At 43.8% G+C, this 144,179-nt stretch overlaps 1 long non-coding RNA gene across 1 annotated transcript; it reads right to left on the reverse strand.

Annotated features, from left to right (window-relative positions):
• Nucleotides 1-6,963: 6,963 nt before the first annotated feature.
• LOC138295820 (uncharacterized) lies at nucleotides 6,964-84,869 on the reverse strand. The gene is made up of 6 exons (XR_011203692.1): nucleotides 84,515-84,869; nucleotides 81,982-82,107; nucleotides 62,565-62,651; nucleotides 62,158-62,272; nucleotides 55,610-55,716; nucleotides 6,964-10,650 (listed from the first exon to the last, which is right to left on the reverse strand). It is a non-coding gene; the product is annotated as an uncharacterized lncRNA (long non-coding RNA).
• Nucleotides 84,870-144,179: the final 59,310 nt, after the last annotated feature.

Consider the following 144,179-nt stretch of genomic DNA (forward strand, 5'->3'; position numbering starts at 1 on the left):
GAAATTTTGAGTTTTTTATTACATTGTTTATTGTAGATGTTAATGTATAATGATGGATTATGGATCCAACAAAAGCTCGCACCTCTCTTTATAATATGATATTATTTAGGCATACAGAAACTTGTGGTATATATGCAACGCTTTGCAATAAGCCAATTAGTGCAATGAAGTGTTGAAAAACTATAGAATTAGGATAATCACTTTATGAGACATGTAAAGAGTACATTTATAATTAAAATTAATAAAATAGTGTCATCATACATCTTAATTGGGAATTCGTTGATATTGGATAGGAGGAAAATCTTAATATGCTATGCACTCAGTCTTGGTTATGTGTTACAATAAGGAATTATAAGCAGATAGAGTATTGAGGCGATACTATGATGTCCTAATGTTAATTGTAGTTTATGATTCCCTTTACAGTCATGAAGAAACAGCTGTGGATGCTGCAAAACATCTGTTGATTAAAGCTGCATTGGACGCTAGTTTCTCAATGAGGTACCATAGATATGATGCTCCACTTTTAATCCAGAAAATGATATACTATAACAGTCCTTGACTATGGGATATGCATTATTGGATGTTACAGTTTTTATAAATGAACATGTCCTTTTAGACTGTAGGGATGATGTTGTCTATGGATTTTTATTCTTCTAATAAAATTTTAATTGAATGGTTGAGATACAGAGATTGTTTATTTATATATAACAAGATACCTATTTTTTTGAGGTGGTTTATAGAGAGTGTATCTGTCAGTTGGGTTACTGACTATACTGGTTGTAGCTAGCATGGGGCCACTGTCATCCAATTACCCAGAAGAGTAAAGAATAAATTAAGCTGTGTTTATTGAAGTGTGAATGGACAAAGTATGAATTGTGTCTACTCAAAAGCTGTCCTCCCATAATGACAAACAGGAAAATCCTTCTTGCAGTCTCTCAAATACAGTGTCAGGGGCGCAACTAATCTTGAGCAGTTCCATAATGCACATGTACATTTGTGTGGAATTTGAATATCACAAACCTAACAGAATGGCAGTGGAGTTCTGTACAAGGCCAAATGTGACACCATGATCAATCAATGCTTGGAATGAAAAATTAGTTCTGACAGTGAAATTGGACTATTAGTTTGTTACTCAATCATGACTGTTGTTGGATTATATTGAGTAGGGAAGTGTCTATGTTGTAAAGTGCCGCTTTCCGGATGGTCACCCCCATGTTTTGCTGTCAGATACAGTGGTGTTTGACCTGTTAGGGCCTGATTCTAACTTTGGAGGACGGTGTTAAACCGTCCCAAAAGTGGCGGATATACCACCTACCGTATTACGAGTCCATTATATCCGATGGAACTCGTAATACGGTAGGTGGTATATCCGCCACTTTTGGGACGGTTTAACACCGTCCTCCAAAGTTAGAATCAGGCCCTTAGTGTTCTGAGGCCTGCTAACAGGACCCAGTACCAATGCTCTTTCTCTTAAAGTATATGTTGAATTGAATAGGCCAATTGGCAAGCACCTTGCTCCCCTGTATGTCACCAGGAAATGGTTCCCAAGGTACCCAGGGCAAGGATTGTAAAGGGGATACCAGGGCTGCAGCACTAATTTTGCCACCCTGAGTACCCCAAGTAAAAGAGAGACTGCAGAGCTGTCATGTCAGCCTGCATGAGCAGCCTGCTGCTCGAGTGAGACTCTGCCCACACCAGGTGCAGGCAGAGTCCATGTTACAGCCCATGGACAGGTTAGTCACCCCTAAGGTGGAGCCCCTCTAGCCAGGGGGCAAGATGCACTGTATGATGAGTGAGGGCACATGTGCAGAAACATATATGCCCCATGCTGGCATTTAAATTGCAATGCTGGTCTGAGTAACCAGCAGACCATTGGATAACATGGGCTGGCATCTGACCACTGCTCAGATATACAGCTCTGCGATGGTCCAGCCAAATTTCGTTGTGTTAGATATCAAACACTGTGCTTTTACACCCTCAGCATTATGCCCATGTTTAGGATTAAAAAGCAGGTGCCCAGGTGGCACCCTTAAAGGGTGCCCACCAAGTTACCAAGTCATGTCCTGTTTTGGCGGGCCCTCCCAAGCCGCTGTCTCCTTGGCAGCACATAAGGCAAAGGGCCTGGGCAGCAAGGAGGTCACACCTCCTCCCTCCCATGCTGGCTAGTGAGATTTGCATGCGGGCGTGAGCCACAAAGGCTTCCCCTACCTTTGATGTGCCGAGAGCTGCCCCCCTGTGGAGGACAAAGACCTTCTGACCCTTAGCTATGTAGGAGGCGTGCACCTCCCTCAAAATAGCCACACCTTTGAGGTGGGCTAGGAGGTCTGCACAGCCAAGGAAGGGTTCTGCCATCTAGGCAGAACCTAGTAAAAGTGGGTTCTGGGTAGAACGTGATGTATTCCCCACAGGAAGTCTTCATCGCAGGGGCGGACTAGCCGCAGGGACAGTAGCCCATAGGCTATTGTCCCTAACACCCTTGAACATCCCTAAACAAGAATTTAAGGGGCTCCCCTCGCACCAGAACTTAAATCTTACCTGGACAAGAAGAAAGAAGCACAAAGAGATGTCTGCACCAACAACAGGACCTGGACTCCAGCCCCATTACAAAGAAGAGGACACAGAGTGACCTACAGAGATCAGTACTGGAACCAAATGCCTGACGTGTGCTAGAGGTGGAAACTAGTTGGTCCCAACCAGAGGGACCGCCCGTGGACACCAAAACCCCAAGGAAGACTACCCTGACTTTTGGCACCAGTCCCCTGTAAATTGCAGGACTCAGAAGTGTTGAAGTTGAAGAACTGTGCCCTGATGGGCTCTGAGTTCCTGATCCCAAAGAAACTCGGTGTCCTGCATCTAAGGAGTGGGAGTGAGGCCTGGGCCAACTTTCAAGCTTCTACTCTGCGTCAAATGACTCCAGCTGCCAGAAAGCCCATGGACCACCCTTGCAGCTAACAAGTCTTATCTGTCACCTTCATGGAAACTGATGGCCACACGATTTTCACCTACTCCAGGGCACCCCAGAACATAGAATCCGACATCGCCAGCGACCCCTTTCCCGTGGGACTGCAGCCTGAAGGACGTGACTTCGGCTGGAGCAGCAAAGCATCTTTAGCACAACCAGCCCGGTGATTGACAGCTAGGAGCTACCTCTGCACCTGGCCCACGGGACGAGGTGCTGATGATCCAAGCTTCGATTCCAGTTTCTGTCCCCCGAAAGACCTCTACAACTGAAGGGTAGAGTGTGAGTACACCACCAAGTCCTGTTTTGCAACGGAGTGCAAAACACACCAGCCACAGCAGACTGTTCAGCACCAACGGCAGCCAAGTCACCTCTGCAAGCGGACTCCCTGGGCAAGGTAACAAAAGTCCGACTGTTGACTCTTGTTCTAGGTCCCCACAGAACCATAAGTACCTGTGGGTTCACCGAAATCACCCTACAAGTGCCCAATAGCACACTGCTATTTTTCCCATTGACTTCAATGGAAGCCCTTTAAATCTGCAAAGTACTGTATTTTCCAAAGAATTATAAATTCACAATTCCAGTTTTACAAAAGCTACAAAATCCATTTTGGTGTCTAGATTAACATTAAAATCGAATCTATTTTTCTGAATTGGTTTCAAATTTCTGCTGAGTGATATCATTTACTGATCGTCAATGCTGGTAATGTGAAATGCTTTACACATTTTTCTCTAAGTAGCCTGAGTGCTCTTTGCCACACTACCACAATTGTGCTAGGTTTTCCTGAGAGTGAATCTGAGGTCCCCTACTGGATATTGTTTGGATATTCCATGGTAAGACTATCTAGTCACATCATATAATAACTTCACCTTGCTACAGTGTGTGATGACTAAAAATAAATACAGAATTCTAGAGGGGACCTATGACACCCATGAGCAAACGATTTACTCTATCTGCTAACTATTGACTTACAACAGGAAGATGCAGAAGTTGAGTGCCTCTTCTCAAAATGCAGAGGCAGTGAAGTGAAGGGATCATTCTTATAAGCAGAGGGTGAAACAGAGGAAGATTGTGGGAGAGTGATAGGTCACATTGGAGGGATCCAATTACAGTCAAGACTAACTGAAGCTACTCACTGCCAAAAATAAAAAGAGAAGTCTGACAATGCCATGTACTTCTTTAATTCACTTTGCATGTTTCAGAGGCCTGCGGGAGACACCCTTCCTGGCCTGTCTTTGGTCCAGCTTTTGGTAGCTTGGTTATTCATTCTAATGAAGAGAGCACCTTATCTTTACAACCATATACCTCGTTTGTCATGTTAAACAATATTTATTCCACACCGTGGATAATAAATGTCATGTTTCATTCACAGCACTAACCAAGTCCAAGAGAACGGTTTTTGCCATTATTGCTTTGTTATGAAGAAAATGTTGCAGAACTCTGTAACAGCTGGAATGAAGGCAAAGAAAATTTCACGCAGATGTTGAGAATTGTAAAAAACAAATATTGTATGGAGTTTTGTACTTCAACATTTTAAATAAATTGAGGGAATTGTGCAAATTATAAAAGCACTGCTTTCACCTACGGCTATCGAGGCCTAGAGCAGGGCTGTCAAACGCGATGGTGCAATAAATACAGGATGTGTGATACAACCTCAGTGATTACCGGTGGTTAAGATTAATTTCAATCACTGTTTTGTATACTCCTTGCAATAGAGTAGCCTATTTATTTTGAATCAGGACCTAGATGTTGGTGTGCATGCTAAATATCCATCTTAGACATACATCTTAGTGCTTTTCCAAAATCCATGGTTCTTCACATATGACACGAGATATGCACCAATGAGTTAGGTTTACATTAAATTCTGTGCAAGTTGGCCTTGCTTTATATCTCCATCTGCAAAGTGAGTAGAATCTATAAATGGTTTTATACTGTTGTAGCGTCATAATTTTATGATTAAACTTAAGAGTTACATCATTTAGTGTCCTTAAATTATCAGGATTCATTTGCTGTTCCCATCTCTTAGAAATACAATAAGCATAATTACGAATCATACTAGCGAAAGATGCAGTACATTGAAAAATGGAATGGTTTGTTTAGATGCTGAAGGTAATGCATTAGGAACTGATGGCAATTAAAAGTGATCCAATCAGTTCCTGATGCAGTATCTGCGACATCAAAAAAGTTACACTTGCATGTGGCGACTTCACATGATTTATGTAATTGAAAAGTGTTAACTTCATGTTTCATATCATATTAATTTAAATGTATAGGAGAAGAACATTAGGGAGCCTTTACTTGTGGTAGACTTTACAAGAAAAACCAAAGCACAATGTGCGTTTTGCTAAGAGCACGCAAAATGACAGAATTTCAAAACACAGTCAATTTATCTGAGAATTTTAAAATTCAGAAGACGCCAGAGGTGCCTTAGGTTAGATGAAAATGCACCCCCGCTGATTTGGCGCATCAAGGAAATTGCTGTGCTTAACAGAATCTCAGAAGCCACTGTGAGAGAGGCATAGTAAGCACTCACAGTTGCCAGCTGAGATTAAGCCAAAAGACAGCCATCCTGGTTGGGCCTACAAGTGTAGTCATGCCAAGTGCGTTCTCCGAATGACTTGGAGAGGATGAATGGCACCATTCCACGGACAGCTTCTGGCACGTTGAGAACTCATACTTATGAAACCTGTGGGCCTCTGTATCCTTTCGCATTAAACGAATGTTAATAAACTGTCTGTAGACCACTTACCGGTACATTAGTCAAACTGTGCTGGGTTTATATAAAACATTTTCAAACTGTGAGAAATGCGTGTTTACTTCTCGCTGGATCTTTGAGTTGATTTCTGTCCAACTTTTGGTGGTAAAAAGGATGTACTCACCATAGAAGAGCAAAGGTAAAGCAAAAGTTATAATATTAGGTTAAAACAAAAACACATTCTACAAAAGCTGAATCTAAAATATTTTTACAACTCGCTTATTGTGTTTGCACGTCTTCCGCGTTCTACCCTTTGCCCTTTCTTGCTGCTGCTGCATTGTGTTACAGAAGGGGCTCTCTGACATATTTAGTGCAATTGAATCCATAGGTTGTCCAACAGACATCCCTGTAGGAATAAGCGATTGATTACCTTTGCCCGATTTCCTTTGCTCTTGTTCAAGCAGGGTCACGCAGAGGCACACATGACCGACACGAATTTAGTGGGGGGCCTAATGAAGCCCCACCTCCCCCAGAGCCCAGGTGCTGCGGGTGAGCCCCAGAGCTCCAGTGGGCCCTGGCACATGGCCTGAGTGAGATCGGAGTGGTCCCCACTTCCAAGTGTTTTGCAGGGGGGCCCTCTCCAGTTTCCTTATGCCACTGAATTTAGTGTATCCTGGGGGATTGGAGGACCGCAGGGAACCCTCAAGCCTCCACACATGATGTGCAGTCAATGAATAAAGAGTTTTTTTGTGGAAGATCCGATTTACTGCATACTTTTCCTTAAGATTTCACGGAGGAGAAATGTGGTTCCATATGCCACAAACAGGTAGGCCTCAATGGCAGAAGTGACAGTGACAGTGATTTGCTTAGTTTTAAGACTTGACCTGTACTATGTGTGCACTTATTAGTGATTACGTTTACTCATGCCTTACTATTTTCTGAGAAATGTGTTGACGATTTTCTTACTACCAAACAACTGTTCATTGGTCTTGATTAATGTTTAGATTATCCCCTGTTACAACATTCTGAGTGAGCTGAATATTTTGCTCTCAGTTGCCTAAAGTTCAGTTAAAAATATTTTCTCTGAAGATGTTAATTAAGTCAAGGTGTAAACCATTCATTGTTTTCATGAAGGTAGAAGTTTACAATCTGTCATACATTGCTGTAAAGGTTAGCAGCAAAGCAGTAACAGGAAAAAAAAGTTTATTAGACATTAGGGTAAAGTAAGGTTTGGGACAGTAAACCGATCTATCCCAGATTATATGTTCAAACTATGTATGTCTTGTAAATAGGTTGCTTTATGAGTACAATTTCCATGAAATGTAATAATTCTAATGACTCGGTTTTAATGAAGTTACAAATATCTTGAACAAAGGTACTCCCCTTTATTGTAGGCAGCCTGTATGTAAAGACATAACTATAGATTGTTTAAGCAGTCGGAGATGTTCACATATGGGGACTCACAGGATACATCATGTCGAAAAACGTTTGGCTAGATGGCTAGATGTGATCAATAAAGTACCATTCTTTTACCTCCTTTAATCTTATGTTATAATATTTATATTAAAAGTTGCAGAACTGAGTGGAAAAACATGGAGTTTTTCAAACTAACAATATGGTAAACGTATCATTGTGAATGTAGTATTTTCATATCATTTATATATACTAGTGATGATAGCATATGCCTACAACTGAGGAAGTTTAAAATAAAACATGTGTAACCATGGACATTATTACTCAGAGCGTGGTACATTGTCGCATTGATAGTGACCATATACAGAATGTATGGTCAGATTCGTGATGTTTAGGAGTATTTTCAGCCCAGGGATAAATTGGCAAATGTCTTAATTTTATGAACTTCACAAGAAATCATTAGGGTACTCGTGGAAAACTGGGGTCATTTTAGTTTTCCATGAACACATACTTGACCTTGATTAAAATGTACACATACAAAATTTCCACCAGGTGGAATATTCTAAATGTACAATATTGATCTTAAAGTACATTTTCAAATGTAACTATTTTGGTACTCCTCAGTGAAAAAATTACCCAAATCATATTTCTAAGTGTAACTTTACACCATTCCCGTTTCTATGAATTAGTGCCAGGAATTTACTCTCTCAAATGTCCTTATTAGGGCACTACATTTGAAATTCGGTGCACAATCGCCTTTACAATTAGATGGAATATTTTAATGAAATAAGTTGAATTGAGAATGTAATATGCGTGCATCATTTGAAAAGAACCTTGGTGTCAGCAATGTTTCTGTGATGATGCTTTTTGCCACACGCTGGCACGGGTGAGTGGTATCCTTTGGTTCCAGACTTTCCATTGCTGCCCTGAAGCACTTCTCAAAAATAGCCACTAGGAGGTAAAAGGTCCATGGGTTCATCTCATGAAAAAGTCACATGAATGTTCTATCGTTTGAAATGGAAGAAGTGTTACAGGATTAAACTACATATCTAGTAGAGACCGGTTGTAAAACAATGATGGGCATTATGGACAGAAGTATTGTTTACCAAGCATTCTTTTCAAATGGAATTGTATTTCCAGTATTTTCCATCAAAAACGTTTATCAAAAATTTCACAGATGCACTTAGGGTCTGATTTATACTTTTTTAGCGCTGCATTTGCAGCATTTTGTGACGAAAACCGGCGCAAACTGATAAAAATAAAATTATATTTTGTACGTTTGTGCCGATTTTTTACGTCAAACAATGACGAAAATGCAGTGCTAAAAAAGTATAAATCAGGCCCTCAGTGTCAATGTAGTCTTTAGAAAATGTGCGTGTGCTCCTAGCACTCACTGAACATGTGGAGAGAATAGTGAGGGGGCCTGATCATTTATTATGATGCTACATAACTTGCAGTCACTTGGTGCCAAGCTGAATGACTGTTGTTAATTGGCAATAAAAAGTGTTATCAAATGTAAATAAATATTTCATGGAAGTACACAACTAGATATGCACTTTTTCAGACTTTAGGAGTTGAATTGTGACCTCTTGAGTTGCCCTTTCTTAAGTGTGAGTAGATAACCCACTCATGTTTATTCTTTGCAGTCTGGTACTTTATGTCTTGGGTTACTCACTGTAACTGCCAGACTGGCAAGAGTTAGAATGCAATACAAAAAACAAGCCGAGATATACTACTCACTCCTGAGTTGGGAGAACATTAAGGGGCATATCTATCAAAGGTTTTGCACCATGCAAGGGGGAGCAAGGGTGGCGCAAAAACAAAGTCATATTTTCTCAAACCAGAGAAGGCCGCATTGCGTGGCACTGAGTGGCTTGATAAATCTGGAGTAACACAACATTGCATTGCATTACTCTGCCCCAAGGAGGGGTTCCATGGGTGGAGTGTGGGTTTCCCACTCATCCACCTATGGAGTTTGGCGCATTCCCAGATTTACCATTACTGGTAGACCTGGGAACACACCAAAATCCTACGCCTCCCCAGGTGAGGCATAACAAGGAGAAATATCTTTATTTCTCCTCGTTTTGTCCTATTTCTATATGTGCTACATTGTGCTGGACACATAGAAAGAGGAAAATTCCTCAGAAGACTGTTTTTGTGCAAGAAGGTGCCCCTTTCTGCACAAAAAAAATCCTGTCTAAATTCAGGCACCCTTGCACCATGGAGCAAGGATGCCTGCATTGGCGTTAGGCAGACAAAAGTGCTCCAGCACAAGGAAAGGAGAGGAATGTGCCCTATAATGTTGAATATGGTGCATTCCTGCCCTTTCACTAAGTGCAGTGCAGCAAGGTGGCGTGCTGTGCTGCATGGGAATTTGATAAATATGCCCCTAAATACCTGTGGAACAAGTTTTGTATCTCTAAAAAGTACTTATTCCCAACATTTAAAAATTATCAGGCAGTTGCTTCCTATATGTGTGTCTTCTTCATTGTCTTGGCTTTCAAAGGTCATCAGAGAATTCTGTAGAAGAAAAACATACGATCCAACGTATAAAAATATTTTAAAAATTTGGAAAAAGAGAAATTATTTTAAAAAAGAATTGTAGCTCTTGAATACAATGAAGCAACACAACAAAAATATCCATCCTGCAAATATAGGCGAGGATTCACTAAAATTTCTCTTAGCTTGCAGACAAGCTCACATATTTATAAAGTCTTGGGTACAAATGGATGGTAGACCTGCGCTGGTGGCTTCAAAGCCTACATTGTGCCCCTGCTGATATAAGTGCAAACAACATTACTATTATAGAAATATAGAGATAGTAGGAGCTTACATCCATTCCTTTCACCTGTTTTTGAAAGACACCTGCTTTAGAATAATGTTATTTCTCTGAAAACAAGAACACCCTGGAAAATAAATGCAAATTAGAGTGATGTAACGCGGAACATGCCAAAGATGTAGTAGAGATAACATATTCACATGCTTTGGGGATGTAATGCCAGGCACCAAATAGAGAAATAAAGTACTCAAAGAGTTCACATTCCATCTTTTGTCACATGATAAAATGTTCCTATTGATTCTCTTCACAGGCACATTTAAATTGTGGAAAGTAGATGAGAAAAGATATCTACTTTAAACAGCTGAGTAGCATAAAATACTACATTAGCGCACAATTAGCAATCTGAGACAAACATACCAGTAGGTTTTGGAACATTGTCAAAGTACAAGATAATCATAACAAAGTGATAATCAATGTCACAAATTATACCAAAAGCAATTCATTTTATCTGATTGTGCTTTAGAGATTTATCTGTAGGCTTTAAGTGTAATACTGGCTGCTCTCCTCACCTATTTTGTTCATTATATTGTTGTTACAGTACCTAATCTTATGGTGTTACTGAAAGCACAGAGGTATGAATGGATAGGTTCCTCTTACTCTATGACATTGAATGTTTATGCAGTACAATATAAAATATAATATTGTGAATTTATGTAGCAGAGGTCAGTTGGGAAAGTATTCTTCTTTGGTGGCTCTCTGGTAGCATGGATCCAGCTTCATTCACAACAACTACAACTGTGAACCCTACACGGAAAGAAAATGGCAATCATTATTATGTTAATTTATCATTTTTATAACTGTCAATCCAAATATTATTTCAACTTCTTTATGCCATTGCTAAGCGGAGTGATTCATGGTTCAGGTAAAAATTAATTTTAGCAAATGACTCAGCCTCTGCCTTTATATTGTACTAATCTCAGTAAACCTGACACAGCATAATATTATAACCGGATTGGCAAACATTTCTGCATCCCATTATAGCCATATAGCCCACTGCTAAGGGCTATATCAGTTGTTAAAGGCCCTGAACCCGAGTCATAGGCTCAACCTGCTGGCCAGGGCCTAAAACAAGGGATAGAGTCTTTAGCAAGTGGTGTAGCCCAAGGCAGAAGGGCTGCAAGGCTATTAGAACATTCCACCCACTATGGGAAGAATGTTCTAAATTAAAAAAGGGGAAACATAAAGACAAACATTGGAATGTTGGAGCTCCATACTTATACTAGCCTTTTTCAGCCCAAGCTACTCCATTGTCTTCAATGGCACTTTCAAAATCCTGATGTTCTAATAAAAAGTTCTATGAAAAGAAGGCAGCCAAGCTGCCTGTTCTGAGTATCACAATGGTTCCTATAGCAGTACCATCAACAGTGCCCCATTTCAATACACATGAATGTTGCTGTCATCCTTACAAAGAATTTGCCACAAGATGAGGAGATCGAAGTAAAATGTGGGTGGACTATCTAATTTTAGAATTCATGCACCACGGAGTAGATCATCTTTGTGATTTTGAATTGAGACAGCGGACATTTGTCTATCCTGTGGTTAACATTCTATCCCTTTCAAAAGTTCCATTATGGTGAAACATCAGGGAGCATGAAGTGGCAGAAGTAACTGTATTTGCTGTCAAAATCTGAATTGTGACCAAATATAAAAGTGAGTTTAAAGGGTTACTAGGTACTCATGACTTTCCTTAGTCTTCAAAATAGGCACACCCTCATGATGGGAACATTACTCACCATGATTAAATAGTTCATTTTATATAGCACACCCAACTGGTGTTGTAAAGTTCATTTCATTATGAAAAACTTAGTTTAGAAATAAACATACAAAGTTAGCACATGTATGGGTTAAGATGTTCCAATGAATAGTAGTTAATCAAGTGCACATTTGCTGGGAGGCAAATGAAGACTCAATAAGGTATTATTGCACTATACAAGTGTTCTTTGTCAGACAGCCAAACGCATGTTGACTCCCTTCAATGGTCCATTAAAAACATGGGTGGCACATAAAGTCTTTCAGGGAGTAAAGTTATTGTTAGCTAAGCAATGCAATTACCTCAAAGTTTACTTGCATTCGGCTTTACAACTCTGACTGAAGTTACTATTTCTGTAGCAAACAGTGATATTTTTCTGTGTACAATATACCAAATAATTTTTAGCAGGACATTCCAGAGCCCATTTGGGGTTAGATTATTATACTGTGTTTTTTAGGATTGGCAGGCCACACTCATGCTTATCATTTTAGAGGAACTTCAAAGCTTTCATACAAACACTTTCACAGTTCACAATCAATACTTAAAGCCCGTTATGGGTACCTCTGTGATGTATTGCTTTCGTTAGACACTTACCTGGAATTCATTCTGCATTTAGGATAATATGTTTCAGATCACATTCTCTTAAGGTCATTCAGAATTTGCAACAGTGGAAATGTTATCCAGTACTTTGATCAATATTCAGAGAGGTGTGTACCAAAACAGTCGTTACTGCATTGAACATATAACTATTTAATTATGCCCATAACCAGTTCAGCATTGTGAATATCAAAAGTTTTATGGCACAGTCAGTTCGAATTTAGCCACAATCCTTCAGCTGTGGGTGTACTTGTTTTGTTGGCAGCCAATGTTCAAAGTTCATTTGTTCTGTAAACAGTCAAAAATGAAATTGACAAAGCAAATGACCAACCAAAGGCCAACCATAATGGTTCCCTTGCTGAATTGTTTTATGCATTCTATAGTGGACTCTTAGGCAAATGTTGACAGTGTTTTAAATGTTTTACAGTCAACAAAGTCATAGGAAAAATTGACAATCTTTATATTCTTAAAAATGTAAAAAGGGGCCTGTCAAGTGTGCCTCTTTCAACCCTAAATCACTAATCAATACCTATGTGTTAGAAATGGGGTCTTTGGTTGGCAGTCAGGTTACCCCCTGTCCAAGCAAGGACCACACTCTATTCAGGGTAAGTCACAAACAATCCAAATTATCCTGTGCCCACCCTCTGGTAGCTTGGCACTGAGCAGTCAGGCTTAACTTAGGAGTCAATGTGTAAAGTTTTTGTGCAATAAATCATGCAATAACACAGTATAAACACCACAAAAATACACCACACAGGTTTAGAAAAATATAGAATATTTATCTGGTTAAAATAAGGTCAAAACAACCAAGATTTGCAATAAGTACAAGTTGAAATAGGAATTTCAAGAGTCCTAAAATAGTCTTTAGATAAGCAATAAACAGTTAATGCTTGGTTTGTCAAAGTACCTGGTGTCTCAAACATTACACGCATGGGGATCGCAGAGGAGGAGGTTGCATGGAAAAAGAGAGAGTGTGCGTTGTATATTCCGGTACCAACAGACGATGCATTGTTTCTTTTCCCGCAACACAGGACTTGCGTTGTTTCTTCGATATGCAGTCCGGGTTCATCACTGCAGTGCAGGGATCTTCGTTGAACCCAGGGACGATGCGTGGAACTCCTGGGCATGTGGGATGAAGTCACAGTCATGCGTCATTCCAGTAGCGCGCTGCATCAGATTTTCAGTCGCATGGCAGGCACTGCGTCTATTCTCCATCCGAGAGTCTTGCTGCATTATTCCGGATTTGCTGTGCGTCGATCCAGTGGCTGTGTGGCATATTTCCAGTCACAATGCAGGCGCTGTGTCAATCATCACTTGGGAAATCAGGCTGCGTCATTCCGGTTCGGCTATGCAGCAATTTTCTCGTCATGGTGCAGGCTGTGCATCAAATTTTTGGTGCACAAAGATTTCTTTGCAAAAGGTGAAGTCTTTTTGGCCCTGAGTCTTCAGCAACAGGAGCCAAGCTCTATCCAAGCCCTTCTCAGCAGAGGCAGAGGCCGGAAAGACAGCAGTCCTTTACAGCAAAGCAGTCTAGGTGAAACCTTTGGGCAGCCAGGCAGCTTCTATTGGTAGGTTGCAGGTTCTTGTTCAGAGTTTCTTTCCCATGAGGTATCTTGTCAAGAAGTGACTCCATTGGTAGGGTCTCTCTCGGTTATTATCACAGGGCTTCAAGGGCCAGGGAAGGAGATGACTAATTATTGAATGTGGATGGTTATTTCAGACGCCTTATTTCTCTTTATGTTCATTTATGATTCAACAAGCATTGAATCATTCAGGTCGCTAAATGGGTCTATTCATTTTAAAATTGTGGACATTGTATAAACCAGTAGTTTTGAGCAAAATGTATATATTATCTCTGTGCTAGAGGAGTAGGATAGAGAAAGTCATTTGGTGCTCCCAAAAAATCAGCACAATTATATGAAGACATTACTGTTTTAGATCAGGTTTAGATATTCATTTTCTTTCCAATATTCCTCTAATCATGCTCAATTAAGTGCTCCATGTTGCTTTCTCTCCATCAGGCCCATTTGCTGCATTCCTGCACAACCTACCCATCTGATAACGAGGAGTTTATGTTGGTGGTAGGGCTGCTATTCTCTGTTTGTGTAAGATCTCTCTCGGTTATAATTGAGAGCTTGCTAATTGTTCTTTGTGAGAAGCCTGCAAGAGCAGACATGATAGTCATTTCAGTTTGTAATCTGTAGCAATAATTTAATTTCATGAATACATTTTTTTAAATCTTGATTAAGAGTTAGTTGTCTGAAGCTTAAATTCACATACCAAATATGATTACATAACCACTGCCAAAGGTGTGACACTTTGCTTAATAAACACCATCTCAGCAATAGTTGATGCATCAGATTAAGAAGCCATGTTGGAAGAAAGATAGCCAGCTCTGTTAGTGGTTTAGACATCATTCAGGGATAAAAACAAATATTATGGTGCCAATGAATTATGTTACTCCTTTCAGATCAGAATCTACCACTCAAACAGTATACAAGGGTAGCCCTAATGTTAGCCTATGAAAGGAAAAGGTCTCACAGCAGTGAAAAACGAAGTTAGGAGTTTTACACTACCAGGACATATAAACTACACAGGCATATGTCCTGCCTTTTATTTACATAGTACCCTGACCTATGGGTTAGCTAGGGCCTACCTTAGGGGTGACGTATATGTAGAAAAAGGGGAGTTTAAGGCTTGGCAAGTACTTTTAAATGCCAAGTCGAATTGCCGGTGAAACTGCACACATAGGCCTTGCAATGGCAGGCCTGAGACCTGGTTAAGGGGCTACTTATGTGGGTGGCACAATCAGAGCTGCAGGTCCACTAGTAGCATTTAATCTACAGGCCCTAAGTACATGTAGTGCACTTTACTAAAAACATTAAATTAAATAAGCCATTTGTGTATGAGACAATGTTACCATGTTTTAGTGGAGAGAACATATGCACTTTAGCACTGGTTGGAGGTGGTAAAGTGTGAAGAGTCTGTCCTAAAACCAGCAAAAACAGTTTCAAAAAGTTGAGGGAGGCAGGTAAAACGTTGAGGATAACCACCCTAAGGCTGCCAGGTCTAACACTATGCCAAAATGATCTCTAATGTAGATGATCATAATATGATTCATAAAAACCGTGCAGCATTTCTACCGGATTGAATGATGACTACATAAATAGTCGAATGTTATTAACTTAACAATAAGCATTCAGAAGCCAAAGCCTGATTAAACTAAGCACTTGAATAAAAATTCAAAATACAAAGAAGAAGCTCCACTGCAGTCTTCTGTATATGAATCCTTTTTGCATCCAAGGTTCAGGAACCAAGAGCCTTTGCCCCATTACTTTGAAACGTAGTACTGAACATAGAGGGTGTATGGATGTTCATGAAGACATTCTTATCTGGAGTCTATCCTCAAAACTAACAAACCTGCACCATAGTTTTCAGTACCAAGAAAGTAGAAGTAACTCCCCTATGAAAACCTATAATATTTTTAAGAATAGTTATGGAACTCTTCTACATGAATATTACATTCGCCATAATGTATACAAAGTAGCTCTGATAAGGCACCCATCACTTTCCAAGAACCCCCCACCCCTTGACTTACTCAGTGTGACTTATCATTTTAAATTGTAATAGATAAACAGCATTAGGTGTCAACATGCTGAAAGCAAAGGGCCTGATTAAAAAGGAGTTTTTTCTCTTGATTTTGCAAGAACAATGCACATCTACACATGGGTACATGTTTTGGGAATCAGAGCCAATGAGTCGGGCACCATCATCCAGTCATTGAACAATAAATCTTGGTTCAGTTATGTTGGGGACATATACTGGAACTCAGAAATCATTTGCTATTTATTGTTAGTAAAGTAATAATGTGATTCATGCCGTATAATTCGCTCAACCCATTATGCGGCCATGATGACTTGACTTACTGTGAACTATTTACAGGCCAGACACATTTTAGCTGGAAGTTAGCTGGTCTTCTATTGGGGGCAACCCAAAAGTGGATCAGATCCCACTCCCCCCACAGTATTGATTTTATTGTTCTATCAGGTAGATATATTTGACCTTGGCATGCCAAACTTAGCTACAAATTAAAAGTAATGTAAAATCACACATATAGCTCAAACTGCAACAATCAATGTCAAACCAGAAGCTTGCAGCCCATAAGACTGCAAAAGTAATGAAAAAATGCAAGGGTGACACCTAGGTCTCCTAGCTTTGTAGTTGGTTCTCTCACAGGGCTTCAAGGCCCATGGAAGGAGATGACTAATTATTGAATGTGGATGGTTATTTCAGACGCCTTATTTCTCTTTCTGTTCATTTATGATTCAACAAGCATTGAATCATTTAGGTCGCTAAATGGGTCTATTAATTTTAAAATTGTGGACATTGTATAAACCAGTGGTTTTGAGCAAAATGTATCTATTATCTCTGTGCTAGAGGAGTAGGATAGAGAAAGTCATATGGTGCTCCCAAAAAATCAGTACAATTATATGAAGACATTACTGTTTTAGATCAGGTTTAGATAATCATTTTCTTTCCAATATTCCTCTAAATATGCTAAATTTTGTGCTCCATGTTGCTTCTCTCCATCAGGCCCATTTGCTGCATTCCTGCACAACCTACCCACCTGATAACGAGGAGTTTATGCTGGTGATAGGGCTGCTATTCTCTGTTTGTGTAAGATCTCTCTCTGTTATAATTGAGAGCTTGCTAATTGTTCTTTGTTAGAAGCCTGCAAGAGCAGACAAGATGCTCATTTCAGTTTGTAATCTGTAGCAATAATTTAATTTCATGAATACATTTTTTTAAATCTTGATTAAGAGTTAGCTGTCTGAGGCTTAAATTCACATACCAAATATGATTACATAACCACTGCCAAAGGTGTGACACTTTGCTTAATAAACACCATTTCAGCAATAGTTGATGCATCAGATTAAGAAGCCATGTTGGAAGAAAGAAAGCCAGCTCTGTTAGTGGTTTAGACATCATTCAGGGATAAAAACAAATATTAGGGTGCCAATGAATTATGCCATGCTTTACCTCAATTTGCCCTCAGGTAAAAGAGGAAGAATTGTGCTAGCATTGCGCCGGTGCCACACTCATGTCTCTCACAGACACATATCATGCTCCCCATGCCACTGGAATCAAGCTAGCTGGGATGATGAAGGGTGATACCCTGAAACCGGTCCTAGGATACTTGTTTCCAGTCCAGGGAGGACCTGGCTTGGCAGTTTGGGCTGGACTGCTCCCATGGGGAACAGGGTCAAGACTGATTTGCATATGGCTGGGTCTAAACTGGAACAGCATGGGTAGCACAAAAACTATGGATTTAGGCCCAGATCTCTGTACTGGGGGTGAATGTTTGACATTGTTCAGCATTCGGTCCATCACTTGTCCTTTTTGCATTTGAAGCCCCAAGTGGGAAGGGTATACCCACCTGTGGGTCCCGTGCTCCCCATGCCACTGGAATCAAGCTAGCCTGGCTGATGAAGGGTGATACCCTGAAACTGGTCCTAGGATGCATGTTTCCAGTCCAGGGAGGACCTGGCTTGGCAGTTTGAGCTGGACTGTTCCCATGGGGAACAGGGTCAAGACTGATTTGCATATGTTCTGGGTCTAAACTGGAACAGCATGGGTAGTAAAAAAACAATGGATTTAGGCCCAGATCTCTGTACTGGGGGTGAATGTTTGACATTGTTCAGCATTCCGTCCATCACTTGTTCTTTTTGCATATCATTTATTTGGGTCCATGATCTATAAAATATGTACAAGCAAGCACGTTTCCAGGACCACTGCTGTGTTGTACAGACCCCTGGGTAGTTAAGATGACTTTGTAGATAATCTGAAAATTGTATAGTATCATCTGTGTAAACATATAAATCATTTGATAATCCTTGAAAATTTATCTAGCTGTGTAGACATAGAAGATTCTGGGATTTACTCTCTGCTGGGCCTCAAGTTGAACCTAGGACTTAAGCAAACGAACGGGTAACCCATAAGGTAGACCATGAAAAGGAGCAGATATTGGCCTTAATCTATATGAGGGTCACTTCCTTGAAAGGACTTTAATCCTAATAGTTAGATAGGTCAGATTTGTGTGACAGGGAAAGGAACAGCTGTCAATTGTCCTTGGTCCACACAAGGTGTACTGCTCCAGGCTGGGTTTTTTTTTCTTTGAATTCTGGGACTTTTTGTCCTGGTATGTAATGAAATAAACAAGAATAACATTCAAATATTTTTAAAAACATGGACTGGAGCAGCACATCACACATGGATCTGGGAAGGTTGCAGGGATCCACCCATGTTGAACCCATGGTGGATCCTCAGATTCATATGTCAGTGGAAGAATCTGAAAAGCTGGACGCAGCCTGACAGGCAAAATTTTTTTATCAGGGAAATGGTCCCTGAGGCTCAAATGTGAGGGCCATGGACATAAAGGGCTCAGGGTAGGGGTACCAGTGACCCCATGGGGTGAATTGAAATGTGACAAAAGAATAAGTAATGGGCTGCAAATGGCTATAATTTTTTGACATTTCCCAGGGCGTCCCCCAGTGTAAATCCACAGGTGGATCTGCAGGTTCGAGAAACATAAAAAAAAGTTCATAGGTATTTAAAGCCCATTACTTTGACCCTCTTTACAATTTTTGGCAGTGGCGGAGGCCACCCACCAAACCTGTACCGCCATCTGACTGCCAGTGCGGCCAAAACACTGCCGGCCCTATTACAAGTTTACCGCTGGGCCGGTGTGTCGGAAACAGCATTTCCACCCACCAGCCCAGCGGAAAACAGAGCCTTAACATTGACGCCGGCTTGTAATCAAGCTGGCAGCAATGTGGCAGTGCAGCAGGTGCAGCAGTACCCGCTCTGCTTTCCATTCCCCGTAATGCCAGGGGCATGGGCAGTGCAGGGGCCCCTACGGGTCCCCAACACCCCCATTCTGCCAACCTTTTCATGGTGGTCCAAATGCCATGAAAAGGCTGGCGGGTTGGGGAATCATAATCCCCAGGGCGGAGCTACATGCAGCACCACCCTGGCAAATTACAACCACCGAGACTGCCAGGCTGTTGACTGGAGGCAACCTGGCAGTGTCCGAGGTCGGACCGTGGTGGCTCTGCCACGGTCGTAATGTGGCGGTCTTAAGACTGCCAGACTCGTACTGAGGGCCTAAGTGTTGTGTTTTCTTTTTTATGCACCTCATGGGGTCAGGGTACCTCTATTTTGACCCCTTTATGTTCATTTCAGCCCATATTTCAGACCCAGGGACCGTTGTGATAAAAACAAAATGGCAGCCGGAGTGGTCCCCAGGGTTCAAATATGGGTGAATTGCAGATGATGGGGTCAGGGTAGAGATTCCTTGATCCCAAGAGTAAAATTAAATGAGACAATACATAAATTAATGGGCTTTGAATGCCTATCATTTAAAAAAAAATGTATTTAAAGTCCACCGATCCAACCGCAGGGCTCAGCGCTGCCCATGGTGTAAATCCACAGGTGGATCCCCGGATTATGAAAACCATCCAAAAAATCTACTCTCACAGCCACTTAGATATCTATACAGACATTCTCACACTGACTGTACCACCCAGATAGCCACTCTCACACCCACTCATACACCCAGGCATACACTCTTACATCTACTGTGACACCAAGACACACATTTGCACATCCAATTAGACACCCAAACAAACACTCTCACACCCAGACAGACATTCTCACACTCACTCTCACACCCAGTCATACACTCTCACACCCACTGTCATACCCAGGCACACCCTCTCACATCCACTCTCACACCCAGACAGAAAGCTTCACACCCATTTGCACACCCAGACAGATACTTTCACACCCAGACACTCACACCCACTCTCACACCCAGACACTCACACCCACTCTTACACCCAGTCACACACTCTCAGACACACTCACTCCCAGACACTCTCACACCCACTTTCAGACCCAGACACACCCTCTCACATCCACTCTCACACCCAGACAGAAACACTCACACCCACTCTTACACCCAGACAGACACTCTCACACTCACTCTCACATCCAGACAGACACTCTCACACCCACTCTAAAAAGAACTTTAACAATTAAATGTTTATTAATCCATTTTCATACAAACTGTCATTCTATTTCAAGAGATAGTTCAAATGAAACCAAAGACAGGGAAACAGAAAGGACTTAAGGGAAGAGTTGTCTACTTATCTTTAGATTAAAAAAATTATTGACACTGAGGATTTTGAGAAAGATGTAGAAGAACCACTCATCGTCCTAGTAAATGGTGTGCCCACCAAAAATAAAAACATCTGGCAAGAGTTAGTGGATATGAGTAAAGTGAAACAAGCCATATTATACTTGAATGTAAATAACTGTTTTTTACAAAATTGTTGATATTTTGGAGATGTAAGTTGTATTGATGATGAAGGATTACAATCAAGTGAACAAATAAAAAAGTGGATAAACAGAAGTCAGAAGGAATATATGAGCACTACAGTATCCGCCCACTTCGTTTGAAAGAAGCTATTGGTGATGCCATTTATCTGTTTCAAAAGAAACAAGCTACAGGAGCTCCAATGAGTTTATGGGAAAAAAACTTCAGAAGATTCCTGTTTTACACTGCTATTTTCTACTGGAGTAAGTGGCCGATACCATGACCGGCCTGTACAAATACCAGCAGCTGAATACAGGTCAACAAGACTATATTCAGAGGATCCTAGGTTCTGCCAGTGTAGTCCCTATATTTTCCATGTATTATTTGCGAGTGACTTGTCAGGGCTGTCTGCTTCTGTAAATTCAATTATAAATACAGGAGTTGTACAAGGTAAGTATGAAAACCTGGAATACATCTTAATTAATTGGATGGCATGCCAATGAGGAGCCAACGGATATTGGTCTTGTCGTCATGGGAAACTTAAATGCATGCTCCAAAACCTAGGTACTCCTACTTGGTTTGTCACACTTTGTTGTGTAAGGTATGTATGGGATGATTTACTTGCATTTATAAGAGAATCAAACTCTAACATTAAGTGTATTAATTTGAAGATAGCAGGAGAACTTTTCTCTTTGAATCCTGCTGTGTAGGTATTTTAATCACATGTTCTAAGCCATGCTCGGTTTCATATGCAATAAAGCAAATCCTATTCTTGGTGAAGTTACAGATTATTTTTGGTGTAAAGAATACCAATCAATAGGTGCTTCTCATATCCACATGCTCTTACGGATGAAGGCTGCACCGAAATTGAGAATTGACAGTGATGACTTTTACTATTTTTAAAGAACAGTATGTTATATGCACCATTCCAAAAGATAATGATGACAAAGGCCTAAGACACCAAGGGGGTCATCCCGACCCTGGCGGTAAAACCCGCCAGGGCCGTGAACGACGGAAAGCACCGCCAACAGGCTGGCGGTGCTTTCCTGCCCATTCTGACCGCGGCGGTAAAGCCGCGGTCAGAAAAGGGGATCCGGCGTTTTCCCGCCAGATTTCCCCCGGCTGGGCTGACCCTCCATGGCGGCGCTGCAAGCAGCGCCGCCATGGGGATTCCGACCCCCCTTCCCGTCAGCCTGTTTCTGGCGGTTTTTACCGCCAGGAACAGGATGGCAGGAACGGGTGTCGTGGGGCTTTTCACTGTCTCCATTCGGAGCCGGCTTCTGTGTTGCAGGGCCTTTCCCGCTGGGCCGGCGGGCGCTCCCTTGGCGGGCGCCCGCCAGCCCAGCGGGAAAGTCAGAATGGCCTCCGCGGTCTTTTGACCGCGGAGCGGCCAAGTGGCGGTTCCCCCCAAGTTCTATGCTTTCAACCACAAAGCTGTAGCACATGTGTTAGCCGAAGATACAGAAGTAAAGGAAAATGTTATACTAGGTGTTGTTTTAGATTTCCAAGACCTATCATTTCCAAAGGAAGAGTGAACAGCTTTTTACCTGCAGACAGGCATACGCTGAAGGAAAAATCACCAGCAAATACATGCAATCTGAGAAGATAGGAGGCCTCCAAGTATATTAGTGATTATAATTCTGTCATTGTTAATTTATGGAATGCAAATGTGGACATACAGTTTGTTGCAGACAACTCCATTCCTGTTGCTCTCTATGTCACTTTGTACATTACAAAATCAGAGAAGACAGAAATGAAGGAAAGGTGGTAGGAGATCTCTGCAGAAAAATCTCTAACCAAGAAATTGGACAGCTTCAGCTTGAAAATGATTTTCCAAAGGGAGATAAGTTCCTATGAGTGCTGTGATAGGTTGAGTTCAGCTAGCTTGTACTCAAAATTTAAGGAAATAGTTTGGATTAGTCTAGATTTTGCCAAACTGTGAAACAGAGTCTTGAAGTTTTTCCCAGAAATTCAGTGCCTAGCAGAGTTTTATCTAGAGAGAACAGATATTGTAAAAGCAAGTATGTTGGAGGCCTACTATCCAAGAAGAAGTCCATACCTTAAAAACATGTGTCTTTATGAAAGTCTGCTACACTATACGTACAGAAACAATGTGACAGAAAACACTGATGATGGTAAATATGCTGTAAATGGTTGTGACAGTTGTTTGATTCAACATGCAAAAGGCAGTTTAATAAACCACAGAAAACTTAGTTGTGAAACTGCTGAGAAAAAAAAGAGTTTTTCAACTTAGTACTTTTCATGCCTTGGCGTTCTGAAGCAGAGTTACTTTGACAGTATGCCTGCTACGAAGATTCTTTTAATGCTGTAAAAGAGCATTGAGTTAACAGTCTTTCCCAACTACCAGAAAAAGTTAAATGAAGAAAATGAACAAGAGGAAACAACTGCTACTGAGATAGCAAAGGATAGTTCACAAGCAGCCAGCGTTCCGGGTCTCTCAGACAATATTCTCTTGGACAGCCAATAATTTAAAATGAAGCTGCCATAGCTATGAATTAGGAGGAGACTACAAAGCAACAAGCTTGAGATTTTTTTGGACTTGGAGCACTTATTTGGTCAAATGAATGGTGAGCAGAAAGAAATCTATATGAAAGTGAAAGAAAAAATAGAGCATGAATTTCTCCATGAAAAGAATGAATGTAAATGTTCAACATGCAAGCCAATTCTATTGTAAGTTAGCAAACAGGCTGGCACTAAGGAAAGCTTTTTAATCCAGATTCTAGCCACTTACCTACAGAGGACTACAGACTCCATTTTGTAGTGTATGGTAAGAGCACCTACTGGTGTAGTTGCTCCCACCTTTAAAGAAATGACCTTGCATTGGCTACTTATGCTACCTTTGTACACAATAATATACTGGAGTACCAAAACTTATTTAGTGAAGCTTGCCACAAAGGTTCCAGAGTTTTGAAGAAATATAAACTTTTAATCTTCGTTGAGGTGAGCATGGTCCTAAACTTAATGCATACCTTTGTCCATTTGAGAGTGCAACAGGTACTGAAGACAGAATATGATGTGCTTTTTGGAGGAAAGTTTGTAATTGTTTTTGGTGATTTACTACAATTTACCTCAGTGAAATGGCAGCCTGTGTTCCAGGCACTCCTTCATGAAGAAACTCAAAATTCTATAGAAAATATTGGAAATGTAAACATTTGGTTGAATCTACAATACAAAGAACTGATTAGAAACATGTGTCAAGCATCTGATATGAAATATGCAAATGTTTTGAAGGCTATTAGTTTAGGAGTTCTCTCAAAAGAAGGAAAATGTTGCTTACAAACTCAACGTATGAAAAACATATTTCATTCAAACAATTCTGCAGCACAGCTAATGTTTAACTTCATTCAGCAACAAAAATCCATTGTGCGTCTTATGATTACTCTTCAGGAATGTACCTCTTTTAATAAACAATTACTATAACTGGAGAGAGAAGAAATATTGGATCTCACAGCAACTGATAAAATGGAACAACACGGAGTGACAACACTGTTCACTGAAAAACTAAAATTAAAATTGAATTCTTTGGAGAAGTCTGTTTCCAAAACTGGGGGATTAGAAAAGTGTTTATATGTTTGGAAAAACTGTAGGATAATTTTTCAGCATAATTTAAATGTTGAAGAAGGATTAGCTAATGGTGCTACGGGTAAAATAATTGATTTCATTTTCTATCCTAACAGGAATGAGGTTGAATACCTGGCGCTTATGTTCAATCAAATTGAAGGTGTAAAACAGAGAGCAAAATCTGTTGTGTGTTTCTTGCTGGTAAAAGACTTGTATAATCGAAGGAAACAGTTGCCAGTGTCTCTAGCACATTCTGTAACAATCCATAATTCTCAAGGTTTAAGTGAAGTTGCAGCATTCCTTAACATTGATACTACTATTTTCAAGGAAGGTATGTCATATGTAGCATTGTCACGAGTTAGAACTTTGTTTTGTTTGTATCTCATTGAGTTTGATGATAAAAAAGTAAATGCCAATTCAAGTTGTGCAGAAGAGTACAATCATTTTAGAAGCCTGTATGCTACTCATTTAGGGTAGTATCCAGTTTCTGAAAAGAATAGAATTTTAGTGAAATGAAAGGTTTTAAAGAATAACAGCGACATTCCTGAAAAAAGTGCAAGAAAAAGAAAGAAGATTTGGAGGAAAAAGAAATAAAATTGCTGGTAAAATAGTTGGTTACCAGCCGTCAAATCCCTCTAGAGTCAACTGCTATGCCGATGTAGTTCTCAATGCTCTATTCTCTTTACCCTATCTGCTTCATGCAATTGAACAGAAAAAAGATTGTGCTCTTCACTCACTACATTGTTTGAACGCCTGTGCAGTGATAACACAAAAACATATTCTGCATTTTGTATTAAAGATCTTGCAGATCAATGCACTGGATCTGTACACTTCACTCAAAATACTTAATAAGAAGCACAATAATTCTTGATGTTCATACTTGTTATTTTAAAAGATGGTACCTATTAACAACCTCTAAGGACTTAGTTACTCATGGCTGCATGACTATAGAAAATATTTTTCATCAATTCAGAAAGCGTTATCTAATTAACTCTACAGACTATAAAACTGTCAGTTTTGACAAATTGTATAAAGATACATCACAGAATAATACATGCACAAAAAGTCAGTCCAAGTTTCTATCAACTTTGACTATAACAAGAACTGGCAATGCATCATCCAAATGCTACAGAGATGCACAGCAGATGGGACAAAATTAGAAACACAAATTACAGATTTTAAAGCTGGACAAATCTCTATTTCTGTTAAAACATATAGGGCCTAATTCTGAGTCTGACGGGCGGCGGAGGCCGCCCGCCAGACTTCCCCCCTCCGAAATACCGCTCCGCGGTCGAAAGACCGCGGAGGGTATTCCGAGTTTTCCCCTGGGCTGGCGGGCGGTCTTCGCAAGACCGCCCGCCAGCCCAGGGGAAAACTCCCTTCCCACGATGACGCCGGCTCGTAATAGAGCCGGCGGAGTGGGAAGGTGCGATGGGTGCAGTTGCACCCGTCGCGTATTTCAGTGTCTGCTTTGCAGACACTGAAATACTTTTAGGGGCCCTCTTACGGGGGCCCCTGCCGTGCCCATGCCATAGGCATGGGCACGGCAGGGGCCCCCAGGGGCCCCGTGACTCCCCCTCCCGCCATCCGGTTCCCGGCGGGAGAACCGCCAGGAACTGGATGGCGGGAGGGGGAGTCGGAATCCTCCATGGCTGCGGAGCGCGCTCCGCAGCCCTTTGAGGATTCCTACGAGCGGCGGAAAGTCAGCGGGAGACCGCTGGCTTTCCGCGTCTGACCGCGGCTAAACCGCCGCGGTCAGAATGCTCGTAGGAGCACCGCCAGCCTGTTGGCGGTGCTCCCGTGGTCGGTGGCCCTGGCGGCCACCGACCGCCAGGGTCGGAATGACCCGCATAGTTTTATAGCCATAATTTTTCATGAAGGACTAATTATTAAATGTGTGCACTACACCATCTACTTAAAAATACAACTGGATGGACAGAGTGTATTGACAGCAATCTTACATCATGCAGAGATTACCTTATAAACTACCAAGTTCATATCTACTCTTTCTTGAACATAAATTCTAAGGAGGCTTAGTACTGATAAAATGGAATAATATACTGGGGTCTTTTAATATAATAAGTTAAGACATCATATGGCATACCAAGGGTGATCTCTACATAAAGGATTGCAAATACGGATATACATTTACTCCCGGAAAAAAAAAACAAAGATACTACTAAATTGGAAACAGAGATCACCACTTAAAAACAACAATAACTATTTTATAGAGGAATAAATACTACTAAATACTTTAAAGTTGAACATATTTTTGGATATTGAACTTGTTTTTAAAACATTAAACTGGATGGAGAGAAAATTGTTTGAAGAGTGTCACAATCAAACCGATAGTTCAAAAACAGACGCAAAATTATAAAAAGATTTACAAATAAAAAACTAAGATACTCTACTCCTTGTTAATACATTACCAGATTCTATGGCATCAAATGGCCTACTAAGGGCGATGTCTTTATAAGGCTTTTCATATACTGCTATCCTTCATACATATTAATTGTATTATCACACTCTTAATGTTAAAAAATACTTATTTTAAGCAGATATCTATAATGTAACTCAATAAGTGTAGGCAAAACAGCTGGGTATTTACTTGTAGTGAGTGCAATGCATAGTAATGTTAATTTAAAATAATGTTCTGTGTACTTATGGGCTTTTTTGTATGTACTACCACAACCAAGCACACACTGACACATACACTGACACACCCAGGCACAGACTGATAGATACACTAACATACCTGGGTACACACTAATGCATACACTACCACACCCAGGCAGAGACTAATGCATGCACTAACATACCCATACCCAACTATACACTGATACAGACAGTCACACACCCAGGCACAAACTAATGAATGCATTAACAAGTACAGGTACACATGGATACATCTTCATTCATACCAAGGCACACATTCATGCATACACTAACACACCCAGAAACACACTGATACATACACTGACATACCCAGGCACACACGGATGTATGCATTAACACAACCAGGCACATACTGACTCATACACTAACATATCCTGTATCAGACAAAGACCCATACGCTGGCAGACTCAGGCACACTGATACATACCCTAACACACCCAGGCACACACTGATACATATCCTGACACACCCAGGCATACACTGATACATAGACTAACATACCCAGACATACTCTGAAACAGGCACTGGCACACCAATGCACACATTAATGCATGGACTGATACATCCATGCACATACTGCTGCACACACTAACACAACCAGGCACACACTAATACATACACTGTCACACTCACTCATATACTGATTATATGTTGATACACCCAAATATACACTGATTCATACACTCAGACACTTAGGTATACATTAATGCATTCCCCAGCACACTAATAAGGAGACAGACTCAGCTCTTTAATGGATTAAAAGGTGGTTCTAACAAGAACCGTTTTGTCCCTATTTTTTTAACCAAGTTATTTTTGTACTGTTTCTCAAAAACAAAGAACTATGACTTCAAACCTTGCAAATAAACAAACTACATGTCAAATTGTTGCATAGTGAAAAATAAAAGTGAGCTGTGACACTAACAGCAAAACATTATGCTTTTTCAAAACACATAATGACGTCTCTGTGGTTTGAAGGAGACAAGTTAGTGACACTCTGCATAGTGGGTTACCATGCCTCCTAACTCTACACTGCTTGCTTCCATAGTGAATTGGGCAGCTTGAAGCTGTCCAGATGTAGAGGAACCAGTGTCACTTCCAGATATTGATTTCTCCTTTATCATCCTTAAGTAAGCATACCCATGAATAGTTTCTATGTGCCTCCACATACAGGAAGTTCTGATACTATTATTTTTAGAGGTGTCCCTTGATAATTGTTTACAGCACAGTTTGCACTCCACAAACCATGCGGGCACCTTCTTCTGCCCTGATGGTATAGAAAACCACTGCCATACATCACTCTCTTTCTTCGATGTACCTGACTTTTTCTGGACTTCAGGATCTTCCACTGGCTCTACAGAAGCAGCTACAGGATTGCCTTCTGCCATGTTTTCACTGGAGCAAACAATTTGCAGCCTTTCTCCAACAAGAAGCATATTTTGACCTAATTTTCACTGCTTTCACCTTACTTTCTCATCCATTGCTTTTCCCACATTCTGACTGCTTTCTCCTTGTTTTTTTTCCTCTATTGACTGTATCATTTCATTGCTTTTCCCTCATTTTTGCTGCTTACTGCTTGCTTTTTTGCCTTTTTTTAAAATGCTTTCTCATTGCTTTGCCCTAGTTTTTATACTTCCTCCTTCCACATTTTACATACTCCTTATTTTCCCCTTATAGTGGGGTTTTGTAACCATGTTGGGGTTGGCCGCAGTACCTGGCAATAGACTAGGCCCTGCGGCCAACTCCCCACCATGCTGCATTTAAGAAAAACTAGAAATTCACTGAAAACAACAAATATTACAGGGATGTTATAGTTAGGAAATACAATTAAAAAATCTTAGAAATTCACTGGAAAAAAACAAAGGTTGCAGGGATGTTATAGTTAGGGATAGTTAGGTACTGAATTTATTCACATAAAACCATAGAACTTCAGCAGCTATAGTTACCAGTCCTAACTATAACTTCCGCCCCTGCAGTGCATTTCTTATGACCTCACATATTACATCACTCATGACATGGTCAGTGACCACCCTATACAACCTGCAGCTTTGTCCTTTCAACAATGGTGAATACAATAGACAGATCCAAGAATGCATGACGAATACTCCCTCTGTTGATTTTTTTTATATTTTCCTACTAATAAATAAATATGAAGATACTGCTCTCCGGTTCCCCAAAAAATCCAAAAAGCCACTACATCCTGAACAGTATTGCCTCTTTTTCTGCTCACACATTTAGTCTACTTAACAGTATTCTATCTCAATCAGAAAATTTCAGCAGGGAAATAGGATGATAGCAGGTGAGGTTGAGCCTGATCCCATTTTTTCCTAAATATGGGGATAGGCCACAAGATTCTGCAATTTGTGCGACTTACAGACTTTGTTCTAAACATTCACCAATAGTGGAGCTTAAATTGGTGTGTTATGTTTGTAAATAACAAAAATAACCCATTTCAGTCCAGGACTCCGTTACAATGTCTTTTACTGACTTTTATATCTCCAACAAATATATCTATCATATATATATGCACAAAAAGAAAAACGCTGCACTCCTGGAGGCTGAAATAAACCTTGCATTTATTCTTCTTGGTTACAAAATGAGTCTTCCATCCGACACCACGACGCGTTTCGACTTGTTTGTCTTCTTCCTGGTGGTTTTAGTCCGATGATTCTCTGTTCTTTCCTGCCATCATGATCTACAGGCAGCATTCTGGTATTTATAGTCCACAAATTTCTTCACCTGCAAACAATAGAGGCACTTCTCCTGCCTGCCGCACGTTCGTTTCTGATTAATTAAAGGTCATATATATTTCTTTAGTTTTCAGGATTTCCTCATGCTTGTAATAATCATACTTGTGTAAAATAAACATCTCTTCTTATTTAGTTGTAACCACATCCTTCCCATTGAGCATGATATAAAAAATGCCAAGTTTCAATCATCCCTAACATTTCCTCCGAAATCAATGTTCATAACAAACGTGCATTTCACATCATCGTTTTTAGAAACCTCTTCGCTTCCAGTTCAATCAAGACCTTTCATTTATTCCTCTTAATTCTTTCCGGTGGTTCTAGTCCGATGTTACTCTGTTCCTTCCTGTCATCATGATCTACAAGCAGCATTCTGGTATTCATAGTCCATGGATTCCTTCACCTGCAAACAATAGAGGCACTTCTCCTGCCTATATATATATGTCTTTAGAGGTTCAGTGAAATCTAGGATAATGCGTTTCCTTGCACCTTGTTGCCATGCAAATTAAAATGTATTTAACATTTATATTTGGGGATGATATCTACTGTTGTGTGCTCCTGTCTCCCACTGCTACACTCTTCCAGAATAGACTCTTGCACCAAGAGTCAACCAGCTCATACCATAATTTCATTTTTTTTGTTGCCAACTTAGCCTTAGTCCTATATCTAACTCTGCTGGAGTTATATCAGACTCAGTTTACTAGAGTGCAGTAGCTCCCTTCTGGTTTCCCTAAAGTTTGAACTACACCAGTTGTCCTACACCTTATGAAGAATGGTCCTCTCCTCAGTGTTAAATCTATTAGCATATTCATTGTCCATCAAACATATGCCCAGTAAGGGACATCACTGTATTTCCCAATATCCATCTGCACAAGAAGTAACCTCACTCACCCCTCCCAGGACCTGTTTACTGGTAGTTGCAGCTAAGATACAAAGTGGACACACAAAGTGGGCACATAGCTGGCACATGAAAGGAATGCCAAAGGAAAGCACATCTCTGTCTGTCTGCACCTCACTGTGTCAAGTGAGAGAAATCCTGGTTCTGCCCCCTCCTGCAGCTATCCCACAGCACTCTCTGCACCCTCAATCTCCCTCACTGCTCCTGATGATGTAGCCTCACTGTGCATTCTCCTGCACGTTCTGCACGTTTTTAGGCACTTACACAGTCCCAACACTCACCGCCCCTACACTGCCCTGCACAAACAGCACCCACTATTCCACTCTCTCACACAGTCCTGCAACCACCCACACAACCCTCCTACAAACCCACCGCACCACTCACCAAACACGCCACAGCGATCTGAGACTACCTGCATGGAAACATGGCCAAACCCTGCATCAGCACCTGGCACCACTGCAGCAATACCCCCTCAGCTACAAGAATGTCAGGAAAGATAGACTTCAGAGGCCCAGAGGAACAAACGCAACTATACACAAGAAAATCATGAATGACCACCAATATCTCAACAGTCTGGTTTCAGACTCAACCAGAGCACAAAAACTGCCCTCATTGCCTCCATGGATAACATCTGTGTTAGAAATGGAGTCTTTGTTTGGCAGTCAGGGGACCCCCTGTCCAAGCAAAGACCCTCACTCTAGTCAGGGTAAAGGAGAATCACACACAGTTAACCCCCGCTCACCTCATTGGTAGCTTGGCACGAGCAGGCAAGCTTAACTTCAAAAGCAATGTGAAAAGTATTTGTACCAACACACACAGTAATACAGTGAAAACACTACAAAATGGACACCACACCAGTTTAGAAAAATAGGTAATATTTATCTAAATGAAACAAGACCAAAACTACAAAAATACAACATACACAAGTCAAGATATGAATTTCCAAAAGAATAAGAGTCTTAATCCTTAGAAAATGGCGAGAATGCTATTGTTACACAAAGTACCTGGTTAGCGTCAAAAATAAATACGAAAGGGCGGGCGAGTGTCGGAAAAGGGTAGCGATGTGTTGATTCCTTACTCGCAAGTGAGGCCATGTGTCTTTTCCTACTCTGGTCGGTTCAGGGATGCGTAGTTTTTCTCCCTCGCAAGAGAGTGATGTGTTGATTTCTGTACGGGGCACCTCGGATCCTCTCAGAGTCAAGTTGATTTTGACGCCCAGGGATGATGTGTGGAAAATGTGGTTGCACAGAGTTAGAAAATCGTGCTGCCTGGGGTTTGTGTAATTATCAGCCTCTGTAAGTGTGTGTTGTGCATCATTTCTCCCAGCCGTCATGTAGTTGGAGCGTCAATTTCAGCCGTGAATCCAGCAGCACGCCGTTGATCAGCTGCGTTGCAGAAGGAGTGTCAAAAATGTCCCCGCACGCCATTCTCTGCGTGGATTTTCAGCTCTTGTCTGCCAACTTCACCTTTCAAGGGCCCAGGGACTGAATAGGGCACCACTTGGCAGGGCAGGGGTCTCAGCAGAGAGTCCAGGTGCTGGCTGAGGAAGTCTTTGATGGCCTTGAGACTTCAAAACAGGAGGTAAGGTCAGTGCAAGCCCTTGGATATTCTTCACAAGCAGGAATGCACAACAAAGTCCAGTATTTGTCGCCTTTCACAGGTAGAAGCAGCAACTGCAGGATAGCCCAACAAAGCACAGTAAAAGGCAGGGACAGCACTTCTCCTCAGCTCTTCAGCTCTCCTCCTTGGCAGAGGTTCCTCTTGATTCCAGAAGTGATTTAAAGGCTAGGGTTTGGGGTTTACTACTTATACCCCTTTCTGCCTTTGAAATAGGCAAAATTCAAAGGAAAGTCTCTGTTGTTCTCGAGATCCTGCCTTGCCCAGGCCAGGCCCCAGACACACACCCAGGGGTTGGAGACTACATTGTGAAAGGGCAGGAACAGCACATTCAGCTGTAAATGACCACTCCTCCCTTCTCCCCCCGTCCAGATGGCTCATCAGTAAATGCAGGCTACACCTCAACTCCCTTTGTGTCACTGTATAGAGGACAGGTGCAAACAACCCAACTGTCAAACTGACCCAGACAGGGAATCCACAAACAGGCAGAGTCACAGAATGGTTTAAGCAGGGAAATGCCTACTTTCTAAAAGTGGCATTTTCAAACACACAATCTAAAAACAACCTTCACTAAAACATGTATTTTAAATTGTGAGTTCAGAGACCCTAAACTGCAAATTTCTATCTGCTCCCCAAGGCAATCTGCACTTTAATAATATTTCAAGGCAGCCCCCCATGTTAACCTATGAGAAAGATAGGCCTTGCAACAGTGAAAAACAAATTTGGCAGTGATTCACTGTTAGGACATATAAAACACACTAGTATATGTCCTAGTTTAAAAATACACTGCACCCTGATAATGGGGCTTCGTAGGGCCTACCTTAGGGGTGACTTTCAGGTAGAAAAAGGGAAGGTTTAGACATGGCAAGTGGATACACTTGCCAAGTCAAACTGGCAGTTTAAAACTGCACAAACAGACACTGTAGTGGCAGGTCTGAGCCATGTTTACAGGGCTACTCATGTGGGTGGCACAACCAGTGCTGAAGGCCCACTTGTAGCATTTGATTTACAGGCCTTGGGCACCTCTAGTGCACTGTACTAGGGACTTACTAGTAAATCAAATATGCTAATCATGGACAGCCAATTACACATATATTTTACATAGGAGCACTTGCACTTTAGCACTGGATAGCGATGGTAAAGTGCCCAGAGTATCAAAAACAGCAAAAACAGAGTCCAGCACACATCAACAACCTGGGAAACAGAGGCAAAAGGTTAGGGGACCACGCCAAGGATGCCAAGTCTAACAATCTGCATGAGTCTGGAAGGAGGAGACACAGCAGCCCTCATTCTCCACAACCTCTCCACAGCATTTAACATGGTCTCTCACCCTATCCTCATCCAACAGCCATATGACATTGGAATCCAAAAACATGAACTCCTATGGATCTACTTCATCCTGAATGGAAGGACCCAGTCAGTCAGACTGGTACTGTCCACATAAGTTGCTCAATCTTCATCTATGGAATTCGGCATGGATCCTCTTTGAGCTTGATCCTTTTCAAAGCATGTATGATCCCCCTAGCCAACATCTTCCGCTCTCACAACATCAACATTGTTTCTTATGGTCATGACATACAACACGTTCTCTACCTCACAGACAAGATCCCCAGTACCTAGATTAAGTTCAATGGCTGCAATACTGAAATCACCCACTGGATGAAGACCAACTGTCAGAAGTTGAACACCGACAAGACTGACATCATGATTTTGTGAAGAGGACTTCACTGTGTGAATCCACCTGGAGGTCAAATGAGGAAGGACTGAAATTCACCCCCACCATCCACACCAAAAACCTCAGGATCGTCATCTCAACATGTCACCCAAATCAACATCATCACTCCCTCATGCTTCCATACCCTGAAGATGCTGAGGAAGATTATCAAATGGCTCCCTGTAAGCACCCGGAAACCTGTCGTACACACCCTAGTCACAAGCAAGCTGGACTACGGGTATACCCTTATGCTGGGATAAACAAATTATTCACCAGAAGGCTGCAGACCATTCTTATCTATGCTGCCAGAATCTCTCTCAACCTCCCACGCTGCATTACACCACACCTGAAGAAGTTGCACCAAAACCCGCAAACAAACAAGCACAGTTCCACAGCCCCTCAACCACACTTTCAAAGCACTGCACAACAATGGCCCAGCATACCACAACAATTGCATTAGCTATTACAAGCGTTCCAGACATCCCTGCTCGTCTGCACTCCTACTTGCACACATACCACACATACAGAAATCAGGATCTGGCAATTGGGCCTTCTCCTACAACCCTCCTAAAGCATGGAGAGACTGGCTGGAACACATAAGAGCCTCCTCCTCCTCACATCTTGAATTCTGCACGAAGCTGAAGACCTGGCTTTTCGAGTATTCCCACTACAGGGAAATGCCCTTAAGGCTGACTCCGGAACAACGAAGTCCTGGTTAACGAAAGTGGAACAACGCTTTCCTTAACCACGACTTCGTTGTTTTGTGCCTTTACCATGCATGTGCTGAACAACGCACATGCTTAGTTAAGGCACAGAACAAGGGAGCCGGCTGAGGAGGACGACGCGATGAAGCGACGACTCAGGTAAGTGGGGCGGGGGGTTGGGGTTTTAGTTTTAGGGGCGGGGTGGGGGGTTGGGGCATTTTCAGTATTAGGGGCGAGGGATGGGGTGGGGGGTCAGGGTTTTCGTTTTAGGGGCAGGGTGGGGGGTCGGGGTTTTAGTTTAGGGCCGGCGGTGGGGGGTCGGGGTATTTTCTGTTTTAGGGGCGGGGTGGGGGTGGGGGTCAGGGTTTTAGTTTTAGGGGTGGGGGTGGGGGGTTGGGGTATTTTCTGTTTTAGGAGCGGAGTGGGGGGTCGGGGTTTTAGTTTTAGGGGCGGGGTGTGGGGTCAGGGTTTTAGTTTTAGGGGCGGGGTGGGGGGTCGGGGTATTTTCTGTTTTAGGGGCTTGGTTGGGGTTTTAGTTTTAGGGCGGTGGGTGGGGGGGTCGGGGTATTTTCTGTTTTAGGGGCTGGGTTGGGATTTTAGTTTTAGGGCCGGGGTGGGGGGTCGGGGTCTTTTCTGTTTTAGGGGCGGGGGTGGGGGGTTGGGGTTTTAGTTTTAGGACGGTGGGTGGGGGGTCGGGTATTTTCTGTTTTAGGGACAGGGGTGGGGGGTCGGGGTTGTAGTTTTAGGGGCGGGGGTGGGGGGTCGGGTGTTAGTTTTAGGGGCAGGGTGGGGGGTCGGGGTATTTTCTCTTTTAGGGGCGGGGTGGGGTGTCGAGGTTTTAGTTTTATGGGGGGTTGAGGTATTTTCTGTTTTAGGGGCGGGGCAGGGGTGGGTGTCGGGGTTTTAGTTTTAGGGGTCAGGGTGGGGGGTCAGGGTATTTTCTGTTTTAGGGGCGGGGTGGGGGGTCGGGGTTTCAGTTTTAGGGGCGGGGGTGAGGGGTCAGGGTATTTTCAGTTTTAGGGGCAGGGGTGGGGGGTCGGGGTTTTAGATTTAGGGGTGGGGTGGGGGTCGGGGTATTTTCAGTTTTAGGGGCGGGCGGGGTGGGGGGTCGGGTTTTCGTTTTAGGGACAGGGGTGGGGGGTCGGGGTATTTTCTGTTTTAGGGGTTGGGGTGGAGGGTTGGGATTTTAGGTTTTAGGGTGGGTAGGGGGTCGTGTAATTTTTGGGGCAGGGTGAGGGGTTGGGGGGATTTAGGTTAAGTGGCAGGGTGGGGGGCTCGGAGTAGTTTTAGGGGCAGGGGTGGGGGTCGGGGTATTTTCAGTTTTAGGGGTGCGGGTGGGGGGTTGGGGTTTTAGGTTTTAGGGGTGGGTTGGGGGGTTGGGTAATTTTAGGGGCGGCATGGGGGTTGGGGGGGTTTAGCTTTAGGGGCAGGGTGGAGGGCTCAGAGTAGTTTTAGAGGTGGGGTACTTTAGGTTTCAGGGATGGAGTGGGGGTTGGGGTTGTTTTAGGTTTTGGGGGTAGGGTGGGGGTTGCGGCAATTTTAGGGAGGAGGTGGGGGTTGGGGTAGTTTTAGGGGCAAGGGTGGGGGCTTGGTGTGGTTTTAGGGGGGAGGTAGGGGGTCACGGTAATTTTTAGGGGTGGGGGAGGCGAGCCAGGGGGGACGCATGCAGGAACAATGGATGCCTATCACTAATGCCTTTACCAGGAATGCTTTTACAATGAAAAATCGTTGTTAAGGCATTCGTGGTAAAGGCATTAGTGGTAACAACGAGGTCGTTGTTCCGACCTCGTTTTTTAGGCATTCGTTGTTCCGGCAGGCGTTGTTCCGACATACATTCCCCACTAGACCCTAGCTTTGGCTAGACTGACACCTGCTTGTTGCTAGGATATTCTCACAGGTGATAGTACACTGTACAGATCTGCATAACATAACAAAACATTTTGTCCATCTAAACTTCTGAAAGGATTTCCTTATCAGTAAAATCCTGATTTTAAAAATACATTACAGTGGTTTGCCTTAAGTTTAAGGCTGGTATACTTATTGGGTTTGTCTGTGCTCTTCGTAGCCTCCTCTTATTAGTAGTTGCTTCATCCTTAGGTTAAGGCAACATTACAGGAGCTAATTTAGATTTCACAGGAGGTCAAAAATCCAGTACTATTAGATCATGGTCACTCTCTAGCTCTTCAAAGGCCTAAATTAATAAATTTCAAAAGGTAGCTGAGTAGAAGAATCTAATCATTAACACTTTCAAGGTGATTAGACTGAATACTCCATAGGTGAATAAATAGAATGTTAAAATGTCATGGGCAGGAAAATAGAAGACCCACTCCAATTACAGTCACAGACTGTGATGCCACTGCACAAGATATCACGTCCAGTACCGTCATTGAGCATTATATTGGCTAATTAGTCCCCTCACTTATTTTATCCAGACTTGCACATGGTTGAACTTTGAGTTCTATTGTAGCTCTTTTAAGACAACTACACATAAAGCACTGGCCTTAAGTGTGAAACTACGAAGGGTGAGATAGGTCTTTTGACTGCATTGCAGACTGTGTAACTGGGAAACTGCACTGAAACCACCGCTTCCTGATGTTGCCACCTCAGTGTGCCTCTTATCAATAGCTTTGTCTGGAACTCACACTCTGTATAGCTTAACAATATTCCATTTTGCTTGTTTCCCACATTCCTTATTACTTTTCACAAATTAGGCAATGAGTCCAACACAGACTACTGGGCCCAATTCTACAATAATTCTGGATTTCTCCTGGAAAAGTCACAGCAGCAAAATCTGTGGCAACTAACCTATTTTCTTTCTAAGAATTGAACTTCTCAATGTCAAAAGTAACATATAATTTGAAGTGATGTCAAAATTGGTGGTGTCATTTCTGGGGATATCACTTCCAGGCCACTTCTCATAATGACAAATGGGACAGCGGGCGTGTCTTATGGCATGAGCATTCATAAAGATATGTTTGGAATTTTGCACTTCTGCGCGCCAAAATGGTTCTAACAAATCTGAGATTTGACTAAAAGTTTTTGAACTGTACATTTATTTGGTGGCAAACCCCTATTGCAATCCGATAGACCAAAGGACAAAGAATGATTAAGCTATGCAGGCCGATGTTTGGCAGAACGCAGGTGTGCCATACTAATAAGCTAGAGCAAGATTGATTTATCAGTGTTTTGCTCATTTTGCATCCATGGCATAAGCCCTTGACAAACAAGCTTGGTATTTCTAGATGTCTAATAATGTTGGCAGTACAGCTCGGACAAAAAAAATGCTCATGCTTTGAATTCCTTGGGAAATTAATTGATGTAAGCCAAGCTGACTGCCTGTCAAAACAAGTAACGTGATGACTCAGCTACAAAACCAACAGTTGTTTTTTCCAATCCTGAGACATGCCCAGCATAATTTCACAATTAATAAATTTGCTTTAAGCTCCTATTTTCCAATAAAGAGAGCATGTTACTTTGTGGCATTTCTATATCAAATAGCTCATAATGAACTGAGACTGGGTGATGTTCAAGGATGAAAATATACCCGAACCAGAGTAAAGTAAATAAAAGAATTGCACTATGCAGGTCTTATTTTCAAATGCACTCCTTTATTAAGCTACCCAGGGCCTGATTGACAGAGAGCTCTACGCAGAAACATTTACTTTGAGTGTACTAGACTTGCTTGTGACTTACTCGTGACTACAAAAAACGTTTTCAATGACATTGTGTCTTATTCCTTCCTCGGATGATAGGTGCACCTGAATGTTTAGGCTTGAGATGGGAAGCATTTTCTTTGAAATGTTCTAGGAGAAAGCCATATTCACTTAAGGGGCCCACAAGTAAGTCTTACTCCTAGACATTCACAAGTATGTCGCACCTAAGCCTGGAGTGAAAGACCACTACTCACAGGAAACGTTTATTGCATTAGTCCGGCATATTAACGTGTAAACTATATCTAATTATATCTAATCTTAAAGTAAAGGTTTGTAAATCAAGCCTGTCACATTGTGGAGCAATTGAAAACTAGTCAAGAAGGAAAGCTTAGCAAATCCAACCGATTCCCTTTAACTGATACAAAGTTAACTTAAGGGCCCACTCACTCAGGAACACATGCAAAATGAAAGTGGTCCACACAAAAGTTAGCAATAGGTTATTTTAGAGTGTAAAAGGACTTGAAACACCACACATTTCGTGGCAGTGCTCAAGTGATTAGGAGGTGGCATTAAGAAGAAGTACATGTTAATCTATCATTTGCGTTCTATGCATACTATAGGTGATTTTTAGGCATTCCAAGAAGTAGTAAGTTTAAGCAAATTGTAGAACAACTTAAGCAACACATTGATTTCTTACAAAACTTATATTTGTGAACTGGGCCTTAAAAGTCTCTTTCACAAATATTTTTGGTTCCTACCCACACAATTTTACAAACATGATACTGATATTAGGAATTGTGTCACATTTGCACGTGCACCAGTCATGATTGCCCACGTTGTCCTCTCTGTGGCACTTTGTATTACAGAATTCGCCACACATGCTCGAGCAGTCCCTTCTGCAATATGGGCTGTGCCTTCGGCAATATGGGCTGTGCCTGAGCCTAAGAGGCTGGTCCCGCACGTTCATGGGTGCATGAACACATGCAAATAAAGAAAGACTTTGCCCTGTACATATTAAAGGCAATGAGGTTGTCGGGAGGTCCACTGACTGGGCATTACATATGTGGTGTCACACTTTTAGTGCATCCTCTGGGTGCGTCCCTTGGAAGGAGAGTACAGAAATCCTAGGGTCCCTCCAGAATTACCTCAAAGGCAGTTACAGTCACACTTTGCACCTTTCTGTGGACAGATCTTTGCCCTTCCTTGAACCTGAGGCCAGGTCTACTGCCTATAGTGAAAGGCAAACAACATTTTCAGGCATCTACTCTGCCTTTCACTAAGCCCCTTTTGCATGAGTTTACACCTTCTCTGGGAATAGCAAATATTTTGTAATTAGGCACACAGTCCTGGACTGCACCAGGGAAACTTTATGAAAAGTCCGCTGCAGTGCAGATCGATAACATGAGTCATATCATATCTAAGGGGGAGGACTTTCAACATTTCCAAGTAAGTCTCATTGCACCGCCACCTCACCTCACCTCACCTCACTTTTTTTTTTTTTTTTTAATACTTTATCTTTAAATCCAGCAAGTTAATTGTACAATAAAGCTTAAATGTATCTACCTGCGTTACAAATTTAGCTTAGCACATATGTGAAAGGAACAGCGAACGAAAATAATTTATTTTCCATTTTACTGGTATCTATGTCCACTCTGAATCTAACTTGTTTTACTTCAAATAAGAAATGTGTGGCACAGGGAAAAACATTTGAAGAATTCTAAGTATTTAGATCAGGTAAAGTTTGACTAGAATGTCTACGTGGATGTCAAACAATTTAATAAAGGATGGCATGTTCTTATCTATTGGGAAGGTATCTGATGTGGAATTCATTTTGCAAGTATTTAATCTGCAATGCATATCAACTCCTCAAGATACTCCCAAAGTAATCAGATAAGAATATACCAAGCTGTCTGCGTTTGAAATTGTTTGGTGTCACGTCACAAGGAATGGGGGCAGTCAGGTCTTGAAGTATCCATTAAAGGGACCGCATAAAAAGAGTACAAATCTTGGATCTGATTCACAGGTACATTTGCAATCTACAAGAAAACGTATGTAACACCATTGTGTTGGTACAAGGTAGGCCTGTTTGCATAATTCACACAATTTCCCCACTGGAAAGGTTCAAATGCATGCCTGTTGTAAGAAACCCAAGTAAGAGCAAGACATTGACGGAGAAAGAAATATATGGTCTTTTTGCTAAAGTTTTTTTTTCCTCATATAAAGAAGACGTTTTGAAATATTTTTCTTTTGGTTCTGAATATGTTTCCCTTATATGTCTCTCTTTGGTACAAGCCTCTGTAATCGTGTGTTTAGCGGAGCACTGTGGACATTTTCAGCAGCACACTATCTTTCAGGTGAGGCTTAGAGGTACCCAAACGAGTGAGAAATATAAAGGAACTTGACTGTGAATACTTTGACCACTCTCACGCATACATGAGAACGTCCGGGAGTACAACTTCGGCTAAATATATGAGTGCGTGCGTCTGATACACACACACTCTTTTTTTCAAAGATTGCCACCTGTACCAACACAATGTAAATCAGTTGAAACTTACACCAGCATAGGTTTCATCTTTTTCTAGATGTAAGTCTGACTACACTTAAAAAAATATCAGTTACATTAAAGGTGTTAGTTTGTGAAAAACAAAACGTCAAGTCATATTAAACAATTACATCGATATTCACCATAACAATGATGTCCATTTCATATCTTGTTTTAACTTTCTCAGATTTTGCGAATGAGAAACAGTAAGACATTTTTGGCTTATTATATATATATATATATATATATATATATATATATATATATATATATATATATATTTAAATGCAATAAGTCTGATTAGTTGTTGTTAGTGCTTTATATGAACCAGTAGTTGCCGTGCGACCACCAGCACTCATTTTTGGAGACTAGCAAGAGGACAGTGAATCCATTTGTGTACATGAACTTCCTGTTGTCACTGGTCCATGAGATGCCCTTAGAAGAACACTTGCACACTGAGGGTGTCCATGCCCTTTCCATTGGCTACCAGTCCTGTATCCTTGGTTCTAGGGAGTATCTCATCAGTCTTAAGGTACTTCCAATGTGCAGGAGGCCCCAGTATCCCTCAGGGTGCTCAAGTGCTTCCAAGCACAGCTCCCTCTCCCAAATGTCCATAACTGCTAGGTTAAGCGCAACCGGTCCCTCTCGGGTACCTTCACCCACACATACCATTCTTGCTATCACAGAGGTAAGATTGATCTCAAAGGCAAGACAGACATTATTGATGTTGGGGTAAGGGAAAAGCAAGAAGCTGGATATCTCTTGGGCACTGCTTTGATTGCCACTGGCTTGGCACCAAGACCAGAAGCCTTTATGGCTTGGAGAATATCAGCTGTGTTAATCAGAGGTCAGGCCGCACATCACTCTCAGAGTGGGATTAGGATCATCTCTGACTTGCAGGTCCCAGGATGAGGTAGTTTGCAGGAAACAGCAGCACTATGGGAAGGCAATGTCTGGGGATGTCATCGCTTCTGATCAAGAAAGAGGGCAGAAGGCAGCTCCTGAGGTGGATCAAACGGTGGAGTTGGGGTCACTTCCAAAGCTGCATGGTTTTTAGCTGCTGGGAGGTACTACCCGGGAAGATTTGTTCAAGGCATAGGAGGAATGCCCTACACCTATAAGGCTTCGGTAGGAAGCCCAGGAACAGGCCATCAAAAGAATGGTCAGGAAATACTATGTTGGTTGGGCAGATGGTCTACTTTATAGTGAACAGATACATTCTGAGCCAGGAACTAGCAAGAGGCTAGTGGTTACATTAGTGTACAGGAATTCCCTGTCATCTTTGGCCAATGTCTCTTACCAGGACACTCAGGGATTAGAAAAACCACGGATGGGTTGGACCATCTGTTTTACTGTCTAGGGAGACAGTTCTGTAGAACCTGTCCTACTTGCCAGATGTGGGGTTAGACAAGAGGGAGGACTAAGACACCATTAGTGCCTATACAAGTTGTAGGTGTTTCAGATGAGCAGGTGAAAAAATACGTAGTTGGTGCTCTCAGCACCCCCTCTCTAGTCAGGCAACAAGTATATCTTGGTTGTGGTGATCTCGCCCCCAGGTACCCTAAAGCTATAACACCAAGGATGGTAATTTCTGACCACAGAACCAACTTAATCTCTTCTTACATGCGAGAGATGTAGGAGCAAGCTGGTGTGACACATGGATGCTCACCTCCCGGCATTGAACGGTCATTCTGCATTGGATTTCAAGTGCAATTAACCTTGACACTCCTGTATTTATGAGTTTTCATATTGCCACTATTATGTTTTGCTGATAAATATGGTGGAACAGTTGCCCTTATGAACTACTGGATACTTTTTGTAATTTTCTTCTATTTGTTCACGCGCTTCTGGCAGCCTTTCATACTAGATTGATTTTATGATTGCAGTTTATTTCTGCTCAGTTATTTCTCTCATGCTTATTTATCAATGTGTCCTGATGATGATCCTGGTATTGTGTGGAGGATTGAAACACCATCAACCTTTACACTCTGACCCTTTGTAATTTTTACTATTGCATATATGGACCATGTTCTGCTTGTACAAAATTGTGACTAATGTATCGGATTGCTTAAATGTCACATATATGCTTGAGCATCTATTGTTTGTTTCCCTACGCTTAACTTTCTCTGTATTTTAGCCAATATTCAAAGATTTTTTTATATAGTTGACTGGATTTGTTATATGGGCATGATGGTACTCCCATATAATTGTTTTTATTTGTGTTGACAAGGGACAGGTGTTCCTTATAAATAATACCCTTGGTCCCTTTCGATCCAAGGATTTCCCTTGTTATATACAATGTACCACATCTCCATGGCATACCCCTCACAAACAGTTCCTTTTTGGAGCAGTTTAACAAAACACTGAAGAGCATAATGGAAACTCTACCAGAGAATCTTAGGAGGAAGTGGGACATTCTCCAGGGATGACTCTTTTTTGTCTGCCAAAAGATTTATAAGAAGTGAATAGGCGTGGTGGACTATGTGATTGTCCTCAGGGAGTTGATGGTGCAATACATGTGCCAGGCACAGGAAGACCTTCAGGCTAGCCAAGTGTTGATGAAGGAAAGGTACAACCAGAAAGCTACAATGGCTGGATAGGAGGATGGTCAGGAGGTGTTTGTTTTAAAGCCTATTTGTCCAAGGGCATTGGAGGACAAATAGTGTGGGCTATACAAAGTAGTTCCAAAGATTCCTGAGTTAAAAAACTTGGTGGACACAGGAGCCACGGTGGAACCCAAGAGGGTGTGCCATGTTAACAGGTTAAACTCTTACCGCTGAAGAGACTACATAGCAAATGCAATATGGAAGACGAATGTGAGAAAGAGAGTGAACCTCTTCCTCAATTGGTGCATAGGTATATGAAGGAAGGAAGTGTTGAAAGGGTTCAGTAAACCCCTTAGTTAATGCCTGAGCAGCAGAGAGAGTGTAGGGAGATTCTGGGAAGGTTTCCAACTTTTTCACACTGACTCCAGGGCTGACACCTCTCTGTGTACATGTCATAGACATGGGTGACAGTCTGCCAGTAAAGGCTGACCAAGTTCTGGGATGCCTTAAGGTGTTGATTGCCATGATGTTGGACCTTGGGATCACTGAGCGATCTAGTAGCCCTTGGTCTAGACCTGTGTGTCTAGTGCCAAAGCAAAGGTCTATTGACATGTGGTTATGTATGGAGTACTGAACCTTTAGTGTGGTAACCTCAACCAATGCCAATCCAATCCCAAGAGCAGATGATTGTGGATCAGTTAGGTGCTGCAGGGTACTTCAGCACCTTAGACCTGACAGGTGGTTTTTGGCAGATCGCTTTGGCACCAAGAAAGAGAAAGTATTTTCTATGCCAGAGGGGCTATATCAGTTTAAGGTGATTTCCTTAAACTTAGACAATTCTCCTGCCACTTTTCAGCACCTGGTGAACCATGTTCTTGCAAGACTGAAACATTTGCGAGTATCCTACCCACCCATATGATATTGAAGTGGTCAGCAATTCATTAAAAAGGACTACCTGAGGCACCCGAAGCAGGTGTTGGGTAGGATACAAGAGGCAAAACTTGACAATCAAGGCAGCTAAGTGTCAGGTAGGGCAGGCCTCTGTAGTCTACCTTGGCCATGAGGTGGGGAGTGGGAAGATTCACCTGTGAGACACCAAGATTCAGTCTGTGAAGGAGTGGGAAGTGCCTACCACCCAGACTGAAGTTAGTGCCTTTGTAGAACTCACTAGGTATTATAGGAATTTTGTGGCAAACTATGGAAGTATAGTTGTCCCGTTGACTGCTTTACCTAAAGGAAGCTGTCCAGGAAAGTAATATAGACTGAAGAATGCCAGAAATAATTTGAGGAACTGAAGAAGGCACTATGCACTGCACTGGTACTGGTTTATTGTACAGGCGGATGCCTCTGACAAAAGGAGTTAGAGCTTAGAGGAGTGTTAGCTGGTCTGAAGGCAAAGGTAGAGAGTATCTGGAAGCCTTTATTAGTAGGAGATTACGACACAGAGAGCAGAAAAGGGTGGGTTTTCAGAAGGTGTGCTTTGCACAGTGTGGGCCTCAAGTAAGCTCCACTCATATGTGTTTGACCCTAAACAGATCATAAGCCACTGAAATGGCTGACATTTATGAAAGGAGAGAATCCCAATTTGTTAAGAGAGTCTATTTCTTTGCAAGGGTTAGAGTTTGTAAAGGAGCACAGAGCCAGACTGAGTCATCGGAATGCCGCTAGACTTCCCGGCTGGTTTTACCTATCTGACAACCTAATTTCCTCAGGTTAGGAGGTGGTTTGGGGTGTTCTGATCTGGGAGGGGTGTCTGTTGGGAGTGCCCAAACTGTACTGTTGTCTGGATACCTAACGCTGACATTTGGTGTCATCTGTAAACACGGATCATGTCTGTTCACCAAGACGTAGGCCTATCTCACGAATTGCGATCCTGTTAGACTGTGAGGGGCTCCCAAAGAACTACTCTCATGGTGGTGGAAGGCTTCCACCTTCACCAGAAGCTGAGCATAGTGAGCGCAGTGGTGGCTGCATATTGTGTAGAGATAAGTAGGAGTAAACAGGCCCTTTTTAAACTGTGTCACCGGAGGGAGGCCTACAGGCTCACTTACCTTTCTTAAAGTCCTGCTGCTATGTGCTTGCCTCCCCTCCTTGGCCTACATCAGTTGGATGTAAAGTGCTGTGCAGTGCTGGAATGGTGACTTTGTACTGGTTGTACGTGTGCCTGGGAAGGTTACAGTACAGCGCCAGAGTAGTGCTGTGCACTGAATACATGGTGAATGCATGTACTGGTTGTATGTATACCACTGAGTAGTAAATTACATGAGAGCTGTAGTGGTGTGCAGTGCATGCATGGTGAATGCATGTACAGACCCCACCATGAGAATCTGCGAGAAGTACAATGCATGAAGGCTGTAGTGTTGTTCAGTGCGCATGGTGAATGTGTGTGCTGGCTGTACGTGTGCTGCAAGTGGCACAATACAGAAAGGCTACAGTAATGAGCAGAGCATGCAAAGTGAATATGTGCACTAAAAGCATGTGTGATTATAGTGGCACACCCAATTGAGGTAACAGTGCTGGACACTGTGTGTGCTGAGTAGATACACTGAGTGCAAATGTGCCTGTTCTGCTACATTGCATAGAGTAACCTGGGTTCGATTTTTGAAAGCCCTGCCCTACCTGGTGAAAGCATGAAGAGGTAGAGTAATCCCCCAGACAGATTTGTGAATTACTGCATTCCTGTAAGCTGGGTGAAAGACACTGGAGAAGGGAGAGAGAAACTCCCCCTGTACACTTCAAAGGATGCTCTTCAGTGGGAGATCACAGTGAAGTGGGCAGGATACATTTCAGGAAGGAAATGTCATTGATAAGAGAATCATAAAGAGTAAGGCTGGATGCCTGGGATTAACCTTTTGATGCCCATATCATCTGTGACATCTAGGTGTGAACTCTAGTCACTCCCATAGCCTGTGTTGTGTCCCATCGCAAGGACAAGGGGTCTGCTTAGACTCCAACGCCTTGCCCCCTCAGGGAAGCACAGAGAGCACCACACTGTGCCTGTTCTGAAGAACAAGAGGAGCGACCTTTCCCAACAAGTTAGCTCCAAATTCAAATAAGGGGCAGGTACTCTAAGCGATAGGGTCTTTGGGAGAGAGACAACTCTTCAAACCACAACTTGACCCACCTTTAATCAGACTTATAGATGAACTCCGGTGCAAGAAACAGATCTACAAGACCAATGTCAGCAAGGGACTTGTTAATATAGCATAACCACAGAATGGACAAGCCCCTGCCCTGTCTAAGACAGTCATGTAGCATTGTTATTAGACCATACACTCACCCACAGCAAGAAAGGAGCCAGCTTAATAAGGTCAGAGAATTAATTAGAGCAGGAGGGTGGAAGGTTCAATAATCGTCTAGAGATCCAGTTTTCTTCTATACGTATGGCAGAGAGATTATGATAACCCCACAAGCTTGCCCCATAGGTAATAGTAGAGACACACTGCAGGTTATAGATTTTTAATTATGGGGAGAGGGTGCTGCTACAACCCTTCTGAGAAAGATTCGATAGAGAACCTGCCACTCTTCCTAATTTCACACATGCGCTATTCACATGTGGCTGCCAGGAATTGTTTGCATCAAACATAATACCTAGATAAAACAAAATGCGCACCAAGGCTAAGCATTGCTCTTGTGTCCCCAGGGAGAACAAGCAATTCTGCCCTGGGCCACAAAATATTATATTGGTCTTTTTATCACGGTTACTCATAAATGTGACAAATGAGTCAACCAGTGAGTGCAAATCACAGGGTGTCCTGGCCATTATTACTGCGTCATTGGCATATAATAATACCGGAACAGGAGAATTTCCAATCCAAGGAACATCCTTGGTTGAAACAGAAAACAAGGTAGAAATATTATTAATGTTTATAATAAATAACAAGGAAGCCAAAATACATTCCTGATGCATCCCACTAGATACAAGGAAAACATCTGAAAGCTTTCCTGCTTGGCCATACCGCACCCTAGCACACAAATGTTCGTGCAAAGAATTGATAACAAAAACATCAACCCCAGATTTAGCAGCATCAGCCACGGTTACATTCTGTTCACCTGATTAAAGACTGATGACAAGTTCATAACAGCTTGGTTGAGTGGGCAGTGCCTCGCGATAATATATTTACTCACTATCAGATTTAAATTCAAGCACTGCTCCACTGTTCCTGGCCCAGGACGAAAACTATACTGATAGGGAGACAAAATGTTATCAGTGGCCCACTCCTTGAGATTAAAAATAACCCTCCCCAGGATCTTCTCATTGCTGTCAATAAGATAAATAGGCCTAAAGCACGAAGGGGAACCTCTGTCCCTTTTTTAAAAAATTGGCACCATTGTATAAAGGGTCCATGACTCTGGAATCCTGGTACACATGGAGTTATTAAATATGATAACCAACAAGGAAGCCCATAATTCAGGATTGCATTTGAATAAGTCATTGGGAATTCAGTCAGGACCTGGAGCTTTACAATTTGGGCTGGAGCAACCACGACTTCCAGGAGAGAGACCTGAGAAGCTGGGGAATCTGTATCCTCTGCTTACATGCTATATCTTTGGCAAAGCAATAGATCATGGTAAAGTGCTTGACCCAGTCCTGACCAGAGATGTTACTCATCAGAAGTGGATTAGGGTGGAGAATCTTGCTGTCTAAGGTGGTTGACTATATACCAGAATACCTTGTTGCAATTGTGGGCAGGTGCTAGCTCAAGAGTATGCAAGTTCCTTACAAACAAGGCATGCTTCCTCTTCTTAAGAACTAGCTTGTGAGCTATCATTGCATCTCTTTCAGTCCCAGCATCTCTAGGAGGTCTTGACAGCGCCTTCCTCAACTTGGGGTTAGCCACAGAGCAGTTTTAATCAAACTACAGGGGGTGCTCAGACACAGGGAGAGCAGGTTTCGAGAGGTGACCCCTAATGGTATCACATTATAACTGACAACAGGCTGTGAGAGTTTCCCCTGAGGCACAACTTAGACAACCCAAGAAAACTGACTTGAAACGTTTGGAGAAGAGCACCTAGTGTGACCTCACGATCATTAAGAAACTACACCACTCAACCCATCCTTGGTCTGTTTATTGATGCAAACGTACTCTGCAGGAGGATTATCTCTACATAAGGGGCTGGCCCGAACAATTGAGAGGGCATTGTGATCACCCCATTGAGTTTCAACTACCTCTCTGTCAAGACATCACCGCAACAATTGCATGGAGGCGAATATGTAGTCTATTTTAGATGTCTGCCCACCTCCACTAAAAGTAGACTTGTGGGGCCTGGAGCCCCAAAAGTACTCCAAAACATCAAACAGGTCCAACACAGCAATCAATCTCTTCAACTCCTGTACCCTGGCATCCCCTAGCGCACAGGAAGCAGAACTCACAAACCCATCTCCCCTAGTCCATCCCCCAATTTAGCATTGAAGTCCCTACATAACAGGAGCCACGTCTGTAGAACATGCTCCCCCCCTTTAGGTTCCAGACCCATAATAAATTCAAAAAGGGCCTCAAACAGACTACAAAAGGAACTTTAAAAATGTTATAGAAATTGACCAGGTAAAAGCATAAAGTACTGTGCGTATCTTTAATCAGCAGAGCCTGAAATAATTGGCTAGCTGCATCAACTTTTGAAATCTCAACTCTGAGATTTAACTTAACCAAAATAGCAAGACCGCTCCCCCAGAGCCCTTCCATGCTGTGAAGCCACAGAAGGGATTGAATAACATGCATTACATTCAAAGTACTTGCACATAATAGTGGAGATAGCCCAGGTCTCCTGCATGACCACCAAGTCAAATGTGTCAATAAAAGTGACCCAATCGGGATTCATGACTTTATCTTTAAGTCTAGCCACATTCCAGCTGATGAGGGAGAAAAGGTTAGCGTGAGGTACTCCACTAGAAGGCAATCCCTTGCCCTGGGCTACTCCCTCCACAAAGACTTCTGAATGACCATAAACAGACAAGCAAGATGACTGCATATGCATGGTTTCCGGAGAAAGAACCCTACAAGGTTGACGATGAAACAGACAATGTGGAGAGATGACAAGATTATGACTTGCAGTAGACCCACTCTACCCACACGTCTACTAAGTAGACCCACATCCAGATCCCTTTGTGGGCTACCTATGTTCAGACAGAGTCAGTCGTGCTTGTTTAAGTTTGATAAAGGTACAAACCAGTTCATACATGGGATGCGTTGATCCTCCAGAACTATGCTTCCAACCAGGCCCGGTGATGAGGGAGTATTGCGGATCAGATGAGGGGGTCTGCAGAAAAAGCCAAGGAGCAAAATGTTGATATACCTAGCCACAATATGAATCTGGATCCCCGAAGTAAGAATTTTTTGGCTAATGCAGGGTATCTAAGATTGATAATAACAAAGTCTCCTTGAATTGACCTAGTAGAGGGCCCAATCCATGCCACATGCCGCAAAATGTTCTAGTGGTCCCCAAGGTCAAATCCTGAACACCTGGCAAGATAATGACACACCTTGTTACAGGGCTGATCAAAGGCCTCTGAGGCAGGTCCTTCAAAGGAAGCACACCGGCCAAAACTGCTGTATGGGAGCAGCAGGCCAGTGGGAGATCTTTAATCTGCAGCAATGTTGTAGTAAAAATTGTGTAAGACTTCTGTGGGATAGATTTGCTAGGCCCTAACAAGCTAGGCTCTGATATCACTGTGACTGAAGTGGATGCCCCACCAACTAGGCTAGGACTCTCAATACTGTCAGGAAGTGCCACTGGAGCTAATTGAGCCTAGGGTGATGAAGGAACAGACCCTGTATTTGAGGAAGACTTAATAACTCCCAAAGTCAAGGGTGAGGGCTCCATTACAGTGGAATTCTGCAGATTCTGGCAGTAAGTTAAGATTATCCCAATTTCACCCTCCAACCTGTCCAATTTTGCCCAAAGTGGTGACAACAGGTCTTGAGAGAGTCCAGCAGTTTTTGCAAGATGGGAGCCCAGCAAGTAGTGCCAGAAGGAGGAACAGTAGTGCTTGCAGCAACATTTACATAGCCAGGTGAGCCAGATGGGCTCGGGAGGACTTCAACAGCCCTCTGACTCTTCTGTTTGCACTTTTCAAAAAGTGAACATACCAAAGAAGAAGGAGCCATTTGAGTAAGGAGCTGTAACTGGCAAACAGGGTGAGTGCCTAGAAAAATACTTGTCCGGGGCCACAGTAAAATTAGGCCTCTCCAGTGATTCCTGCTCCCCATTCTGAATTATGTCCCCAAACTGATTCGCAGCTGAGTTGTTAGTGCCCCCATTAGCTGCCCCCGGGAACCCCCAAGAGCCCGACCGGCCCAGCAAGGCCCAGAAACAAACAACGCTCTGCCGAGTTGATTTCTTTTGAGATGACTCTCACTGCTTTGGCAAGAAAAGATTCAATAGTAGTGTGTTTCACGTCTACTGATGACTTGGCACCACAACCTTCCTTTTGCTCATTGCAACTAAAAAGGCCCTGTAGTTAAACTAAAAATACTAGTGCAAGTCTGAAGGTACAAAAAGGACAAGTCTGAACCAAATGTTCCTATTGGGAAATAGTGACTTACTTCAAAGGGTGAGATCCTGCCAGTTGCTGTGGAGTCCGTAATTCGAAAGAAAGCCCAGAGGACCACAAAGCAAGATCAAAGCCAAAGAGGCTAGGACCAAGATGGCAGGCCTAGCCCAGCCTCATTCAGCCGCAGACAGGCGCAGACAGGCCTGCTCTTGGCCTGGTTGCCCTGCGCCATGGTGGTGGCAAGTGCTTTTAAGCGCACAACATGAGCCCGCCCCCACTGGACCAAAACAGATGATGTCACAAGGCCTGCTGGGGGACGTAGTCTCACCCCAGAATGTCAGTCAGCTGTGTGGAATTTTCCCAGAATAGCACGTCCCGCACTGCGGTGATAGCAATCGCTTTTAAGCGCACAATGTGAGCCTGCTTCCTCTGGGCCAGAACAGGTGATGCCACCAGGTCTGCTGGGGGACGTAGTCCCATCCCAGCAGGTCAGTCAGGTGCATGGAAGTTGCCCAGAACAGCGCATGGCGGTGACTTGCTTTTGATGCGCACTATTATGTTTGTTTTATAATATAACGAAGTCTCATGCAGTTGCACCTTAAATGAATTAGCTATGTTTTAATTTCCTGAGTACACTATTCAAAGGTACAGCCTTGACAAGCAGTATGCTTTCAGGACACAATTTGCAGATTAACCACCTTGACAGGCAGTTTACTGCTGGCAAATTAAAGCAGTTTTTTGTCCTATTTTTTCTGTGCAATCATGTTGTATATTGATGGAATATAATTTTCAAGTTCTTTCTGCAATTTAACTTGAGAAGCTTATGGAGATGTTTTTGTTTTTAACCAACAGGGTTCCATGCTCCATCTGCGAGACTATAGACATCTATGCAAACCTTTTTGCCATTGCAGACATTTCTGTAGGGTGCTGAATTTTTAGAATATAGAGAGCAGAGAACCCATAGAACCTCTGAGCCTGACATGCTTCATTCTTAGACAAGACAACTTGTGCTTTCTGTAACAAGGCTTATGGGGATGTTGGAACTGAGCACACATTTGTTATAAACGATTGTTCCTGCCTTGGCAGAATGTTTATTTTATATTAACTTTATTGTGTGCAGTAAATTAGGCTAAGACAAAGTACTTTTATATTAACTTACACATTTGAGTAAGATTGCTATATTTTGATATTCACAAACGGCATTTTTGTAGTAACATATGCTTTTGTAATAACTTGCACTTTTGCAGCAAGTCACCACCTCCATTATTTTATATCAGAGGATGTTGCAGTACCAGTGGTTGGCCGTTGTAGTGCTGGATTTACTATACAAATGTAAAGCTATTACAAAGTGTAGGTTACTCAAAAGGAGTAGACTTACTTAAAAGTGTGAGTAGCCTTTGTGAATCAGGCCCTAATGTGTTTTCTTTGCCCCGTGCTTATTTTTGTACCCCATTTTAGCTGCAGACTTGTTGGCAATGATTATTCTATGTCATTTACAAGAAGTTAATTTATTATATATCATACAACTAATATTTAGAAAGCGTATCAAATATAAAAGTGCATAATTTTGAGTCTGGTTTCCACTCTTCCTCAGATAAAATGCTACCATCAGGTCTATTGCCCAGTAATATACTGTGTGTCACAGATATCCAGTGCCAGAGTGGGAAGGGCATTCCAATCAGCCAACCTTTTCAGATTGAACCATGGGGCTCTGTAAGTGTTAGGAAGTATGGGGGTATATCGGGATGGAGGGAGACCCCTCTCCAGCAACAGAGATGGGCTTCTACAGTGCACTGCCACAGAAGTTTTTCTCTCGTACAACCCTGAATGGTACCCACACAGATGTGCTTCCATAGGAATTAGACTCATTTTCAAATAAGCTTGGCTTTAACATTTTTCCTTATGCTTCTTTGAAAAGTGAATATTCCCTATGCCCCAGATGGTATGAATAAAGTTCTGAGGATGGGCCCTGCATAGCTCATTCTAATGATCTTGGATTTAATGATGCATGGACAGAGGTCAGCTCCCCTGTCACCAACAGCCTAAGGTCACTGCAGGGGCAATGGTTCTTGTGGTGCAACAGTTCTTGGGAATATTAAAGGGGTGTAAGGAAACAGGCTTTTTGCAGGAGACCCAGGTCAAATTTGATACCGTCATTAAAGTTTAGCAACTTTTAGAAAGTTGCCACTCTGTACTCCAGGTTGCCCAGCAGTCTCACAAAGACCCTAGCACACTGACAGCCTTCTGTCTTTATTGGGAGATATGTGAATGACTCCCAGGCTCAGGAACAAAGGCAGTTTACCCAGAGTGAGGTGTTACCTACTGTTCCAGATTGGCTACTCAGGGTGTTAGCCCAAAAGGTGAGCTTCAAAGGGGATGCCACCTTTGTGAAGGAAGTAGTGATTACACCCCTGAGCAGGATTTCTTTTGTTCCACAAAAAAGTGGAGACAGGGCCAGAGAGGGAAACTTGCCCACAAACCAGTTTTTCTGTGGGAGTGTATACCTCTGGTAGCCACACCTCTGGGGTGGGCAACCAAGCTCCTGACAACTGAAGAAGGGTCATGCCATCTTGAAAGAATGTTGCTCTCTTGGATAGCCAAGTGCCACACATCACAGGAACTTCATAACTAGGTAGGAGGGGACTCAGTATCCCACTGGCCGGGCACTTTCTTGCACAAAGAAAGACTGCACCATCGGAAGGAAGGACTGCACCTGCTGCACCTTGAGCTAGTGAAGATTTCATTGTGCCTGAAGCTCTTGGCTTGGGGAAAATTGATTTCCTGCCCCAGATGAAAGCAGTGACTCCAAGGATCAGTCAGCTGATCTCCTGGAACCAGCTTCAGGGTCACAAGAGATGAAGAAGCCTGAACTGACAACTTGAAAGCCACCACAGAAATCTTTTCACTTCTAGTTGCTGGGCACCCCAAAAGACAAATCTGAGATAGACAAAAGATGCACCCGAGTCCGCCTAACCTGGGGTGCTTTCCAAGTCTGGATTTGTGGCACCCAGGGGACACTAGCCCACATCTAAGAATTTCAACCCAACCGGGGGGCAAGGAGACCAGTAGCCCAGCATCAGCTGGCCTGCTACTGCAATGTAGAGAACTTTTAGGGACCCCAATATCTGTGGTCTAAGTTACCCCACTTCACCTAAGGACCAAGGAGCAACCACAAGGACATTCCTGTTGACCGCACTACAAGTAGAGCATCCTTTAAGCATCTTTTACCTGTATCCTCAGCATCAGGACGACTCCATTGATGTTTATAACGGTCGTCCCATACAGTTTGGAACTTGCCATAAAAAAGGTTCTGGTGGCCAGGTGACTGTCCCAAGTGTCCAATCTGGTCCCCTGGACCTCTGTCCAGTCAAAATTGGTTGCCCAACACGGGCCAGAGTAATCAAACTAACTTTTAAAAACTTTTCAAAAGTTTCCAAACATTTTGAGGATCAATACTTATTTGCCGTTGCATTTAAAAGTGATAAAATGTGTGTCTCCAGAACTTTCAGGTGGATTTATTTTATTACGTTTGCTAAAAAAATAAAAATGAAAAAATAGAATCTATTTTTATTAATTGGTGTCCGATTTAATTTGTGTTGTATGTCTTTCTATTTTTGGTGTTTGGTGCTGTTAAATGCTTTATACTAAGTGCCGGATTTAGGAGGCCCTAGCGCCACCAGAGCATCACTTCCAGTGACGCTCCGGTGGCACTTTTTACTGCTCCATATTTACAAGGAGGTGTAGCAAACTTTTTGTGGCATTACGCCACCTTATAAATATGGGCCCCTCAGAAGCAGTTTTCTGTGTCAGAGGGGAGTGCAATGGGTGTTGTAGTGGGCGTTCCATCGCAACACTCATTGTTTTTTAAGCTGCTCCAGATTTACATGAAATCGTAAATCTGTGGCAGTGGCAAAAAGTAGCTAGTTAGCATAGCAAAACAAGAAAGAATGCTTTTGTTCCTCCTAGCTTTTTGCTTTTCTATATGTGCTGCATTCTGCAGCACACATAGAAGTGCCAAATCACCATTGTAGATTGTTAATGTGCTGGAAGAAATACCTTCCTGCACATAATCACTCCCCTCAAAGCAGACACCCTTGCACTATGGTACAAGGATGACTGCATTGGCACAGGCAGCTTAACTTAGCCGGCGCAGGGGAAAACGCAGGGCTGTGCCATGCTCTTTTGATTACAGCGCAGCCCTGTGTTTCAAAACTGGCGCAGCAAGGCATAGTTTAAGTTTTGCACCTCACCGTGCTGCACCAGTTTCTTTTAAATCTGTCCCTAAGTTCCTTTGCCAAGCCTTTCTGCTTGCACCCACATCTAACCAGGGTTGTGCTTAATTTTAAGTCAACAAGCGTGACTGCTCCCAAGACGGTATTTGAGACTGTAGTGCACGATGAAGCCCCACAGCCATATTATATAGTACAACCAAATCCTCACAAGGACACATGTTGCAAGCTCCTCCATGTTCACGAGGGGCTTACCATACAATGTATGTTGTTATGTTAGGTGTGTTTGTATAGCGCATTAAACCCGAGGGCATCAAGCGCTATTCAGAGAGCCAGAAGATGGCAAAAAGCATTCACTCAAGGCTGTGCAAGGTAGAAAGCCAAGTGTTTAGCAGTTTTTTGCAAGCAGAGAACCTTTCAGCGCCCGCAATGTGGGGAGGCAAAGTATTTCATAATTGAGCCACACACAGATAATACTGTACTCTTAAAACATCTTCTTACCTTTTATGAATAATGCACACATTCTGTGCTGAAAACGAAAACACGATAGCTCGTATTTGCAATACTCATGTTTGCACATACCTTTGTAGATCCGAAATGAGGTCTTTACTATAGAAGACATTTTCAGGCTTGTTCCACTCCTGGTTCGGATCAAGTGGGTTGCAGTTCTGACTCCTCTGTTGAAGAAACTCGATAACACAAAGCAAAGTGATGACATTAATCTTACAGCAACAACCATGCACCAGCAACTGATTACAATAGTAGGTCACATGCTAACCCTCCAAAGCTGAGTGTTGCAGTTTTGCCCCCTTCTCTGAGACGATCTGTAGTAGAACCAACAGCTTTGCGGTTAGTTTTTTAATATTTCACCAAAGAATTAACACACATATTTTCACTCTGGACCTTCCATATTTTAGGGCGAGTGAATGTATCCGAAGACAAAGCATTAAGGGGGTCATTACAACATTGGCGGACGGCAACCGCCGCCCGCCAAATAGTAACCGCTGTGCGGCCGCCAATGCGGCGGCACTCCCGCGGTGCCCATTATGACAACCCCGCCGGCCCAGCGGGGATGTGGGCCGCAACATGGGAGCTGGCTCCAAATGGAGCCGGCGGTGTTGCGGCCGTGCGACGGGTGCAGTTGCACCTGTCGCGCTTTTCACTGTCTGCTATGCAGACAGTGAAAAGCTGCACGGGGCCCTGTCAGGGTAGCGCTGCCCTGGCGGATTATCACCGCCGGGGCAAATGTGGTGGGAAACCACCGGCGGTGCGTAATCCCCTCTGAAGCACCGCCAGCCTGTTGGCGGTGCTTCAGCCACAACAGCTCTGGCGGTCTTGGACCGCCAGGGTTGTAATGAGGGCCTATGTCATAACCTTTAGACAAGAGTACCTTCATATATGATTCGGCCAGACAAGAAGCTGTTAAAGATGGAACAATGACATGTACATATGACCTTCTTTGGGTGTCACCTTGATGCAGATGAGATGCTTTGATTGTGATAAAACTCGAATGGCAGGTATTATCAGGCACCCTGAGATATATTTTGATTAAAAATGGAAACAAACTCCCCTGTGAAAAAAAAGGGCAGTAGACAATATGAATTGGTAAGGACAAGCAGCAATCCAGCCACAAACCCATTCTACACTTATCAAGGGATATATCATATTAAACCAAGGGCAGAGAAAGAAATTGCATAAATGCACATTTTCTCATTTATAAGTTCATTGATTCCATGAAAAGTCCTTAAATAATTAAATAGTTTAGAGACAGTGGTGTTTAAAACATGGTTCGGGGAGCCAAAACACTCAGATTGAAAGATGGGCATCTAGTGCCGCCGTTCATTTGTTATTAGTTAAAGCAGTTATTCTGGACTGCGCCCATGTCTGCAGTAATCTTCATGATGATGACTGGTAGGAGAAAGGTATGCCATTACCCCAAGGACTGTAGTCAATGACTCAGCATATACGGATGCGTCTGCTTGTGTTGTGTTGTGACATTTTATTGACCTCTTATATGGCAACTGTGCAGAGTTTGCACCTTTTCTTGGTAACAGTGAACCGAGCTGTTTTTGCCACAAGAAGCTGTCTTGTTGATGTATCCATGCCCGGGACTTCTTGACCATTGTCCCTATTTGGCAGACCACTCACACAAGTGCAGAACATTGGAAAGAACACATTTATATATTGTGATGGAACGTCATCAGGAAATTAAAGAAATTCATTTAAAGACACTGGCGGACAGGATGTTTTGGCAAAAGGTTCTGCAATAGTGTCAGAGTATATTATTGATACTGTAGCGCAGTGATTCCCAAACTGTGGTCCTGGGACCCCTGGGAGTCCGTGAAGCCTCCTCGGGGTGCCCACGACTGCTTAGAAAATTAAATAAGATTAATTGTTTAGGTCCCCAGCTTTCAGTACAGAGTCAGTGAGGGGTCCCCGGATTCCAATAATGATTCAGTGGGGATCGCTGGGATCCAGTAATGATTACGTGGGGGTCCACAGAAGTCAAAAGGTTGGGAACCACTGCTGTAGTGTGTACCATGTTTGCTGGTGGCGCCTTATGTGGTTCCACCCTAGATGATGAATTCTTTGCACTTGAGTTGTCTGAAATGTGCTGACTTGTACTGGGAAAGATGTTGGAGGTAGTGAGTATGGCAGACTGAGATTGGCACTGTTCTGGCTGCTCTTGTGAATCCATAAGCTTTATACTTGGACTCTGTCGGAACGTCACTACAAATTACATATAACAAATTCTGTGACAATGGTTTAGTTGGGTGGGAGCACAGTTATGTACATAAGGTTAACTTTTCAAAGTACTGCTCATGGCATCAAACATTAAATCACAGGTAACATAAAAATAGCACCAATGTCACCATCACAAATTGCACCCTAAACAACATTACCAATAACAATGAAAACGAAATCACAATTCTTAATCCAGACCCGATGGTCATATAAAAAATGGAGGACCACTTTGACTTGTGACTGCCAACAGAGCAGATTGATAGCAGTAAGTACATCAAGAACCTATAGAGACTGGAGAGTGCAGCTAAATAGGCTTGCTCATAACTCACAAAGTGGGAAATGTGCAGGATTAGGGGTCGAAAAGATACTGACAGGAAACCTCAAAAGCAACATGCTACCAACCTGATCACATACAGGAGATTAAGCCAAGTTGAATCATGACATAAAATGTTCTCATCTTGTTTTGGTTTCATCTAGGTAGTTCCCATTTCCCATTTTATTACTCCTCTCTGCTTAAGAGCATGGCCTCCTCAATGTTTTCTTGATATCGAAGGTCTTAGATAGCTGACCAATTTTGACGTGATGCACTGGAAGTCTTTTTAACAACAGTGTTTTATACAGAATATCGGACACAGAACTATTGTGGGATAAAATATTGTGGCAAGAATATTGAGGACAAAAATATTGTGAAGGTAAGTTTCTATAGGTAAGCAAAGTTTTACTATATATAACTCCACAAATATGTACCTTGACTATATAGATGTCTTTAAGGTCCATGAATATAGAGTTAAGAATAGTAAATCTACAGTTAACTATTTGAACTTACCTTCTCTATATTTTGGCCCTCGATATTTTTGACACAATATTATGTTTTCAATATTCTGTAAGTGATCCCTAAACAACTCCCAGTACCTGTGATCGGACCACTAAATAAGGGGATAATTGGCTGGCTACACGACCTCTAGGTAAGGCTACAGTAATGCTGCACAGAAGTAATTCTAGTGGCAAAAAGGTCAGATGTCACATGTAGACTGAAGTAACAGAAATCAAAGCAATGTCTTACTGCACATGCTGAAAAAGTCTTTCTTATTTGTAAAAACTTGCTTTCACCATAAAAACTAGTTTAAAAAGAATGAGTTGGGAACACCTTGAAAACTCAATATTTGCCAAATGTAACTGCATCTGGCAAATAAACATATGGCAAATATAATTCACTGGTGAATGAAGATTTGCAGTAATCATGTCTCAAATATGATGTCTATCAATGTGGAACATGTCTGACACAGGGACTGTGGCATATTGTGGCTGCTCAAGAAACCTGGTGTTGATGTGGCAAGGATGATATGTAGCCTTTCTCTGGCCTTGAAAGGAGACTTTGTGGGTGAGGTTGTACCAGGGTCTTGTGTCTCCTAAATGCCAGTCAGGATGAGCTGGCATTCCCTTTCACATTCCAGTGACCAGACTTCAATTATTTAGGTCTCTCTAGAGACATAGGGGGTCATTCTGACCCTGGCGGTCATGGACCGCCAGGGCCAACGACCGCGGGAGCACCGCCAACAGGCTGGCGGTGCTTCTGGGGCCATTCTGACCGCGGCGGTACAGCCGCTGTCAGAAAAGGGAAACCGGCGGTTTCCCGCCTGTTTCCCGCAGCCCCAGGGAATCCTCCACGGCGGCGCTGCAAGCAGCGCCGCCATGGGGATTCCGACCCCCTTCCCGCCATCCTGTTTCTGCCGGTTTTCACCGCCAGAAACAGGATGGCGGGAACGGGTGTCGTGGGGCCCCTGGGGGCCCTTGCAGTGCCCATGCCCCTAACAGGGCCCCATTAAGATTTTCAGTGTCTGCTTGGCAGACACTGAAAATCGCGACGGGTGCAACCGCACCCGTCGCACACCAGCAACTCCGCTGGCTCCATTCGGAGCCGGCTTCCTCGTTGCTGGTGCTTTCCCGCTGGGCGGGCGGGCGGCCTTTTGGCGGTCGCCCGCCAGCCCAGCGGGAAAGTCAGAATGACCGCCGCGGTCTTTTGACCGCGGTACGGTCTTCTGGCAGTTCCCGCCAGGCGGGCGGCTTCCGCCGCCCGCAGGGGTCAGAATGACCCCCATATTGTCTCTCTGTGCAAAACAGGGCAGGAGCTGAGCATCTGAACTAATTTAATAGGCTTTAGAAGCACCAGCACCAACCAAGTTACTCCAATAAATATGGGCATCCATGTTCGGAGAATCTTTCCATTGTTCGAATTTGAAGAAAGAGACAGGGAACTCACAAGGAGCCTTTGGAACAAGTAGGCAGATAAGCTTAGCTGTTACCCCCTATGAGGAGAAAGACTAGTGGAAACTCCTCACTTCTGATTTGCAGTACTCGCTGCTCATGAAATTTCAGTACTGCTGTGGGGACATCCAACTGGGTGGGCCTCTGGAAGAGCAGAGTACTGAGACTGCTCTACTGCTAACCTTTGGAGTGTTCTTTCTCAGAAAAAAAGAGGGTTAAGCGGGTTGAAGGAACATGGTGGCTCACTTGACAATCAGTTTTGCCGAATATGCATTCACCACAAAGGCAGAGCCACCTTCATCAGAATGATGCTAGAGAGGTGTGACCTTTAAATAGGCTTTCTACTGTGGCTCTTTAAATAAGCTAGCTACTGAAAAGTAAAATTTGTTTCTCCGTAGTTGGTCCTACTTTATGAACAATTACCAATAAAAAGGTTTCCAGAATCTCTGTTTGCTTCATGGCATCTGGTCTAGTTACACAACCTTTGCAACATCATTACCTAGAAATACAGTGGGGAGTCCTATGCCAGGAAGGTGGAGTTGAGGGGTTTTACTGAAATTGCCCATTTGAAGCTTTAAACGTTACATTGGCCAGTAAGGCAATATCCAGGTGGATTACTGAGGTGTCTTAAACCCCTATTCTTCAACCTCAAGATGGAGTCTGGGCAAGAGTTAAATCAGACCACACTGTGGGAGGGAGAAAAGTGACTAAAGGGGGGAGTAAAGATGAATGAGTTGGGAAAGGTGGAGGGTAGGAAGGGGGGAGGATAGACAGCTATACCATCCTACTTTCCCTCTTCGCTCAACACCAAGCTGCTTGATCTCTTATGCCCATTCCTTCCCTTAGAATCCTACAATGGTCGTCCTTCAAAGCACTAGCTCTTGAAGACCTCTCCAACATACTCAGCTCCCTCAAAGTACTTATTATGAAGATGGTGTCTTACCCTCATCTTTCATCAAAGCTCTCTCTGGAGATGTTCGTTCACCCCTAATCACCATTGCTAATGCCTCCCTCACACATGGAATCATCCTAGAAGGTCTCAAGACAGGCCAGATCCTCCCACTTTTAAATAAACCTGCACTAGATCCTGATGATTTCACCAACTACAGGCCAATCACTCACCTATTAATTATCAGCAAGATTATTTTAAAAGCATACTATATTGAACTTCAAAATCAAATTAATGCTAACCATGCTTCCACAAGGAGACCTATACTTTACACATCATAGCTGATGTCCTCCTGGCCACAGACAAAGATAAGTCATGACTCCTGAGATTGCTGTACATCTTAACTTCCTGCAATACAATCAACCATCCTACCCTCATATAGATGCTGGAGTCTCAAATGGTATTCAATAGAAACAGTGTTCACTTCCTTTTCACCTGTCACCAGTTTGTTCACATGGACACCTCGGGTTTCAAAAGATCCCTATCACCAACAGAGTCCTCCATAGTCCCTAATGTTTTTAGTCACATTCAACCTCTACATGAGTTACTTGGGGCCATATGTATGAACACATTTTCCCATAGACACAGAATGGGTAAAACCCTTTGACACATCTGGCCCTTGGTGCTCTACTCACAGATAGCAGCATCAACATTCACCAATACGCCAATGATACACAACTCGTTTCAAACCTAAAGCCTCTGCTGCTTCACACATCCAATGCCTCAAACACTGCCTGCACATCATGCAGACCTTGATGTCCAGCTCCTATGTGAAACTCAAAGCAAAGAAGACAGAATTACGGTTATGTGCTAAGTAGAATAAACAAGGAACCATTGGCTCAACAGCATGAACCTTGACTGTTTTGAATCCCAACTTTCACTAACTGCCAAGTCACTCTGATTCATCCGGGACATCAGCCTCACTTTCAAAGAACACATTTCCAAAAATACACAAGGACAGTCTAGTACCAGCTATCTCTTCTGAAGAAAGGAAACTGTTTATATAAGAAAACAACTTCAGAACTGCATTTCAAGCACTCAGACTCTTGAATTTTGATGGGGGTAACACCCTGCTGCATGAACTCTCACACTTTGCACTGGCTCTCTTTAAGAACAACCTACATGCTGAGGCTTGTCTCATCCAGAGCCTGAAGAAATATGATCACATTACCTGCAACAGCACCATCTTCAAACCCAGTTGCATCATTTTCAAAATCTTCCAGACAAGCTTCCCATTTATGGTGATTCTCAGCACACTAGCAGGCAGGGCATCATGAGAATGCAGACTAAGAAGTGTGAAAAAGGAAAAGAACACAAATCAGCTGGCCTTTTCACCCTTGATCCGATCAACATCCCTTATCCACCAGTATTACCCCTGTGCTGCTCTAATTTAGGAAATAGTTGAAAACACACTTCTCTAAAGAACACTACATCACAATACCTAAACCATCCACAAACTAGCAACCATTTTTATCACTTGCTGAAATTATACTTGTCCTTGACCTTTTACAGCACTCCACTGTCTTTTTGCTAGATTTGGGCTATATAAATATCACATTAATTTGAAAACTTGCTTACTCTTAGCCTGGTTTTCCTCCATCCCCTGAACAGCTTGGCTCCTTCTCTCCACCGGAAGGGCAACTTTCATGATTGTGCAATGTTCTTCTTCAGTAGGTAGATGGAGAAAATGACCAAGTAACAATGGACAGAAAATAGCTGTCAGTGTCATCAATCAGTTTTTTTTTAAAAGAGTTGTATATCAGTAACATATTGGTTACATTCCAAAGAATGTGATTGACTTACATATTCAACATTCAAATTCATGTATTGTTTACTCTCAGAATTCAGCATTCATGCCTGTAAACCCCTTGCCAGTGCATAGCAATGGTTCTTTCAGACTAGGTCTTCAACAAATATTAACCACCCCTTATAAATGAAATGTTGTAAGAGAAGAAGTACTGGTGATCTGGCGCTATCGCTGGTGATAAATTTGTCAAAAAGCTGTTTGGAAAACATGTGTTTGAAGATCTCAGACAGCTGAAACTCTCCAGGCAATTGTGAGATTGCTGCAATGACATCACAGTTGCCTGCAGAGATTTCCCTGTCAGAGATTTGATTCTTGTGGGGCTATTTGTTTACAGTGAGATGACTATTAGTTTAAAAAAACAAAACTTTTTTATATTTTTAATATTGATGCTATACACATGTGCAACAAAATGAAGCAAGTAAATCCTCTATAGTTACTGAAAAGTCTTTAATTCGGTGTGCGTACTTCATCTCATCTTTGCTTTCAGAGGCAAACAAATGTCAATGTGACAAGATGCACACCCGGTTATTTGCCTCATTGTATTAAACACTTCTATCTATAAAATAGGTCTGATTGATAAAAGGCTGCTTACTTCATTGTATTGACATTTTTGTCCAGAGGACTATGATCCTGTGTGCTCTTGTGCCTGAAGCTTAATTTGTTATGGAGAATTATGCACTGGTGTGATTGTTAACTATACCTGCTATACATTTAATAAGGGGATGCTGAGAAAAACATAAGAAATCAATTTACGAAGGATTAATCCAGGTGTAAATCAGTGTTAGTACTTTAAAAGTTATAAAAGTTATATATGTTTCAGAAGAAGTAGAAGAAAGCACTACTTTGTAAATTGTATGTGCCTAAAGAACTCTTGCATGTTTATATATATATATATATTTTACCCATTAGAAATCAACATTGCCCTCAGGACTTGGTCCACCCGGGGGCTTAAAAAAAATGTCCTTCACGCACTTCATTTTAAAAAAAAATATTCACCGGATCCGCAGATCCGCCACAAATCGTGGTGAAATTTAAAGAAATAAATACTTTTTAGCCCTGGGGAGTCTCTTTGGGACCCCGGCACCAGAGCGATGGGTTTAGGCTGTCTGTACCCTGGCCCCTTTTCTTTTTTTTTTACCTTTTTGTCTGGGACTCGGCTCAAGCCAAGCCCTAACATGGTTGACAACACTTCTTTGTTGAAGTGTTGTCAGCCAATTGGATCTCGCTGTTAAATTGTTTTAGAAAAAGCTCTAAATTTCACCTCCTCAATCTTAGCCCCCACTTCATGGATCACCCTGAAGCTTTCCAGACAGCAGCTCACGTGACGGTCAAATGTATTGGGAAATTTTGCTGAAGATTCATCAAGTGGCGCCAAAGATATAAGCAAGCAAAAAACTGTTTTTTCTAGAGAAACTAGTGATGAGATTTATAGAAAGTGGCGCTGCACTGAGTGCAGCGCCACTTTCCCTGCGCACCTTAGCATCCCCTACCGCCACCATGTGTGCACCGTATTTAAAATACGGCGCACCATGGTGCAGGGTAGGGGGCCATAGCGTCATTTCACATGGTGCTATTGATGTACTAAGGAGGAGTAGCTCCAATATATTGGCGCTACTCCTGCAGAGCACATAGGGCTCCATTCTAAAGAATGGAAGCCCCCTTTTAATGCCTGCTCTTGAGCAGGCGTTAAAAGTGCCGTAAAAAATAGCTAATTTTTCCGGCTTCCCTAGCGGGAGAACGCCCCCGTGGAATACATTATGCTTGGTGCATTGCACCACCCTGTAAATACGGCGCAGAGATTTCAGCCTCATTGGACCACATTAACGTAACTGTAAACTTCATACTTGTATAGACTTCATACTTGTATAGCGCTCTTTTACCCTGAGAGCATCTTGGCGCTTTTACACATACCACTGTGGAACCCTTCCAGGCTTTCCCAGTGAAGTGCTCACTCCTGGGCACCCCCAAGGTGAAGCCAGGCATCCCTAGCGCTGCTGTGGAGATTAAGCAAGCTATTGCCCAGAGTTACAGAGTGGGACCCCATGATTAGATTGGCACTGACTCGAGAGTTATCAGGTCTGAGGAAATTGAGCCCAAGACCCGCCGAGATGGGAATTGAACCCTGGTCCCAGGCTACACCTCTGCATCAGGGTCTGCCGCTCTAACCATTGAGCCACACTTCTCCACGTCATAAATAATTAGGTTAATGTGGCACAAGGTGGCGCTAGTGGACTGTAAATATTCCCCTATGTCCTAACTATAACTACCTAGTGGCGACCGCCACTACGTAATATATAAATATATATATATATATATATATATATATATATATATATATATATATATATATATATATTGACAAATTAACAAAAAGTTGTAAGTGTACCCACAGAAATTTGCTTGAATGTACATGTATACTTTTTGGAATTTATAAACTTTTCCAGGTATATGCTTGATGAGCTGTCAATCACAGTTTTCCATGTGTACTCCAGGAAAAGACAGGTAATATTTAGGTGGAAGCATTTTTATCAATACAGAACTGTACACACCGTACAATTCCACATTGGGAAAAAGCTGTATAGATTTGAATTTGCGTATTTTATTTGTTTTTTTCTCCAATGGGAAATTATTTTTCCATTGGAACTACTTTCCTTATTCCCTTGCCCAGTGTAGGGCTGCTCTGTTTCCCTTCTCCAGCCTGATAAGTGATAACTACAGCCACTGGCAGGAGCAAATGTTCAATAATTACCAGGGAGGGAAAGAATCACAAGCGGTTTATGAAAGCTCACAAAATGATAAGCTGGTGGTTAGTCACAAACTCACAATGCTAAGAGTGTCTTGTAACCTAACTTACACTTATGGAATTCCTGGGGCATGTCAGGGAGGTGGTCAGGGGAATAGCATGCAGGTATGATGAACATTAACTCCATTGTAACTTAGAGGATATTTAGAAATATAACTGCTTTTCACACACTATGCAACTATGACTAAGTTACTTCTTTATGATTCAGGGTGATGTTATGGGGAAAGAAAGGATCCTCTGGATATCCCCGAAGAGCATGCACCTCTGCCTCAAGTTCATTGTAGCAGGCTATACATAGTTATAAACCACACTAGAGGACAGAAAAAAGGAATACTGAGTGTGAGAATCCCATAGGGTTATACACTCATATGTAAAAACAGCCCTCACCCATAATTTGTGGCATGCTTCATCACAGGGCCCTGCTAACACACTCTGGGATATATGTCCAATAGAGTGGAGCAGTAAGGGTAGGGGAACATACAATGATTATTTGTTTTTTAAGTCTCAACTTCAGGATGTTAAGTGTGTGAGATGCTGACATGCTCATTGGCATTGCGTAATATGATAATAATTCTTACTGATAACAAATGCAATGTTATTTTCTGTGCATGTTCTTTTCTAAGCTGTGTTTCATCTTTATTAGTTTAAAAAACGTTGTTTAATCAAAACCTTGGACGAAGGCATTAAATCCACGTGGAGAGATGAAGTTACATTGACTAGGCTTTGTGGGTATTAGTAGAATGTTTTGACTCCTAAAATTGATTCTAACAGGCAATCTGTGAGTAGGACAGTACGCAGTATCTTTACACATTAGGGGCCAGGTTTAAAGAAAGGTGGCGCAGCGCAGTGCTGCGCCACAATTGCCAGCGCTGCCTCACTTTAGAAATGCAGGGATGCGCCGTATTTAAGTGGATGCAGTGCACCCCTGCGTTTCCCCCTGTGCTGGCGCTAAATTTAGCTTACCAGCGCCAACGCTTTGTACGCAGGCATCCTTGCACCCTCGTGCAAGGATGTCTGTGTTGAGGGGGTGTGATTGTTTATATTCGGGAAGGTGTCCCTTCCTGTACATAAACAATCACTAATGGTGGTTTGGCACTTTAGTGTGTGCTGCACAATGTAGCACACTCAGAAGTGCCAAAGTGTCATTTTCAAATGATTGTTTATGTGAAGGAAGGGACACCTTCCCACACATAAACAATAATTTCTTACATTTTGCTTTTTCTATGCATGCAGCAGAATGCAGCATGCATAGAAAAAGCAAAAAACAATAAAAGTATTCCTCCTTGTCGCGCCTTGCTAACGCCACCTCTGGGGGTGGCGTTAGATTTTGACGCTGCCTCAGGTTTACGAAATTTCAGAAACCTGAGGCAGCGTCAAAATGCAGTGGGTGTCGCTGTGGAAGGGCCACGCAACATCCATTTCACGCTCCTTCCACCACAGTGCTACGTGGGAAGGAGTCGTATTTACAAGGTGGCGTTAAGCCACAAAATGTGGCTTAACGTCACCTTGTAAATACGGCGCTGTGCTTAGCGCAACAGGAGCGTAAAAAAAAGTGACGCTCCTGTGGTACTAAGGGCCTATAAATACGGCCCTAAGTAGGCTGTTTGGCTAAATGGTATCTTTGATTTTATGTTAAATGTCTGAATCCACTTGTAAATGGTATATTGTATTATACATTTCCATGCACAACATTAACAGTGTTGTGCCTTGGAACTGACTGACTAGTGCCGGCACAGTATGCACTTACACTGGTGTTAGCCTGCCTGTTCGTTGTGTTTTCCTCCTACTGGTATCACACAAGGCACACTCAGTAGCAGCTGGAACGCGTCTGCTCCTCACAGCCAGTCCGGGGCCAAAGACCTTTACTGGTGAACCAGAACTGTTCCCTTGGCAACTGTAGTTCAGCGCGTGCTTCTTTGTTTCAGAAAGCGTGCCTAGTGAATTTGCAGGTGCCCAGAAAAACTATCCTAAAGAGGGGTCACGACCCAATGAACTTTTAGATGTTGCAACAAATTAAGGCGGCAGTTTTTCCGTATTTAAATGGGTTTAGTAAATCACATGAAACACAATTTGAAGGCAAAATGTTTACATATATCATTCTTGCATTAACTTTAGACACATAACACGCAAACGCTAGTTATTGAGACAAATCTGCCCTTTCGTCAAGCTTTTAATGAAGCATTTTTTTTTTAACCTCACACGACAACTGAGAGGGAGTCGCCCTTACATCTATAAACATCTGCTGTTCAGAAATTAATATTTAAATTTTCATGCTAACACATTAGGTAGAATCTGATTTCTGCGTTTCTGTGCAAAAACATAAAGTTGATGCTTCTTCATTAAGAGTTCAACGAAAACATATTTGGGTTACAAGTCATGAAAATTAATTCATTTTGTTGGCACTTCAATTTTGTGCTTTCTTTGGATAATAAAATCAACTATTTAATTACTCATGGAGTTTAAAATCCAAACTACCTCATCCTAATAATGTGGTTTTAATGTTATGATTACTTTTTTGACACAAGAAATTTCGCCGAAAACTGTAAACACAAAACATTATACAAACTAATATTATCAAGGGCGCAAAACGATTTAGTTGATTTAACAAGGACTTGACCTGCCAGCGATATTTTAGTACTGTGCCTAGTGTTTGTAATAGCATCATTTGCCTTATTTCCCATTTGGCTAGGCGTAGGTAGAAAGCTGTCTAAGCAAAGGATGGACACTTCATACTGCTTCGGAAAATCATTTTTTATGTTTTTGTTTGCAATTTAGATGAGCTCATCTGTCCCACTGACCTCTGACCCTTGTCACTGCTCAATTTGAAAGCAGCTTGATGAGGTAAACGCGTGTCTCCTAAGACTAAGCTGCAGGTCGAAGGTTTTGCTTTGGGTCAAAGGTCTATTGGGTTGTGTAGGGGGAGGGGGAGGCAACCAGGACATGGCCAGAATTGCTTCCATTAATATTTCAAAGGAAACTGTAGAATTTTTATATTTTCCACAGCGTGACTCACATTCGTTAGTGGCATTTATTCTACATTAAATCGCCATTTCTCCTGTGCTCTTGACTACCCAATAAAACGTTAATATAACTTCAAACTGAATTTCGTATAAAGAAATCAGAGATATGATGGTTTTGAAACCAGAGTTACGTGTACCCACTAGGGCCGATATTTATACTTTTTTAGCGTCGCTTTTTGACCAAAAAGTAGATCAATCATACAAAATAAAATTGTATTTTGTTAGGTTGCGCCGCTTTTGCGTCAAAAAGGGGCGCAAATGCGGCGCGAAAAAAGTAAAAATATCGGCCTAAATAGGTTGAACATTATCAAATATTAAAGTGTTCGTTGTAAATAAAGATGTTCCTGTACTCGTGGCTCCCTCTTATGGCTCGTTATATGAATTTCAAGTGCACGAGTATAATTTTGGTGTGTTAACGTTATTTCAAAATATATCAATGCTGGAGCAAGAGTTTGATTTCACGAATACGCAGTCGTCTTCCTGAATGGATTGTGATCTCTTAAACCCTAAAAATACCCCAGACATCCCCAAAGTTAATACTGTTTCAAACACTTTCTAAATGATAAGGGCTTGAAGCCACACAATGCACGAGCTAGGGAGAGTAGAGTACATGGTTCAAAATCCTACAATACCTATGTGCGATTTTATAGCAATTGATTCATGTATTAGAAGGTACTTTATGTCGTATATACCTGTTTTTACACAGTGCGAGCGCAACTAAAAGGGCAGGGGAGCGCTGTGGCGGGTTAAAAGGCATTAAGGGTTGGTGGAAGGCAGGGAGAGAGGATGTAGTTTGAACTGCAAAAGTGGCAGGAGGAGGAGAAGCTGGAGGGGTAGTTGGAGTTTGGCTAGGAGGAAGTGGGCATGGTAGCAAGTGAGGTCGATTAGAGTATGTATTATTTAGTTGCACCTGGATCTCTGGTGATTGCACTGCCATAAGGTGATGCTTCAATAGAAGGGTCTGAGATATTTTTCTTTTTCTGAAGAGGGCAGAGGTGGTAATTCCTGGATTTCGGCCGAGATGAAGTTTAACACACTCAAACCAAAGCAGAGTAGGAGTGATGTTTCCCTTTCCTCCCTGCATTTCTTGGATCCTAATATTGCTATGCTGCTCCCACATGTCTTGTGGATGCCTCTGGACATGTTGATTTTGTTTGGTATGTATGGTGTGGTACCCCAGGTCTTAACCTCTTCTCTACCAGGCCTTTTTCCCCCCAGTGCTGAGCCTTTTTTTTGGCTATTTGGGGCAGTTTGCGCTTAGGCCCTCATAACCTTTTGTCCACATAAGCTACCCACCCCAAATTTGCGTCCCGTTTTCCCAACATCCTAGAGACTCTAGAGGTACCCAGAGTTTGTGGGTTCCCCTGGAGGAGACCAAGAAATTAGCCAAAATACTGCAAAAATGTTGTATAAAAAAAAATGGGAAAAAAGAGCTGCAGAAGGCTTGTGTTTTTATCCCTTGAAATGGCATCAACAAAGGATTTATGGTGCTAAAATCACCATCTTCCCAGCTTTCAGGTTAGACAGACTTGAATCAGAAAACCACATTTTTCAACACAATTTTGGCATTTAATGGGGCATACCCCATTTTTACTATTTTTTGTGCTTTTAGCTTTCTTCCAGTTTGTGACAGAAATGGGTATGAAACTAATGTTGGATCCTGGGCAGCTAAACATTTCTGAAAAGTAGACCAAATTCTGAATTCAGCAAGGGGCCATTTGTGTAGATCCTACAAGATTTTCCTACAGAAAATAGCAGCTAAAATTAAACAAATTGAAATTGAGGTGAAAAAATTCAGCCTTTCTCACCTCGTCTTACTCTGTAACTTTTTCCTGCCATGTCAAATTTTCAAAAGCAATATACCGTTACGTCTGCTGGACACTTCTAGTTGCAGGGACATATAGGGCTTGTAGTTTCATCAAGATCCTTAGGTACCAAGAGCCAATAAAAGAGCTGCACTTGCAATTGGTTTTCTTTGTATACCGGGTATACAGTAATTCATTTGGTGAAATATAAAGAGTGAAGAATAGGTATCAAGGAAACCTTTGTATTTTCAAAATGGGCACAAGACTAGGTGTTGACAAGCAATAGATATTTGCACATCTCTGAATTCCGGGGTCCCCCTACTAGCATGTGAGTTACAGGGCATTTCTCAAATAGACTTCTTTTTCACACACTGTCTTACATTTGGAAGGAAAAAATGTAGAGAAAGACAAGGGGCAATAACACTTGTTCTATTCTGTGTTCCCCCAAGTCTCCCGGTGAAAATGGTACCTCACTGGCATGGGTAGGCCTAATGCCTGCGACAGGAAACGCAACATGGACACATCACATTTTTACATTGAAATGTTTTTTGGAAAGTGCCTAGCTGTGCATTTTGGCCTATAGCTCAGCCGGCACCTAGGGAAACCTACCAAACCTGTGCATTTTTTAAAACTAGACACATAGGGGAATTCCGAATGGGGTGACTTGTGGGGCTCTCACCAGGTTCTGTTACCTAGAATCCTTTGCAAACCTCAAAATTTGGCAAAAAACACTTTTTCCTCACATTTTGGTGACAGAAAGTTCTGGAATCTGAGAGGAGCCACAAATGTCCTTCCACCCAGCGTTCCCTCAAGTCTCCCAATAAAAACGGTACATCACTTGTGTGGGTAGGCCTAGCGCTCGCAACAGGAAATGCCCCAAAACACAACGTAGATACATCACATTTTTCCCCCAAAATAGAGCTGTTTTTTGCAAAGTGCCTAGCTGTGGATTTTGGCCTCTAGCTCAGCCGGCACCTAGGGAAATGCACCAAACCTGTGCATTTTTAAAAGCTAGACACCTACGGGAATCCAGGATGGGGTCACTTGTGGGGCTCTCACCAGGTTCTGTTACCCTAAATCCTTTGCAAACCTCAAAATTTGGACAAAAAAACACTTTTTCCTTAGATTTCGGTGACAGAAAGTTCTGGAATCTGAGAGGAGCTGTAAATTTCCTTCCACCCAGCGTTCCCCTAAGTCTTCTGATAAAAATGGTACCTCATTTCTGTGGGTAGACCTAGTGCCTGCAAAAGGAAATGCCCCAAAACACAATGTGGACACATCACATTTTCCCAAAGAAAACAGAGCTATTTTATGCAAAGTGCCTAGCTGTGGATTTTGACCTCTATCTTAGCAGGCACCTATGGAAACCTACCAAACCTGTGCATTTTTGAAAACTAGACACCTAGGGGAATCCAAGATGGGGATCTTCTCTGGTCTCTGGTGTGCTTTCTGCCTCTGTTGGGGGCAGATGGCCCTTCCAAAAATAGGCCAATGTGCCCCCCTGGGGGGAGACCCTTGCCCAAGGGGGCTGGCCCCCAAACAAAACACACACTTAGACACACACCAATCCCTGTGCCTAAGTGGTTTATGCCCCCCGAGGCAGATCGGCCTAATAGGAATAGGCTGATCTGCCCCCAAGGGGGGCAGAAAAGGCCTAAAACAAATTTGCCCTCCCGGGGGGGTCGCTCACCTCACGTGAAACTGATCTGAAAACAAAAAATCCCTGGTGTCTAGTGGTTTCTGCCCCCCTTGGGGTAGATTGACCTAATAAAAATAGGACGATCTGCCCCCAAGGGAGGGCAGAAATGGCCTCAAGTTAAATGTGCTCCCAGGGGAGCGACCCTTGCCTAGGGGGTCGCTCCCCACATAGAAAAAAAATAAAACAAACAAAAAAAATTCCGTGGTACCTAGAGGTTTCTGCCCCCCTGGTGGCAGATCGGCCTAATTAATATAGGCCGATCTCCCCACAAGTGGGGCAGAAATGGCCTAAAACAAATTTGCCTCCCCATGGGAGCGACCCTTGTCTAAGGGGTCGCTCCCCTCACATGAGACTGACCTAAAAACAAATGTCGAAATGCTGAGAGAGACATCAAAGGAAAAGAAAGGCCTTTCATTTCCTTTGATGCTTTTCTTGCCCCCTCCATGTGATCGGAGGAGAACTGCTTTTGCATTTCTCATCCGATCCGCGTTGGAAGCTGTGCTTCCAGCACAGAAGGGGCAGCCTCTGATGATGTCAGCGTGCAATTGTGTGCTGACATCATCAGACCCCCCCGGGGGGTCGGGTGGGGGTGGAAGGGAAAGTGATTCCCCTTCCATCCCACCCAGGGGAGGGAAGTGTGAGGCTCCCGGGGGGAGCAGTAGGACTTCCCCCGTGGGCAGGTACTTGGACAAGGTGGTTACGTCCCTGGCGCCTGAGCGCCACGGCAGCTGAAGTAACCACCTCGTCCAAGGAACCCTAGGGGTTAAAGACATATTTTGGCAGGGGGAACCAGTGCAGTTTTCTGAGAGTTGGAGTTGTCCTCTTACATTTTCTAAGATTTTGCATAAGGAAATTCACTGCAAGAAAAAGGGGTTACAGATTGTTCTCTCAGATGCCAGCTATTAGAGCACTGACACAATAGGAATGACGTGTCACCAAGGCTTTGACAGCTGTCCTGCAGTCGTCTTCTGGAAGTAATGACTTCCCTTTGAGGAGAATAGTCAGTTAATATCAAGCAATCTGAATAATTTGTGTGCTAAAGCTGAGGTTGCTAATATTATAGAACCCCAGGGATTTGTTGCTGTTGTACAGTTCTGGTGTAAAGCAATTTTGATTTATTTCATCAAAGTATCTATTAACTTGATGAAGATTGCTTGCATCGGAGATCCAAGCTCAGACTGAGAAAGGTCTTGAACATCCATTTCAGAATGTTTGCACAACAATTGCACAACAATTCTTCGGGCATTTAATTTCATGAGCATCTTCAAGTAGTATTGGATCAGGACCTAGGTGCAATTTTAGACCGACTGTGATGGAGAAGAGGTTGGATAAACAAGGCTGGGCAATCTGGTTAAAGTTTACATGGATGTTATAGTTAGGGAATAGAATTTAAAAAAAATCATGGAAATTCACTTAAAAAACAAAGGTTACAGGAATGTTACAGTTAGGCTCATATTTTAAACGTATCAAACCACAGAAATTCACCTGTTTTAGTTAGAGTTATCTCAAGAAATTAGAACTCGTGCCCTAAGGTAACTATAACTCGCACCCTAGCCATGCACTCTTAATTACCCCAGATATTACAGCAATCATGACATCTTTTATAACATCATTCATAATATCACTGTAACATTTGTTGTAAAATTATTCATAAAAAACTGTGCATGGTGTGGGCGTGAGTTATAGTTACCTTAGGGCACAGAAGATGTGAATGAACTGCCAATGGCTTTCTAAACCAAAATCAATGGAAAGAGAAAGTGACATAACCATGAGAGACAGCTCAGGCTTCCTGTTAAGTCCCAAGCAACAACATTAAATAGTTATGAGTTCTGGATGCCCACTGTGAGAAAACTTAATTTCTGGATTAACGACCAGTGAATATCTGTCATTTCAGCTGGAATCATGGTGTCCAAACATCACTTAAAACTATGCAACAAAACTATAAGTTTCTTACAATTCTGGAATATAAAAAACATGACAACAAAAGAACATGATCACTCAGGGGGAAATACTCTAAAAGTTTCTTTCAATTCAAATCGGGCACCAAGTTTAAAACAAAGACTCTCAGACCCACTTTTCAGTTCACTCCTGCACTTACTGAGGACACTCAGAATGCCTGCCTGTTACTTCAGATTACTTCCCTACTGGTTGAGGCCTGCTTTGTACTTCTAAGAACTGCCCTGCTGCTCTCAGAGGACTGCCTGGCTGCTTGTAGCCTGCCTTGAACCATCAAAAGACTTCCCTGCTGCTTGTGGACTGGCTTGCTGCTTGAACCCAGGACTACCAGAGAGATCACAAGGGCTGTCCGCCTGACCTGCCCTCCTAATCTTAGGTACAGGAACACAAATCGCTCTGACAACTTGAATCCTGCACCTAAACCCAACCTCAAGTGACTACTACCCTCCAAGTGATGCCTTCCCAGTCCTGGACCCTTGTAAGTGACGCTAAAGGTGCCCAATTAAAATGCAACATTTACAGCCAAAAAAGTGAGAGGAGACTGGAACCTACCTGCTCACCGATCCGCCCAAGGTGCATCATCAGTTGGTCTGACTTTGAGGTAGCTCCCACTAAGTTCTCCATAGCAGCAAGTCCTGGTCAGTGGCTCCTTGCAGAAGGGTATATGGCCTCATGGAGCTCTCATTGGCTACAGCTTGCAGCTTCATTCAGCTGGATATTTTTGACTTCCAAAAAAGTGACAAAGTCCAAAAGCAGAAATTTTCACAGCAACTTGTCCATTGGCTCCCTAAAGACAACGCTTCTTCCTCCAACATTGCCGGCTGCCTTGCCCAACTCAACTTTTCCTTCTCAGACATTTTTGTACAAAAGGTTTTTCAAATCCAAGACGGGTCCCAATCCATCTTGTGTATCTGAACTGCGCTCATTTGTGGTCGGTCATAATTTTTAATTTTGTCCCTGTCTCACACGACTAGATGCCTGCAGTTGGCGCCTTGTTTTTGTTAGGTGCTAGTTGTTACTAAAAATTAAAAAATTAATAACTTTTGTCCTACTGACTGGATCTTTGTCATTCTTTAGTGAAATAAGTTAATACATTTTACACTATTTTATAAGTTGGTATGGGATTTTTCTTGTGGTGTGTTTTCACTTTATTATTCTTTGTGTGCTGCATAAATGCTTTACACAGTACTTCTAAATTATGGCTGACTACTTTTCTGCCAAATTACCAGAAAGTTAAGCCCAGGTTAATTAAGTGACTTTTGTGTTCCACTTTGACAAGAATTGTGGTTGTAACTTGAGAATCCCCCTCCCCCTGCAATCAAAAAACCCAATTTCTAACCATGCCCTTCTGCATTTAGAGGTGGATGTTAGCACCAGATTTTCGCTATGCAAACAGGCACAAATTTTCTGTGCAGTGAATTCACATTACAAAATGAATATAAAAATTGTTTGAAACACATAGAAACCCACTTACTACACATTTAATACTATTTTCACACTTCTGACATCCTTTAGATGAAGACCGCAAAGCACGCTTACATTGTGTGTGCTATACTTCATGTTAGAACATTGAAATGTTAAGAGGTCCACTAAAGGAAATGGAATAGCTCTGGCCTAATGGTGGCTGTTATAAGCCTGAAGCTCCACTATTCAAATGTTTTCCTTCATGTTTCTCCCTTTTTAATTTAGAAATTCCACTCTTAGTAGATGGAATGTTCTAATAGCCTCATATCCCTTCTGCCTCAGGCTATACCGGTTGTGAAAGACCCTCTCCCTCGTTACAGGCCAATTCAAGTTCAGGTCCTTTAACAATCGGTCCAGCTCTTGGCAGTGGGCTATAAGGCTATAATGTACATTTTGCGGTCTGTGTGTATCACCAAAACGAATGTACTTACTTTGATTTATTGCCATTTTTTGTTATTTTAATTTATGAGCTGTCACTAGGAACAGGGTGACAGTAAGAAATTACTGAAACACTTAGCTGTGTTCCAAAAAGTATAATTGTATTGGGTGATTAAAACCTTGTTGCGCATGGCATGCATGGTAAGCAGTTGTACAAAACAAAACTTTCTGAGACCTGTTGTCAACTGCTGCCATGTCATAAGTTGTCACTGTCTTTGCCAAGCAGAGATTGGTAAACCATATTCTCCACCAGGCAGAGAGTAGTAAATGTAAAGTACAAATCAGAACAAACTTATTTCAACAAATTGCTTTATAGATTTTTGAGTGCACATCCCTGTAGGACAGCCCCATGGTCATGCAGATTAAATTCTATATCTGGCTGTCTCACTCCCAGTTGTTACATCCCTAACCATGGTACGGTGTGCTGACGCCAATCCACAGATCTGCAGATGCTAGGGCAGTAATTCATATATTTGCCACCACTTCTGTAGCATTGATGTCGCAGCTGTAGAGGGGGGCAGGAAGCTTTGTCAAGTCAAGTCAAACGTTATTGCTTTATATGTCAACACAGCTTTGTCTGCTGCAGGTCTAGACATCTACACTGTGTACGCACGGTCAGGGTCTGTGATGCTGTTGCTACTCTCATCCCTGATACCTGGTGCAGCAAGTCTTTTCCATCAGATTGTTTGCAAGCAGGCACCTTACATCTAAAATGCTGAATAGACAAACAGGAGTGCTTTCATGTGAGTACTGTGTACAGCACACGTTCTAGCCAGCCATTGCCCCACCATTCACAGGTCCGGAATGTTACTTTGGTAATTTAATTAGAGGGCAAGAGATAAAAATAGCACAAATCACTCACAGCGTTAAAAGTTGTGCCGCAAATGTTGTGCTCTATTTCCTGTACTGTAACATTAAGGGTGGGTACCTTTTATTATTTTTTTTCTGCAAAAAAAATGTGAATTGATTTAAAAAAAATTGTGAAATCATGTTTTTGCACGCAAGTGCACTAACGTAAAACTCTCTCGAGATACTATGAAGAGAAATGTACATGTTACAGTAAATATTCAATTTTTCTCTCCGGTTAAATTCCCGCGCTTTTGACCTGCCAAAATTTTAATGAAGGATGAGTTATTTAACTCACCCAGTAATTACTGATGCAGCAAATACCACCCAACTCGAGATTCTGCCTCTCTGCACCAAAAGGTTTTTTCATAGGAGTCAGAAAACACAGACAAACTCAGACTGAGGTCCCAGGTATCTTCAAAGGTCAATACCTCACACTTCCCTATAGTAGTGCTGAAGGCTAGCAGTGGTCTCCCTGTCTTAAAAAAATCTGCCTATGACCTGGCGATCCACTGCAACTACATGGCCGACTCTAACATCCCTATTCTACTCAAGGTATTATAACATTTTATCTACCAATGGATCTAACGTGGTTTGGGGACCAGAACGGAAACCTATATAAAAGTCATAAAACAATCCAATCCACATATGATGAAGCCTATATACATATGTAGTCTCGTTTAAAAGTGGACAAAATGTGTTTTGAAGGTGAGTCACGTGGAGGACTAGTTTTTGTTATTGGGTGTTGGGTGTGTTCATTAGCATACAGAGTAATAATATTATTCTAATATTTTGCTATTAGTAGGTGTGACTTACTCTTGTAGTTCTGGTTTGCAGTTTAACTCAAGAAATAAATGAAGAACACTTCTGCCTTACTCCTGCTCAGCCATGGAGCTTATTAGTTAACTGGAGGTTTTACACATACATATCTTTGTGAATTAGACCATTTGAGCGTTATTTCGGTGTCATATTCACTCAGTCGACAATGATTGCTACAATCCGTTGCACATGTAGCTGCTAGAACACCATCTAGTTTAGAACAGGATGATAGGACGGATTTTGTTATAGGTATACAGTAGCCTGATAATTATAATAAAAGAGGTCCTTACCATACTTTAGTAGTGAGCACTTTGTTTTATGCATAGTATCTAGCACTAGGAATGCCATTAATGTATATGCGCTCAACAACAAAATAAAGTTAGGAACTTGATGGTCTAGTTCTACTTTGTGTTGCTGTACTGTGTTGCACAGGCTTTGAAACAACACTTTCCTATTGACTTAGAGTCGACAAATACATGAGTGGATGAGTGTCACTTTTTTGTATCGTGCAGCAGTTGTCAATTTGTTGACCTATTGGCACTGTTGGTAATCATGTGAGCAGACATTTGTCTGGATTTTGTGTTATTACCCAAATGAAGGTAAACACAGGGTAAGGGGTCTTGTGATCTTCTGCCTTAACTATGTGCAGTGCTACGTGAGTATAGTCAATCTTTGTTTTTAGTGGGTAGTCCCAAAGGAGCTGTGATGTCACAGGGATGCCATGGGTGCAAGTGCAGACAAGGAAATGCCCCCAGGTTTGATAGTGACTCTGGAGATAACACGGGCACACTGGGCTCCTCACTTCCCTAGCCCCCTTGCCAGTGCGCCTGCTGCACTGATAATAGCTTATTTTCTGATAAGGAAGCTCCTTCAAAAATGGGCATGGGCATTTTTACTTTCCACTGGCACCAAGGTGCATGTCTACAGTCAGGCTTTGTGCACTTCTGATGAATGGAAAACCAGAGACGTCGGTGGGTCCAATACTCTTCCTCCAAACCCGAAAGGGTGCATTATGGGTAGTCTTGACAGTTACTAGCTTGAGGAAGTAACGTGTCATTTTGACTCACTGCCTTCCCTGTGTACTCCTTTCCTTGCATGTTTCCCATGAATATTTTTCTTTGTCCAATGGCTGATCCTGCCCACATATTTTTGGACACTTATGTCTTTCTGAGATTCTCCTTGCTCTTGTCTCTCACCTTGTCTTTCTTTCTTGAACTGATTTATTAAAATGTTGCACACTCCCTGCTATCACATGGTAAATTGCACACATACGAAGGATGCACTCAAATCTGTTCTCCCTGTACTTTGCCAAGTGCATTTTCAGCATATAAAATATGTGTTCTGTTGTATATTCCAGAATGGCCTCTCCAACTGTACCACTGAGGTTTGGTGCAGCTCTCCTGCGGTGCACCCTTGACCCCAGTTGATTAATGTTGGAGCCTGTGTTCGCCCGACACTGGCCTCAAATAGTCATGGTCATACCATGGCACAAAGGTGGGAGCCATCCTTGTGCAACCAGTTGCCTGAAGGCTGGTCTTTTTATTTGAAGGGAATATAAATACCAACATTAAAATACACACGTTAGTTTTCACAGTTGTGCCATGAGGAAAAGGGGGACAATATGTACATCCACTGTGCTTCGGGGCCTACTTTCAGAACGTAACATAATTACTCAGGTAATTGTAAAACTGGGTGTTGATATCATGCCAGTCATGTTAATCCATGCACCTCCACCACAGAGCAGCCATTTTTGTAATTTTCATTTAGGTGCTGTCACTAGGAACATGGTGACAGTAAGCAATTACTGGAGCGCGTAGCTGTGTTAAATATTTGCCGTACTCTTTTTAAGGGGTGGTCGCTGCCTTTTGCGCATGTCTACACCTGGGGTCTAAACTGGCAAAGTCATTTTAGAATAAGTGTCTCTGTCAGCCACTGAGTACCACAATGTACACATTATTTCTCGCACTAGAACACAATGATTGTGAAATCTACTTTATCCTTAAGTATTGTTGCTAATTGTAGATATATTGTGTTATTCATACTTAGATTATCAATTTGAACAGCTGAAGGTAATAGGCGTATCTTATGCTCCATTTGTTATTTTGTACTGTTTTGTGGACTTACCTTTAAGAGCCGGAAGGTTTGAGGAACATACCATACATGTAATTGTCATATAAACCATGGGATAATCACAACAACAATACACAACCTCACATACTAGAAACAAATGAACAATAGCGCTGAATCAGACAAGGGCATTGCAATATGGAGGTGTCAACACTGGCCCTCCCCCAACCCCACCCCTCGCCCGCCCCCACAGAACTTTAATTTGTGAAACATCAAAATATCACATAAATTAAGATGATCTTAACAACAGCACACAGAATAAAAAGAATCAACAATACTGTGCTTCCCTAAAACATAACAAATACCAACAAAACAATAAAAATTCAATAAGAACATAATTAGACCAATATAAAACAAGAAAGACAAATGATAAAATCAACAATGAGTAACACGAAGTGCCACAACACATCATGAAATCTGTTAACTACAACCAATTGATTAGCATAATTTAATTATTTTTGATGTGGACTTTGACTTTATGTTTAAAGTTATTGAACCAAATAAGTGAAGAAAGTAACTGGTAAATTGATTACACAATGTGGTCAATTTTTCATCTACTTTACTGAACCAACATTTATCTAATTCATTGTAGTAGCTCTCACGGTTACATTTAAAGTTTGTTGTGGTGCCCCGCCCACCAAACTGCCAATTTTCCTCCTGTAGTTAGACTGGGGGGGACCATTGGGTTACTCAGCTGGCTCTACTGACAGTAACACCTGACCCAGATGTCCATTTGCAACAGGACCACCGGGCCATAGTGACAGTTACCTTTACCACTAGGTTGGGGAGGCCATCACCATTGTTTCCTGCCAGTGTCCTGTATGAGTGGCATAATGGAAATTAACAGGAAAATGTGGTCCGATGCACAGAGAAAAAATGTTCTGTGCACTGGGGTCGTTTTTTACCTTGGAGAAAACAAACTACGGCTTTGGGAGATTGTGTCCTATAAGCCAAAAAGGTTTTCCAAGTGTGAATTTAAACATGGTGACTGCTTGGCAAACCTGCATTGTTTTGAGGAGAGCCGCCACAATGTCATCCACCCTGGCGGCCTTTCAGGCAGGGATCTCTTGATAGGACGGATGGCACTCTGCTAGGATAGAGGGGATGATTGTATCCAGCCCCCTGGCTGCAGATCGTCCACCAGGGTCTACGTGACTCTTTTAAAAATTAACAATTTAGGATTTGTTGCTGAACTGGAATTTCTGCATAGATCGCCGAGTGAATCCACCAGCGCACATATTACACAGTCATTTGTTAAAGATTTATATATGTATACTGCAAGCCTGTACATAAGGGCAACGCAGTGATGTACATTTATCTTAATTGTGAATTGCGTTTATGTAGGGCTTACTACCGCTGATGAGGAGTTGATGCTCTTTGCTACTCCTGAACCCAAAAATGTGAGGAATACAAATTGTTACAGTGATCCTATTGGTATCAGCTGCAGAACCGTTAACACTTCGAATAACGCCCACCCTTCACCTCCCGTGACTGTCATTTATACAGCAGCTATAGAAGTACACAAGATGTGTTCACAAGTTGTGCAGCATAACTGTATAAAAACCTGAGGAATTATTTGCGTGCTTAACGTGTGAAGAAAGAGCACACTTAAGCAACACACCTAACCTGGAGCAACATGATCCAAGCAAGAATATTGCTCACCTGAGCTATTCTCACTGGGCCTGAGTCACATAACTTTGTTTTACTCGCGAAAATGTAGGACTAAATCGGAAGTAAACCTCAGCTGCTAATAGAAAATGCTTTGTGACTCGGGTTAGCTGTGTGGACTGAGATAAAAACAGAAGACCAAAGAGTAAGAAAAGAAAAGCCTATGGCACATGGAAATGAAAAACACGTTTCTAAACTGCACAACACTTTATAAGAATGTCTCGGAAAGTTTCTATAGGGCTCCTTTTATTTTTGAAGAGTGCTTTACATTAACACAAATATTCTGTACATGTTTGACTTTTAGCATTTTTGTCCTCCCATGTTTTGCTTTTTATCTCCATGAACTGTGCTTAGAGGTATACTTATTCATTAAAAGTGTATTATTTGTATGTTCTGTTTTGATATCTTTATTCAGTGTTCTGATGTAGAACGCTGTTAATAGCCAACACGTTTTGAAGTAATTTGTATTATTCTAAACTAAAATACGTTTTCTTATAGTACACTACAAAATTAAAAAATCGCATAGGCTGTCCGCGGGCTTACCGTATGTCCTGTTGGTGGCATGTGCTGGCTTTCCATCTCCCGGTTGCTTCTGACCATATCATTACTTAGTGCTTCTGCTGAGCATGAAAATCTGACTGCTGGGTTTTCACAGCCACCACCATATAACTGAAAACGGAAACAAAAAAAATCCAAGTTTCTCTACGAGGCTAACTGTCAGCTTTCACTTTGTTATTCATTTAGCAGACAGGAGTCTTTTTGACAAGCCCTAACCTTCTGAGCCACCAACCCTGCTGAGCTCAGCTGGAGTCAAAAGCAGAGCGCCATCTGCCAGAGCTGAGCGTTTGTCGCCACACCTTTACTGCAAGCTGGTGGAGGAGGCCTTGAATGAAACTGTCTGCTGCCCCGGCCCTCAGAAAGCAGCAGACAGGGCCTCTGTACAATTAGGGCACTAATTGTACCCAGTATTGAAAGGAAGATAGGGCATTGGTAAGACGTTATAGAAAACTGTACAAAGATTGTGTAACAACACATCAACCTCGCACACATTCCTTTTACCCCTGTACTTGATGATGAGTTTTAAGTGCACCATATTTACTCAAGACCAGACATTGGGAGGTTTGAGTAGACAGCACAAAATAACTCGATTCACAAATATTTGCAATTATAGGGAGAAAGCAAGTCTTGTTCAAAAATCTGATTCAGAAAATTATTTTTTTCTCTGAAAAAGTTTTCCAAACGTTGACGACATTCTCAGCATTATGTTCTTTCACATCAGAACCAATTACGTATTGGTGCATATGAACTAAGCAGGGGCCGGCTCTAGGGGACAGTGTGTACAAAGTAACTTATGAGTTCAAAAGCATGTGCTGCGGAGTTCAAAGTGGGTCTAGCAAATTTCAGGCAACAATAAAAATGACAAGATAACTCTGGTGACTAAGGGCCAGATTTATGCTGGCCTTGCACCATTCCAACTCCACATTAGTGTAATTTATTTTATGCTAATCTGGCATTGGATGGGGAAAAACACCGCGCCATATTTACAATTGTACCACTTTGTAATCCCATGCACCACATTATGCCTGCACCAGGCACAATGTATTCAACGGGGGCGTTCCGGCTCTAGTGGGGGGGGGGGGGGGGGGCTGTAAAAATGGCCCAAATGAATCTATGAGATTTCTTTGCACCATTTTTAGTGGCATTTTTTAACACCTGCTAAGTGAAGGCGTTAAAAAGAGGCTCCCTTTGATTACAATGGGCCTCTGGGTGCTTTGCAGGATTAGTGTCATAATTTTTTACGCTAATCCTGCAAAGCGCCAGACTATCATATAAATTATGACACTACTCACCCTAACTACCGCCATGGTGTGCCGTATTTTAAATATGGCTCTACCATGGTGGCATTAGGGGGGTGTTAAGGGGCGCATGAAAAGTAGCTCTGCACTAGGTGCAGCGCCACTTGTCATAAATATGCCCCTAAGGTTCTTGCTGGAGAAAGATCAAAGTTTGCATTTTTGAGGATGTGTACCATGCAGAACTGAGGGCCTCATTTACAAGAATGTGACACATTGCCATCGATGCAGCAAATTCCTTGCACTTCCCACACATCTCCTAACGGCACCACAATACACAGAGCTCCATGATGCACGTTTTCAAAGATGCATCAGAAATTCTGATGCATCCGTTGACGCTAAATTCACGCATTGCTGGAGTAGCACTGTTAAACTGACACAACTCTAGCAGTGCAAGGAGACTCCCATAGGAAAAATCCCTACATCAATTTTACTTCTGCTCTGAGCAGGCTGTAAAATTTTGACACAGTGAAGTTGCAGAATGACGCAGTGAAATGTTAGTAAATTCACTGCACCAGTTCTGCACAGCTTTTCCCGTGGGACTGTCTACCATGCATACACTATACCTGGTGCAGGTATAATGTGATGCAGGACATTACAAACTGATGCATTGAGCCCAATGTGTCAGTTTGTAAATATGGAGCAGTGTAGTGGACTGCCAGTGCCACCGCTGCATCAAAAAACAAATGATGCAATGGTAGCCCAAAGGGTTTGTAAATGGGGCTCTGAATGTGGGTGAACTATGACTAGCAGTATAAAAGAATGACATGGATACAGAAAGGGACTATGGAGAGATGAGGGGCACTGTTGGAGGGTGGACGGGAAGGCACTTGTGGAGAAGACAGTAGGGGGGTCGCCAAAAAAAGGATGTCACACTGGGTGCCACCAGCCCTAAAGCCGGCCCTGGAAAGTCACTGAAGTCTCCTTGAGTAACTATCACAGAGTACCAAGGACTCGGTACCACATGTAGTAATGAGTAATTTCACACTGGCACAATCAAATGTTGTTTTTAGAGTAACCAGATTCTGAACAAGTAACAATCAGACCGCTATATTGTTTACCATGTGCTTAACAGGTAACACCATTGAGCTATGCATTTCACAAGAGAATACTCAATATCTAATCATAATTTTGGTATTTTTCAATCAATTTAAAAACAGATTTCGTGAGCGTGCCTGATTGCATCTCATTCCACTCGCTATATCAATTCTCACAAAACTTACCCTCGACACAAGAGGTCTTCAAAATGTCCGCCACAGCCTCAATGGACCTGCAAGTAAAACAAAACAAGTTGAAATATTCTGAGTTTTGCACAGTCTTCTCAGCAGTATCACTGAGCAGCTCGACTTGAAAAAGGAGTCGGGGGTCACAGCTTTTCAATTAAAAACCGTCCTCTTGAAGCAAACAGTTAATTCTGAGACTTGCAGTATAAGCCAATTGTGACATATAGAGTGCACCAAAGCGTGTCTATTTTGGAGTGTTTCGGGAAGAAAGCTACCCATCCGCAGCACTTATCTTTCGACGCAGAGCTGACTGGAGGAGCACCTGTTCCTTCCTAGTTCCTGCTGTTATTGGCTGCTCCTCGCTGCTGCCAATTGGCCCCCCTGAGAGCCGCTGGTGCCTTGTAATGGAACACGAAAAGCTGGGAGTGTGGCAGTTGCTTAACTAATGTGCAGATGTTCACTTCACAGCAGTAGCCGCTGTGGTTAACACAGCCACTGCTGCTGATGCCAAAATCAGATTGTCTTTGTGTATAATTCATTAATGATTAGGACTGTCTGAGGGCTGGTTACAGAACCGCACAGCATTCCCAGATTCCCGCAAAATGACTAGAAAAGTATTTTCTGAAATGCGAATACAATATAAAAGGCAACAAATAGGCTTGCTCCCCTTAGGAGTCTGAAACAGGACAAAGAAATGTGAATTAGTCCCGGCAGAATATTCTTTAAAAATGCACTCAAACATTTCAATATACAATTCTAAAGCTATGTTATTAGATTTGATGATCGTTTTGAAGACATAATAGTATAAAATGAAAAACAATTGAAAAAAGATAGTTCCTTATCTCTGGAGTCCCTTTTTACTTTTCAATTGCCCATATAAACAATTCAACGTGATGAGTACACCAGACCCACAAATTGACTTCATAATATTTTTTCAATATGATCCTCCACACATTAAATGAACACCTCTGAATATTTCTATTGGCTAAGCTGCTAAATAATCAAAAGTCGATCAAAATGGGAAAACAGACACCAAGGAAATGCAAAATCTTACCAAATGCATATTTTTGCAAGATACCAGCTTCGTCCTTGAAGTCTTTTCACGTTGTGAAGATGGTCGTGAATGCCCTGCTGACTTATGCCAAGTCTTTTTTTAAAGCTGAATACTGCAGTAGTAGTACACACATAACCCAGTCGTGACCTCTTGGCACTAGCAGAGACGGAAAAGGCCAGCCCATGCCGTTATGCCGAAGTGAGTAGAGGTTTGAGTCCCGCAGCCACTGGTTGAAGCAGTTGTGTCACTCTTGGCATTAAAAGAAGTCATGTAAAATCACAAATGACCTGGAAATTGATTCCTTCTGATATATGAAACGGAAGGAACATTTGAAAGGTCAGCCATTTTATTTGGGCCAAATTGCCTGGCCTTCATTTGCATACTGCACTACCTCAAACTGCATAGTGTAATTGCCGTTTTGTTGTGCCATTTAAATCATGGATTAAGACCATCGTTTTCCCTGTGTTGTTAGAACATTGGCACATTACACGATCCCATAAACAGGCCGATGGAAAAAAGGAAGCAATCACACTAAATGGCAGAAATGCTTCTCACAGACTCCGCATGTGTCGACAACCAACATTTGAAGCAGATAATATAGCAAAAGGTTCCTTTAGCACATTTAACAATCATATCCTGAATAAGAGGTTTACTTTGTGCTAGCTGTCCTGTGAAAATTATGGACACGTGCTTGATAGCTGATGACCGTAAGAATTCGCAATAAAACCACCATGAGGTAAAAAAAGAAAAGAAAAAAAACCTCATCTTCAATCAATCAATAATCTTTATTCGGCGAAAAGACATAAAAGAGGATCATAAATATACAGCACGAGAATAAGACAGATACAAAAATATAAAAGCCATCGCAAATGAAAAATCCATCCTCAGGAAATAGAATCATCATGTATTGAGCATAAAAAGTACCACCATTAACAACATAAATCTGCATAGCGTTTCTTGATAGACAATGCCACTCTCATATATGTTAAAACTGCATAACAAATATCCACTGTGCTTAAGCGACGTAAACACGCAAACCCTTCTTCATGGAGCCCCGGGTTTGTGTTACATAAAATAGGAATCAAAAAGGAGGACCAGGGAACTGCATCTAGGGGACAAAACAGTGTAAAGTGACATGCGTTCTTCTTGGAAACGTTTTCGCACTGACAGGGAGGTAAATCATGTTGCAATGAACCTTGAAGGGGAAACGCAAATTTGAAGTGCAATGTGCCTAATCTAAAAAGAGTAAGATAAAAATAAGTGGGGTTTACCATCCACTAGAGGTAAGGCTCCAAGCTCTTTGTTGTTGAAACCCAAGAATATCTGACCATCCTTTTCTTTTAGATGGGCCCTCTCCAGACACAAGTTCATAGATTAGTTTAAGTAACTCTCTTTAACCGTTTCTTCATGTTATTGTGTATTCTTGTGTGGATTACTGAGTCCGACAGCCTTAGATTTTCAAAGGATTTTTTTCAAGTAGGAGAGCAACGGAATCTTGTCAACCCCATCCTAGGGCAGGCTTTCCAAGATTCAGGGTCTAACAAGGCCCGCCTCCAAGTCTTTATTCAGAGTAACAAATGGGCCAGCCCATTCAAATCCTCCAAAGACATAGCCCTAGTTCCTCATGACATATAAAAGTGGCAGAGCTTCTAGTGTCTGACGGTAATCTGCACATGAAATGATTTGCCACACACTAGAAGACAACTGCATTATGATATACCCAAAGCCCGCACCATAAGCTCCTTCCAAAATGCATTTGCTTTGGTATAAGCTGAGCATCTCCTTGATATGTTTATGTCCTAACCTGTGTGCAAATCCAAACATGGGTTCAATATTCCTGCTGAATAGTTGGCATCTTAAAGTTAATTGTGCAGTCTAACTAAAAGATGAACTGAAAAGAATTCTTAAATAAATATTTTTATGTTTTCTAAATGTGACTGTCTAATGAAAAAAAAAAAATCAGTACTTGGATGGCCACAGGTCATAACATAGGACTTTGTGCGATTAACCTGCAGATCCAGATCATCCATGTAGGTTAAAAAGAAATCTAGAAAACCCTGTAGGGCAATAGCACTGTGGGAGAAGTGCAGCATTATCCGCATACAATTAAATAGATAAAGGTTGAGTACCCATTTGCAGCATATATTTCCCATTTCCACTAGATATTTACTAACCCCTTTTATGTGGAGAAGAAAATAAAATGCAGCCTAGTTTGGCACCCCTCAATGAGCTTATACGGGGAGACCATTTACCTGAAGGACCATAACGGACTCTAACGGTTAAGGCCTGATACAAGGGTATAATAATCTTCAGGCGGTCTTGATTGATGCCCATCAATTCCATTATATCTCTTAGCTTTGAGGAGTTGGCTAAGTAAAATGCGCTTGATAGGTAAATAAATGCCTTGTGTAAAGAGCATTCTTGAGCTCTGAGATATTTGCCATGTTAGGAATGGGGCTCTAGTTTGCTGTGGTTTGCACCCTGTACAAGTAGAGTCCTTCATTCTAGTCAGGGTGAGGGAGTCACACAACTAAGATAACCCTTGCTCACCCCCTTGGTAGCTTGGCACGAACAGTCAGGCTTATGTCAGAGCCAATGTGTAAAGTATTTGCACACACAGTAACACAGTGAAACACCACAAAAGTACTCCATGCCAGTTTAGAAGAAAAGACAATATTTATCTCAGTAAAACAAGAGCAAAACATCCAACATATGCAAGTAAAAATACACATTTTCAAAGATGAAATCTTAGTAAAGCGCTTAGAAACATAATAGCTACAACTGGGGTTATTGCGGAGTCTTGATGGAGTTGTTCCCAACAGCCCAAAGGCACTTGCGAGGGAGTGTTGGCTGGTCACAGAGTCGCATGGACCCCGGATACAATACCTTGGAAAACGATGAGGAAAAAAAGATGTGCATGGAGTAGGGGAGGTGAGGTGTGGCTGGAGCCGGTGCAGCGTCAGTTCCTTACTGCCACCAGGAAGGCAAGGCATCGGTTCATTACTGCTAGGAAGGGAAGGTGAGGCGTCTATTCCTTATGGTTGCAGGGGAGGCGATATGGCATTGGCGGTGAGGCAGAGGTTCCTTACGATAAGACAGGGGTCGATGAATCCACAAGGCATCAACTTTGCTGTGTCGTGATCACACCATGGGGCCACAGATTCTGCGCGGAGTCAGAGCCGGGTGCCACAGGCGTTGGTGACACAGTAGTCCTGACTCACACTGTGGAAGGACTTGGGAGGTGCTTTGACAGTGTTGGGCCTACGGCATCGGTCGTGGTACTCAGTGGGAACCACAGCTGTGGAGTCAGACAGCGGCACCAGTTCTGAAGTCGCTCTGAATTCGATGTGCTTGTTTTTTTTTTGGTTGCACCAGAAGTCACTCCCAAGGACCCAGGAACTGGATTTAGCACCACTTGGCAAGTCAGCACTCTCAGCTAGACAGCCCTAGAGCTGTAGGATGAAGTCTTTTGTGTCCCTGACTCTACTTAAAAAGAGGCAAGCTCAGTCTAAGCCCGGAACAGAAGCAGCAAGCAGCAGGCCAGCACAGCAAAGCAACAGGCAGAGTGGCAGACCCTCCTACAGCATTCAGCTATTCTCACTGGCAGAATGTCCTGAGTCCAGAAGGATCCTAACCTTGTGGGGTCAGAGATCCAGTACATATACCCAGTTCTGTCTTCGAAGTAGGCAGACTTCAAAGAAAAGTCTTTGTAGTGCACAAGACCCTGCCTTTCCTGTCCTAGCCCCAGACACACTCCAGGGAGTTGGTGGCTGCTTTGTGTAAGGACAGGCACAACCCTATTCAGATGCAAGTGTCAGCTCCTCCCACCACTCTAGCTCAGAAAGATGGATCAGCCTGGTGATGGGCCATCAGGATATGCAGGGCACACCTCAGCTCCCTTTATGTGACTGTGTAGAGTGAATTCACAAACAGCCCAACTATCATCCTGATCCAGGCAGCGGCCCGGATGGTTAAGCAAGGAAATGCAATTTTCTAAAGGTGCAACTTTCAAACTAACAATTTAAAAACCAACTTCACTAAAAGATGTATTTTTAAATTGTGAGTTCAGAGACACCAAACTCCAAATCGCTATCTGCTCCCAATGGGGAATTACGCTTACAAGATATTTCAGCAGAGCCTCCATGTAGGAAGTTGGCTCTGTATGTGCTATTTCAAAGTAAGGAATAGCATACACAGAGTCCAAGGGTTCCCCTTAGAGGTAAAATAGTGGTAAAAATAGATAATACTAATGCTCTATTTTGTGGTAGTGTGGTCGAGCAGTAGGCTTATCCAAGGAGTAGTGTTAAGCATTTGTTGTACATACACATAGACAATAAATGAGGTACACACACTCAGAGACAAATCCAGCCAATAGGTTTTGTTATAGAAAAATATCTTTTCTTAGTTTATTTTAAGAACCACAGGTTCAAATTCTACATGTAATATCTCATTCGAAAGGTATTGCAGGTAAGTACTTTAGGAACTTTAAATCATAAAAATTGCATGTATACTTTTCAAGTTATTGACAAATAGCTGTTTTAAAAGTGGACACAGTGCAATTTTCACAGTTCCTGGGGGAGGTAAGTTTTTGTTAGTTTTACCAGGTAAGTAGGACACTTACAGGGTTCAGTTCTTGGTCCAAGGTAGCCCACCGTTGGGGGTTCAGAGCAACCCCAAAGTCACCACACCAGCAGCTCAGGGCCGGTCAGGTGCAGAGTTCAAAGTGGTGCCCAAAACGCATAGGCTAGAATGGAGAGAAGGGGGCGCCCCGGTTCCGGTCTGCTTGCAGGTAAGTACCCGCGTCTTCGGAGGGCAGATCGGGGGGGTTTTGTAGGGCACCGGGGGGGACACAAGCCCACAAAGAAATTTCACCCTCAGCGGCGCGGGGGCGGCCGGGTGCAGTGTAGAAACAAGCGTCGGGTTCGCAATGTTAGTCTATGAGAGATCTCGGGATCTCTTCAGCGCTGCAGGCAGGCAAGGGGGGGGTTCCTCGGGGAAACCTCCACTTGGGCAAGGGAGAGGGACTCCTGGGGGTCACTTCTCCAGCGAAAGTTCGGTCCTTCAGGTCCTGGGGGCTGCGGGTGCAGGGTCTCTCCCAGGCGTCAGGATTTTGGATTCAAAGAGTCGCGGTCAGGGGAAGCCTCGGGATTCCCTCTGCAGGCGGCGCTGTGGGGGCTCAGGGGGGACAGGTTTTGGTACTCACAGTATCAGAGTAGTCCTGGGGTCCCTCCTGAGGTGTTGGATCTCCACCAGCCGAGTCGGGGTCGCCGGGTGGAGTGTTGCAAGTCTCACGCTTCTTGCGGGGAGCTTGCAGGGTTCTTTCAAGGCTGCTGGAAACAAAGTTGCAGCCTTTCTTGGAGCAGGTCCGCTGTCCTCGGGAGTTTCTTGTCTTTTCGAAGCAGGGGCAGTCCTCAGAGGATGTCGAGGTCGCTGGTCCCTTTGGAAGGCGTCGCTGGAGCAGGATCTTTGGAAGGCAGGAGACAGGCCGGTGAGTTTCTGGAGCCAAGGCAGTTGTCGTCTTCTGGTCTTCCTCTGCAGGGGTTTTTCAGCTAGGCAGTCCTTCTTCTTGTAGTTGCAGGAATCTAATTTTCTAGGGTTCAGGGTAGCCCTTAAATACTAAATTTAAGGGCGTGTTTAGGTCTGGGGGGTTAGTAGCCAATGGCTACTATCCCTGAGGGTGGGTACACCCTCTTTGTGCCTCCTCCCAAGGGGAGGGGGTCACAATCCTAACCCTATTGGGGGAATCCTCCATCTGCAAGATGGAGGATTTCTGAAAGTTAGAGTCACTTCAGCTCGGGACACCTTAGGGGCTGTCCTGACTGGCCAGTGACTCCTCCTTGTTTTTCTCATTATCTTCTCCGGCCTTGCCGCCAAAAGTGGGGCCTGGCCGGAGGGGGCGGGCAACTCCACTAGCTGGAGTGTCCTGCTGGGTTGGCACAAAGGAGGTGAGCCTTTGAGGCTCACCGCCAGGTGTGACAATTCCTGCCTGGGGGAGGTGTTAGCATCTCCACCCAGTGCAGGCTTTGTTACTGGCCTCAGAGTGACAAAGGCACTCTCCCCATGGGGCCAGCAACATGTCTCGGTTTGTGGCAGGCTGCTAAAACTAGTCAGCCTACACAGATAGTCGGTTAAGTTTCAGGGGGCACCTCTAAGGTGCCCTCTGGGGTATATTTTACAATAAAATGTACACTGGCATCAGTGTGCATTTATTGTGCTGAGAAGTTTGATACCAAACTTCCCAGTTTTCAGTGTAGCCATTATGGTGCTGTGGAGTTCGTGTTTGACAAACTCCCAGACCATATACTCTTATGGCTACCCTGCACTTACAATGTCTAAGGTTTTGTTTAGACACTGTAGGGGTACCATGCTCATGCACTGGTACCCTCACCTATGGTATAGTGCACCCTGCCTTAGGGCTGTAAGGCCTGCTAGAGGGGTGTCTTACCTATACTGCATAGGCAGTGAGAGGCTGGCATGGCACCCTGAGGGGAGTGCCATGTCGACTTACTCGTTTTGTCCTCACTAGCACACACAAGCTGGCAAGCAGTGTGTCTGTGCTGGGTGAGAGGTCTCCAGGGTGGCATAAGACATGCTGCAGCCCTTAGAGACCTTCCTTGGCATCAGGGCCCTTGGTACTAGGAGTACCAGTTACAAGGGACTTATCTGGATGCCAGGGTCTGCCAATTGTGGATACAAAAGTACAGGTTAGGGAAAGAACACTGGTGCTGGGGCCTGGTTAGCAGGCCTCAGCACACTTTCAATTGTAAACATAGCATCAGCAAAGGCAAAAAGTCAGGGGGCCACCATGCCAAGGAGGCATTTCCTTACACAACCCCCCCCCCAAACGAAAGAGGATGAGACTAACCTTTCCCAAGAGAGTCTTCATTTTCTAAGTGGAAGAACCTGGAAAGGCCATCTGCATTGGCATGGGCAGTCCCAGGTCTGTGTTCCACTATAAAGTCCATTCCCTGTAGGGAGATGGACCACCTCAACAGTTTAGGATTTTCACCTTTCATTTGCATCAGCCATTTGAGAGGTCTGTGGTCAGTTTGAACTAGGAAGTGAGTCCCAAAGAGGTATGGTCTCAGCTTCTTCAGGGACCAAACCACAGCAAAGGCCTCCCTCTCAATGGCACTCCAACGCTGCTCCCTGGGGAGTAACCTCCTGCTAATGAAAGCAACAGGCTGGTCAAGGCCATCATCATTTGTTTGGGACAAAACTGCCCCTATCCCATGTTCAGAGGCATCAGTCTGCACAATGAACTGCTTAGAATAATCTGGAGCTTTGAGAACTGGTGCTGAGCACATTGCTTGTTTCAGGGTGTCAAAGGCCTGTTGGCATTCCACAGTCCAGTTCACTTTCTTGGGCATTTTCTTGGAGGTGAGTTCAGTGAGGGCTGTCACAATGGATCCATATCCCTTCACAAACCTCCTGTAATACCCAGTCAAGCCAAGGAATGCCCTGACTTGAGTCTGGGTTTTTGGAGCTACCCAGTCCAGAATAGTCTGGATCTTGGGTTGGAGTGGCTGAACTTGGCCTCCACCTACAAGGTGTCCCAAGTAAACCACAGTTCCCTGCCCTATCTGGCATTTGGATGCCTTGATAGAGAGGCCTGCAGATTGCAGAGCCTTCAAAACCTTCTTCAGGTGGACCAGGTGATCCTGCCAGGTGGAGCTAAAGACAGCAATATCATCAAGATAAGCTGTGCTAAAGGACTCCAAGCCAGCAAGGACTTGATTCACCAACCTTTGGAAGGTGGCAGGGGCATTCTTTAAACCAAAGGGCATAACAGTAAACTGATAATGCCCATCAGGTGTGGAGAATGCTGTTTTCTCTTTTGCTCCAGGTGCCATTTTTATTTGCCAGTACCCTGCTGTCAAGTCAAAGGTACTTAAGAATTTGGCAGCACCTAATTTATCTATGAGCTCATCAGCTCTTGGAATTGGATGAGCATCTGTCTTGGTGACAGAATTGAGCCCTCTGTAGTCCACACAAAACCTCATCTCTTTCTTTCCATCTTTGGTGTGAGGTTTGGGGACTAAGACCACTGGGCTAGCCCAGGGGCTGTCAGAGCGCTCAATTACTCCCAATTCCAGCATCTTGTGGACTTCCACCTTGATGCTTTCCTTAACATGGTCAGATTGTCTAAAGATTTTGTTCTTGACAGGCATGCTGTCTCCTGTGTCCACATCATGGGTACACAGGTGTGTCTGGCCAGGGGTTAAGGAGAAGAGTTCAGGAAACTGTTGTAGGACTCTCCTACAATCAGCTTGCTGTTGGCCAGAGAGGGTGTCTGAGTAGATCACTCCATCTACTGTGCCATCTTTTGGGTCTGATGACAGAAGATCAGGGAGAGGTTCACTCTCTGCCTCCTGATCCTCATCTGTTACCATCAACAGATTGACATCAGCCCTGTCATGGAAGAGCTTAAGGCGGTTCACATGGATCACCCTCTTGGGGCTCCTGCTTGTGCCCAGGTCCACCAGGTAGGTGACCTGACTCTTCCTTTCTAGTACTGGGTAAGGGCCACTCCATTTGTCCTGGAGTGCCCTGGGAGCCACAGGCTCCAGAACCCAGACTTTCTGCCCTGGTTGGAACTCAACCAGTGCAGCCTTTTGGTCATACCAAAACTTCTGGAGCTGTTGGCTGGCCTCAAGGTTTTTGGTTGCCTTTTCCATGTACTCTGCCATTCTAGAGCGAAGGCCAAGCACATAGTCCACTATGTCTTGTTTAGGCTCATGGAGAGGTCTCTCCCAGCCTTCTTTAACAAGAGCAAGTGGTCCTCTTACAGGATGACCAAACAGAAGTTCAAAGGGTGAGAATCCTACTCCCTTCTGTGGCACCTCTCTGTAAGCGAAAAGCAGACATGGCAAGAGGACATCCCATCTCCTTTTGAGTTTTTCTGGGAGCCCCATGATCATGCCCTTTAATGTCTTGTTGAATCTCTCAACTAAGCCATTAGTTTGTGGATGGTATGGTGTAGTGAATTTATAAGTCACCCCACACTCATTCCACATGTGCTTTAGGTATGCTGACATGAAGTTGGTACCTCTGTCAGACACCACCTCCTTAGGGAAACCCACTCTGGTAAAGATACCAATGAGGGCCTTGGCTACGGCAGGGGCAGTAGTCGACCTAAGGGGAATAGCTTCAGGATACCTGGTAGCATGATCCACTACTACCAGGATATACATATTTCCTGAGGCTGTGGGAGGTTCTAGTGGACCAACTATGTCCACACCCACTCTTTCAAAGGGAACCCCCACCACTGGAAGTGGAATGAGGGGGGCCTTTGGGTGCCCACCTGTCTTACCACTGGCTTGACAGGTGGGGCAGGAGAGGCAAAACTCCTTAACCATGTTGGACATATTGGGCCAGTAGAAGTGGTTGACTAACCTCTCCCACGTCTTGGTTTGTCCCAAATGTCCAGCAAGGGGAATGTCATGGGCCAATGTTAGGATGAACTTCCTGAACAGCTGAGGCACTACCACTCTCCTAGTGGCACCAGGTTTGGGGTCTCTGGCCTCAGTGTACAGGAGTCCATCCTCCCAATAGACCCTATGTGTTCCATTTTTCTTGCCTTTGGACTCTTCAGCAGCTTGCTGCCTAAGGCCTTCAAGAGAGGGACAGGTTTCTTGTCCCTTACACAGCTCCTCCCTTGAGGGTCCCCCTGGGCCCAAGAGCTCAACCTGGTAAGGTTCAAGCTCCAAAGGCTCAGTTCCCTCAGAGGGCAGAACTTCTTCCTGAGAAGAGAGGTTCCCTTTCTTTTGCTGTGTTGCAGTTGGTTTCCCAACTGACTTTCCTGTTCTCTTGGTAGGCTGGGCCATTCTTCCAGACTCCAGCTCTACTTGTTCACCCTGTGCCTTGCATTGTGCTCTTGTTTTCACACACACCAGTTCAGGGATACCCAGCATTGCTGCATGGGTTTTTAGTTCTACCTCAGCCCATGCTGAGGACTCCAGGTCATTTCCAAGCAGACAGTCCACTGGGATATTTGAGGAGACCACCACCTGTTTCAGGCCATTGACCCCTCCCCATTCTAAAGTAACCATTGCCATGGGATGTACTTTTCTCTGATTGTCAGCGTTGGTGACTGTGTAAGTTTTTCCAGTCAGGTATTGGCCAGGGGAGACCAGTTTCTCTGTCACCATGGTGACACTGGCACCTGTATCCCTCAGGCCCTCTATCCTAGTCCCATTAATTAAGAGTTGCTGTCTGTATTTTTGCATGTTAGGCGGCCAGACAGCTAGTGTGGCTAAATCCACCCCACCCTCAGAAACTAGAGTAGCTTCAGTGTGGACCCTGATTTGCTCTGGGCACACTGTTGATCCCACTTGGAGACTAGCCATACCAGTGTTACCTGGATGGGAGTTTGGAGTGGAACCTTTCTTGGGACAGGCCTTGTCTCCAGTTTGGTGTCCATGCTGTTTACAGCTATGACACCAGGCCTTTTTGGGATCAAAGTTTTTACCCTTGTACCCATTGTTTTGTGAAGAGGCTCTGGGCCCACCCTCCTGTGCAGGTTTTTGGGGGCCTGTAGAAGACTCTTTACTATTTTTAGTTTTGGTTGTCTCATCACCCTTCCCCTGGGGAGTCTTTGTGACCCCTTTCTTTTGGTCACCCCCTGTTGAAGTCTTGGACACCCTTGTCTTGACCCAATGGTCCGCCTTCTTTCCCAATTCTTGGGGAGAAATTGGTCCTAGGTCTACCAGATGCTGATGCAGTTTATCATTGAAACAATTACTCAATAGGTGTTCTTTCACAAATAAATTGTACAGCCCATCATAATTACTTACACCACTGCCTTGAATCCAACCATCTAGTGTCTTCACTGAGTAGTCAACAAAGTCAACCCAGGTCTGGCTCGAGGATTTTTGAGCCCCCCTGAACCTAATCCTGTACTCCTCAGTGGAGAATCCAAAGCCCTCAATCAGGGTACCCTTCATGAGGTCATAAGATTCTGCATCTTTTCCAGAGAGTGTGAGGAGTCTATCCCTACACTTTCCAGTGAACATTTCCCAAAGGAGAGCACCCCAGTGAGATCTGTTCACTTTTCTGGTTACACAAGCCCTCTCAAAAGCTGTGAACCATTTGGTGATGTCATCACCATCTTCATATTTTGTCACAATCCCTTTGGGGATTGTTAACATGTCAGGAGAATCTCTGACCCTATTTATATTGCTGCCACCATTGATGGGTCCTAGGCCCATCTCTTGTCTTTCCCTTTCTATGGCTAGGAGCTGTCTCTCTAAAGCCAATCTTTTGGCCATCCTGGCTAACAGGAGGTCATCTTCACTGAGAGCATCCTCAGTGATTTCAGAAATGTGGGACCCTCCTGTGAGGGACTCACCATTTCTGACTAACACAGTTGGAGACAGGACTTGAGGGGTCCTGTTCTCCCTATTTAGGACTGGAGGAGGGACATTGGCCTCCAAGTCACTAATTTCTTCCTCTGTGATGTCATCATCAGAGGGGTTGGCTTTTTCAAACTCTGCCAACAGCTCCTGGAGCTGAATTTTGGTAGGTCTGGAGCCAATGGTTATTTTTTTGATATTACAGAGAGACCTTAGCTCCCTCATCTTAAGATGGAGGTAAGGTGTGGTGTCGAGTTCCACCACATTCATCTCTGTATCAGACATTATTTTGCTAAAAGTTGGAAGACTTTTTAAAGAATCTAACACTGTTTCTAGAATCTAATTTCAAACTTTTAACAAACTTTTAAACTCTAAAAGAAAATGCTAAACAGGGACTTAACACACAAGGCCCTAGCAGGACTTTTAAGAATTTAGAAAAATTTCAAATTGCAAAAATGAATTTCTAATGACAATTTTGGAATTTGTCGTGTGATCAGGTATTGGCTGAGTAGTCCAGCAAATGCAAAGTCTTGTACCCCACCGCTGATCCACCAATGTAGGAAGTTGGCTCTGTATGTGCTATTTCAAAGTAAGGAATAGCATGCACAGAGTCCAAGGGTTCCCCTTAGAGGTAAAATAGTGGTAAAAATAGATAATACTAATGCTCTATTTTGTGGTAGTGTGGTCGAGCAGTAGGCTTATCCAAGGAGTAGTGTTAAGCATTTGTTGTACATACACATAGACAATAAATGAGGTACACACACTCAGAGACAAATCCAGCCAATAGGTTTTGTTATAGAAAAATATATTTTCTTAGTTTATTTTAAGAACCACAGGTTCAAATTCTACATGTAATATCTCATTCGAAAGGTATTGCAGGTAAGTACTTTAGGAACTTTAAATCATAAAAATTGCATGTATACTTTTCAAGTTATTGACAAATAGCTGTTTTAAAAGTGGACACAGTGCAATTTTCACAGTTCCTGGGGGAGGTAAGTTTTTGTTAGTTTTACCAGGTAAGTAGGACACTTACAGGGTTCAGTTCTTGGTCCAAGGTAGCCCACCGTTGGGGGTTCAGAGCAACCCCAAAGTCACCACACCAGCAGCTCAGGGCCGGTCAGGTGCAGAGTTCAAAGTGGTGCCCAAAACGCATAGGCTAGAATGGAGAGAAGGGGGTGCCCCGGTTCCGGTCTGCTTGCAGGTAAGTACCCGCGTCTTCGGAGGGCAGATCAGGGGGGTTTTGTAGGGCACCGGGGGGGACACAAGCCCACAAAGAAATTTCACCCTCAGCGGCGCAGGGGCGGCCGGGTGCAGTGTAGAAACAAGCGTCGGGTTCGCAATGTTAGTCTATGAGAGATCTCGGGATCTCTTCAGCGCTGCAGGCAGGCAAGGGGGGGGTTCCTCGGGGAAACCTCCACTTGGGCAAGGGAGAGGGACTCCTGGGGGTCACTTCTCCAGCGAAAGTTCGGTCCTTCAGGTCCTGGGGGCTGCGGGTGCAGGGTCTCTCCCAGGCGTCGGGATTTTGGATTCAAAGAGTCGCGGTCAGGGGAAGCCTCGGGATTCCCTCTGCAGGCGGCTGTGTGGGGGCTCAGGGGGGACAGGTTTTGGTACTCACAGTATCAGAGTAGTCCTGGGGTCCCTCCTGAGGTGTTGGATCTCCACCAGCCGAGTCGGGGTCGCCGGGTGCAGTGTTGCAAGTCTCACGCTTCTTGCGGGGAGCTTGCAGGGTTCTTTCAAGGCTGCTGGAAACAAAGTTGCAGCCTTTCTTGGAGCAGGTCCGCTGTCCTCGGGAGTTTCTTGTCTTTTCGAAGCAGGGGCAGTCCTCAGAGGATGTCGAGGTCGCTGGTCCCTTTGGAAGGCGTCGCTGGAGCAGGATCTTTGGAAGGCAGGAGACAGGCCGGTGAGTTTCTGGAGCCAAGGCAGTTGTCGTCTTCTGGTCTTCCTCTGCAGGGGTTTTTCAGCTAGGCAGTCCTTCTTCTTGTAGTTGCAGGAATCTAATTTTCTAGGGTTCAGGGTAGCCCTTAAATACTAAATTTAAGGGCGTGTTTAGGTCTGGGGGGTTAGTAGCCAATGGCTACTATCCCTGAGGGTGGGTACACCCTCTTTGTGCCTCCTCCCAAGGGGAGGGGGTCACAATCCTAACCCTATTGGGGGAATCCTCCATCTGCAAGATGGAGGATTTCTAAAAGTTAGAGTCACTTCAGCTCGGGACACCTTAGGGGCTGTCCTGACTGGCCAGTGACTCCTCCTTGTTTTTCTCATTATCTTCTCCGGCCTTGCCGCCAAAAGTGGGGCCTGGCCGGAGGGGGCGGGCAACTCCACTAGCTGGAGTGTCCTGCTGGGTTGGCACAAAGGAGGTGAGCCTTTGAGGCTCACCGCCAGGTGTGACAATTCCTGCCTGGGGGAGGTGTTAGCATCTCCACCCAGTGCAGGCTTTGTTACTGGCCTCAGAGTGACAAAGGCACTCTCCCCATGGGGCCAGCAACATGTCTCGGTTTGTGGCAGGCTGCTAAAACTAGTCAGCCTACACAGATAGTCGGTTAAGTTTCAGGGGGCTCCTCTAAGGTGCCCTCTGGGGTGTATTTTACAATAAAATGTACACTGGCATCAGTGTGCATTTATTGTGCTGAGAAGTTTGATACCAAACTTCCCAGTTTTCAGTGTAGCCATTATGGTGCTGTGGAGTTCGTGTTTGACAAACTCCCAGACCATATACTCTTATGGCTACCCTGCACTTACAATGTCTAAGGTTTTGTTTAGACACTGTAGGGGTACCATGCTCATGCACTGGTACCCTCACCTATGGTATAGTGCACCCTGCCTTAGGGCTGTAAGGCCTGCTAGAGGGGTGTCTTACCTATACTGCATAGGCAGTGAGAGGCTGGCATGGCACCCTGAGGGGAGTGCCATGTCGACTTACTCGTTTTGTCCTCACTAGCACACACAAGCTGGCAAGCAGTGTGTCTGTGCTGGGTGAGAGGTCTCCAGGGTGGCATAAGACATGCTGCAGCCCTTAGAGACCTTCCTTGGCATCAGGGCCCTTGGTACTAGGAGTACCAGTTACAAGGGACTTATCTGGATGCCAGGGTCTGCCAATTGTGGATACAAAAGTACAGGTTAGGGAAAGAACACTGGTGCTGGGGCCTGGTTAGCAGGCCTCAGCACACTTTCAATTGTAAACATAGCATCAGCAAAGGCAAAAAGTCAGGGGGCCACCATGCCAAGGAGGCATTTCCTTACACTCCATGTTACCCTATGTAAGAAATAGGCCTTGCAATAGTGAACACCAAATCTACCAGTAGTTCACTATCAGGACATGTAAAACACACCAGCTCATGTCCTACCTTTTGCACCCTGCCCATGGAGCTGCTTTGGGCCTACCTTAGAGGTGACTTACATGTACTAGAAGGGAATGTTTGGGCCTGGCAAGTGGGTGCACTTGCCAGATAGAAATGGCAGTTTAAGACTGCCCACACAGTGGCAGGTCTGAGACAGGGCTACACATGTGGGTGGCACAGTAGGTGCTGCAGGCCCACTAGTATCATTTGAGTTACAGGCCCTCAGCACACATGGTGCACTATACTAAGGACCTACTAGTAAGTCAAATATGCCACTCATGGATAAACTAACCACCAATACAATTTAGACAGAAAGCATATACACGTTAACACTGGTTAGCAGTGGTAAAGTGCCCAGTGTCAATGCCTGATCTAAAACCATACTGGACTTCAGTTCAGATGCTTTTCCCCCAGCCCAGCTTTCTAGGGGATCAGTAGCACATGACCCAAAATCTTAACACTGGAGTTCAGCAGTGAAATAAGCCTATAGCAGGAGGGTGAATAGCTATCTCCATTTGTAAAAGCTGGGACAATAATAGCTGTCCTCTATGAATCTGGGATGAAGCCAAACACAGCAGATCGAATGGGGGCCCAAAGATGAGTATTAGATTAAAAAATGTCAGCACAGACATCATCAGTCCTGTGGGCATTCCCATGCACATTTTTCTATGGCCAATATCACTTTGTGAATATCAACCTGACTCTCTTTTTGGGATGCCATGAGCTCAACCTTCCCTGAATTAGCAGTCTGCTCTCAAGAACTGAACATTTTGAAGAAGTGAGTCACCCAAGTGCCCTCTGAGATTAATGATTCAGGTTTTGGAGCATCCAACTCTGTGAAAAATTGGCAATTAAGTATCCTAGAATTCAATATTATCCTTAGTCCTCCCTGCCACCCTTCGATCTTCCCAAACTTTACTTTTTTTAATTTTTACTCTCCTCTATAGTTATTTTGTATAACTTTCTCTCATCCTTCACATCTTGTATTGAATGAGGGTGAGATTTTGAGGGCTATCATCAACTGCTAATGAGTGATGGAACAAGCCGCCTTAAACCAGCAGCAAAAAGGAGACTCCCCAAGGGATGTATAAGGACTTAACTTATCTGAGATGGCCCTGCATATATTGTTAAAAGCAGATTGAATAATATCCAGCTCAGTACCCTCGGTTAGGCAAATGACAAAGGACTCCATGTTCCCTGTTACAATACATTGATTGAATTAATTTTAATCAACCTTATCCCATTTTAATCTTAGGCCTCTGTTTTAGGAGTATTCTAACCCACCCCTAATTTTAGAACTTTTGGGTTTCCCAATAGAGTTCCAGGTGATGGTAAGGGGATTATGGTCACTGTCACATTTACTGATGACTTTAAAATCTAACAATAAATGGGTAAGCCCAGCCGATATCATAATGTAGTTGCTAGTGTTTCCTATGTAATTTCACATAAAAGTTGGAACATTGACATTCTTACTACAAGACAAATCACTGGAAAATTTTAAATTATACTTTAAAATAATGGAATTTAAGGCCTCACCAAATGCTGTGTGCTTAAAATGAGTGACATTATCACAACTAGGACTAGACAGGCCACACATGACTTCCAGTATACTCACACAAAGTAATATTGAAATCTCTGACCTATAATAAATAAAGAATACGTTTTGTAGTCTGATAAAAACGTTGTAAGAAACCATCAAAATCATCACTTTTGTTGTAAACTGATTGAAAATACTGTAATAACAATTAATCAGCTTAATATCAGGTTCAGCAGAAAAGAATAAAAGAATTATCAAACTATAGGGAGAAGACCAAAGTTCTGAAATTTGTAATGCCGGAATATGGACTGAAACAAAGGTAGCAATACTGCTCTTAGCTGTGCCTGCCTTTGAAGGAAGGGCATGCTGAGAAAAAGCCAGATGCCTGTCAATATGAAAGCATTCAGTCATCCAGGTTTCTTAGCAAATAATTTCAAAGGCATTAACAAACCTAACGCAGTCAGGATTAATGATTTTGGAGCAAGCGCAGTCAATGTTCCAAAGCCACTGACTGAGGCCATCCTGTGCAGAATCAGAGTCTTGGGCTATAGATAGTTTTGCTTCATCCTGTAATTGGTGGATTTTGGGCTTCACAGGGGCAGGATCTAATTTGGGAGTTAAATGATTAAAGGGATTAGGTTTGGGTTCCCCCACAGTGTGGCTGTTCGCCATGGATGGGGAGGCCTGCAAAGGCAGTCAGACAATCATATCCAACCCTTCGAAGATTTCATAATGATTGCTCACAGGAATATTACAACAGTCCTGCATACTTCCTTGCACTCTTGAACTCTTCTGCTCAAGAACATTATTGTTTAATGAAAGGAGTGTGGGCTTATAGAAAAAACTAAGGGGGTGGGGCTGTATGCCTTCATGATTTTTACTCAAGTAGTTTAGGTGGCATAATAGGTGGCCTACAGTATTTGGATCTTTACGTGACTACACAATCAGCCTTTTGATGTTTTGCTGGATTGTCCAACCCACCCTAATCTGAGAGTGAATAGGATTTAATTGCACAAATCCCCGATTTATAACGTAACCAATTTTCATTTAAGAGTCTTACTATCCTCCGCCATCCCCAAGAAGATAAGTGGAACATTTTCTAGCATATTTACATAAGGGGTGCAGTCAGGTGGCAGCTACAAAATCTCTGTAAGCGGGTACTGAATCTGATTATGCATGTAATTTTGATTTAGAGTTTGGCTGTGGGCCTCATTTAAGCAGTGCAAATCTTTACCCCTGTAGGTCTCCTTAGGAGTTCGGACCTTCGGAAGTTGTGGCATTTACAATGACTCTAATGGATTCATATTGGCCCTCTGTATGTTTTCTATCTGACTCCTTTAGGGACCACCGCTCACCTGGGTCAGCCACTATGTTAGTTCTTCCAAAGACAAAATCACTTCTTTTTCCTGAGTGCGTAGTAGATGAGGGAACTTGCTCCAGATGATGATTCAGCAGGACCTTGAACTTAGATTAAAGCTTAAGGCAGAAAACATTCAAAAGTCCTTCCAATGCGGATAGAATCTTGTTTAAAGTGTCCTGAACAGAGCAATGAGAAATTGTTAACTGCCTCTCAAAGTCATTCCTTTAGATACCGCCCTTCCAATGATTGCACCCCTTTTCCATTTCCAGTTTTGGTGCCTATTTTAGAGGCATTTCCTAGGGGGGAATTTCCTTACTGGCCTAGCCTTCGTCCTCACATCTCTATGCTTTTCAGGTGGTCTGAGGCTTGCTGATATGGATATATTTTCCCATTATGCTTTCACCAAGATGATCAATGTGTGAGGGGAGTCAGAGCTCATCTTTTCCCCAGGTTTGGGCCATCTGCCAACACCCTGTGGCACCCTCTTGACCTGGGACAAGGAGTTCTTAGTGGTGGACTCTCAATTCCCCATAACAAGAACCTCCAGTCCTAAAAGGGGCTTCAGGACTTGCTGCAGTGCAACAATAACCCGTTCCTTCACATTCTCTAATTCCGAGGTTATGACACCCATAACGCTGTTCAGATAGTTTACGATTGCAGCTTGAGGTGTGGAGGAGTCACAGTTTCTCTACTTTAGGTGTGCAGAGTTTCTCTTTCCCATAGTTCAGGAGTAAAAGTGGCAAAAACTGGGGCCTACCTTATAACAGATGCTCTTGTGTTGATGGTCTTGCAGCAGGGCTGAGAGGGGTGGCCCAACCCGGCCTCTTTCAGTCGTCACCCAGGTGTGTCCTGAGCAGCAGGGGAAAAAACTCTGCCTTTAAAGTGCCAGACTGACACAAAATGCACAGACCCACCTCCTCTTTGCAGGGCTTTTCAACGGCTTTTTGGTAAATGAGGTCTGCTCTGCTCAATGCAGAGCAGCATCCAAGGCCACGGAGAAAGAAGTTTGCCCTTAAAGCAACCTAAAGGTGCGAAATGTAAAGCCCCACCTCCTCATTGAAGGGATTTGCAGGGCTTTGGAGGTAAATTAAGTCCCCTCTGCTCCGTTTTTTCCCCCCATGTCCTTTTTCTTCTCCGTGCTTCATGTCTAAATGTAAATAGCGCTGTGGAAATTTGATTATTGTTGATAGTGATAATGATGGCCCAAGTGCATCCTGGTCATTGCTCCAGTAAAAGCTTGCAATTTTCACAGCAGAATATACCGGCAAAGAAATCAAACAATGTCATTCCAAATGAATTTCCTGTAATCTGACTTCTAAGACAAACTAAAATGGGAAAGGAGTAAAACAAATTCACTCCAATAAAAGTACATATAAGCAACCATTAACGTGGATCATATATTAAATTATGAAAATCAATGACAATAAGGTATAAATATGAAAAATGACTAAACATGGAGTTTTCTGTAGGATCTGGCCCAAATCAGGCATGTGCCCCATTGAACATGGTAGGACAGGGTTGGTAGGTAGGCCTGGTGATCAAAGTTGATTCAAACTTATTAGCTGATTAAGAATTTACATATGCAGGGCATCCTCAAAAAAGCATTGGATACTTTGTCCAATAAACATGTGGATCCCCACCCTGTTGAGGGTCAGGCAAAGCCCCCAGGTTGCAATAGCACAGTTTGCACGGAAGCCACCACCAATAGTCTTTGACTAACAACCAATATGCCAAAGGACCACCTTTCAAAGTGTATGAAAACATGGATTGTACAAAACCTATGTTGAAGAAGAGAAGGGAAAACTTCAGTTGTTTAATATCACTGTGAATTATAAATTGTCCCCAGTTCCCAGTTTATTTTCTCCCCCTGTTTTCTATCTTTACTAGTGGAGCACTGCAATAGATACTTTACCATAGACAATGTATGGCCATAGCAAGAAAAGATAATAGCAGAGAAAACGTTAGACCATAGAATAAACAGTGTACCATGTCTCACTTTGTGGCCCTCCCACCTTCTTTCCATTAAATGTACTCTCCTTTCACACAATATAGGAAGAAGGAATGGTAGTCTTATTCACAAATCCTGGACATTATTGGACAGCCCAATACCCCATTTTGCTTCTATAATAACAAGGGAGCCAGAAAATACTACCCCTGTTAGTCCGAAGGTTGTGGTAGATTGAGATAACAGGAAAAGAAACTTTGTACTACTATTCGCTGAAGAGACTGTTTTAATTTCTACTTGCTGATTATAAAAATTTTTATTTTTAAAATACCAGTAGCTACAAAAAAAGTTGAATATGTTTTCTGATTATTGCAGAAAGTGAGGTATTTTAATTAATGCCTCAAAAACAAAATTCATGGTTGTTAGAAATGGGGTTTCTGGTTGGCTAGGGTATGCACCTAAGCCAGGCAGAACCTACCCACTCTAGTCAGGGCTTGGGAGTTACACGTCCAAGATAACCCCTGCTCACTCCCTTGGTAGCTTGGCACGAGCAGTCAGGCTTAACCTGGAGGCAATGTGTAAAGCGTTTGCACAACACACAACACACATGACACAAAATGTACACCACAAAGTAAACACAACACTGAGCTATGTAAAAATAATCTGTATTACACAAAACATAATTAGACCATCATTACACGTAAGTAATACCCAGCTACCTTAGCAGTTGTCAGAGGGTTACACAAGTTAATAATACTCTGCAAGAATATGCAGTTGTCACATTAGAACACGTAAGTACTCAGGATTCTGCAACATAAGCAGTAGTCAGGAAGTATAGTAAAAAGTATATGCACTTGTCATGAACCATTCCTAAATACCCATGAAAGGAACATTAGAGAATATACCACAAGTCATATACATACATATCAGCTAGAGATGCCTAGAAAAAGGAACATTAGCACATATATGCATAACCAGTAAACAGGTAGGAAATAGTAAACAGTTGTAAGTCTGTATTAGGCTCCTAGAGCCTAGTTTTCCTAAAGGGTACCTGGTTCCTGGTAGAAGTGGGCACTTCCAGTGTCTAAAGGGGAGTGTAGGGGGCCCCCGGCGCTCCGGTGCGCAAAACAGGGAGCCACACTACGTTTTGGGGTGAAGTGGGGTAGTTGGCACCCTCTCCTCATGAACGGGCCCCTCTGGAGGCCTCCGTTCGGGTAGGGGCGGGCCTCGGCCTCCGCACACCCTGTCCATGGGGTGTGGGCCAGGCGCTTCCCACTAAACAATGTTGGGGCCAAAAACGGGGAAGGGACCTCCGTCGAGGTCTCCCTCCTCAACTCGTGCTGCAACGAAATGTCCCCTTAAAAGAAAAGGAGCGTCCTGCTCGTGGTGCAGAGACCGGGGAAGGGGGCGCTCCCTGCACCTTCCACGAGTCCTGCCTTCTGTAAGGGATGACTCTCAGACCCCTCCGGGGGCCCGAGGGAACACTCGGCCGCACCCGATCTGGTGCGCAAGTGAAGGAAGCCTCTCCCGAGCCGCCGGGAGGCTTCCTCTAAAATGGAAAGTGGCTGGTGCCCCGGGGCGCTCCCGGAAGCGGGATGTGCCTCGGGGGCGCCACGAGGAGCACGCTTGCTCCGATTCCTTTGTTGCTGTGCCCGGGGGCACAGAGAGGAGCGCGATCCCCGCGCTCCAAGGTAATCAGTGAACCCAGCTGCGGCGGTGATCCGGGAGGCCAGATAAAGCACGTTTCTCACAGCACTAGAGCCAGGCCTGCAGCCTAGGCGGCGGCAGTGATTTTCATTTAGAAATAAAGAGAGCAACTTTGGAACAACGCTGTGGGCAAAGTTGTACAGAGGGTTTTGCAGGGGTGAGGGGCCACAGCACCCTGCCCCTGGGAGCAAACCAAAACAAGAAGGTGCACAGGGCTGATGGGCCAAGCTACAGGCCAGCCCAAGGGGTGCAGATGGTGGCAGTTCCTCCTAGTGACGAGGCAGGTAACAGGTCAGCACAACCACAGCAGTCCAAGGTGGTGTCCTGGTGAGTCCATTCATCAGTGTTCTGTGTAGTTTCAAGTTCCAAGAATGTTCCCATTGTGGGGAAAATTCCCCTGTACTTATAGTCAGTTCTTACAGTGTTTTTCAATGGTAGGGAGAGGAGGTTCCAGCCAGTTACAACTGGTTCTGGGAGGGCCCCCTCTCTTCTTTCAGCACAGGCTCCAAACATCAGTGGGGGGTTAACGACCCTATTGTGTGAGGCCAGGGCACAGTCTTTACAAATGCAGGTGTACCCCGCCTCTCCCTTCTCTCAGCCCAGGAAGGCTTTACAATATGTAGAGGCACCTCTGTGTCACCTCCACCCTCCCTGTGTTCAGGCTGTCTGAGAAGTATGCACAAAGCCCCAACTGTCAGTCTGCCCAGACATTGATTGGAGACAAGCTGCAAAACACCAAAGTTATAAGCACAGATAAATGCGCACTTTCTAGAAGTGGCATTTCTGTGATAGTAATAAAAAATACACCTACACCAGTAAGCAGAATTTCTTACCACTGTCAGAACCATACCAAACATGCCTACGTTACCCCTCATAAATCAGACAATACCCCTTACACATAAGGCAGGGTATTTCCAATGCAATCCTACAAGAGGGCAGCACTCACAGTAGTGAGACACCAAGTTAGGCTGTTTGTCACTACCAGGACAGGCCACGCAACATGGCACATGTCCTGCCTTCTACATACATGGCACCCTGCCCAAAGGGCTAGCTAGGGCGTACCTTAGGGGCAACTTACATGTAGTAAAAGGGGAGTTCTGGGCCTGGCAAGTAACTTTAGAAGCCAGGTCCCTGTGGCAGGAAACTGCGCACACAGGCTCTGCGCTAGCAGGCCTTAGATAGGTTTGACAGGCTACTTCAGTGGGTGGCGCAAGCAGCGCTGCAGGCCCACTAGTAGCATTTAATTTACAGGCCCTGGGTACAGGGATACCACTTTACAAGGGACTTATAGGTAAATTAAATATGCCAATCAGGTATAATCCAATCAAACCAAATTTGTAAGAGAGAGCACATGCACTTTAGCACTGGTTAGCAGCGAAAAAGTGCTCAGAGTCGAAACGTCAGCCAACAAGGGTCAGAAAAATAATGAGGCAAAAGCAAAAAGTCTGGGGAATGACCCTGTAAAAGGCCAGGTCCAACATGACCCCCTACCAGCCCAAAGCCAGGGGAGAACAATCAATACCTTGATGGACTTCCCTGATTAGGGCGATAGAACCAGGACCCTGGCCCGCAACTGCAGGGACATGTTCCAGTTCTACGCCAATCTGAACCCAGTTGAATTCCTCTGTCTATGCTCCCAAGACAATGTAAGCTAACCCAGGGAGGCGTCCTAGTTGTCTGTGGCCAGAGCCAGGTCCCAGGCAAGCCCGGGGCCACTGGCCTCTGAAACCTCTCAGAGTGGGGGGCGGGAGCCCCAGGTGCATAGCATCCTGTTTCCACTCTCCTTCCCACCAGTTCAGGAGTCACCCCCTGCCACTGGCCTTCTAGCCTAGGGACTGGTCCCATAGCCTGAATAGGACCCAGGGGAGAATCTCTCCCCTGCCCCTCCTTCTAGGGTTCCGCCTCCTCCGAGAAGGAGTTGTACCCCCAGAATCCAGAACTGCCAGGGCGCTTGTTACAGTTGTCCTGGTCAGCTCACCCACCAGTTCAGAGGATCCCCCCTGTAACTGGTCTCCCAACCCAGGGTCCTTCCCCTCTGGCTGAGCTGGGGTCAGGAAAGAGCATTTCCTCCTCCTGCCCCTCCTTCTAGAGTTCCACATCCTCCCATCAGGAGTGATACCCCAAGAAGTAATGGTAGAGAGACTGGGGACAGCCTTCTCCACCTCCAGGTCAAGGGACCTACCCTGGACCTGGTTTTCCAACCTAGGGACGGTACCCTTGGGCTGGGTTTCCAACCTAGGGAAGGTACCCTTAGGCTGGTCATGAGTTAGGGGAGAGTCCTCCTTCAAACTCTCCCTTACAGGAACTGAATCCCTAGGGCATGCATCTTCCAACCTAGGGACGTTACCCTTTTGCTGGATAGGAGTCAGGGAAGTGTCTTCCCTCGAATCCCCTTGTGAAGGAACTGAATCCCTAGAGAATGCATCAGTAGAGAGGCTGGTTACAGCAGTCTCTATTTTCAGATCTAGGGGGTTGCCCATGATCTGGTCTTCCAACCTAGGGACAATACCCTTTTGCTGGACAGGAGTCAGGGGAGTGTCCTCCCTCAAACCCTCATAAGGAAGCACCGGCACCCCCCTCTGCGGGGTGGTGCTGCTGATCTCCAGAGTTGGAGCAACCCTGTTCCCAGGTGTCTCCCCTTCTCCTTCAGACTTTAGGACATCCTTTTTACAGGATTGGTCTTTGGTAACGACTACCCTCCCGCCTTGGGGTCCCTCTCAGGTACCTTCCAAGACCTGCGGAGGAGGACAGGTCCCTGTGGATCCTGCACCCTCCCCGCTCACAACGTTGTCGGGGTTGGTTAAATTCTCACCTTGGTGTACCAATAAGGAGCCCTCTAAGGCATACGTAAGAGGATAGGTCCTTAACAATCCTACTTCCTCCCCGCTGAAAACTTTACCTGGAACAGTTAAATTCCATCCTTGGGGCCCCTTCTGGGTGCCTTCCAAGACATGCGTAAGAAGACAGGTCCCTCTGGATCCTGCACCTTCCCCGCTCAGAATTTGGCCTGAATTACCCAGGACCTCCCCCACCCCTTCCAGGGGTGAACCTAAGACAGCCCTTGGTGTCTGACCAGCTCCCCTGGCAAAAAGCTAGAGGTCAGCCTCCTTTGCAAGCTCCCTGGGGTCAGAGAACTTAAAGTAAGACAAGTGTTGGCGTAGCTCTGAAAAACAGCAACGGAACATGCGTTCTCTTAGAATGAGACTAAACAGCCCTTCATAAGTGGTTGCTCGGCTACCCTCCACCCATCCTGTTAGTGCTTTGCTGCAAGTCCCCATAAAATCCTCCCAAGACTGGTGAGAACGCTTCCTGCTGCCTCTGAACCTCAACCTGTAGTCTTCAGGGGTGAGACCATACTCTTCTATCAGGGCCTTTCTGATGTGGGGATACCCCTGCCTGTCACTCCCTTCTGGAGCCAGTAGGACATCCCTTTCCACCTCAGGAATATAGCTCTCTAGGACAGTTACCCAATCTGTCTCGGGAATCCTGCGCGCAACTAAAGCTTCTTCATACCCCTTAAGCCACTGACGTATGTCATCTCCCTGCTTGAACCCAGGTACCAAATCTGTGGATAGGTAAGGATTGTGCCTAACACTAAAAATGCTGCCACCACTGGACTCCACCTGCATTACTGGTGAGTCCAGATTTGTAAGACTGCGCTCTAGAGCGAGCCTTTCTCTGGTAAAGGCCCTTTCAGCCTCTGCCATCCTCTCCTGGGCTAAGGTTTTTTCAACCTCAGCCTGTCTCTCTTCTACAGCCAGACTAGCTAGCTGCAGCTTCAGGTCCCTCTCTTCCGCCTATCTCTGAGCTCCTCAGGTGACAGGAAATGGGAGGTGGTGCTGCTGCTACGCAAGGACCCAGTAAGGGGCTCCCTATCTGTGGGGTCCTCTCTCTCTACTGGCATCCCTGGCCAGTCATTTTCTCCCTCAGAACCCTCCCTCTCTTGGGCCTCTTTTTGTGCTATGAAATCTGCCTCCTCAAAATTAAACATGGCTCTCCTGAGAGTCCCTTCATGGGCTTCAGCCTCTATAAAAGGTATACCTCTCTCCCTGCAGAATCCCCTTAACTCTTCCAGAGTGTAATACAATATATCATCCATGTCAAAGGCGGACTCCATTTTGTTAAGAGCACAATACTAGCGTAAACACAAGAGTCAAAAGTGAGAATATACAACAAAGGAGTATCAATAAAATGACTAGTTTGAGAGAACAGGAGGATAATTTAAGAAAAGAGAATTAAAACATGTAATGGTCTAAGTGCAATTTGCGGTGCACAAATGAGCCAAAAGGTACTGTGCAAGTGCAAGTCCTATCCTCACCGCTGACAACCAATGTTAGAAATGGGGTTTCTGGTTGGCTAGGGTATGCACCTCAGCCAGGCAGAACCTACCCACGCTAGTCAGGGCCTGGGAGTTACACATCCAAGATAACCCCTGCTCACCCCCTTGGTAGCTTGGCACGAGCAGTCAGGCTTAACCTGGAGGCAATGTGTAAAGCGTTTGCACAACACACAACACACGTGACGCAAAATGTACACCACAAAGTAAACACAACACTGAGCTATGTAAACATAATCTGTATTGCACAAAACATAATTAGACCAACATTACACGTAAGTAATACCCTGCTACCTTAGCAGTTGTCAGAGGGTTACACAAGTTACTAATACTCTGCAAGAATATGCAGTTGTCACATTAGAACACGTAAGTACTCAGGATTCTGCAACATAAGCAGTAGTCAGGAAGTATAGTAAAAAGTATATGCACTTGTCATGAACCATTCCTAAATACCCATGAAAGGAACATTAGAGAATATACCACAAGTCATATACATACATATCAGCTAGACATGCCTAGAAAAAGGAACATTAGCACATATATGCATAACCAGTAAACAGGTAGGAAATAGTAAACAGTTGTAAGTCTGTATTAGGCTCCTAGAGCCTAGTTTTCCTAAAGGGTACCTGGTTCCTGGTAGAAGAGGGCACTTCCAGTGCCTAAAGGGGAGTGCAGGGGGCCCCCGGCGCTCAGGCACGCAAAACATGGAGCCACACGACGTTTTGGGGTGAAGAGGGGCGGCTGGCACCCTCTCCTCATGAACGGGCCCCTCTGGGGGCCTCCGTTCGGGGGTGGGGGCCGGCCTCGGCCTCCGCACACCCTGTCCATGGGATGGGGGCCGGGCGCTGCCCACTAAACAATGTTTGGGCCAAAAACGGGGAAGGGACCTCCGTCGAGATCTCCCTCCTCAACTCGTGCTGCAACTAAATGTACCCGTAAAAGAAAAGGAGCGTCCTGCTCCTGGTGCAGAGCCTGGGGAAGGGGGCGCTTCCTGTGCCTTCCCGAGTCCTGCCTTCTGTAAAGGATGACTCTCGGACCACTCCGGAGGCCCAAGGAAACACTCGCCCGCACCCGATGTGGTGCGCGAGTGAGGGAAGCCTCTCCCGAGCCGCCGGGAGGCTTCCTCTAAAATGGAAGGTGGCTGGTGCCCCGGGGGTGCTCCCGGAAGCGGGAGGTGCCTTGGGGCGCCTCGAGGAGCACGCTTGCTCCGATTCCTTTGTTGCTGTGCCCGGGGGCACAGAGAGGAGCACGATCCCTGTGCTCCAAGGTAATCAGTGAACCCGGCTGCCGCAGTGATCTGGAAGGCCAGATAAGGTACGTTTGTCACAGCACTAGAGCCAGGCCTGAAGCCTGGGCGGCGGCAGTGATTTTCCTTTGGAAATAAAGAGAGCAACTTTGGAACAACGCTATGGGCAAAGTTGTAGAGAGGGTTTTGCAGGGGGGAGGGGCCACACAGCACCCTGCCCCTGGGAGCAAACCAAAACAAGAAGGTGCACAGGGCTGGTGGGCTCAGCTACAGGCCAGCACAAGGGGTGCAAATGGTGGCAGTTCCTCCTAGTGACCAGGCAGGTCACACGTCAGCACAACAGCAGCAGTCCAAGGTGGTTTCCTGGTGAGTCCATTCATCAGCGTTCTGTTTAGTTTCAAGTTCCAAGAATGTTCCCATTGTGGGGAAAATTCCCCTGTACCTATAAACAGTTCTTACAGTGTTTTTCAATGGAAGGGAGAGGAGGTTCCAGCCAGTTACAACTGGTTCTGGGAGTGCCCCCTCTCTCCTTTCAGCACAGGCTCCAAACATCAGTGGGGGGTTAACGACCCTATTGTGTGAGGCCAGGGCACAGTCTTTACAAATGCAGGTGTGCCCCGCCTCTCTCTTCTCTCAGCCCAGGAAGGCTTTACAATATGTAGATGCACCTCTGTGTCACCTCCACCCTCCCTGTGTTCAGGCTGTCTGAGAAGTATGCACAAAGCCCCAACTGTCAGTCTGCCCAGACGTTGATTGGCGACAAGCTGCAAAACACCAAAGTTATAAGCACAGATAAATGTGCACTTTCTAGAAGTGGCATTTCTGTGATAGTAATAAGAAATACACCTACACCAGTAAGCAGCATTTCTTACCACTGTCACAACCATACCAAACATGCCTACGCTACCCGTCATAAATCAGACAATACCCCTTACACATAAGGCAGGGCATTTCCAATGCAATCCAATGAGAGGGCAGCACTCACAGTAGTGAGACACCAAGTTAGGCTGTTTGTCACTACCAGGACAGGCCACGCAACATGGCACATGTCCTGCCTTCTACATAGATGGCACCCTGCCCAAAGGGCTAGCTAGGGCGTACCTTAGGGATGACTTACATGTAGTACAAGGGGATTTCTGGGCCTGGCAAGTAACTTTAGATGCCAGGTCCCTGTGGCAGGAAACTGCGCACACAGGCTCTGCGCTAGCATGCCTTAGATAGGTTTGACAGGCTACTTCAGTGGGTGGCGCAAGCAGCGCTGCAGGCCCACTAGTAGCATTTAATTTACAGGCCCTGGGTATAGGGATACCACTTTACAAGGGACTTATAGGTAAATTAAATATGCCAATCAGGTATAATCCAATCATACCAAATTTGTAAGAGAGAGCACATGCACTTTAGCACTGGTTAGCAGTGAAAAAGTGCTCAGAGTCAAAACGTCAGCCAACAAGGGTCAGAAAAATAATGAGGCAAAAGCAAAAAGTCTGGGGAATGACCCTGTAAAAGGGCCAGGTCCAACAATGGTGTTAAATACCGACAGAAATTTTTGATGCTCCCATTCTTAGAAAACACCAGGTTAGAACGAGGCATTGAATTTGATATCTGGGTATTTGATTGGCGACAATGGATTATGGACCGGCCAGGTTGACAAGAGCAGTGTTAGTTTAAATCATAGAGTGAAAGCTACTCTCAGGTTTGCTAGAAGAATGGGCTCTGATGGTATTTCTCCTGCATTCGATGGGTTTATAGCTCAAGCTCAATCAGCAGTGCTACAAGAATCTAACTCATGGGGTATTGCAAACGTCAACATACTATTAGAAACAAAAATTTCATTTTTAGGTTGAGCATTCAACCTCATGTATACTTTTAGTATACTTCTTATGGCTTAAAACAATTTCATTTGTTGGTTGCAGTGTCCTTTAAAGGTTCTTGCTCGCTAGTGGTCAGTTCTGTGTTTTTCTCTTCAATTTTTATTTAATTCATGAATTTGAACTCCAAAGAGGTCCACATGCAGACATAATATGAAATGATATGCAAAAAATACACATAAACTTCCAATATAAAACCAGAATGAAACACTACACTCTCTAAGAATAAATTACATTCACTAAATCCCCCCAAGTTAGAAGTCCATAATCTTTCACATACTGTACAAAGTGTGAATAAAGTGCATCCGATTAGTGAGATTAACTTTTATACAAAAAGACCTTAAAATAAACCCCAATCACGTTTTTTCCACCAGGGCACATCATAGCATACAAGCAATTAGTCCCCAGATAGAAACCACTCTTAAGTATATTACCAAATACATAATCATTTTGGCTACCATAAATAAAACGATGAAAGTCTATACAAAAAATTCAAAAGACTATAAAGATACAAAAACTGCAAACCCTCTGCCAGTCAAACAACATACAAAATAATGACATTAATATGCTCTATAACCCCTCCTCCTTAAAGCTTATTAAAAATTGTATAGGGTCTTTTCCCTGCCGAGGTAAAATAAACACATTTCTCTTGTACTTCACTAATACATATAACTCAATAAAAAAATTAAATAGAATAGAAAATTTTAAAAACCCTGTGGCAAAATAATTCATTCAGCGGGTTGTACACATTTTCCAAGGCCTTGCTGGCAGAATAAATGTTAAAATTCAGATAGAGGGGTTTGAACCATTTTCTTAAATATTGCTAGAGCAGGGCAGACAAACATGACATGCATAAGGTTCTGCTCCTCCAATTGGCATAGAACATATAAGAGGCAAGAGATAGACCGCACTCCAATTTTCGGTGCGAAACCAACTGCATTCGATAAGGAACCTGGTAAATCATAAATATAAAGAGAAAAAAGCAACAGAGTCAACAAACAACCTTGCTTCAGACCATTTTTTGTGGAAAATTCAGAGGAAAGGCCCTGCTCTCTTCTTAGAAGAACTTTGCACCAGGTGGAAGAGTGCAAAGCAATGATCAGGCTTAACAGGTTTGGTGGAACACCCATCTCATGTAGTATCTTCCATAAGATCTTCCTGTCTACCCTATCAAAGGCTGTTGAGAGATCTATAAAAGCAGCATATTCAACTCCACCCCTAAGCTGAAAATATTTTTCATTTATAGTTTGCTTTATAAAAATATTATCCAAAGTATTATTTTCCTTTCTAAAGCCTGCTTGCTCCAGAGGGAGGATCACATTATCCTTAACCCAAGAAGTTAAATGCGTTAATATGCTTTTTGCAAAAATCTTACCAGTAGGGTCCAGCAACGCAATTTGACAATAATTTATGGGGTGTGATTTGTCTCCCGTTTTATGAAGGCGGACAATGACACTTCCTGTCCAGGACTCTGTGATTTTACCTTGTAATTAGCAGGCGTGAAATATCAGGTGGAGAATTCTTGCCCAGAGCTGAGGTTCTTGTTTAATAACTGCCATCGGGACCTCATCAGGGCTAATAGCTCCAGCTGTCCGCATGGACCTTATAAATCCCTCGATCTCAATAACAGAGGGGGGAACAAAACAATTCATTTCCGCTGTATTACTTAAGCTCAGGTCTACTCCCCTTGGGTCCATATCCCGATTTTCTGCATAAAGGGAAAGTAAATATTCCCTCCAGTCCGCTTCGGCTATCGAGGGAGCAGTGGAGGATTCGCAGTTTCTACACCCTTCAGATATAATATACCAAACTTTATGCAAATTTTTGGACACAGCGGCTTCCCTAAATGTGACCCACTTCTGATCCTCCTCCTCCTTCCTTATACTTCTCTTCATACGTGCTCTGCTTCTTTTCAGGAGGGATATTTTCCTATTATTATCCCTAAACTCCCCATCATATATTTTCCTTACCAATTTATTCATTTCTCTATTCAACAGTAGGACCGATAACTTTACTTTCTTTTGAGGGGGTTTTGTACACTTGGGCTGATCACTTTGAGTGATATATCCCATGAGTTTGGTGAAATAGTTTAACACATTCCCATTCCATTCACAGATAGATCTCACCAATCATTTAACATACAATATTTTAACCCGTGTCCAATAAATTCTACCCGTTTTTCCATTAAAGCGAATACCCTTGCCCTTTAAATTCCACGACTCAATCATGGGTATCTGAATTTTTAAAGATAGATTAAGGATATTATGATGTCTACACTGTGTATCAGTAATTATCATGTCCTCCACCAGTTGGGCGATAGCATAAGATGCCAACATATAATCAATAATAGAATTACTTAGTAAAGATTTGTGGGTGAAGGTTGCAGGAGAATCAGAATGAAAACACCCATGTAGAATGATACAACAAAGGTTCCTCAGCCCTTTCAATAAAATCCACCCCCATTTATCTGTCCTAATTCTAGGGGGGTTCCTCTCTTAATCACAAAGGGTGGAAAGAGATAGGTTAGAGATCTTGCAATTTAAGTTCCTCATAATCAATACATCATCTGCACACTCCTCTAATTTGAGCAGACGGCAAACAAATGGTCAAGCATATATGATTAAGCTATATCATGGTCCTTATCTGGAGGGATATAGGCATTTACTATTAATAAGGGAAATTTCCTACCATTCTCCAACCTTGGAAACACTCTCACAATCTGGAAATAATTTAAAGAGACTGGAAGAATACGAAATTCCCATATATAGTTGTTTCTTAGCAACATGGCAATACCCCCTTTGCGTGCCCTTTTGGAGAAGGCAGGACATTTGTACATACAAGAGAAATCCGATACCCTTCAGGTCTTTTGGATGCAAATTAAGTCAGCCTCCAATGAAAGGATCATATATAATTGTTCAAGGTGGTTCCCCAATACTACCGCATTCCAAGAGTCCACTGTAAAATTAAGATTAGTGACCGGGGTATAACGGTTTCCCTTCGCATGAGTGGTGTTTACAGTTCCCACCAGCCAACTCCAATTTTTCTGATTGGAGCCTGAGTAGAGAAGGGAGCTTCTTCCATACGTTTCACCACTCTTTCTCACTGGGACAGGGAAACTTTCCCTTTACCCAGAGTGGAAGGAGTGAGGTCCAGCACTTGGTGACAAGGAGTATCGATCATAAGAGGATCAGGGGGAGATTGCTGCCATTTAAATAACATTTCTTCTTCCCATACTGGGAACACGTCTATGACTCTACATAGTAATTGATCACAATTATCAAAGATCAAATTCACAAAAGCTTTAGAGGGAAACCAGACTTTCAACATTATCTCATCTCCCCTTTGATGGAGAGATACACTGGCAATATCCTTGCTATCAATTAATTTTAGCTACCCAATGTCTGCAAAACAAGAAATTAAAAGAGAACGATTTAAAACTAAATTCTGATCAAATGGAGCAGAAAACTCCAAGCATTCTGGAGTCATCATATGCCCTTTTTCAACTTCCTTCCCACTGATAACTTCCCGCCCTTGTAAAAATCAGAGGCTATATTCAATGACCCTGCAATTACGTTCCTGTTACAATATGGAGCAGCACATGGATTTAAATCTGACACAACTTTCACTGAATCTAGTGAATTGTTATATTACAAACCCCACCAGGGGATCAAATCTTGTTTTCCCCTGGGGAGCAGCAATCCCACTGTTCTCATGTCCTTTGGTGTCTCCTTCCACTGGGCTAGATCATGATCTTCCTGATGATTCAAGGGCCCATTAGGACCCATATTCTTAAACTTGACCTTTCTTGAGTTCTTTTTGAAATGCACTGTTTTCCCGTTCCCCCCCTTTTTTTCCCTTTTTCTTGCTGATTCGCCTGTCTGTATCCTCCTTTACAGCTCAACTCCCGTTATATTCTGTAGATAACGAGGCAGGAGTAAATTTGGGCAGAAAAATGGGAAAGGGGGCCACCAAGAGGTTTAACTCTGTTTTCACGGGTGCAGAATCAGTTATGGCTTGCACCCTATTACTCGTGGATAGAGGACTATAAAAGAGCTTTTCCAAGGAATAAACAACACTTTCTTGCATCAAGGGATGCTGTGAATTTGAAACTTTCATTAGTACCTGGAGCTTGCCCACCTGAGTTCCCTGATTGGAAAAAGTGGACTGAGTACAAGGGATTATAAGCACCCGGGAGACTGTTGGGGGCAGATATGTGCTAGAGCCTTGGCCTTCCATATTTATAGATCCAACCTTTGCAGCCATAAATGTTTTCGCGTCCATACCTAATTTGACATTCTCTTGATCTAGGAAAACTTTCAATATAGATGATAATAATTTGTCTTGGGTATGATCAGAATTATTTAAAGATTTGTCTAAGAATGCCAGGATTGAAGATAAAATTCTCTCAAGACATTTAAAGGACTCAAAAAATATAGTGTATTGATCTGGAGGACCACTCAGTAGATTCTCAGATCACCCCAGATCTGGCGTCAAGGAAGGTATTACTGAGGAGAGAGAAGACTCAGTGGAGGCGCTACTAAACAACCTTAAACCAGAAGTAGTTTAAATGTATCCAGCAAAGGCGTAGTTAGACAACAATTGGAGAGATTCCCTTCAGTAACAACACCATTCACTTCCACATCAATATCTGGGAGGGTAAAATTCCCTCCTCTGGGGGCACCAACCTCATTCTCTGAGGGAGCAGTGTTATTCATAGAACCCCCTCCCAGAGAACCCATATTCTCTCCCCGGGTGTCAACACAGTTAACCGATGATTAATCATTGATGCCCAGATCTTTAGATGGCTTCTTTTGAACAAAGGGCAGGATGGATTTGATGCCTTTTAAACTTAGAGGATGAACGCCCTTATTTCTTAGGGGATAGACTTGGTCTTCTTGCATGCCCGACTGAGGAAAGTCCTGCTCCTTCACAAGCGCTTGACGGTCATCCTTACTGGATGAAAGTTCCCACACCCTTAAGCGACACCAGTACCAGCACGTAAAACAAGAGAGCACTGGGTAACTACTCACAGGAATGAAAGAATACTCGGTGATAGAGCAATCGTTTTTTCCAGGAAGGCTGATGCACACTGGCCCCAATCGCAGAGACTCCCACATACTCCCAAACTGACTCCAGAAGATAGCGACTAGGCTACAGCCACACCCCCTTTCCTTTCCAAGTGCACTCACGTCTTCCTGTAACTATAGCCATAGCTGTAAGTGCTGCTACCCGACTGAAAGACCGGACGCGTGCCACGCACCTCTTCCTCGACATGCAGCACTCACAACTTTTCAGAACTGTCCCTTGTTACACCTCCTTCCGGCTACCCCTTCCTCCTGCAGACCTGTTAAGGTGGGCGGAGGGACCAGGCAGGAAAAGTAAATATATAGTAAACATATAAGAGAGGGGGCATCTCACCGCTTACTTGTTCTGACCCCGACACTGGAACAAGGTTGCTCGCATCCATGCTTCTTTCCTTCGCTTCCTTTGCTGCTACTGTCCGGGTCCAGGTCCTGGGAGGCAGAAGAAATCACCACAATCACCACAAATGGCCTTGGGACCTCGGAGGCTCCTCCAGTACATCAGCGCACCAAGCGCAGTGCTCTCCTCGCTCCTCCCGAAGCAGCCAGAACAAGCCCTCACCTGCAAGCTGGGCCTCGATCTAGGTAGTGGCCTCCAGGCAGCCGTAGGGCTAACTCAGCACCAGGCCCTGAGCATTGAGCCTGGTGCTGGGCGTTAAGCAGGGCATTTGGGCTGACGTTTGGGCTGGCGTTGGGCCGGGCGCTGAGCAGGTGCTGGAAAAGTCCCACTGATTCAACTGGTTCGACCTCAGTCTCCCGAAGCTGTCGGGAGCGGCCTCAGGAGAGCCTTAGGAGCACAGGCTGTAGCGTGTAACATTGAGCCGAGTCGAGCGCAGCCACCCCCATGTCATGTCACCATCACCAATCAGCTGCTCACCATTCCAATCAGCTCTCACTGAATACCTTTCTTTATCTGTTGATGTGACAGACTATTTTAGGCTGGTATCTGTCTGCATTTTATTGTAGCATTCGATTACTCCATTCTCCCCCCATGTCGCTGACATTTGTTTTGGCTTTATTCTAGTGCTGTCCTCATTTACCTCTGGTTCCTAAAATAAGCTTATTTTACAAAAGCTCACTGCTCATGAAAGCCACAATATGCCTTTTCTGGTAGAATGTAGCTAACCCTAGAAGCAATTATGTGAATCTTGCTTAGTCTTGCATTGCATCTCGAGTCTCTCTTTCCGGATCCCCTCTCTGCGCATTCACAACATCGCACACGGGCATTGCTTATCTCCTTTATTGGGGCCATAAATCTTCTCAGGCTGCTCTGCTCATGGAAATGCTAGGCAAGAATGATTGCAAGACCTTTCATTCTGTTAAAATAAAAATAAAATACTTTTCCAGCATTCAAAGGTCTGACGTCTGTAGGCACCAATGACCACCAAACATGGCAGAAAAAGAAGAGATTATGAGACAGGATTGACCAATTTATGTGGCAAGAAAAGTCCAGCTCTGAATTTACAATGCCAACAGCTCTAACTGAAGAAAATGCAAGACTTATTGCATTGTAAATGCTTGTTAATACTCTGTTAAGGCAGTAATGGAGTGCCTGTTCTGTCTCCGTTTCTGTGGAATTGGCATTTAAGAACTATTGCATAGGATCAAATTATAGTCTAACGATTCATGTGGGCCATACAAACTGCCTGTGGTGGAGAGTTTGGACTTTAAGGTTCAGTCACGGACATTAAACATTATAAAGACTTGGATTATCATACTATTAGAGTAAACTAGAAAGTACAATATCTTCAGTGATTTCTAGCCTTGTAAAAAGATCCTATTGAAGATTGACTCACAATGGTAAATAAAACCTTTTCGTAAGCACCTCTATTTTACTTCACCTCAGTTTTTCTACTGCACCTCTATGAGTGCAGTGATGTCAATAGCACTAAGGTAGATGGAAAGTCAGCCACTTTTTGGTGGGTGTACCACTCTCCGATAACTCTAAATAGCACCCATCATAATGATCTGTAGCTACACTAAGCTTGTTTGATATTAGAGAATGCAAAATAAATACTACACTACAGACAGGGGCCCTATTACAGAATATGGTGAACTCATCTTGTTTGCACTGGGTGCACCTTTCAAAAGAAGCACTAGGCAGCACATTTTGGTAAATAAGGAGCAGCTGTTTAAATGTTGCTGTATGTTTCTCTGTGCAAATGGCATCCCTGCTTGCACTTTTAAGGGGGAATAGAAATCCCCTTGCAAGCGGGTGCATTGAGAGAGTGCACTTGCCTGCAAGGGAATGCCTGAGGGGTCCATAGAAACCCTCTTCTCCTCCCTTGAGGGCTGCTGCTGGAAAGCGCACTTTCAGCACACCTTCTAAAGTCATGCTTGCCTCTGCGCCCATGTTGTTAATACGGTGCAAGAGCAGCGGCAACGGGATTGCCTCATTAGCATTGGGCCATGCCACCATGTAAATGACGGAACACCCTCTGGTTATAGCGCTGGTGCTATATGTGTGTCAGCAGTATCAGTATTACAGAAGGGATTGCACAATCATCTGAGGCTCCTTCTGTAATACCAAAGTGACCCGGGTGCGTGCAAAGGGGGCGCAAACACACATTGCGCCCTGGGCCATTTTATGTAATACGGTCGCAGATTGTGAATACATATTTTGCCAAATTTTGCTTGTGACTTGTGAGATGCTGGACTTATCTTTGCAACAGGGACCTCATAAGATCTGAGGAACTTCCATTGTGATTTCATTAAGAAGATGAGGGAAATGACTTCCACCATTCTTTACCATACTGACTTTTGTGGTTCTCTAGTGTCAGGATGTCTTCATTGCAGTTTGCTTTAAGGTGGTGCGAACTTGGAGGGGGCTGTGTTTAGAAATAACTTATGGGTTTACAGGCACCTACTGCAAAGTTTCCTCTGTCCAACAGATATGAGGCCGCAATAAAAATGTTGAAGTAACTCTGGTGATTAAAGTTCCTGCTGAAGAGAGATCAGAGTTTTGTCTAGTGGCAGTTTGACTCAACATAAAGTAGTAGTGAAAAACGTGTAGATGGAGATCACATAATTTTACTCTATGTAGATAGCTCAGTAGGTTACTGCTTTTGTCCCATAGATCCTTTGTTATTTGCAGTTCATAAGTGACAAACTTAATATAGCACAATGAGTTAGGAACTGTCATTAAAGAACTACATTCACATGCATATTATAGGTTAGGATGTTATGTTTTCACCCAGTCTCTCATAAGCTATTCCTGTTGTTGTTAAAACGGTTTCATTTGGGTAGAAATACATTTTTAATAGTGAAGACAACCACAACCAGCGTCTGAAAATGAAAAAAATCTAAGTGAGAGAGAGACTATGGAGAAATGAGGGGCATTGGGGGAGGGTTGTGGTCAGGGAATCTGTGGAGAAGGAGGTTATGGTGGGGGGGTGACCAAAAAATTATTGTCGCACTGGGTGCCACCAGCACAAAGGCCATCCCTGCTTTGTTATCAATACAATCCCTGCCAATGTACTGTGCTAGTTATGACTTGCACAACTATAATATCACTAGATTTTCCTATTCGATTTGAAACGTTTATACGTACTAGCAAAATTATCTTTCTAAATATGTTTCGGACCCAAAACATATCCTTGACTTTCTATATACATGTAGACAGTGGTTTGGTTAAGGAAGCTGGCAGTATATCATGGGGAATTAATTAATAATTAGCATCTGTGTTTAGGATGCCACTATCATCATCATCATCTATGTTTAGGATGCCTCTATCATCATCATCATCATCGGTGCTTTAGATGGCATCATCATCATCTGTGTTTAGGATGCCACTATCATCATCATCTGTGCTTAGGACAGCACTATCATCATTGTCTGTGTTTAAGATGGCACCATCATCATCATCTGTGCTTAGGATGGCATCATCATCTGTGTTTAGGATGGCACAAGCAGTGTAAAGTACTAGGAACATGAGTAAGTGATTGTGGTTTCACTGTTATGATTTGATAGTGTGATTCTGCAAAAACGAAAGTAATTAACGTTAATTAATTTGAATTTTTTTAATTTCGGTTGTATTTTTGTGCAGTTTTGTAAAGTATTAGCAAACAATGTAAATACGATCCTGTTGCCTTATTGTACTACTTAAATCACTAACTGGTTAACAATACTCTCTCTGTTATCTTGATTATTTCCAATTTCTATCAATTAATCTACATTTAGTTGAATCTTGGTATATAGTTCGCTATATGAGCATACAGAAATGGTATAAATATTAGACAGCAGGGTCATTATAAATTGAAATAGGTTCCAGTAGTATAATGGGCCTGTATGGACAATACTTAGGCCTCTCTATTTCCCTGATGTGGAATTCTCTATTTGCACGAACATACAGAATGTGGCAAGATACATACAAGTACTTTGAAAGAGACATGAAACTACTATAGATAAAGGCCTGCCTTGATTAGCAAATGTACATAAAAGATGCGCTGTTTCCTATTTCTTATTAGCACGAGATCGTGGTAATGCTCCAAAGGTCATTAGCAAAACGTGTTATGCTTACTTTATTGACCCTTGAAGATGTCAGTTGCTACTGTTTAGCTGCCGCGCAATTTGTTGTCTTTCTTCTGATTTTCTTGTAAGCAGTTATCTTTCTGTCACTTCAGTTCTGTTCTCATCTGAAGCACCTACATTGCACTGTATGGAAGCCCTGTGTAAGAACCACGCATTAGAAGCCAGAGTTTCATAGTTCAGAGCAGACCAAGTGGTTTCCCAAAATGCTCTTCACCACAGGTTTATTGCACTTGTAAATTCCTTTCTCATTTGGGAACCAACAACTTCAAATTGTCCTTGGTCATTTATGACTGGCGTTCTGCCTGCCCTTTCCTACCGCTTATCAAGAGCCCTGCTCTAGTCGTTAAACCCATAATTGACGAGCATGCTTGATCACTCCTGCCCTTCTCAATTTCTCTTGAAATCACATACTATATAAAGCGCAGAGTAACTTGGAGCTGTTTTCTTAATCAATTGACTTTTAACAGCGGTCAAGTAAAATACATTTTTCAAAAGCTATGGCAAATTAACTTATCAGATGCTACACCGTTTTGGGACAAAGTTAATCACAATTTCAAAAAGGATTTACCATCTTTGATCTGGAGAACAGGATGTTAGCTGAGTTAACCAAATATATTGGTGAAAATCCTGGTGATAAACTATTTTCACACCGATTTTTATCATTACATAATTTTTATCTGTTTAATCTGACACTTTATGTGTGCTATCTCTGTGTGATAACACAGTTTAGCATAGTTAAAGCTTGTCTTTCTGCCACTTCTCGTTTTAATAACTACAATGCACTCACACAATTCTCAATTTAGAAAGCTGGTGACATCATCTAGAGTTTTATTAGGTCTGTTCACTTAGCGTGGTGGGTGTTTTTCAAGGAGGGAGCTGCTGAGTTGGAGTACCCTTTAACTGAGTGCCTGTAATATGTATGTTTTACAGGTATATGGAACATAGGTTTTCCACACACAGTGTGCCACAGCCACAAGAAGAAATTTTAATTATAGATCCAGGCCTCTGACAAAAGTAAATAGTGCATATCCAGATAAATTAAAGTGTAATTGTGGTTGGTCCAGACGTTGGATGGGCGTGAACACAGATGTGAGTAAAGAGTCTGAAAATTAGGAAAAGTAGCTATTACTGATCCAGCCGATTAACAGGAGTGATTAGCTGGAATCAAATCTCCTGAAAGTATCAACTGTTTCATAGGTATTCCCAGATTACAAGGATTGCCCTGGTGCAATTGTACACCAATACTTCAGGATTACAATGGTTGGCATGATGCCAGTGAAATTTTTAATGACTAATAACAGATAAGAATATAATCAGGGCTTCTGTTTCATCCCAGCCACACCCCTGCTTTATTAGCCTTGGCTTTCGGCTAACTATTGTCTAAATCCTAATTCAGATGCAAATGGGAGTTTGCTCTTAAAACTGGGTGCATAGTTAGAAGAACTGATGCATTGCTCCAGTCATGCAGTGCTGCATCAGAAAATTTGTGCTTCACTACAGCATTTTCCAGTGCTATGGATGTGTCATATTTTCGAGACGGCGCACCATGAAGTAAGGCCCCTTGGTGCGTCATAAAAATGATACATCTGTGGAAGGGATGTTGTAGGGAAAACTGTGCCTACAAAAGTGATGCCTGATTGCTCTGCGGCGTGTAAAGCAAGGCTATTCAGCGCGGCATCACTTTTGATTGAGTAATGCATCAGAAATCCTTCAAAAAGCGATGCATTTAAAAAAAAGTTTATCCCCTACATCTAAAGGGAGAGATGGAGCAGGCGGCAGCAGGCAGCGGAACAACCTCAACAACCCCAGCACCAGCCAGGATGTCTAGACAGACCCCCAGAGGAAAAAGGAACAGTAATTGTAGTATAGAGGAGAATCCAATACTTATAACAGAGGTGACAATACCTGAACATCAACTCTTTGGCACCTCAAAATTTCCATTAGGGAAGAAAGGGGTTATATGAAAGTCCATAGTGGATAAAATCAACAGTGTAGGGCAAGTGAAAAGGACAATGACAGTTTGCAAGAAGTGCTGGCACAATTACAAGTGCAGGACCAAGGAGAAACTGGCCAGCAACCTGTAGGCAGCCATGCGGAGCGGAGGAGGGCCTGAGGTCCTGAAGGAGCTGATGTCCTTGGAGGAGTAGGTGGCAGCAGTCATCCCAGCAGAGTTGGTAGCAGGAATGGAAGGACTCAACATGCAAAATAAATGCGCATTGCTATACATGATATTGCACAAAGTGAAAAATCATACATTCTGTCTGTATTCCTGTCATAGGGTGTGTTGGGAATTCAATACATACTCAGGGATTGCCATACACTGGGTGATTCAACCAGTGTACAGTGTATGTGGCATCCAGCTCCCAGTTTGACTGTATAGATTTGGCAGACATAATTTACCAGACTAAGCTACCCAACGACCCCCATATAATGTTCTGGTACGCACAGATCTGCTGTCTGGGCTTGGTTTCTGGCACAATATGTGTGGCACATGCAACATACACATGTGGAAGTGTTTGCAAAAATATTTGCCTATATTTTGATTATCACAAGGACAGCTTGAGTATGCCAAACAAGTGTAATGACATCCAAGTAGGAATATATTTACCATTTCCATGAATCACATTATTCTGCAACAGAGAGGGTTTACATGAAGGTAGAATGTGGGTAGCCATTCTCACCAGATGGTCATATGTACATATACTGACAGATTATGCCACTATAACCTGGAATGCCTTAGTGCATGCTAACTTGACAGGAGTGATATTGCATGTTATTATACCTTGACATCTTTTTTGTTGTTTGATTTTTTCCGTGTCCTGTTTTCATCAGCACCCATGGCTAGAGAAGGAGGTGTCACACCATTGTTTGTTTAAGAGTTAGGCATACCAACACGGTCACAACCATATATCAGTTGCATCCTTGCCTACAGGGGCAAGTGTGTCTACATTAGGCCTAGGTAGCCAACCCAGCACCGGCACAGCTCAAGACTCAACATTTTTATGTGTTATGTAAGATACCACACTGATTTTGCTATGTGCTTGCAAACATTGATAGCTAGGAAAACTATATGGATTGCACTGTGTGTCCATATGCATCACATGGGCCTCTGTTCACAGTCATAGGACAATAAGGTGACTATACTGGCCTCCACTAGTGTCAGGCAGGAAAAAATGTCAAGACATACAACACACACGCTCAGTCAATGCACACTGTTTACATCTACACTCCCTTTGGATTGTGGTAGGATGTCTGACGGTCAGTACACTGTAGCAGCACATATACTCACAACATGTGCACACAGTTCCACATTGCTACCTTTGGTGTATGTGTTCCCGAAGCACATGCGTTTGACACATGTTATTGATATGCACACATATTTTGATCTACCTGAAGTTGTCCTGGGGTGAGTGTAACACCTAGCAACAGATCTTTGCAATGGGCCAATTTTTATAAGGTTAGATGTGATGTTTACAGTGACTGTGAAATGAAATTGCTTGCACAAAGTTAGGGTTCACACATTTATTAACATTTTTGAAGAAGAATTAAAAAAGAAAAGAATTATGGCCAGCAAGCTACATCACATTTCAGTGAAGACAATTATTTACAATGAGGTTTCTTCGCCGGGTAACCAAAATGATGGCAACATTTTCTCCTCTGTCCTCATCTTCATCCTAACCCTTATCATGTGCTTCCTGGTCCTCATGTCCCACATCCCATGGGACATTTGCCTTCACACAGATGTTGTGTGGTATACAACACACTAGGGTCATTTTGCAGAACATAGTGGGTAGTATTGCAATCTACATGCCCAAGCACCAGAAGCAAGACTTCAGGACCCTGAAAGTCCACTCCACAATACCACGGTCTTGCCCAGTGTCTGGGGGTGTGCAAATGTGGTCATGGGCTTGAGACCATATCCTTGGTCAGATGAAACGACAAAACAATAAAACTCAATCAATAATCATGGTGATTGATCTTCCCACATTCGAGCACATGTGTGTTATGTGTACTGAGTGACTCATACACATTTCTACCAGTATCGGACAATATTTGTGATGGAAAATGAGTTACTGGTAAGGGCAGGTAAGTACCTACACTTAGCAATAGGCCACTAACCTCCACTTAGGTCCAGTTAGGTCTCAATAAATTAAACCCAGCTCACCCCTTGGTAGCATGGCAATGAGCGACAAGGCTTAACTTAGGAGACAAAGCGTAAAGCATTCAAATAACGCAAAACAGTAATTATATAAAACACAGGAAACAGTTTAAAAATCCAAAACCAAATTATAACAATAGGAAATACTTTTAGCTTTAAAATGACACCAAACGGAATTATGAATTTTTAAGGAATGAATGCTTTTTATCACTTAGAAAGGAATAGTGCCAATCTAGTAACCTGGTCGCATCTCGACCGGGGCAAAGTCAAAGTTTAAGGCTGACCGTGATGGAGCCCTGCTTGGCTACAGCCCACGGGTGACCTCAGTCAAAAGTTTACCTTCGGACTTAGCTGTTTTTCTGTAGATTTTCTTTAGTGGGACCAAGTCGCCAGTCCAATCCGACCTCCTTGATCTCTTCCTTGGATATGCATTGCGGGAGCCCTCGGTGGAGATTTTTACCTTCGGACTTAGTTGTTTTTTTCGAGGTGAAAATCCTTTGACTGGGGATACACTGCCTGGGAGGTCCTGGTCATCTTCCTATGTTCAGACATAGTCACTTTTTCGGAGATTTTCTTTACCGGGACGAACCTGCAAGTCAGGCTGGGTCGCAGTTGAGGCAGGCTGGCTAGAGTTGCCGTGGCGGGTCAGTTCCTTTATGGAGTTTTTTTCCAAAAGTTCTCCAAACTTCTCCAAACTTCTGGATCTTCTTCCAGATGTTCCTTTAAGGTTCTTTTGAGGTCCACATTTCACCCCAAGGTTCCAGAAGCTCTGAGATGCTCCTTGAGGGTGCAGACTACAACCCCCAGAATCCATCTGGCGCAAACTCCTTTTTGGCCACTGGACAGTGGTCAGCTGGTCAGTTTCTTCAGGAGTTGATGCAGGGGACTCTGGTTAGCAAGTTTTCAGCTGTAGCAAACAGGAAGTCCCTCTTTGAACCAGTTTAAGCCAGGCAAAGTCCTTCTTGTGGGAAGCCCAAGTGTGCAGCTGGTGCAGTCCTTCAGAGTGCAGTGTCCAGATGGAGGTCAGGGGTCCAGCAGGGCAGTCCTTCTTCTCCTGTAGTTCTTCCTGACAGGGATCTGAGGTGTGGGTGCAGGTCTGCCAGTTTTATCATTGCTCCTGGGTGAAAAACAGGGGGCCCCTGGTTCTCCAATCAGGTACAGAGTCCTTCCCCCTGTGATGACCACTTCCTGGGAAGTGAGGCAAAAATCAATCCCAGGGAGCAACATTCTTCAAAAATCCATCATGGCTGAAAATTATTTTCGGAGGTTACATCTGGCTGCGCACACCCACTGATGTGGCTAAAAATCATAAACACACCCCTCTCCTGCCCCCCTCTCCGAATCTAATCAAGGGAGAACCTAATTGTCTGGGTTTGCAGGATTTGAGGGGGGTGATGGGTTGCTCCAAATGTCCTTCCCTGCCTTTGAAGACCAGTTTGGCAGCCCTCCCCCTTTCTGCTTCCCCATCTGCTAAAGGAAGATCTCCTCGCCCAGACACATCGCTTTGTGTTGAGCCAGGCCACTTCACACCTCATCAAGGCAGCCTGGGCAGGCTGCCAGAGGTGGGCCAATCAGAGCAAAGCAGCAAGACACTGCAGGGCTGAAGTTGGCAACTTTTTCGGTAAAGTTTAAAACTCTTTACCTGAACAAGTTATACTAAATCCAACAATTGGAAGTTGTGGGATTTATTATAGCAATTAATTTGACACCAAACTTAAGGTATCTGTTACTTCAGGGGACTTTATGAATTAAAATAAAGTCTCCCATTCTAGCCTATGGAGGCTATTTACTACAATGAGGGAAACACAAATTTGGCAGTCTTACCTCACTAGGACTTATAAAACTATTTTTGTAAGGTCCCTGCTTATAGTTACATGGCACCCAGCCCTAGGGGCACATAGGTAACACCTTAGGGGTGACTTATATGTAAAAATAAATTAGTATAAGACTGTGGAAGTACTTTTAATTCCAAAGTCGAATTTGCATGTAACTTTAATTTAAAAGCAGCCAGCAAGGCAGGCCTGCCTTTAAAAGGACACTGGGCACCTCAGCAGTGCACCTATGGGTGGACTACCTATGCTGGGGTCCCTACGCCTACATGCCCTACCATATACTAGGGTCTTATAGATAGGTTAATATTGCCAATTATAATTAGCCTAATTTGCATATCCACTTTACACAGAGCACTGGCCCTGGTAGTGGTAAGCGGTACCCAGGGCACATCCAAGAGTCAATAACCACCAGTATCTGTCCAAAAGGTTTGGGGGTGACCAGGGCAAAAAGGAGGACTTTCCTACAATTTGTTACATTTAGATTAGCACATTATATTTCATATGTCTGTTCATGTTCTCTGTGTCATATTAACAGATGTGCATGGCCTGCTACGTTTGACATTGCTGAATCCAACAATCACATTTGGGCAGTAGCTTAGTGTGATATGTGTTTTGAATGTCCATTGCCACTGAAAGTGACAGTATGTTGTTCTTAAATTGGAGTTTTTTGTCATCACTAGGTAGGCTGTGCCAGTACCAACCTGTTTCACACTCACACTCACACATACACGTGACCCTGTGGAACAACTAATGTTGTTGCTGCACTACCTGACAATGACAGAGCCTTTGCATTGTTAGATTCCTTTACAAATAAAATATTTGTGAGTAGATTTGGTGCATTCTAAACATGTTCCCTGGATAGTGTTATGATTTATTGTCAGCCTTCAGCTGCTGCTTTTTATTAGTCAATTTGTCAATGTGCACTGGGATTGACACATAGGTATGAAATGTGGGGTATCTCTACATAGGACACTGATGTTGTAACTGATATCTTTCTACCACAGACCTGTACACAATACATTGGTTTTCACACATATGTGTTGTGCTGTAAATTGTTGTGGATTGTGTGCATATTTGCAATGGTTCTATCATCATTGCAGTGTCAAAGGATTGTTGAGATTGTTATCCTGAGTACAGGGTGGTGCCATGTCCAGGTTGAATAACAATCTATGTTGATGATTGTTGAATGCCATATTGGCAGAATTGTTTTAGTGTTTGTGGCTTGCACATTGCTGTATTATTATGGTTTTCCTTTGGGAAAATTACCCTCAGAGCATGTGTACCAACACATTGTTTGCATCTGTTGATGTTGCTGTACACCTGAGTGTATGTCTGTACAAGGACTGTCAGTATGGCTGAGAGATATGCTGTTTTTGTACAGTTATCACTTTGTCACTTTGTGAACCTGCATAGACATTTACCCATGTCAGGGGCCTACACTGACATTGGATGGCAAACAAGACCTATCAAAAATATTATTTCAAACATTTTAATACAAGTACAAGTACACTGGCATGTATGAGACACTAAGTTACAACATACTATTTCTCAATAGCCTTGACTGATTCAGAGAGTAGGTGCGCCATTGAAGAGACACATATCTCACACTCTCTTTTGTGTTGGCTTGGGACTCATATTGACCTTTCTGACCAACAGCATGTTTTATTTTTAACTTGTTACCCATTGCAGATGATGCGGTCCCATTTGTTCACACAGATTGAAACGTGACAGTAGTAGTTACTGATGTTCTGTAGCTACTGCCATTGATAGATTAGTGAGTGCATGTCAATGTGGAACATCATCCTGTTCACATTGCAGTGCATTGGGACCGCTATGTGGACAGGACACAAGGGCCCAGATATTTGGAAATGTGGTGCTGTACAGTGCAGCAAGTAAATTATCAGCACTGCACTGCTTCATTAAGAAAGGGCAGTGTATGGCATACTTTAGGCCATACAGCACAGTCCTGAGTTTTCAAGCTGCAATGGCAAACAATAGGCTGTGTAGCACCAAGACAGGCACAATTTCAACATGGTGATCGTGTGGCTGCATTTCATATGAGATTTACTTTATGTACAAGGGCTACCTTCCTGCACAACATGAACTCTTGGAGGCCTGATAGTCTAATTCTATGTGCCACAGAATGTACCACACATAGGTGGCAAGAGTGTGTTGTTTGACTTAAGTAATTTCTCCATGGTACACATGACGTGAGGAGGGCAATTGATTTGAGAAATGTCACAGTTTACCTGGTTTAGGATACATGGCATGCCTCATGAACCATGGGAGTTCATGTGGACACACAGAAAACAGCCATGGAAGCCCTTCCTTGCACACGGTGATGCAACAAGGCATTTTTCCTAGTGTTGTATTTCTCTGGATGTTTCCACCACTGAAAGGCACACACAGTGGCTTAGCATGTCTTAACACGTGTGACTTGTGGGATTGCATTGCACATGTGTCATGATGTTTGGTGCAAATATAAGGCACACCCCTCCTGCATATGCACTGTCTCAGTCACCAAACACAGAGATGGTTATTTTGTCATACATTATTTACTGTTACTTGTTATGTCATGTACTTCAGATGTACTTACTACCAAGTAGGCCATTCCTATATCTCCCATTCAGGAAGTGCTCATTGATAATATAGTGCCGGACGTTGTCAGCATCATGAGCACTCTGTTGGTGCTTGCACAGCACACTGATGAACATCCCCAGATAGTCCTCAATTGCCTGTACATTGACTGATTAGGTATGGTTCCTATTTTGGTACAGGTGTGATGTTACAGCAGGAGACACCAGTTGCATATGTGTGCAATGCATAGCCCCCAAAGCATGTGGAAAGCCAGCTATTGCATAAAAGCCTTGCTTTGTGTCCAGTTGTTGTTGCTGTGTCTGGGGGAACATGAGGTACTGGGGTCTGAGGTTGATGATGACATTCAGGACAGAGGGTAGGAAGGCAGAAAAAGATGGCTGGGAGGTTCCTGCCACTCTGACTGTGGTGGTCTGGAATGACCCTAATGCCAGCATGTGGAGGACTGCCATCAGTCTGACCTTTGGAGGGATTTGGTGGACCTCTGAGGTGCTGCCTGCAGTCATGGTGCAATCTGATTCAGAAGCTGTATAATGGACTACCTCCTGAGTCTGTAGTAGGTGATAACCTCCTCTCCCTGAGGTCAATGAGGACAGTCCTCTGGTGGTACACACACACCCTTATCCTGCGCTGCCTATGGGGCGGAGATGGGGGGATGTTGTGGTTCCTGTGTTACTCCTAGTTGAAGTATTAGCATCTCCATGGCGACGTTGAGCTTGCTAAAGTGCTTTGGGTATGTTCTGTTGATATGCAGTGCAAATGTGTCATTTTTTATGCCTGTGTTGCTGAGGCACAGAAATGTTGACGCATTCCAGGCTGTGTGCAACACTTGCCGACTATGTGTCGATTTTTCCTAAACCTCTATATATAACTGCGTTAGTTTTACATTAGGATTTCGATGGAACTCCTACCTTGCAAATTTTTAGATCTGCATGGCGCAGCCAGTTCTGGTGCAGGTATAATCCGACACAGGCCTACAAAAAGTGACACATTGGCCTAGATGTGTCACATTGTAAATATGGAGTACTGACTGTGCCATGAGAGGGTCAAAAATAATGATGCAACACCAGTGCAAGCTCCTTATAAATATGCCCTTGGATTTGCAGGGCAACAATAATGTGGCCCAAAGTAATAATTAGTTGGAAATTGGGGTCAGTAATCCTTCACAGGAATCCACATTTTTTAGGAGACGAAGAGGCAGGGGCTTTCCTGTGGCAAAAAATATTTTTATGGAGATAAAAGAGGAATATAAATGTTGTGAAATAATCCTCAAAAGTAAATTCACTGAAGAAGTACGCATTGAAATGGTATGATTTTCTAAGAGTTTAATTACAGGGTATTTTGAGCGAATTCCTGTACAGTTGAAAATTCAGCTAAATCATATAAGGACTCCCAATATTAATAAATTACCAACTTTCTGTTAACCGTATGTTAATGACACATTGACAGAGCAAGTAATGTATTTCAATTCAGATAGGCATGATGCCATCAGAAAACTTCCTGATTCAGCCAGGTGATACTCTGGGTTATTTCCATATCTCGCACCATTGAGAACTTGTGAGATTTGTTAAATAATTTGTTATCAAATAAAATATATGATGTGTAACTGTAATGATAATCAGGGACATACTTATCAATGGTGCAGCAGGTGAAGTGGCACAAGGGTTGTGAGGGGCCGACTGCACCCTAATTATGCTTCTTTGTACTGACCATCATGGGATTATGAGGGTCGTTTTCCTTAATTGCATTAGGGTCCATGGCACCCTTTCTACATAATTGATGATAATTGTTAACTCTAGACATTGCAGATATATCCACTCTCTCTTCCTGACTCTCTTCTTTACTTTGTTGTTGTAATGCATGGGTGTAGCTATTCCCCCGTTGCCTTACAATAAAAAATATGAAGTAGACAATACTCATGCTGTATGATATTTTTAAAAGTACTGGATACAAGTAACTGTTTTCTATTTTTGGAGATTACTTGTGTTAGTACATAGGATTTCATATTATTGCATAATACAGCCTCTGTACCTATGTTTTTGTAATTGTAATTATATTTCGAGATTATTGGTCAATGGCTCCCAAAGTAATAGTTTAATGGCACGCAAATGAATATATATATATTTATATTCATAAATGTCGCTGATATGTTACTCAACATATTACAAATGCAGGTTGCAACCATTTATATTAAAATAATGTTCTGTTGCCAGAAGTCCTATATCCTTTCTGGTTTACAAATTATCTTCTCAAAAACTGCTCATCTTTAAAACAATACAGTAATACATGAACAAGAACAGTGCAAACACACAAAGTAAAACAAGGTAAATAATAGCAATGCATTCCTTTATGGTGTCAATGCTAAGCCTAACAAGAACATTTTAGGTACAGCATGAATTTAAAATAAAATGAAACCAAGATCGCCTTCTTGTTCGGAGTCATCTATGTATCTTTTCTTACTGATGCATAGGTGTCTTGTATTGCCCTGAGTAACCTTTCCAATAAAGTACTAAACTACAAAAAATGTTTCTATTTCGAAAATCGAAGTTCCTTCGGCATTGAAAGGAGCTGTTAATAATTTACAGTAGATAACCACGGGTATAATTTTTACTATCTTATCAAACTACGTTGCAGTTAACAGCTCCCCCAGCTTTTTCTATTCCCACAGCTTAAGCTCTGGGCAAAGAATACATTCTCCCATCCATTTCAAGGACTCTTTTTAGTGATAAGTTCTCTGTGTTTGGCTTATTCACAGCTGCCATGTTCCAAAGAAAATTACTTTCATTCTGAGAACAAGAAGATATTATTTAAAAATATCTTGCTTTTTACTGGGAATATTATTTGTTTCGGTTAAAAAACGGGGAAACCTCTGGAAGTTTTAGGAAGAGCTCCAACTAAACAAAAATGTATTAGGTGCCTCATCCTTTTGCGAATTTTTTGGAATGTGGGAAGTTCCATCACACCACACAAGAAATCCTCTTGTGAAAAATGGATTCATCTGATGCTAACACAAATATCAACATTAAACTGTTTCCCTGGTTTGCCCCCTTTACTGAGCATAGCCAGCCTACTTATAGACTTTGTTCCTACTTTTGACCAAACGCTTTGGCACATACTTACTAAAAGTTGGGCAGTGCAAGCGTTCACAATAATCTGCAGTGTTGTACTTCGAGAAAATTGTGTGGCACAATATTTAGAAATATTTTCGCACCAATAATGTTATCTGCTGTATTTGTAAAAAAACGTGTAGTTCGATTGCAACCCGAAGCATTGTGCCATGGAACCAAGACAAGCTAGTATTTTTTTTTTTTTTTAATTTGTATTAACAGGTGTCTTCAAATTCAAATTCTCTGAAATTGTACTTAGATGTGGAATATTTATATATGCGCAACTTGCCCATTGTTAAAGGTTTGTTTCATTTGGCAGTAGGATTTCAGGCATAGCTAGGCAGTGCAACTTTAGATTATTGTTTTTTTTGTGTGAACTACTAGTAGTGTTTGCCCTGCTCCCCTCACTTTGCACCCTATTTGCATTTATTGTTAAGGGTTTGTCAAGATGGAAAAAAATAATTTGGTTGATTGACACTTCTATTAGTGCTGTCTTGCATCGCACATCGCCTCTTTGCATTATTTTCGTGCCCTCTCAAAAGCATAACAAACCTATGCCTTTGTCCTTTAAATATTGCAGTGCTGCGAGGTATGTCTCAAAGTACAACTACACTATAGTGTACCTTCAAATCTAATAAAATATATTTTGAAGAATTAGAAGAATATTTTGGCCTAACATTTATAGAAGATATAATTTGTTGGTGTCCATTGGGTCAATAAAATATTTGTGAACATAACTTTTCAACCTTCACTTGCCATTTTTGAGCAGGTCAAAAGAAACAACGCCAGTTATCCGCTACCGAGTGTCGGACTGCCTATAGGACAGTCAGGCAGTGTTGAAAGGCTGGTCTGAAAAGTCAGCGTGTGGACCAATTTTCTGGCTGTTTGTGGGCTTGTTTAATGGTCTGGTGGGACAGTTCTTTTCTGTTAAATTCCCTGGTATTACCACCAACATTGCCTGAAGCATCACACATTCAGTCTCCCATATCGTGCAAAATATTCATGCAGCGTTTTTTACAAATTCAAAACTGCCGGATACGCAGAATGTGTGCTATCTGATTTGCTAATGGGGTCCACATCTATTTTGGTGCCTGTGCTTTTTTTCTGTACCAGTCTGACTCTGTGCCTACTTAAGCCATGATGTTTTACTTCTCTGAAGAGCTTCAGTTTGGCTATAGTCCAAACTATATAAATGTACCTGCTGTCTTCCCAATAATGGGAGGAAAGATAACTACTGGAGATCGTACAAGGCCCAGAAGTGGATCATTGAATGCATCTTTGTTGGCTTTGAGGATTTCTATCTACTGCTTTCTGCTCACTGTCAGGGAAGGTTAGACAGCTAGTACAACATATTGCACATGGAGTGACCTTTCAGTGTTAGAATCCTCTTTTTGATCTTGCTATGATGGCTGGAATACTACAGGAGCAAATCCCTCCAATAAGGTCAGGAGTTTAAAATGATGGCGGAAGGCAAAGAATACTAGGAGGAGATGTGGCCTAGTGGCCAGAGTTGCTGTTGTTGGAAATGGGGGCCCAGGCTCCCATTCTGGTCTTGGTTCAACAGCCTGTGATTTTGGGCAAATCACTTTACCTCTCTGCTCCTTTAAAATGTGTAACGTAATCTAGGGCTTAAGTAAAGTGCTCTAGTGCCATAGGACCAAGTTCTATAAAACTGCAATAAATAAATACATAAATACATAGGCCCTCGTTACAACTCTGGCGGTAAGTGCCCCCTACCACCATGCTGACTGCCGCAAACATACCGTGACCGCAGTGGTATACCGCTATGGGTATTATGACCCACACAGAGAAATCTGCCGCTATACAGACACCCACACAAGTCCGCCAGACCAAAGGTCAGTGATAAAATGGCGGTACCAAAACCCACACCGTTGCGCCAACAGAAATACGCCCACAGCATCATGACCCACGAATCACCGCGGCGGTCATTCAACCGCGGTAAACCATTGGTGGTACACACGGCCGCGCTCAAAATACACACACACATACAAAACAACACCACATTGGACAATTCAAAATACACACACCTGACACACATACACACACCACACCCACACCAATATAAAACACACACCCACATTACCCACAACCCTTTACGACCCAAACATTTTGGCAACTGAGAGAGAGACAAGCCAGGAGCACCCACTGAATCAGAGCCCCAAAACACCATCACCCATACACCTTCCACGCACCTCAGAGCACACACCCCAACACATCTCCTCACACACCCTCACACATACCACTCACACTACACCCATGGCAACACTAAGACGCCCCAGGTTCTCAGAGGAGGAGCTAAGGGTCTTAGTGGAGGAAATCATCCGGGTAGAGCCACAGCTATTCGGATCACAGGTGCAGCAGACGTCCATTGCAAGGAAGATGGAAGTATGGTGGAGAGTTGTGGACAGGGTCAACGCAGTGGGACAGCACCCCAGAACAAGGGATGACATCAGGAAGAGGTGGAACAACCAATGGGGGAAGGTGCGTTCCGTGGTAGCAAGACACCAGGAAGCTGTACAGAGAACTGGCGGTGGACCCCGCCTCCTCCCCCACAACTAACTACATGGGAGGAGCAAGTCTTGGCCATCATGCATCCTGAGGGCCTCGCAGAAGTAGCAAGAGGACTAGACTCTGGTAAGTCAAATCTTTACTACTTTATCCCACACCCTACCTGAATGCAATCACATTCCCCCACCCTTACCCTCACTCCTATCACTCCATCACCTCACATATACCCGACCATCAAAACCCACCCATCCCAATACTAAGCCCTGCATGCAACACCAATGCATGGACCCCCATCACAGACCTGCATGGACATCCATCACCAAAGCATGCACACTAGTGACAATCACTTAGCCAAACCAAGCACAACTCACACAAGCCAAAGCTTCCTTGCTAATAACAACCATAGAGGGAAACATATCCATGCACAAGATGGCACACGCAGATACAATAACACTGCACTTACCACTCAACGTCACCGGAGAGGGGGTGCCAGCAACATATAGTCCCCCCCTGAAGAGGCCCACTTTGATGACAGCAGCTCTGCACGCCTGGATCCCGATGACCAACCTGGCCCATCAGGGACCTCTGGACAGTCGGTTACCCAGCCACAGTCCCAACCCACCACAGAGCCTCCCCCTCAGGAAACACCACTACAGCACCCACCCAGCGGGCCCATCCCTCTGTCCCCAGGACACGTCAATCAGCAGTGTGTCCACCACTACAGGGACCCCAGGCAACCCCACAAACACAGGACGATCAGGGACCTGGTGACAGTGGGCACACGATTCAGGGGACAGAGGCAGAGGACAACAGGGAAGCTGGGAGGACTGCTTGAGACAGGGGGAGGACAGGCCCAGGGAACCGACTCTCCATGAGGCACTCACCAACATCCTGGGAGCATACCACCATTCCCAGGAGACTATGGATTAGATACTGGCAAAGTTGCAGGAGACCCAGCGGCTGCAGGAGGGACAGTACCTGGGGATCAGGGAGGACCTGAGGGACATCCACACCACCCTGGTCATCATTGCAGGGGTGCTGGCAGACATGGCCAACACCAGGAGGGAGGCAGTGGCACAACAAAGGGCCCCTGACACTAGCCAAACCGAAGAACAGCCCTCCACCTCTGCCGGCGCTAGTGGACAGGAGGCCCGGACACAGGAACAACAGGCCACCAGCACCCCACCCCCAGCAGAAGGAGAACCATCCCGCACACGGCCCCTGCGATCCAGGCAGAAGCCAGAGAACATTGCCAAGACCCTCGCCAGGAAATAAGACTCTCCTGATTGTCACCCTCTGTCACACTCTGTCACCCTGTCCACCTTGAACTGCCATTGCTCCACTTCCTATGCCCCCTTGGACAATGCACCTGGGATACAAATAGAATGGACTCTGCCCTGGACTTTCCTCCATCAGTAACCCAGCCGATTTCAATACCCCCTACACTTATTAGCACATAAATAAACAACCTTGGAACAAATTCAAGTATTGAGTTTGTGAATCCTATGACAAATGTACTACCTTCAGAAACTGTAAACATTGCAAATCAAATGTACTGTAGTATTTACATAGGTATGACATGCAGTGGGCAGCATTAAACACACCAGGAGCCAGAGTGGAACACAGAGATTTGAAAATAGAGATGCCAAATGGTACAGTAAGTGGCCATAGAAATAGGGAAATCAGGTTGCCATGCTCAATGTCAAACAAAACTGCAATGGAAGGTGAAGTTACAGTGTCTTACCTGTGTGTCGCTGGAAGTACTGTTGAATGAGTGTACTTCTGTTGTCCACATCTTCTTCGTCTGCCTCCTCTTCATCACTGTCCACAGGCTCCACTGCTGCCACACAACCATCCCCAGGCTCATCCTCCTGCAGAAAAGGCACCTGGCGTCTTAAGGCCAGGTTGTCCAACATGCAACAATGATCTGGCACACCTTCTTGGGTGAGTAGTACAGGGATCCACCTGTCAGATGGAGGCACCGGAATCTGGCCTTCAGGAGGCCAAAGGCTCTCTCAATGATCTTCCTTGTTTGCCCATGTGTCTCATTGTAACGTTCCTCTGCCCTTGTCCTGGCATTCCTCACTGGGGTCAGTAGCCATGAGAGGTTGGGGTAACCAGAGTCACCTGCAAATATTTGAAGGATACCTGTTAGCCAGGCACTCACCCTTAGGGCCAACCCCACACCCATATACCTACATCAACTGGGTGGGGACCCTGGGCTCACCTATTAGCCACATCACGTGCCTCTGGAGTTGAGACATCGCATATGGAACGCTGCTATTTCTCACAAGAAAGGCATCATGCACAGAGCCAGGATACTTGGCATTCATATGGTAGATGTACTGGTCCGCCAAACATACCATCTGCACATTCAGAGAGTGAAAGCTTTTCCTATTTCTGAACACTTGTTCATTTCTCTGGGGGGGGGTCAAATGTAATGTGTGTACCATCAATGGCACCAATGATGTTGGGGATATGTCCCAGTGCATAAAAGTCATCCTTTACTGTGGCCAAATCCTCCACCAGGATGAATATGATGTAGCTGTGCATGTGTTTCAGCAGGGCAGACAACACTCTGGTCAGCACCTTTGAGAACATTGGCTGAGACATCCCTGATGCCATGGCCACTGTCGCTTGGAAGGAACCACTTGCCAGGAAATGGAGCACTAGCAGGACCTGCACTAGAGGGGGGATACCTGTGGGCTGGCAGATAGCTGAAATCAGGTCTGGCTCCAATTGGGCACACAGCTCTTGGATTGTGGCCCTTTCAGGTCTGTTGGTCAGGATAATGTGCCTGTCCTTCATTGTCGCCAGGTCCACCAGGGGTCTGTACACGGGAGGATGTCTACATTTCCTATTCATCCTCAGCAGTTGAACTGTAAGGTGAAAAACGGTGAGCAGAGGGTCATATTCACACATATGTCCATATTAATAGGCATTTCTTCATTTACAGAAACAGTATGTGAACTCGAGAGTTAGTTGATGTGCCAATGTCTGCTGTGACGCAGTTAGGTGCCATGGCCTGTGCCCCCCTGAAATGGCAAACTGCCTGACCTTTGAGGAGGGACAAGTGGAAATGAGGTAATTCTGCTGGCGTTATGCGCCGTTGCGGTCAGCAGTCGACGACCGCCGTGCAGCATCGCATTGGTTATCATTGGACCCTATGGGTTCCAGGAGCCAATGGCAATGTACGCTGGCGGTGACGGTATACACCGCCGTGGACTTGACTGCCATTTTCTATCTGTTCACTCATTTGCTACCTAATTTTCGACAGGAGAGGACCTACACTGCAAGTGCTGCTGTGACCTGTGTCTGGAAGCGACAATGGCTCAAGTGTCTGGGGAAAGGGCCCCCACCTTCACTTCGGAGGAGTTGGAGAGACTAGTGGATGGGGTCCTACCCCAGTACACTTTACACTCTGGTCCTCCAGACAAACAGGTGAGTACACTGTGAGCATGATGCATGGGCCATGAATGTATGGATTGCTGTGTGTGTAAAACCTGTGTAGGGGTGGGTCTGAGGGGTACTGGCCAGAGTGCTGCATGTATGGTGGGGAATGTATGTGCATAAGGGGATGGGAGGCATACGGTAGGCCATGAGTCAGAAAGTCTGGATGGTATGACTAATCCCTTTTCTGCTGTATTTTTTCTGCAGGTCAACGCCCATCAGAAAAAGGGTATTTGGCGTGCCATCGCCAAGGAGGTGCCGACCCTGGGGGTCTTTGACAGGCAGAGCACCCACTGCTGCAAACAGTGGGAGGACCTGCGCCGCTGGGCAAGGAAGATGGCGGAGGACCAGCTGGGGCTGGCCTCCCAATGAAAAAGGGGTGCCCGTCATACCATGACCCCCCCCTGATGTTCCGCATCCTGGCGGTGGCATATCTGGAGTTGGATGGGCACTTGAAGGCATCACAGCAGCCACAAGGGGGTGAGTACAGAATCAGAATCATGACTTTGCGCGTGTTAAGGTTTTACCTGGGAGGGGGATGTGGGCTGTGGGTTCCCCTAGGCCAGGGCGAACATGGCAGAGTATGTTCAATAATGGGCAAGATCAGATTAACTCCAACCCCAATAGTGTTAGTGGGCATCTACTACTGGGCAGAGTCCTGTGGGTTTCAGGTGTGCAGCTAATGGCGTTAGGCATTGTACCCCATGGGCTGGTGACTAGCATTGTAACTGGTTATGCATGGCCTAGTGCATAGGGCTGTTCCCTGTGTGTTGTGTATGCCAATGGTAGTGTTGTTGCTGGCATTGACCAAGTGTATCCTCTATCTCTCCCCACTTCTTGTTTTGTCACCCTGTCCTTGTGTGCATTAGCATCATCTGGCGGAGAAGCAGAGGCAACGGAGGGAGCTGCATCCCACATGGGCCTGGAGGCCGTTTCCACCGACTGTGAGGGCACCAGTGGGACGGAGGGCGAGGGGAGCACCACGACGGAGACAGGAGGAGACACTACAGACAGCGACTCCTCCTCTGATGGAAGCTCCCTGGCGGACACCTCTGTGCCCACCCCAACAACAGGTACAGCTGCCATCCCGTACCAGCACCGCCCTCCCAGCAGCCTCTCAGCGTGTTTCCCATGGCCGCTCACCCAGGAGGGTGGGCATCTCCTTCGCCCCAGGCACCTCAGGCCCTCGCCCCAGTCAGCCCTGCTGCCCTCAGTGAGGAGGCTATTGACCTCCTGAGATCCCTCACTGTTGGGCGGTCAATCATACTGAATGCCATCCAGGGTGTAGCAGGGGATTTGCAACAAACAAATGCATACCTAGAGGGCATTCACTCTGGCGTGGGGGCCCAACAGACAGCATTGCACGCTCTGGCCTCCGCACCGATGGCAGCCATTGTCCCTGTCTCCAGCCTCCCCCCTCCAACTTCCTCTAACCAGTCCCAATCCCCTCAACCCCAGCCTATCCCAAGCACACCTTCAGACTATCAATCACCCAAATCAACACACAGAAGTGGCTCAGGCAAACACAAGCACCACACTTCATCTCACAGGCACTCACACAAGCACCATCCCCATGAAGAAACACCAACATCCACGGCCTCCACTGTGTCCCCCTCCCCCTCCTCGTCCACCCCCCTCCCAGCAGCGTCTCCACTCACGCCTGCATGCACTACATCCTCATCCACTACCTCCATCACCAGCACGCCTATCACTACACGCCCCTCACTGGCAGTCACCACCCCCACATCCATGCACACGTCCCCTGTGTCCTCTCTGACTGTGTCTGCGACCCCTCCTCCCAAAGTACATAAACGCAGGCGCACACACACCCAACAGGATTCCACCTCACAACAGCATCCCGCCCATGCACCTGCACCCAAACACAGCAGCCTGACACCTCCTACAACCACTCCTTCTTCCTCCACTCCCAAACCTTCACCCTCTTCCCGCCCCAGTGTCCCTAAGAAGCTTTTCCTCGCCACCCTTGACCTATTCCCTACCAGTCCCCCCATCCTTCACCTCGGGCCAGGGTGGCCAGACCCCAGCCCAGCACCTCAGCCACCCAGTCCACGGCCACTGTGGTTTCTGCAGCTGTGAGAGGCTCCAAGGAGGCACCCATCTCCCCAGCCAGTGTGCCACCAACACCTGCTAAGAAGGGTCCCCCACCTGGCAAGGGCAAGAAGGGGACAGCAGCCAGCAAGGGGAAGGAGGCACAACCAGCCAGCAAGGCCAAGTCAAAGACTCCAGCTGGCAGAAGCAAGGAGGCACCACCATCTTCCAAGGGCAGGAAGGGGCACAGAACACCAGCCATGGCACTTCAGCCATCCAAGGCTGCAGGTGAAGGCCTGGAGGCTACCACCACAACTGCCAGCACCGCCACCGGCACTGTGGCCAGAACCGCCATCTGCACCGTGGCCAGCACTGCCACCTGCACCGCTGCCAGCAGCAGCAGCCCCAGTGGCAGCCGTCCGAGGCTGCAGGTGAAGGCCTGGAGGTTACCACCACAACTGCCTGCACCGCCACCTGAACCGCGGCCAGCACCGCCATCTGCACCGCGGCCAACACCGCCACCTGAACCATCGCCAGCAGCACCACTGCCAGCAGCAGCCGTCCGAGGCTGCAGGTGAAGGCCTGGAG

Source organism: Pleurodeles waltl, chromosome 5 (assembly GCF_031143425.1).
Source record: "Pleurodeles waltl isolate 20211129_DDA chromosome 5, aPleWal1.hap1.20221129, whole genome shotgun sequence".
NCBI classification, from domain to species: domain Eukaryota; kingdom Metazoa; phylum Chordata; class Amphibia; order Caudata; family Salamandridae; genus Pleurodeles; species Pleurodeles waltl.